The 141,379-nt window shown below is 44.2% G+C and overlaps 7 protein-coding genes across 8 annotated transcripts; 6 read left to right on the top strand and 1 right to left on the bottom strand.

The window, feature by feature from the left end:
* Nucleotides 1–17,025: 17,025 nt before the first annotated feature.
* Nucleotides 17,026–26,484, top strand: sulf2a (sulfatase 2a). 2 transcript variants are annotated; one of them, XM_070902263.1, is made up of 20 exons: nucleotides 17,026–17,227; nucleotides 18,004–18,243; nucleotides 18,341–18,492; nucleotides 19,131–19,300; nucleotides 20,830–20,980; nucleotides 21,244–21,419; nucleotides 21,544–21,672; nucleotides 21,982–22,038; nucleotides 22,165–22,294; nucleotides 23,121–23,328; nucleotides 23,753–24,011; nucleotides 24,123–24,219; nucleotides 24,339–24,433; nucleotides 24,513–24,572; nucleotides 24,658–24,824; nucleotides 24,971–25,113; nucleotides 25,290–25,398; nucleotides 25,490–25,523; nucleotides 26,010–26,063; nucleotides 26,454–26,484. In XM_070902263.1, exons 1-20 carry the CDS (start codon nucleotides 17,026–17,028, stop codon nucleotides 26,482–26,484), a joined length of 2,664 nt encoding a protein of 887 aa, XP_070758364.1. The 2 variants fall into 2 exon arrangements, with proteins under 2 accessions (XP_070758364.1, XP_070758363.1); XM_070902262.1 differs by having other exon boundaries at nucleotides 23,729–24,011.
* Nucleotides 26,485–28,751: 2,267 nt separating this feature from the next.
* arhgap46a (Rho GTPase activating protein 46a) lies at nucleotides 28,752–60,360 on the top strand. Its single transcript, XM_070902469.1, has 10 exons — nucleotides 28,752–28,800; nucleotides 40,638–41,144; nucleotides 49,316–50,771; nucleotides 53,187–53,853; nucleotides 54,129–54,221; nucleotides 56,460–56,533; nucleotides 56,852–57,051; nucleotides 57,723–57,814; nucleotides 57,913–58,082; nucleotides 58,765–60,360. Exons 1-10 carry the CDS (start codon nucleotides 28,787–28,789, stop codon nucleotides 58,957–58,959), a joined length of 3,468 nt encoding a protein of 1,155 aa, XP_070758570.1. The 5' UTR covers nucleotides 28,752–28,786; the 3' UTR covers nucleotides 58,960–60,360.
* A 1,536-nt stretch (nucleotides 60,361–61,896) lies between these two features.
* phf20a (PHD finger protein 20, a) lies at nucleotides 61,897–75,502 on the top strand. Its single transcript, XM_070903396.1, has 17 exons — nucleotides 61,897–62,031; nucleotides 64,062–64,168; nucleotides 66,051–66,222; nucleotides 66,556–66,640; nucleotides 67,049–67,125; nucleotides 67,281–67,872; nucleotides 68,026–68,076; nucleotides 68,171–68,440; nucleotides 68,695–68,889; nucleotides 69,069–69,164; nucleotides 69,786–69,941; nucleotides 70,351–70,532; nucleotides 70,651–70,750; nucleotides 71,915–72,110; nucleotides 72,265–72,706; nucleotides 73,562–73,742; nucleotides 74,171–75,502. Exons 2-17 carry the CDS (start codon nucleotides 64,086–64,088, stop codon nucleotides 74,311–74,313), a joined length of 3,021 nt encoding a protein of 1,006 aa, XP_070759497.1. The 5' UTR covers nucleotides 61,897–62,031; nucleotides 64,062–64,085; the 3' UTR covers nucleotides 74,314–75,502.
* Nucleotides 75,503–76,611: 1,109 nt separating this feature from the next.
* Nucleotides 76,612–108,298, top strand: ndrg3a (ndrg family member 3a). The gene is made up of 16 exons (XM_070903397.1): nucleotides 76,612–76,729; nucleotides 89,447–89,530; nucleotides 91,514–91,546; nucleotides 101,207–101,312; nucleotides 101,466–101,586; nucleotides 101,856–101,918; nucleotides 102,013–102,073; nucleotides 103,057–103,143; nucleotides 103,981–104,037; nucleotides 104,431–104,534; nucleotides 104,676–104,741; nucleotides 104,831–104,882; nucleotides 104,981–105,028; nucleotides 105,131–105,166; nucleotides 105,267–105,318; nucleotides 107,188–108,298. Exons 2-16 carry the CDS (start codon nucleotides 89,474–89,476, stop codon nucleotides 107,358–107,360), a joined length of 1,116 nt encoding a protein of 371 aa, XP_070759498.1. The 5' UTR covers nucleotides 76,612–76,729; nucleotides 89,447–89,473; the 3' UTR covers nucleotides 107,361–108,298.
* A 1,658-nt stretch (nucleotides 108,299–109,956) lies between these two features.
* On the top strand, nucleotides 109,957–113,408 carry sla2a (Src like adaptor 2a). Its single transcript, XM_070902796.1, has 8 exons — nucleotides 109,957–110,170; nucleotides 110,750–110,852; nucleotides 110,962–111,061; nucleotides 111,153–111,239; nucleotides 111,591–111,694; nucleotides 111,987–112,139; nucleotides 112,236–112,365; nucleotides 112,800–113,408. Exons 2-8 carry the CDS (start codon nucleotides 110,789–110,791, stop codon nucleotides 112,921–112,923), a joined length of 762 nt encoding a protein of 253 aa, XP_070758897.1. The 5' UTR covers nucleotides 109,957–110,170; nucleotides 110,750–110,788; the 3' UTR covers nucleotides 112,924–113,408.
* Nucleotides 113,409–113,534: 126 nt separating this feature from the next.
* trpc4apa (transient receptor potential cation channel, subfamily C, member 4 associated protein a) lies at nucleotides 113,535–123,735 on the top strand. Its single transcript, XM_070902285.1, has 18 exons — nucleotides 113,535–113,664; nucleotides 115,937–116,065; nucleotides 116,194–116,310; nucleotides 116,450–116,507; nucleotides 116,648–116,703; nucleotides 116,833–116,961; nucleotides 117,877–118,078; nucleotides 118,173–118,358; nucleotides 118,445–118,587; nucleotides 118,696–118,827; nucleotides 118,927–118,985; nucleotides 119,068–119,253; nucleotides 119,412–119,502; nucleotides 119,620–119,760; nucleotides 119,902–120,013; nucleotides 120,418–120,530; nucleotides 120,728–120,934; nucleotides 122,496–123,735. The coding sequence occupies exons 1-18, from the start codon at nucleotides 113,539–113,541 to the stop codon at nucleotides 122,631–122,633; spliced, it is 2,325 nt and encodes a 774-aa protein (XP_070758386.1). The 5' UTR covers nucleotides 113,535–113,538; the 3' UTR covers nucleotides 122,634–123,735.
* Nucleotides 123,736–125,432: 1,697 nt separating this feature from the next.
* On the bottom strand, nucleotides 125,433–140,240 carry myh7ba (myosin, heavy chain 7B, cardiac muscle, beta a). Its single transcript, XM_070902468.1, has 42 exons — nucleotides 140,113–140,240; nucleotides 139,447–139,550; nucleotides 139,185–139,328; nucleotides 138,838–138,994; nucleotides 138,700–138,727; nucleotides 138,330–138,426; nucleotides 137,480–137,572; nucleotides 137,304–137,367; nucleotides 137,112–137,210; nucleotides 136,926–137,029; nucleotides 136,683–136,821; nucleotides 136,471–136,589; nucleotides 135,662–135,811; nucleotides 135,226–135,405; nucleotides 134,970–135,149; nucleotides 134,741–134,873; nucleotides 134,574–134,650; nucleotides 134,139–134,226; nucleotides 133,926–134,043; nucleotides 133,707–133,830; nucleotides 133,347–133,483; nucleotides 131,418–131,673; nucleotides 131,067–131,309; nucleotides 130,746–130,922; nucleotides 130,507–130,652; nucleotides 130,331–130,421; nucleotides 129,859–130,248; nucleotides 129,649–129,775; nucleotides 129,441–129,559; nucleotides 129,124–129,320; nucleotides 128,855–129,038; nucleotides 128,530–128,695; nucleotides 128,282–128,406; nucleotides 128,052–128,167; nucleotides 127,737–127,929; nucleotides 127,434–127,637; nucleotides 126,955–127,080; nucleotides 126,528–126,698; nucleotides 126,304–126,408; nucleotides 126,095–126,190; nucleotides 125,786–125,920; nucleotides 125,433–125,535 (listed from the first exon to the last, which is right to left on the bottom strand). Exons 1-42 carry the CDS (start codon nucleotides 140,207–140,209, stop codon nucleotides 125,524–125,526), a joined length of 5,811 nt encoding a protein of 1,936 aa, XP_070758569.1. The 5' UTR covers nucleotides 140,210–140,240; the 3' UTR covers nucleotides 125,433–125,523.
* Nucleotides 140,241–141,379: the final 1,139 nt, after the last annotated feature.

Here is a 141,379-nt window from a genome sequence, read left to right as displayed (position 1 = left end):
AATCTAATCTAATGAATCTTTTGATCCTCCCCGCCTGACACCCAGACACATCCCAGATTTCTACATCCAAAGTAGCTCAATTCGTTCTAATCCTTCAAATCTGGCCGCTGGTGAAGCAATTGATTCTCAGTGATGTACAGAGATTTGGACTGTCTGCTCCATGCTTATGTTTAATGAATTGCAGGATTCCTTCCCTAACCTTGATCCCTCCTGAAAAAAAGCTACCTCATCACAAATCCAGATCAATTCCACTGTTATTGTTCAGATGTGTCTGAGCATTAACTACAGCTGGAGTGGAGGAGTAGCAGACAAAAGTGAGGAATGAAGTGAGAAAGCACCAGAGACAGGCAGCGTAGTGAGTGCAACATTGAGATGTTGGCAGGAAGGTGGTATTCATTAGGAGTGGTCCGTAGTGGCGGCTTAGTGAACTCTTAATTGGGAAAGAGACAGGGCTGGGGATGAGGGATCAATAGGGGCAGAGCCGGGGTTCCAGCCCACTGAAATCAATCAGCCTCCTGCCCGATGGGGAGAATGCAGCCAATCAAACAAAAAACTCGGCCTCGGGCTCCCGTTCATTTACCCTCTGGATCAAACTTCGTCAGGATCAACAGACAGACGGCTCATTCCAGCTTATCTCAGTCAGAAGAGGATGGAGTCGCCTGGTTGCTTTTATTTGTTAATGTGGGCATTTGATCTCATTCCTGGAATGCTTTCGAAATGCCATTACAGTTTTAGTGTAACTCTGCCAAGAACAGGAGATTATTGCAACTAATAAAACATGATTCATTAACACAGGAGCGCTCTATGGAAAGGAATATTAAATGAACCCCTGGCGTATTTTTACTCCACTGCTAAAAATAGTCACTTTCTCCTCTTCTTCCTCTTCATCTTCATCTTCCTCTTCGCCTAGGTAATAGCCATCTTTCTGCCCTGTCACTTTTTGATGTATCATCCTCTTATTCACATCAAGGACAAGGCCAGGTGTCGCATTTTCTCTCAGTTGCCACGCTTGTCACACTGCCTTGTCACCCACAGCCTGTTCCAATCCCCTCCCTCCTTCCTCCCCCTCTCTGCTTATTTATATTAAATCTGTCACTCCTTTTATTTTAGCAAGAGAAAAGGAAAGTAAATCACTTTTGCCATTTGCAGCCTGCAGTGTCTGCTGAATGCCGCAAGTTTATGTGGATGTCGTCTTTGGCCAAATAAAATCCTGTCACAAGAAATGATGTCTCTGCTGTTTTTGTATTGTTGTCGCACAAATTAAATTCCTCCTCTGCTCATTGTGTCCTTGGCTGCAAATGTCAGTTATGAGTTAAGCTATCCAGGAATATGCTTCACAGTGCAAAGCAAGCTTTGACAGTGGTCTTGCGCTTTTTTTTTATCTCTCCAGATGGACAGACAGACAGATAGACAGGCACAGGTGTCCAGCCTCACCTCTCTTTGATGCCCATGAGTGGCTGGCAGAGCTGGCTCGGGCAGAGAGCAGCTGGGGTCAGAGACGTGCCTTGGCGGTGAGATCCATGTGGGCTTATAAGGTTCTCCAGTGTATTATTAGCCTTGCTGCACATACCATACGTGTGTGTGTGTCACCACATTGTTGGGTGCAAAGCATTTCACCAAAGACTATGTATGAAATATTAGAGGCTTCACCGAGTGGCGGTTATGGAGATGTCCAAGCTGGTTTGGCTCAGCTCTGATGCTTACATGCTGGACACTGACACCTGTCCAATCAGGACATGGATCAGACAGCTCCATTCCTGTCAACATGTCTTCTCGGGCAGACGCAGAACACAGCCTTGTAGCTTTCATAATCACAACTGGAGGCTGCTGGATATACGTGGAGGCAGTGTTAGACGCTTGACGGAAAGAGCAGGGTAAAAGCAGCTATTTTTCTGTTCCTCAGCTGCGTCTGACACCCAGTTTAAAGCAGTCTAAGGATTTACTTGTCTGCCTGACTGAAAGTGAGCAGTGCTTACATAGCATTACAAACAGAAACTAATTATTATCACTATCGCTAAAAATGTCCTGGAGGGTTAGAGATAATTATGTTGAAAATTAGACATTTTTTACACAATTTCTGGCACAGGTCTAATTGAACCAACTCCTCAACTATCGCTTTCTTCCTCAGGCATTACAGCATCAGTCAAATATGGTTTTTGTGCGAATATTGTGTGGACTGACATGACGTGTATATGGTTGTTTATCTCCATATCCTACAGTGTGTCACAGTGTTTTTCATCTACAACAGATGTGTCACTGTCCTCAGGGTGCGTGAGGGAGGAGTGGTGACTGGGAGTGGCATCTGGACTGAGAATGGCTTATGGTGTCTTTTACTGGAAGACAGAGACAATAAGGCCAGCGTCAGGCATGGATGAACCAGAATGTGTATAAGGGTCATAGATTTAAAAAAAGACTTGTAAGAAACAGTATTTACGAGATAGTCTGGCTCAGTTTGAGCTCCTAAGTGGAAGTTGCATATGTTCCAAATATTCATCCACTCTGGACTTTGTGTTTGTTTACAGAACTTGGCAGTCAGAGGCTGATTTCTGTGGGAGAGGAGAACATCAGAGACAGCTTGTTTAGAAAGGAAGGTAAGGCTGCTCACCTCTTACACACTGGCAACGTGAAATCTCCCTCACACACACACACACACATGCACATATAGAGTGTTGACTTGCATGTGTGGATGCAGGCTTTTGTTATGTTGCTACAGCTACTGTAGGTTTCTGTGTTTGTTTGTTGCATGTGTTTACACGCAGATGTGGGTCAGTGCATGCAAGGCTATGTCTGCGTGTTTCATCATTGAAATGTAATCACAGTGCCCAACTGTGCAAGTCTGCCTGCCTATCTATCTATCTATCTTTCTATCTATCTATCTATCTATCTATCTATCTATCTATCTATCTATCTTTCTATCTATCTATCTATCTATCTATCTATCTATCTATATATCTTTCTATCTATCTATCTATCTATCTATCTATCTATCTATCTATCTATCTATCTATCTCTGTGGGTATCACTCCTCCACCTGAGCAGACATAAGTCAGGTTCTAATTATTGTTCCTGTTACCATGGATTCTGCAGACCTCTGAGGAAACCAACAACACAGCAGGCCACACACTTTATTTGCTGTGTGGGGAGAGATTTGTCACCTCCAGAGGAGACTCACACATCACCCTGCTTCAGTCTAAAAATCACATTACCTCATTTGATCTGCCGGCCAGTGATTAGCATGTCATCCTGCACAAATATGAGGATGGTTATTGTTATTGTTGGCCCCACTGAGATGGAATCGATGATCAAAGAGAGCTGTGGGTCGTGTTGTGGCCACAGCAGAAGCCCCCTCTGTGGCCGTCCGTCTGAATGTTAATTCAGAAGGGAAGAAAAAAGAGAGTGAAATGAAAGATGCAGAGAGAGTGGGTGAGGTGAGGCTGCGGGAAATAGTCATGAGAATTAATGAGCCAGCTACAAAGCTCAGAATTATCAAATCAATAGCTGAAAAATTGCTTTCACCCCCCGTGGCTTTGGGCTGTAAACTATCGTCATGTCTTTACTAAACAAGCAATAATAACCATGTTTTATGCTTTAAATCAGTAGTTGGAGGCACTGAGTTTTAAAAAATGCAAATGTTTTTGTGCAAACACTGTTTTAAAGAGGCAATAAATCTGCACGACCTGGACACATCGCCACTGCAGTGTTACCACTGTCCTGTCGGCTGTTTACCAGCGACATGCTTGTGCTACTGCTGTGATCAGAGCCATCCTGTGCGAACAGTTGGATACCAGCAGAGGAAGCAGCTCTCAGCACATGTGGGCACATTATGTACACAGCTGTGCACAGCTGACTCATTATCACTTGCAAAAACATCAGTATGTGACTGTAATCAGCTCTCCTTTTTGATTAGCAAACAGCTCGGTAAAAGCGGCTCCTAATATAGCCGTGATAGTTTAGTGTTTTGTTTGTAAAAAAAAAAAATACATGCCTGGATACGTAACTTTTCTTTATGGAGCTTTTTAGGGAGCTGAACTTTGATTTTCCTTCTTGTCTCTGTGAAACTAGCGAGAGCAGACAGGTGAATGATGTGCCTTTGGTAAGCTATTCTGTTTGAGGACTGATCTCCACTTCAAAACCCCAGCGTGAGGACAGCATTCACCTCTCTCTTTCTTCCTCCTCTTCTTGCTGGCAGAGGGGGCCTTCGGCAGTGCAGCATAAAAACCAAAAAGTCTTCAAGAGAAACTCTTCAAAGGAGCAGTTCATCTGCCGAGTGAAGACCTCATCAATTCAGTTTTCTCCTCTTAAACCACTGTCCCTTCCACCGAGCCCTGGTTGTTTACGACCAGACTTATGTGATATTTCTCCTCCATTCTTTGCAGCGGGTTGCGTAAGGTGGTTTTGATATCTTGTGAGTGACGACAGGATATTTTCCCTTAACACTTTGGGGGATTAGCAAGCTGTTTGTGGCGATCAGAGGGTTCCTCACATCCTCCCTGGGGTATGTGATGCACGTTGTGGGGCTCTGGGAGCATTTTCCTGACCCTCATTTTCCACATCAGCAAGACAGGAACTGCCAGCTTGCTTCCATGCCCCAGCCTGCCTTCTGCCCACTGATTAAAAGTCAAATATTAAAGTGCTCTGTTGTGAGCTTGGCCTAATTGATTCTTTCCGCCGGGTGCACACAGAATGGGCTGACAGCAGGCGATACCAGGCTTTGTCAACATCGGGCATGCTGCCTGACGCTCAGGACGGCACCCCAATAAAGCCCCCTGTGAGTGTGCCAACCTGCGGCGCCACACACAGAGAGGCCACTCGGCACTCTGGCCAAGCTTTATAGCAGCAACACAGAAGCAGCTCATTCTTTTGCTATGTGTCAGCTCCCATCGGCTGGCTGGGAAGTCGGTTCCCTATTTGTAAGGAAATGACTGGCTGTGAGGAAAGTGTGTGTGTGTGTGTGTGTGTGTGTGTGTGTGTGTGTGTGTGTGTGTGTGTGTGTGCATCTCTGCACTTGAAAAAAAAAGATCTCTTCTGCCCACTTGCATAACCACTCAGCTAACTTAAGCTATCTGGGGCGATGGTGCTGAAAGGAGGTTTCATCTGAATTCCACAAAAGGCTCTCTTCTCCTCTTCCGATCCCCAGCTCTCCTGCCGTTAAGATAATTGCTTTAATAGCCTTTAATCACAGCCATGTTTAACAGGGAGCTTACCAAACACAGGATGACACCAAGTATGTCATCACTGCCCACCCTGTGAAAAAATGCAGGACATCTGGTGGAGATACAGGGATTCTGGTTGAAGCCCCATATCTTTTGCTTGTAGTGTTTTACCCTCCCTTAACTATGATGTAGGGCTAATAATTAATTATCCACAGCAGTAAAACAGTGTCCTTCTCTCCCCTCTCTTCTCTTGTCTGCTTACCCTATGAATTTACTGGCTATTTTATGTGCATCTTGAATTGGCTGTACTCCCCATTTATTTTTAATGCTTATCTACTTCACATGTAGGAGAGTGCAACAGCGATCTTGGCGCTATACAACGCTCATTAAGTGCAGACATTCGTCCACAACGCTTTTCTCATGAATCTGATTGACCTTTTCGCTCAGTGTGATCCACGATAAAAGGTTACAGGCGCCTATTAATCTGGGGGGGGGGCAGTTGAAAAGCTGGGTATATGTCCTGTCCTGTCTGATGCTTTATGTTCCAGCCGCGCTGATAGGAAGGTGCGATAGGAAGGTTTGGGGGGGTGTGGGGGTGGGGTGATGGAGGTCAGAGATCTCGCCAGTGGTGCGGTAATTACTCTATTAGTGAAATGGGGCCGCGCTCTATGCTCTGACACAGCACTAATTACAACACAAGGGTGATGAACTTGATCAAGGCGCTGTTAATTCATGTTTAATAGGAGAGAGAGGGAGAAAACTGAGAAAGAAGGGAGGAAGAGGGCGAGCAGGCTGCCATTGGGTGTGTGTGGAGAACATTTCGAGGAGGACATAATCACAACATGTACCTTTTCCACCTGTGCAAATCCAGCGCTTTCCGTACTTGAATTTTTTCACATTTCAGTGTGACGGATTGGCAGCACAGTCGTGGAATGGTCTCCCGACTGCTTCAGTAGTAAAGGCCACTGAAAAGTAATCACAATGTCCCCTCCCCTGAGTACCGAGCAGGGTTTCATTTCTACCTCCATCCTGTTACTTCCCTGCTATAGATCCCAGGGGGGTCCAGAGGCTGAGAGGGGGGTCATGATCACAACCACAGGGGGGCCGACAGCTGGCTGCTTCTCTGACAAGCGCTTAATGGAGGGCTAATAGGAGAGAGTCTCAGAGACCACTGCTATGACCTTGACATGAGCCTGTGGAGGCAGGTAGACAGGAGGAGGAGGAGGAGGAGGAGGAGGGACAGAAAGGTGAAGTACCATTATAGAGGCTGACAGGCAGGTGGTTGAAATATATCTTCCTCTTCTCCTTTTCTCTCTCTCTCTGTTTATTTGAACTTTGCTTACCTCTGTTGTCCAGTTAGAGACCCTGCAGAGAACTTCAGCACAAAGGCAGCTTTCTCTCTGCAGTGTGTGTGGGTGAGTCAGCTAGTCAAGTGTGTATTTGTGCAGGTGTTGGCGTGCGTCAGAATAAATGTTTAAATATTGTTTCGATTTTTTAGTTTTACTTTCCTAACATTTTTTATATTACTGTTAGTTGTTATTTCAGCAATTATCTTTTCTGAGAGAAAAGCTAAAAGTATTTTTTATGTGCAAGTGCTGACAAAGTATTCTGTTTAGGGGAATAATTATTGAGAGTACAGCAACTTTTTATCTTTTTATTACTACATGCAGACCAGAACTGGGCAGATTTTTATTTTAGAGGCCAATTTCAAGTTTCAATTATGTTCTTTTAGCGTTTACTGCCAGTAGTGTTTTAAACTTTGGTGACAGATCGAGTCCCAGTTACATCTTGTTTCAGCTCAGGCTGCACCACCACCACCTGAACCTTTATGATGCTGAGTAAGTTTGTGAGTAACGCGAATACTTCACTATTTTAGTTACAACTAATTGTAACTACTAACTAAACAACATTCTTCCTGACATCTTTAGTGTTTCTACATTTGAACATGAGTATACATGTGCCAGCACGTGTGGGTGTGACTGTGTACTGTGGGCATGAGTGTGTTAGTCTACCTCCTCAGTCAGTGATACGGATCTGGTGGAGGTCAGGCCTGCAGGGACAGCCAATGAGCATCATCCACAGTAAAGGGAGAGCCGCTACCGCCTGATCAATCTGAGCTCTCATTAAAAGGCTGCCAAGCCCTTTGTAACCCGATACAATATCAATACTGTAGCACCACAGAGAAACCTCCAGAGCTGTTAGGCAAGCCGCTGGCAGCTTAACTGTCATTACCGGGTGGGCAGCATGCCAGAGACCCCCTTCATGGGCCACTTAGGCTCCCCCCATGGTCCCAAACACAGGTCAGCACAGACAGATGGGCTGTCTGGGCAGCTGTCCCGGGGACGAGGCAGAGAGAGATGGATACCGACCTGTAGAAGAGGAGACAGCCTGTGCTCTCTCACAATATGGAGGGATGATGTGGGCTGTGTGTGTTGACTGCGTGCAGTTACACAGCGCTGCGGTTTCACCTGAGGCTTGTTTGTTTGCAGTGGGTATTTTCTGTGTTGGTCGTTTACCATGAATGATTACAAGGACCATCACACATGCGTGTGTATAAACTGAACAAAAGACAAAGAGTTTGGTTAAAAACACACACACACACACACTCTGTAGGTGTTGTTACAGATTCAAAAAAATCTGCTCTGGGTTTTGGCATATATCCCAAGATTCCTGCTGGGAAAACCACGAGCACTGAATAGCGCTCTGTGGTGATTTCTGAGTAGAGCAAATGGGGGGAATATAAGTGGCCATACATAGAAAGCCTCTGTAATTCAGATCATTGTGTGGAGGTCTCCCCTCTCTGCTCCAGTCTTAACCCCCTGTGTGGTTCCGATAGGGGAGGGAGAGATCAGTGTGTGCGTCTCTAAACCCCCAGTAATCCGCCGACAAAAGGGCCAGGAGAAAGGTGGTGGTGGTGAGGGGGTGGGTTAGGACAGAGAATGGGAGGAGTGTAGAAGTAAAGAAGTGGTCGGTGCCTCTCCAACCCCCAAGGGTATGCTTAACACCAGATATGATGGTCCTCACAGCGCCCACAGATCCCCGCCATCGCAGGGTAAAACATCCCTCTGCTGTGTATAGCCTTTTTGAGTAGTCAGGAGCCATTGTTTATCAGTCGAGTGTAAGAATCCCAAGTCTATAGAAGTGATCACTTCTGCACCAGCTGAACTGTAACTCCTAGCCAGCGTATTGATTTATCTGGGCTGTCTGTAATTTATTCAGCAGGCGGGCGGGCGGCAGTTGTTTACTGAAAGTTGAAACCGATATTGTATGTAATCATCATTAAGTCAGGGCCATTAGGAGCAGTCCCCACTGCAGGTGCTAATTTCATGATGAGGAGAGAAATGGCATGTAATTAAAACACAACAAATGACAGTTTAAAACCTATAAGTCCTGTGGAACATGATCTAATTTTACCAACACGGGTGTAGTTTATAAACAGACAGGCAGACAGCATTGCTCAGAGGGATAATTGCATTATGCTGAGCAGATAAACATCACTGTGTGCATCCCAATAATGTTCCTCTCATCAAGCTGTTTTAATGTTATGCAGTTCTTAGCAGATCATATTTTGAATGATGTTTGACTTCTCATCGGTGCCACAGTTACGCAACTTCACGCAGAAGTCACTTGGCTGCTCTGAGGTCTCAGTGAGGTAGTTAGGTCGGTGGAACAATTGGCCCCGGCTGATTTGTCTGTAATCCATTTAGTTGAGATGTGACACACTGTAGGGGGGCTTTGCCTTTGGTCAATAAGTGCCAATAAGAAACAGCCATCACTCAGCGGGCTGCCCTGTCCACCAGCTTGCTCACTTGTTTCAGCTGTCAACCCCTGTCTCAAAGGAGCTGGCAATTGTGCCGCTCTTTCGGACGCACCACAAATGGCTTTCCCATACAAACCTCAATAGGACAGGAAAGGCAAGGACACTCGCGGACTGCAAAGCAGGCGCATTTCCCTCCGACATCTGAATAAACCCATCTGAAGTGAAAACAGCTACGTATTTACAAAACACCATTGACAGTTGCTCATTCTCTCAGTCCTAAACCCCTGGAGGTGGGGCTGTGGGGGGTTGAGCCCAAGTCAGGGACAATCGGGGCTCTGTTTGTGTTTTCTCTAACACCTCCGTGTTCTCTTTGGGCTCTCTTGGAGCGTACCGCGAGGCTGCGGAGGAGGAGGGGTAAATGCCGTGACCCCGCCGTGGACCCTGACTGAAGCCCCCCAAAAAAACCTGCAGACCACCACGCTAGCCCTACATGCCACCCGGTTGCTACTGGAAACAGAGAGCAGCAGCGAAGTGGACGTGTGTGGATGAAAGAGAAAACTGGCGTCTTAAGAGATGGAGACTGAATTCAGTCACCAAAACATCCTCACTGCAGCAGGTTTTGACGTTGCTATTTGTGGTGTGGCTACAATCCAAGCTCGTTATGAGGGAATATCTTCACCGAGTTAGTTTGTTAAACCTGAAGGAGACAAAAAGGCAGGAAGTGGCTGTGTGATGTCCCTCTAGTGCTGCCGGGGCCAAACCATTTCAGAACAATACAGCAGTACGATGCTGATCATTTCCTCCAGATTCAGAGATAATTAGCCAAACTGTTATTCTCTCCTTTTATGTCCCTTGTTGGAGAGAGAAGTTTGAAGTCTGATATGCAGAGTGTGGGTGTGTGTCTGTCTGTTGCTCTGCGTGTGTGTGTGGTGTACATTTATAGTCAACAGAGCAGACACAGGGAGTCTGTCAGAGTTCTTTGTTCTCCAGCGAGAACACATCATGACTGGGCCTTTTGTCTGAACTGACACCATCATACAGTCTCTTTCTTTTCCTACCTCTCTCTCCCTCTCTCGCTCTCTCCATCATCCTCACCCTCTCATTTTTTCCACCAAACTATTCACCCAGCATCCCATCACTCTCTCTCTCTCACGATGAAACCATTTACGAGATAATGGACTGTGTGGATTATAAGGTTGCAGAGATGGAGACGATGTTTTTCCCTGTGTCTAGGTGTGGAGCAAGCTCTATCTCTGTGAGGAAGTCCACAGTCCAAAGTATAGCGTGACTATCAGACCATGATTTCTGAGGACAGTTTCCTAGAGCGTGTGTTTGCATTTATAATTTAACAGTTTGTTTGTCTACTTCCATGTAACTATCACTTACATACTACTCCATAAATAAATCTTCAAATCGCCAGTTAAAAAGGTACATTACATGATGATAAAAGTATGTGGACACCCGGAAATAACACCCAAGTGTGATTGCTGAACGTCTCATTCTAAAGCCATGCGCATAAATAAGCTGCAATAACAGCCTCCACTCTTCTGGGGAGGCTTTCCACAAGATTTTGGAAGATTTGCTCCCATTCAGTCACAAGAGCAGCAGTGAGGTCAGTCGTTGATGTTGGGAGATATGGCCTGGCTCGCAGTTGGTGTTCCAGTTCATCCCAAAGGTGGGCTGAGGTCAGGGCTCTGTGCAGACTGGGAAAACCATTTCCTAGTGGACCTGGCTAAAATATCATTGATTGCTGTTGCAATGATTGAATCATTAAAAAAAAGCAGCATACCAGGAGTGTCCACGTAGTTTTGTCCACATAGTGTAGCTAAACTAAATATAGGTGGGTGAAGCCAGGAACATTCATTTTTCACTGCTGGAAAAAAATATAAACAAATGGAATATACATATAAGATAAGTTGCAATGTGTGTGTGTGTGTGTGTGTGTGTGTGTGTGTGAATGTGTGAACGTGTGAGAGCTTTCCAGCCATAACACATCACAGCTTCACCTTTTTTCTCCGGGCAGCAGACTCACTGCAGGATTAATGATGTGTTAAGTACTAAAATTACCCTCATTCATATTTCACTGTCTGGGCAGCACATTCCACACAGTGTTAAAAGTTTGGGAAGAATATAATGCATAAACAAGACAAGAAACGCACACAAATGTAGAGGCAAACAGTTTAACAGTAACTGCAGAAAGAAATATTTCACACTCAAGTCTCCTCATCGCAGCAGAAATCTCATTTTCTCACTTTTAGAGTCTAACCACTGCTCTTTGTGTCTGCGTATTCAAACAGAAAATTGCTGTGCAGGTTCTGACTGTCATCTTTAAATGTCTGCAGAGTGCCGAGCTTATCGGAACCTGAGGGAAATCTAAATTAAATCTTCCCGGTGAATGGGATCAGCCTCCGCATTATCTCTTGTCATTCTCAGCTATTAAAGTTAGTTATTAGGAAGTAAAAGCACATTTGTCAAAAGAATGTACAATTTTTTTTTAACCAAAGACCTGTTGGAGAGTTATTGAATATGATTTCAGGGTTATCAGCCAGGGACTGGCAAGTTTGGACGGACCGTTCTGACCTGTTAAAGGAGCCATCGTTTTAGATGTCAGCAAACCAACATTAATAACTGATAAGCCCTTAATTCAGAGGTCATTGGTAGAGCAGATCATGTGGGATGCAGCTGTACCACCAGGATGCTTAAAGCACCTGTCATGAGGAGACTGTCCTCTCCAGAGAAATGACAGCATGGGTCGCTAGTTGAAACAGCTTAAAACGTCCTCTGTTTGCATTCTGTACCAAAGCAAGAATGTTCATACAGCGTTGAGAAAAGCAACGCGGTAGGTGTTGAGATAGTTGACAGGCACACAAAGCATTATGAAGCTCTTACCAACAGTTCACATTGGCACGCTTTAGCCGTCATGGCAGTCTTTCTCTAAGCTTAAGTGTTTTAGTTGCCTAACTTTAACTACACCATCACAATAGTTAATAGTTACCCTAACCAATCATGTAGTTTCAGGTGCCCAAACTTAAAGTGGCTATAATCGATATTTTTATAATAATAATGTATCAAATTACAATGTGATTGTGAAAGGGGGTGCACCTACAGAGTATTATCACCTGAATCTGCAGCTCCCCTCGGCTTTACAGAGCATTATAGCAAGTTTCTCTTTGTTTAGCTGTCTGGCCCACAATTTTACTCTCTCATAGCCCCATTTTCAGCAGCAGCAGGCAGCTGTTTTCAGGGAAAAAGCTCTGAAAACCCTCCTCATACTACCTGCTCGGCACCAAACAGCAGACAGACACAGTTAGCAACAAGCTAGTCATCATAGTGGAGCGATTAGCAGCTGAAGAGCCAGATATTTCCCTTAGGAGAGCTAAAACAGAGTGAATATTGGACTCATAATGAACAATAATGTTGCTTTGTAACTGCTGGACGTGTAAATAAGCAACTGTTTTCTAGTTCAAGTTCAACATATCAACTTAAATGCTGATATTAATCAATTAATGTTGAAGATGTTCATATTGTGTTCACAACTTGTTTCCAGTGGCCAAAAAAACCTGCATTTTTAACCATACCTCAACTATAGGGCCAAATGCGCGTGAGTGAGTACTCTGTGAAAGAACATCACGTCATGTAGGTATGAGATCGACAAGCCTGATTGAAAACAATGATTTTGCGGCTGTTTTTCCAGCTTCTGGTGGTGGGGTAAAGATTTGCAAGCAGAGAATGATAGATGAAGGACGGCAACAAACCATGGCTTCTTATTATCATGAAAAAAGCATTCCATACTGTATTGAGAATTGCAAGCCCGGCCTTCCACCGACACATACTCACACGCATGCACACACACACACACAAACTTCTCTGAGAGAAAGTTACTCTCACATAAATGCATGCCGTTGCAGAATTTGCATCTGAATGCCAACTTTTGTTGGTAAATTCAAGGGTCCTTAGAGATTTTGCACATTCTGTTCAGAGCTCGGCAGGCCAATGGGAACAAAGTCACACATTAGCAAAGCCCTGCCAGCCTCAATTATGACCAAAGGGATTGGCTTGATAGTGTTGCAGCAGGCCACATTCAGAACTGGATGTGTCTATTTAAACTTTCCTGGCCACTTCCTTTATGTTTTCCAGCACTAGAATACAGCGGATGGCAAATTCCTGCATGGAGGACGACACAGAAGAGATCTGGAGGTTCTCTGCTGCCGCATTCGGTTTTATTCTATTCTATTTTATATAGAAGCCTTGGTCTGTGAATCTAGTTTTCATGTTTGGAGAAAATCCATCTGCAATGGAAGTGCTCAGGCTTTGTTCTCTCCAGACTCTATGCCTAGAGGTTCTTTCCCTTTCTCACACTTTCTCCATCTTTCTCTCTCCATCTCTGTCTGTCTCAGAACATTCGTGATAGAAAATCCAGGAGTCTGGCTTCAAGCTTGTGGGCTTTCGCCTCCATATTTCATATGCATTATGAGACACAGCTGATTAAATTGCAAGTGTACGCCATGACTTGTCCTCCTTCAATATGTAATAAATGTCTGTTTTTTTTTCATCTGCTGTGTTTTCTCATATTCTGTGTGTGTTTCGTGCCTTCTCGGGGGGCTGCAGATTGGATGAATCAGACTCCGTGCCCATTTCAAAGCCCAAGGTGTTTTATTTATAGGGGAAAAAGTACATTAACGCCTCTGCAGTGTCTTTGGAAGATTTATCAAGCACTCTCTCAGCTTCCTCACTTGAACTGTGATGCTTGAAGTACAGATGTGTGTTGTTGGGCAGTGTAACATATCTGTCTGTTGATGTGGTGTGTGTTTTCATCCGTCCACTCTTGCCACCGCCCTAACCATCATGCCCATGCTGTGACATGGTCGGCTCTGTTGTCACGGCATTTATAATTCAGTGTTATCAATAAAAGATGGACATTAAGTTTTTATCTGGTGATGCAGTGCTGCTGTCTCTTAGAGCCTCTTTACAAGCGGATGACTGAAGAGCAAAACTTTCCTTCTCTGTTCTGACTTCCAGGCTTCACTTGGCATTAGTATAACCTTAGATGATCCTTGTTCCTCAGACATGCTTTTAGAAGCTTATTTCTTATGATCTCATATTCTGCTAGCGTGCTCCCCAGCCCTTCCTCTCTAAGCCCCCAGCCTTTAATGAGTTTTGCTGAGAGTTATATTTACTCATGTTGTCTTGTGCTTCTGTCTAAATGGCAAAAATTCCTCTTTCATTCGGTGTTGTCGGGCTGAATCAGCATTGTCGTTTCGCAGTACACTTAGAGCTCTGCCCACATCAGCTCTTTGCACTGTCAGGAAAAGAGCTCTAAATCATCCCAGTTTACAGAAACAACATGGCCTGCCTTGCATTATGGATGCATACAAGCCAACACATTGGTCATGTTGCTGGAGACTGAGAACAGCTTGGCTAAATACTGCTGTTTTCTAACGGTTGTCCATCTCTGTTTTTACACACATCTTCTAGGTATAATGGCTTCTGTCTGTTTGGACGTTATGGTTTCCTCTGCCTTTTTCTTCGCGGTTTCATGTAGCATCTGCCACCCGGAGAGATAAACAATACGGCTAGATAAAAGAGAGAGGGAGAGAGCAAACTGGAAAGAAAGGACTGTACGTGTCAGTTGGAGCTGATAAAAGCCTGAAAATCCAATTAGTTCTCAGTATCAGGGGGAAGGGGGAGGCCTCATGGGAGGAATGTCGGAAAATATCCACCACCTTAGTATGTCAATAACACAGCATTTACATACTTGGCTATTGATAGATCAGCGTGTAAAATTGAACTGGACGTTTTCTTGTAAGTCAGGACTATATTTGGTACTCTTCCCTGACGGGTTTGCCCTCATAAGCTTTTTGAAAAATGTAAACAACTATCAAAGGGAAGTGCTATACCTTCCACATCGCAGACCACTCTGAAAGAGGAGCCAATGGCGAAGGACCATTTTAATTTGAGCACACTGAACCTATTCAATGTAAATGTCCTGGAATCCATTTTGGTGGCAGTGTATTCACTGCTGGTTGCTGACAGAGCTGGTTAAATGTGTGTCTTTCTTTCACCAGGTTTTTTTTTTTTTTCTCGTAGCTGCTTGTCTCGTTTTAATCCCATGCCAGAAATGAAAAGAGGGATGCAGGCAGGGAGAGAGGACGGGAAAGGAGCAAGGACAATTTCAAACAGCACAGTGCCCTGGGTCAGAGCTCATGTGTTCCTCTGGGGAGGAACCACATACCCTGGGAGTAGGAAACCAGAGCAAAGACAGCTGCTGTTGTACAGATTTATTTGTGTGTGCACATATTCACATGCACGCGATGTGTATTCGCGCGTGCATTTTGTGCAAAGCAAGACCATGGAGGAGGATGGAGGACATGTGTGGGTGTTTGGGAAGACCTTAATGAGCACAATCTGGACAACGGTGTAGAGCAGAGAGGAACAGGGAGCTTTGTGCTCTCCCACATTCAGCTCACACTTACTTCATCTGCTGTGGCTGCCTGCGTAGAGATAAAGATTCAGTTTCTCCTCTGTAATCATCTCTCCCCTTAGATTTTAGATTTTTTTTTTTTTTGCTTTTAAGGGTTTCATCCTGACTTTGATAAGTGCGTCAGTAGTGCATGTGCGCTTCCGGGCACAGTTGCATGTGTGTCATGTGTTAATTTGCTCCTGCGTATCCCCATGTTGAGCTGTATTCCAGTCAGGCTGTTGTTAGGGAGGAGTGGCAGTCTCGGCGGAGAGAGGTTGCCGTTGTGTTGTTGTTATTGTGTTCATCTTGTGTTCAACGGGGATTGCTCCGGCTGCATACTCCTTGTGGACTCACAAACACATACACACCTTACTCTGACAGTGGAGCATCTCGGTGGACACACACATGCTGCTGCTTTATGGTTGTCATCACTGGAGTGTGTTGCTGCTCTGATTACGTGTCATGATGAAATAGGCACAAAAGTCCAGCTCTTCTCTTCAGCCCTCTGATATTCATTGAATAATAAATATATGACAAATAGCAGCTCAGTGAAAAGTAAAAAATGATTTGGTTTTATTCAGCCTACTTTTATTTAAAAGTAAATTTATTCCTACAAATTTTTTATCTAATGTTTAATGGTCATTGTTTCAAAATTACACACTCTCAATGAAACAGAGGTTCTTGCTTTACCTGTTGAGATTTAATATGTAGTGAACACGGTTCTAAATACCAATGCTTTTGTTTCTATTGTTTTGTGTACTATAAATTCTACAGGCATTGTTCCTGTCCACATTGTGAGGTACTACTGCTACTGTATATGTTTGCCAGGGAGTATAACCAACAGTTGCCATGGTAAACTCAGAGGAGATATACTGTTAATTAGGATGAGTTATTAGAGAGCTAATAGGATTGTAGTGTAATTTTGGTGAACTGCATATAGAGATTAATTAAGAAAAAGCTCTATTTAACACATACTTGACTCTAATTGCTGTGTTAAACTTACACAAGAGCAGAATTTGTAATTTCTCCAAGCAGATGCTTTTATTGACCTTTTGATATTGCCGCATTTATATTGCCTGCTTTCATTTTCACAGGTACTTTCTGTTCCACACTCTGTGTCGACTTGGTATCATTTTAGTCTTGCTCTCTCTTCACATTGTCTCTCTGCTCATTGACCCCTGTCTTGATGTCCCTCCTCTCATCCCCTCCTCTTCTGTCCCTCTCCTTCACCTCTGCCCCCAACACCGCCTCCCTTCCCCACATCCCTCACATCCACCCTAACCCTCTCAGGGGGAGGTGAGTCCCGAGCTGGCCCCAGGCCCAGGCCCATTAGCTCCAGCCTGGCAGCCATGTGCTCATCACCAGAGATCATTACACCCAGCCAATGACACCACTCTAATGCATCATTAATGATTGATTAACGAGCTGAGCTCAGCCCAAACGGGTGCATTTGTATGGAAGAGAACCCTGTAATGGCTGTGCAAGGCTTACATCTGCTATTTTTCACCGTGTTTTGTGTGTGTGTGTGTGTGTGTGTGTGTGTGTATTTTATTCTTATCAGTCTCCCTCTGTGTCCTGTCTCTCAGGTTGAGTGAGGGAGCTACAGACTCCTGTGAACTGAAGGACTGAGGAGGTGACTGCAGGGTAGCGTGATGGCAGGGCGGGGGCTCTCAGCCCCTCTCCCTCTTCCTCTTCTTCTCCTTCTTGTCCTGGTGGGAGTCCTTCCTGTGGCCCAGGGCTCCGGCTACCTGTCTGGATATCGCCTCAAGTCTCGCCTGCAGAGGGACCGCCACATCCGCAACATCCGACCCAACATCATCCTCATCCTCACTGATGATCAGGACATAGAACTGGGTGAGACATTTTCCTCCATTAATCCTTTCCTGTGTGTGTGTGTGTGTGTGTTAACTGTGTGTTTGTGCATCTGTCTCTCTCTCTGTTTGCTTTGTGTCTGTGTCCCATGGGTGCGGGTAGTCTCTCCATGTGTATCCAACAGCATCAGCAAGGGAAAGTCAGCCTAATGCTGCCTCTTGGCACCATAACAACTGGCCCACTCAAAGTCATGTGCTCCCCTTGCCAACTCCTCCATTGCTGGCATGAAATGAGGGCGGCCTATGGCTTCCATTGTCTGGATGCCAAACCCTGGCCATCTCCCTTCCCGCTTAAGTCCTTTAGCGGCGTATTGGACTGGAGTGGCTGCATAATGGCCCGGGTGACATCCTTTGTCCTCCTGTGATCGCTAGTGAGAAGACTCCCATTGAAAAGCAGGAATTTATGGTCAAGCATCTGTTTTCCCAAACAATCACCATCAGCCTGAAAAGCTTTTAGTACACAGGAATCCAAATGGGTTACACTTTACCAAAAAGATTTACTTTCCCCCCTTCTTTTTCTCTTACTATGTCCATAATGGTTTTGCTCTTTCCCCCTCACGCCCTACATTTATATTTTTCACTCTTTACCCTCTCTGTTTTCCTCAATCTCTTTTTTTCTTCTGTAACTGTTTTATGTCCCCCCTGCGTCCCTTTCATTTAAATCCTTGGCCTTCGGGTCTCCTCTCACCCTCCTACCCCTTCGTATTACCCCCCCCCCCCCTTCTCTCTCTCTCTCTCTCTCGCACTGTTTTCTCCCAGGCTCAATGCAGGCCATGAACAAAACTCGGCACATCATGGAGAAGGGTGGCACCCATTTCTCCAACGCTTTCTCCACCACGCCCATGTGCTGCCCATCCCGCTCCTCCATCCTGACAGGGAAGTACGTGCACAACCACCACACCTATACCAACAACGAGAACTGCTCCTCGCCCTCGTGGCAGGCCCACCACGAGCCACACACCTTCGCTGTACATCTCAACAACTCTGGCTACAGGACAGGTGAGCACCGCGAGTCTGATCTATGAATGTCAAAGTAGATTAAAGCAGGTTCTTTCACAGACAACATTAACATACCGCTCGGCTGTTCCTCACTCAGCCTACTTTGGAAAGTATCTGAATGAGTACAACGGCTCCTATGTGCCCCCTGGCTGGAAGGAATGGGTAGCACTAGTGAAGAACTCGCGCTTCTACAACTACACCCTCTGCAGGAACGGAGTACGAGAGAAACACAGCAGTGACTACCCGAAGGTATTTACACACTCCACCTGAGAGATATCACACCTGCCTCCACAGAATGAGTGCCTGCATGAAAGTAAAAGTCAAAACAAAAAAAACAAAAGTATTTTTTAATATTATCTTGAGAGATATATCTCTATATTTAAAGCAAGTAACAATATGTTACCCACAATTACTGATCGTTTAGAATTTGGTGTATCGCCTCAATCATTTCTAAACTTACAACTTAAATTGACTTTTTTCCCATTTCTTAATCTCTTCAACCCATTTAACATGAGGGGAATATCCTAACATTTGGAGTATTTCTTTGTGATGGAATGAAAACATGGTGTTTTGGAATATTTCCCTTTGTGTAAACAACCTGATACAATGGGGAAATAATGACAGATTTTTTTTTTCTAACTTAAAAGCAAGTTCAAAGGGTTAAACAGTAGATTCATTCCATTGGGGGTCACCACAATCATTTAGATACACTAGTGTCATTATGTAGATATAGTAGTTACACAGTAGTGCTTACGAATCTCTTTTGACTCACACCAGGTCAGTAATGGGCACTGACCCAGAGTCGCACTGTAGGCTTTGACATCTGCTCTTTCGCTCCCTCTGCCACTCACTGAGTGCCTGATGTACACTGTCTGCTCGCTCCACAGGATTACCTGACAGACATCATTACCAACGACAGCATCAACTACTTCCGTATGTCCAAGAGGATGTACCCTCACCGTCCTGTCATGATGGTCCTGAGCCACGTCGCTCCGCACGGTCCAGAGGACTCCGCCCCGCAGTACAGCTCCGCCTTCCCCAACGCATCACAGCACATGTAAGGAAATGAGTAAGCTTCAAAATGCCAAAACCAGCATTGCCCATTTAATGTGTACTGATTTCATGTATGTGGTACAGAGCAGACAAACACAAGGGTACATTTTTACATTTTCACAGCTATTTGCTTGCATATGAGTCATCCACACATTCACGCTCCCTTTCATTTGACCCAGAATGACACAAATTCCATAATCTCAGCTCGATCTTATCTTCCTCCGCCTGCAGGATGCTCTTGGCAGCTGAGCCCTCTCCACGCACAGCCAGTGTTTCGCTCCAGTTTATTTGGCTCATGTGTTGTTCCCATTACTGTTACTAACATAATGAGCCCTGCTAATTTGTACCATTTTGTCAGCCATGATCAAACAGAGGCATGAATGATGTATGTTTAATGCATAAGTAATGAATTAGGCGCGTGCATGCACACACACGTGCAGCATTTCAGCCTTTGTCTTCCTGACCCTCCATGCTCCTGACTGACTGTCTAGTGCTGCTGGCTAATGGCGGACCTGCTATTGGCCTCCAGAGACAGATCCAAGGCCAGTAATGAGACTGCAGTTTCTGCGCCCTCCGTCCAACCCCCTCACACTGCTTCATCTAATCCCTCCAGCATCATTAACCTGTGCCACGCAGGCTTTATACACAGAATATTCGGAGAATTCAGCCCCAGTGTCTTTGTACAAACTTTTAATTGCTCTTTCTCCATAAATTCTCTCTCCCCCGGGTGGTGTTTTCTGTGAGCGCTTCTCTGGCTATTTTTCTCACTCCATCTCCCTCCATGAAGAGAGAGAGAGGCAGTAAAAGTCCTGCACTCCTCTGGTGATAAATGTTCTTCTCACCTTGGCACCTTGCAGACACATCTTCACACTACATTAGAGTTGCCACTGCGGAGCTCGCTGTGAGGCGTTAGCATTTCTTAAAAGTCAAATCGATCCGCGTTAAATATATTTTCTTTCATGATCCCATTAGCTATTTAGCAGTGTTTATTCTCAAATAATTAAAGTTCCATATGGCTCGGAGTTAATTATTGATCAAACTGTGCTCACTGTGTACAGGCCTATCGATTGCAGTGCTTTGCATTTTACATGGTTTATGTAACCTCCAGTTTAGCATCGCATAAACGGTTTTCTGGCTACGATGGAAAGAAAAGGACAGAAGATAACAGCAGACACAGGCAGAGAATATTGCTGTGAATGCACAATGTAACTGTACACACATTGGTACATTTTCTGTAATCCAATTTACAGCTATAGAATATGAAAATCACATGTATAGAAATGGAAAAAAACAACTGAATGCAAATGACTCCCATCTGAATCTTTATCTGAATCACAGAGTTCTGCTGCAGCTTCTGCATGTCCACCTTCTGATCATGCCTTCAATGCAACTGGTCCCTCGAAGGAGTCTCGTGCTTTGTCATTTCCTCCTTTTACGATGTAAACAAAGCCACAAAAAATTAAATGTTAAGTACACCACATTGAGTTTTTTTGTGGTTTAGTTGGATGTTTTTCTGTTGACTGTATCTTTCAGAACCCCCAGCTACAACTATGCCCCTAACCTGGACAAACACTGGATCTTACGCTACACAGGACCTATGAAGCCCGTCCACATGCAGTTCACCAACATGCTGCAGCGCAGGAGGATGCAGACCCTGCTGTCTGTGGATGACAGTGTGGAGAAGGTAGGCAGGACACGCAGGCAGATAGACATATGCTTAAGCACACAGAGAAACTTAAACACACACACATATTTCATCTGACAGTCTCGAGTCCTGAGAGATCTGTGCTTGTTCTGACTGGGACTGTATAATGTATTCACTGACACACTTGGTAAATTGTTCAATCCCTTTTCCTTGAAACTGGCTCAGGAGACTTGAGCTATCAAACATGAAGTAGAACTTTTTACGCTGTATGAGTGTTCAATGGATTATATCCTCATCTGTAGGTGTACAACATGTTGGTGGAGACAGGGGAAGTGGACAACACCTACCTCATTTACACCTCAGACCACGGCTACCATATCGGCCAGTTTGGTTTGGTCAAGGGCAAATCAATGCCTTATGAGTTTGATATCCGCGTTCCCTTCTACGTACGAGGACCTAATGTGGAGCAAGGTGCCATGTGAGTGACACAGACTGTTATTTTTCTGTTATTCAGTCAATATCCTGATATCTAGGTGCTGTGTTCCAATATCATATATATGACATTAATGAAAAATATCACCTCATTCTTGCTTCTCCTGCAGTAACCCTCATATAGTGTTAAACATTGATTTGGCACCGACTCTGCTGGACATGGCCGGTGTTGATATTCCTGCAGAAATGGATGGCAAGTCTATCCTCAAGCTGCTGGACACAGAAAGGCCAGTCAATAGGTGAACACCCACATCAGTTATTTTGGCTCAGTGTCGTGGCATTCAACAGACAATTCAAGAATGGCATTTAAAATGTTGCGTGCCAAAAAGTAATTTGCCTGGACTTCATAAAGTTTTACTACATCTCTGTTCTTGGTGTTTTCTTGGACATAATGAAATCTACAATCCAAATATAAACGTGTAACACCACTTTCTTTTTTAGGGCCGTACAAGGATGGCATTTGAAAATGGAGTGCATGTTTGACCAGTGCAAATATCACAGAGTGGTCTGACAGGATTTTTAAAATGTATTTTTTTCTCCTTTTCCAGGTTCCAGTTGAACAAGAAGGGTAAAACATGGAGAGATTCATTCCTGGTGGAGAGGGGGTATGTTTTATTGATTGACCTTTTGCAGGATATGTTCTCATTCCAGGCATTGTCTTCTGGTTACATCAAGCTCCTCGTCTTTGGGTCGTTGAAAAAAAAACGTCATGTGTTTTCCTCTTTTTGCAGGAAGCTTGCACACAAGAGAGCTGATGGGAAGGAAATGGCCCAGGAGGAGAACTTCCTGCCAAAATACCAGCGGGTGAAGGACCTGTGCCAGAAAGCAGAGTACCAGACCTCCTGCCAGCAGCCAGGACAGGTACCTGACCTGCAGGAGCTGAAAAGGAGATGTTATTAAAGTTTCAGGAAAGCAACAGGGAGGGTAGCTCATGCAGGGTGATAATTTGCAATGTGGTTGACAATTTACTGAGTATAATATGCAGTCATTGTACTCTCAGGGCTCCATTTGACATCAAAGTCTCTGTTTTAATCCTTCAAAATGAAGTGCGCGGAGTATGACGTGTGTGTGTTTGTGTGTGTGTGTGTGTGTGTGTGTGTGTGTGTGTATAAAGACCCCTCTGATTTCATGCATTTTCAAGGTTCTACAGAGCACCATTAGAGGTCTGTGTAGAGGTTTGAGCATAACCCCATAAAGAACATTTTAAATCAATGTGTTTTTATGCAAAATCATCACAAAGGATGCTATGCTATAGTACCTGTCAGGCACCTTCCAACATTAAAGATACTACTACTGCAGCCCTGTATCCCTGTAGGAATCTGAGGTCCTCTGATCAGGGTGTGTTGGTTGTTCCTCGCTCCAGGCTCAAGACAAAAAAGAGACTGTGCTTTTGAGGTTGTAGCTCCTAAACTTTGTAACTCTTTCCCAGTGGACCTCAGATCTGTGGACACCTTTTAAAAAGCAGCTCAAGGCCCATTTGTTTAGACTCCCTTTTGTTTAGTTTTGGTGTCTAATTTTATTCTTCGTATGTTTTTAGCTTGAGGTCTGCATTTCATGTCTGTTGCCTTTTATTGTGAAGCACGGTGTGATGTCTGCTCTTGAAAGGTGCTATATAAATATAAATAAATTTACTTACTTACAAGCCTGAAGACCCAACACCATAAAATGTCCCTCTGTCTTGTTTCAGAAGTGGCAGTGTGTTGAGGACCCGACTGGCAAGCTGAGGCTGTATAAGTGCAAGGGCATGGCTAGTCTCTATGCCCCACGAATGCAGGCTCTGATGGCCAGCGGTGCCTCTCAGCTGTCTCTCACGGCCAACTCCGACAGCTGTGACTGTGGCGATGTGGGCTTCAAAACATCAGTCCTGAAGAAGAAGAGGCTGTTCACCAAGAAGAGTACGTTCCTCTTGTCACTCACATGTACCATTGTTCTGGTAGTTATTAATAGATCTGATTTTGTTCAGAAAGACACTTGTGCTTTACTTTGAAACGTCCTTGCAGTAGCCTACAAAGCCTTGCAGAACAGGGCCATTAATCTCAAGCTAAAATAACCAGCTTCTGAAGTATTCCTGAGATGAGGAGCATGTGTCTATGCTGCCACCAAGTGGTGGACTAGAGTAGAAAAGTGAGCCTTTGATCACAGGTCCTTGAAAGAAACAAATACAAATGATTTTGAATGATTGCATGGAACGCTGATTCATATCATCAATATTTAATTTTTTGTCATGTGCTGGTCTTCACATAGACCTTGATCTTCAGTATCAGAAACACATCCCTCCTTTTTTATCTTACTCAGGTTCCTCTGTCTCGTCTTACTCAGAGATGAAAGCCAGTAAGACTGTCTCGAGGAAGCGCTGGGCCCGCTCTGTATCATTTGAGCTGGATGGAGACCTGTATGCCGTAGACCTAGAGGAGGGCTACCGGCCCCTGGGCTCCAGGAACAGCAGCTGGGCCACAGACCGGAGGAGAGGAGCGGGGAATGAGGAGGACATTGAAGAGTTCAGTGGCATGGGGGTCACAGCCAAACCCATCAGCAGCAATAAACTCACACCACCTGCTGCTCTTAAAGTCACCTACAGGTGCTGCTGTGTACATCTGTCTCCATTAATGTTTCTCGTGATAAAAGGGAGAAATAAAACTGCATATGCGTGATTTTTAGTGGTGCTATCATTTCTTTTTGTATTCTGCAGGTGCTCTATTCTTATGAATGACACAGTAAAATGTGATGGAGGCCTCTACAAGTCTCTTCAAGCATGGAAAGACCACAAACTGCACATTGAGCATGAGGTACTGCTACATTCTCTTCCTTGTTAAATGCAGACCATAAAACCCATTTCACAGGTTGTTAGTCACTTGTGGTGTATAATGAGCTTTGTGTGGCTCTGTTTTGTTCCTCCTATGTTTAGATTGAAACGTTGCAGACCAAAATCAAGAACCTGCGTGAGGTCAAAGGTCACCTGAAAAAGGTGCGGCCAGAGGAATGTCAGTGTGACACTCCCAGGTGAGAATGTGCCAGAGCCACACCGTCACCTGCATATAGCTCCGATTACACATGTGACAGTTGTTTTTTGTCTTTGCAGTTATCTCCTCAAAAACAAAGATACCTTCAAGCTCAATGCAGGGCGCATGCACTCACTCAGGTAAAAATCAACATGGTTTGACAATGAATACATTCTTTTTTCCTCTTGCAGTCTCACTGCATTGAATGTGTGTTGTTCTCATCAGAATGCCATCAAAGCAAAAGAGCCAGTGGCTGCAGAAAGAGCAGAAGCGCAGAAAGAAATTACGTAAATTCCTCAAGAGGCTCCAAAACAACGACACCTGCAGCATGCCCGGCCTCACCTGTTTCACCCATGACAACCACCACTGGCAGACAGCCCCCTTCTGGACAAGTGAGGAATAACATATTGCTGTGTAAAGAGAATGTTGTTGTAAATCTACACATTTTCCAAAGCAGGTGTGGTGAAAATCTTTTTTTTTTTGTTGGAACACTGTTGTAATATCCCTTGTTTTCCACTGTCACCCCTCCCTTCCTCAGTGGGTCCATTCTGTGCATGCACCAGTGCCAACAACAACACCTACTGGTGCCTAAGGACCATCAATGACACACACAACTTCCTGTTCTGTGAATTTGCGACCGGTTTCCTGGAGTATTTTGACCTCAACACTGATCCATACCAGGTATTTCATTTGTACAGACACACTGACTTACCAACAATAACTATAAAATGATCCCACGACATGATTCACAGTACATTCCTGTGAGCACAGGGGGTACAGATTTTCCAACGTTTTCCAGAGATTTTTCCAGGGTTTCCAAAGCCCTTGCTGACATTTTGTCCTTATTACTCCTGTAGCTGATAAATGCTGTCAGCACCCTCGACCGCAATGCTCTGAATTCGATGCATCAACAGCTCATGGACTTGCGGGGCTGCAAGGGACATAAGCAATGCAACCCAGAGAAGGGTGAGTAATAAGTCTCTATGGCAAACATGATTGATTATAGTGTCTCTGGTAATTTCAGACTGAGGCTAATGTTACCTCCACTTCCTTTCAGGAGGAAAGGAGCGAAACTACTTAAGTGAATACAGGTATTTTGTTCTTCCTCTTACAGCACAGCTGATTACTTTTACAAACACTGCAGATGGAATTCATGTTACAATCTGAACTCTGGGAGGTTACAGCCTCCCTAGTGTGTCTTTGGCTATGTCTGTTCTCATTGCAAGTCATCTGGGGAGTCGAGAAAATACAGTGATGTGCTGAAATTGATCCTCTTCAAACTGTCATGGTTCCTTACTGTTGTGATCAAAGCCTTTTTAGCATGCAGAAGCCAAAGAGGGCCAAAATGCAAGCCTGCTTTTCAGCTTCTGCTGTTCCTTTTTGTAATGAAGCCTAATTGCTTGTCTCTGCTGTGCGTGTGGGTGTGTGTGTGTGTGTGTGTGTGTGTGCGCATGCATGTATGTGTGTGTGTGTGTGTGTGTGTGTGTGTGTGTGTGTTTTGTGTGTATATATCTGTGTGTTTGTCTCCATGCACGTGCATTTGCCCTGCGCGTGTATACGTGCTGTGCATGCTTCAGGCCAGTTCATCGTCGAAAGAGGCCAAAAGTGAAGAAGCCTTCCTCCAAATCGCTGTGAGTTTGTCATAACCCATCTGTTCCTTTGTAGTCAGCCAAGCTCTACTCCTACCTCCATCCGTTTTTCTTCTAGCTTGGCTCCCCTCTCTCCTCTTTACTGTAATTCTGTCCTCCTGTACTTACAGTACTTACAGTACTTACAGTAACTCTCATTTACCTGCATTGCAAAGCTGCACCATCTTCTTTTTCATTTACTCACTCAAGTCAAATTCAATAAAGCAATGCAGATGTGACATTGGCTCATTATGTTGTGTTCTCAGTCCTGTTATTGTCATTTCTTACTTTTCCTCGCAGTGTTGGTAGGAACAGACCACAACTGGAGCCATGGTTTCCAGTGAATGCCTCAAGCAGCATGTTTAATTCACAGTATTTGTTTCCCCTGCACAGAGGGCAGATTTGGGAAGGGTGGGTTGGTTAACCACCTGCATCCCACAACCCACCACATCAGCCTCCTCCAGCAGAATGAAGGAGAAGGGGGGAGTGCAGACAAACCCAAGGACCTTGACCACACTTCGATGGACCATAACCTGAGATGCTACTTTACTCTAAACTGGGTTTTAATTTTTGAGAGAGCTGCTCGTCGTAACTCTCACCCAGGCAGACAGGATGCTGAGACTGACAGGACACTTAAAGACTCTCCAACTGTCAATTCTACCTTCGCACAAAATTCATTTTCATTTGAATCTTCTGCTGTCAGGACCATCAACATTAACAGGATGCTGTGAATCAGGTGGGACAGTTTGGTGTCCACAAGCCATTCAGTCTAACAGTACTGCTTGTACATAATATATATCAGCTTTAATCAGCTTTCTTTCATGTCATATGGGACTGATGAGTTACACGTCATCTTTGCTGCTACCCAATGATGTCATGGCCTCATGATGTCACCGTGGCACATGCTGATAAGCTAAATCGTTAGCGCCTGGAGTAACAGCAAGACATATTTTCTTCCTCTGCACCAACGTGTCTGCACATGGAAGCGGTATGGACTTTTAAACCAACGGTAACAAACTCTTCGCCATAATCTTTTGTATTATAGTTGATCTTAACGCTGATGAATGTCCTTTATGAAGCATCATCTTCCTCAAAGCTGTGAGATGTGAGGTGATGAGAGATTTGCCTTCCTTGATCCAACCCCATCCAGTATCAGCCACACCTTGAACGGGCCTACACTAACCACTGTCTCACAGGATACAATCCAAAACCGCTGAGAATATCTGACCACTGGCAGAATGCGTCATTAGTGAATGCCATTTTATTCCTTTGTATTGTCGGTACCACACTGTTGAAGTATCCAAATAGTTTGTTCAGCTTGCTATACATGGTGCTACAGGATAACAATACAGAAGTAAACTCTTGCTGTACAGTACAGTATGTATTTGAATGTATGTTGTGCAATTAATATAAATGTTTACAATATTTTTTATAATACTGAAGAGGCAGACCTCATTGTATGATATGAGTTGACAAAATGAACGTAAAGGGAGAAATGTAGCTTGAGAAATTTCATCGCCCGCAATTTGTATGTTTGTCCTTTCCTTGTCTACATCGGAAAAGCACTTAAAGGGTTCACTGTGAACAGATGTACATTTAATGGATAGTTGACTCTGCCAGAGGAACAACACAACAATGTGATACTTATTGATGTGAATTTAAGCTACCTGCCTTTGTTAGCTCTTCTTTGATTTTTTTTTAGCAGATATTTCCATAGATCTGAGTGCTGATAGTAATTGTGAATAAAGTGTTGTTTGACCATAAACATGACTCAACTTTTATTCTGAAATTGCATGTCCGTGTGTGTTCCTGTCCAGCAGGTGTCTCTGTCTGCTTGTCCACAGCTTGGATGTGTAAAGAGACGCTAACACCGGGTTTCATGGTGCTCACAGCTCACTACAACTGCAATAGTGGAAAGTTAAGGTCCTCAGCTCTCTGATTGGCTGAGTCCAGCGTGAATATGTTGTAAAATGTGCATATCATAATCCTGATATGATATTCAAATATGAACCAAATAATCAAAAAGTACCTCTCACACCAGTGTGTGTTCTTAGCAACCGCAATGTCCCCGTACTTTTCAAGATGTGGCTCTAACAGAGGACTAAAATCTGGTCTGAGTTCAATTCACTGACTATTTGAAAAGCACATCTTTTCCAAATAAAGACTTCATTAAAAACAAACAAACAAACAAAACAGCGGGGTGTCTGCCTTTCAGTAACACCCATAATAAATATACTGTGAAAACAAACTGTTAAACACAAGTCCATGCAGTTATTTTCATTCACAGACACTTTGGTAGCCTAGAAATGATAAATGTTGCTCCAAACTACAAGAAACATTGGCAGACCGCTTCGGGCCGCATTGTTCCCTCTCTGCATGATGGGATACTTTCTGGTCGCATGAGTTTAACATTTTATGACTCTGCTTTGTTCAGCCAACTGAGCCACTAAATATTTTGTTTATGGTTTGGTCTATACTCTTTCCAGCCTGCTAGTCGAGGGGACATAGGGTGGGGGTGGTGCAGACTGGGTGACCCCCATCCCAACCTATGACTCACGTGCAGAGGCGGAGACTCCATATCGGATTCACCATCGGAGGAACCGTCCCGCACTCACCGCTCGGACCAGTACCACTCTGTACACTCAGAAAACTAGCTAACCTCAATCCCGACACCAGCCGAAACACCGTTTTCCCTTTGTGTACGCCTTGTTTACAATGTGAAGAAAATGGCCGGGACAAGGTGAGTGAACTCTTCATTTCAATTTCAAAGTGATACGAATTTAAGTGGAGAAAGCTAAAGCTTGGTTGCCTCGCCGCCGACAGCCGACAGACAGTGAACAAGACCACGCCACTCAATGGATACTTACATTGTTGAAGTACTTTACAGTGTTTGTCGGTAGTTTTAAAGCTTACATGTTAGCTGAAGTGTCTGAAAGTGAAGTACACGAATGAGAAAGCTCAGTAAGGTGAAGGGAGTGGGTTGAAAGGACTCTTTTAATACTGAAATTCAAATTGTGGGCTACTTTGCTGTTTTTATTTACAGCACATAACGTTGGGAAGTTGTAAACAGTTGAGCTGGTTTGAAGCTTGTTAGCACGTAACGTTAGCTTGGGAAACTATGAGAGAGGTTTGACACTTAAGTTTTTGCCTCTATTTAGTATTTGCAGTAAAGTTAAAATTAGCTATAGTTGTGGGGGAGGTTGAGCCTTTTACTTTCTTCGTTTATCTATCCTCTCCAGCCCCATCTTTTGATTTTTTTTATTTCATAAACTGGCTCTCAAATTGGCCTTTGCTGTGGTTAAGAGACCAATAACCTAAACGGAAGGCAAATGTTCCACAGCCCATTTGTTGCTCCCATTTTTTACTAGTGGAGGCTAAGTTAACTGGGGCTCTTAGCTTTAGCTACTGGTTTGATCTCCACATGTTGAATTTCTTCAGCATGTGCATTAAAACTTTGTTTAGCTCTCATCGGTTTCTTGGGACAGATGGTTTTCCTTAGTCCTCTCAGTGTTATTTAAAGCTACCGAGATGTAGCTATATGATAAGCTACTTTGGTTCCTTCCAGATTTTCCGTCAACTGTTTTGGCATGATACTCATGCTTTACAGTGCTGTGACTTGATGGCTTTTAGTGGCTAAAGCTGAAGTTATGAGCATCTTTGATGTCTTCATATTCCTCCTCCAATGCGTGTACCTCCTGTTGAATACTATGCCATTGACATTGTTTTGACAACTGAGCCGCACAGTCAGATGTCATTTATATAGCCTGAAGCTGTTAGTTTGGCACGCCATGCCAACCTGACTTCCTGGGTGCAGCAGTTTCACCATCCCCCTGCCAGCTGGTGCTCTTCTGACGACTGCGTGGTGTTGGATTCTGCAGACGTGTTAATGTCTCTATCTGTCCAGCACTACGTCTCTATCTGTCCAACTCTACCTCTCTATTTGTCCAGCATTGCGTCTCTATCTGTCCAGCACTATATCCCAGACGGAGAAGGTCCATTTGGTGTTGCTCCCGCCTAAAACTCGTCTTCTATTCATCTGGGCTTGTCCGTGGGAAGAGCAGAAATGACAATAGCATGTTTTCTTTCTGTTTGCCTGCTAACTCACAACAGTAGACAGACATAAGGGAACAAATCATGCCTTCCCCAAACAAGATTAATCAAAATTGGGTTTTTTGACAAGGACATGGCAGGATGTCCATCCTACAGAGGAACTGACAATGGACAAGTTTGTTTGCGTGTTGAGAGGAAGTGAATTTGAAGCTTGTGCGCCAGTGAAAACGGCTTGTTATGGGTTGTGACATGTTAATAATGATGTTGGGTGATTGTTTTCTTTTTGGATGATTTTTTTCTTTGACACAAAGCTTCAAATCATATTTTCCAGCTTTCACCCCCTTTTTTGCCTCTTTGTGTTACCATAATCCTGGTCACATCCCTGTGGATCAGCGCTCTTAAAGCACCTCACACACTTTTCCATCAGACTTTGATTCTCTGTGGCCCGCCGCAGCAACCCCGTAATGAGGTTAAGGTGACTTGCCGAAATGCATTTATCTGTACCTGTACAACCGCCGACATGTTGCATCTCTCCTCTGTAGGGATTAAAGGCTGGGTTAGCTGTCCTGGTGCTGATCATCACTCTCTGGCATTACAGGGGATAATAACTTGTGGGATGGTCATATGCTCAGATAGGCTGTAAGGATGAGTGAGTCACCTGCTTCAAAGAGTTGCACGAGTCTGTGTAATCGTAGTGAAGCTGGCACAGTGCCAAACTTAAATGATCTCTACACAAAAAAAAATACAAAAGCACATAAAACACAATCGCAACAGTGGAACAGACAGGGATGAGACGTGCTGAAAGTGTGCTTAGAAAAGAAAAGTTTCTGTCACAACCTAAAACTCTGTTGTTGTTATTAAGAAATAATAATCTGTCCCTACACCACTGATCCCCAGCGATGGCCTCCTAAATCGTAATCCACCCCACGCCTCCCCTTGGGCCTCTACAGACCCAGCGCTAACATCTTCACCAGGCTGCTCTGCATCTCTAAGCCTGGAGGGCCTGCCGTCTGCACCTTCACTTCCTCTAGAGGACAATCCGGACGTTTCTTTCCTGTGTGGCTCCTCGGCCAGCCACTGACCCCCCACTCACCCTGTAACTCTGCTCTGGGATTAGACTCTGGCCTCGTTTGTCATGTCAGCAGGGGAGGATTCGGGGGGATGGTGTGGTCAAAATGAAGCTACAAAAACTGCTCCTGGTGGCAGGCAAGCAGGTCAAAAACAAATGTTATCTTGGCAGATGGAAGAGATTGAATGAGTTTATTGTTAAAAGGCTGTGCAGAATATGTCTTCTTATAACTTTTATGACCCTGAATGAGCTGACAAGGTAAAGTTTGGACAAGGAATGTTCAGGGTTGTTCAGCACAATTACACCCTAATAGGTTCATTCATTTCTCTTGTTTGGACAAGTGACCCCATTGTTCCTGCTCTGACAGCTGGTGTACTGGACAGAAAGGCCGGCCTGTATATGGTAAACACCCTGATCCTATCCTCAGCCTGTCCTGCACATGTTCACTCTCGTCCAGAGTCTTCTCTGACCTGAAAAATCCCCACATGCTCGTCAGCTAAGGAAAGGGGTGGATTTTAGGAAAGACAGCGACTTCTGTTAGGTCAGGCTTACCCCTATAAAAGGGAATTTATTGACCCTGTTGCTGAGTGGTGCCTCAGACAGACCGTGACTGTTCAGCAGAGCAGTAAGGGGGCCGGAAGTTCCCAGCATTTCTGCTGAAAGCTGCAGCATTCGTGGGAGAAGGGAGGATGGCGGGACAAGACAATACTCTCCTTACAGAAATCACAGAGCGCTGCTTCTCTGCGGCTAGTTTGTAGGTGGATTACAGCGACAAGGGTATCTGAAGTAACATTCAAGACTGCCAACACAGAAATGTTCTGCTGGAACCGGTGGCGAGGTAGGCACTATTATCTCACATCTCATGAAGAATCGGTTTGTTGCAGTGGGGGGTGAACATTTTGGCAACTACAGGGAATGGATTCACTTAAGCCATGTAAAATCGCTAGTTGGAAAGCAGCATGGGAAAGACTGGCCTTACTGAAGGTGGCTGAACGACCTTGTGAGATCCAGTCTAATCCAGTGCCAATGGAGAGGGGAAGCAGTCTCTAGTTCTGGATTAGGGCAGCTGTTGAAGGAGGTCACCCCAGACCTCGTATGCATGGCCCAAGCTCCTCCCCGCCGCGGCTCTGATTGGCCAGGCTCCCCTGTGTGGGGGCAACATAGAGAGTTCTCGTTGAATGAAGTCTGCCTGTTGATCTGACAATAGTCTGCATTGTTCTGTACCATCACAGGCTTCAGACTAGGGAGCATTTCACAGGCTTTGTAATGCATATGGCTGTGAGTCATCACGGGACATTCTTGTTGACTAGGTAACCATTTTCTCCTATTCCTAGAGAGCCCCCATACTTGGGTATAACAAGAAACTGTGTGTCCATCATAAGCAAGCAGTCAACATAGTCCTCTGTATTTCTTTCGTGCACAGCTTACAGGTTGGCATTGTGCAGAAAGCTTCAAACTCCACTTTGCATTTTTTACCTTGCCAACACTGGCACACATTTGTATAAACCCAGTATATAGCACACTGACCAAACCGGACCATCTGGTTCTTGAGGCATTAGGCGTGTGCAGTCACTCTTGTGACTCAGAACTGCCAATCATGCGGTTCTCAGCCGATACTAAACAAAACGAAAGAGTTCATTGGAAGTATATTTACTCATCTTCATTGAGTTCCTGCAGGATAATTATTGTGTTTTGACTCACCTCAAAGGTGTTAAATCTGCTGGTGAATTTTCTTCATCCTTACTACTGCAGCAAGAAACTCCAATGTGTCAGACACTTTTATATCGGGCACATCATGGGACTGTACAGTATGTTTTCAGATCAGTGCTGTCACAACAGAACTGTCACACCCAGAATCAACAGCTTGTTAGCGTCTTATCCATGCAGGCTTTTTGGAGGTGAATCAGGTGACAGAGTGAGCTCAGGAGTCTCCCCCTTTGTTCCTCTTTATCCTCCCGTCCTGGCCTTGTTCTCTCTGCCAGGCATGTGGATGCCTGGCTGTTTGGTCTTACAGTGAAATATCCCCCACCCCCCCCAGGCAACCTGCCACCTTGTTGCCTAGATCAGCTCACATAAGGCTGGCTCTATCATGCCTGACGAGTCTCCCCTTGAAAGACGACCCCAAACTTGTTTGCCAATGTCAGCACACGACGAGTGAGGAATGGACACTGACAACTGCTGCTGAGGGGTGGAAGAAAAAGAGGAAAGGGGAGGGGGGATGAAGTAGAGAGAAAAGGTACGAAACTGTTTGAGGCCCTGTCCCCATTAATGTGCTTCAGTTTGAAAATGCTGTCTATGTCCACACTGTTCTCTATTAAAATGCAAAAATCAAAGAGAAATGCTCCTCTGTCAGCTCCAAATCTCTCCGTGTTAACTTATTGTGTTTCAACATATCCAATCACACAATCTCAGTGTTGTCATTGACTTTTGTTTCCATTGTCAGAAGACTGCCAATGTATGAAGAAAGCAAAACATGCTACCTGTTAAAAAGATAATGGTGATTCCTGGGCTGAGACCCTTGATCAAATCACTATTTCATACTTTCAAGTTGTCTGACAACACAAACAAAATATGTCTGTGAGAACACTGTTGTGTGATTGGCTAAATGGAAACACACAGACAACTCACAGAGGTTAGTGGGGAGAGACGGTTAACTTATTATTATTATTATTTCAATCATTGGAGATAATAGTTGGCAATCATATTAGTCGGTGTTTTCAAAAAGGTAACAAAATGGTGGAAAACTCCAGATAGGTGTTGATGAAGGCCAAAACAGAGAGAAAAGCCTTGTATTTTCAAAGTTGTCCTGCGTTTTTGTGAACATGGTCTGAAAAGTAAGTTGGCTTATCGAAGTCCCATCGATAGGACTGATATGTGTACTCATCCGATCGAGGTCTTTTTGATCATACCAAGTTCTTGTCCATTTTTATTTTGCTGCACAGCAGCTAAGCTGGGTGAGTGATGAAGTTACACCATTGGTCGGTTGAGTGTTGGAGTTTCCCCATTGGCCGTTGCTCTTTAAAAATGAATAGTCGCAAACGGTCCTCAATCACATACGTCCTCAGGAGGCTTTTACTGTCCTTAGTTCTGTGTAATAATTTGGCCACAATTTTGCACATTGAGCATTCGTGGTCCAGCCATATATTAGGTTTCGACCTAGTCTTGCACACCCCCTTTTCATCATCTGAGCTCTTCAGGGGCTGACTTGCACTGAAGATGGATAACGTTTGGCCACAAGGCAAAGCAACCACACAAAGATACACAGACGAAAACAGTAATCTGCAGAAGAAGACATTTAACAGAGTATTTAACATTAGCACAGAGTCAATAGAATGATAAATAAACCCGTATAAATTCTAACAAGGGGCAGAAGAGTAAACAAGACAGTGTGCAGCCCTGTTGGTCTGGTTTACAAAGCTACTGTTAAAGTCAGAACAAGATGAATATACAGCATCCTAACCCCGAGCATTAACTTTATGAGGGTTTCTGTGTGGATGAATGCCAAGTTGACTCTCAGAAGTCCATTGCTCTATAACAGACTCAGCAGTCTTTATGCCTGTTTGTTTGTTGTTAAATTAAATGCAACACACACGGACCAATTGTGCCGCGAGTTTTACCGACCTCTGACCCCAGTGACACGGCAGGAACGGGAGGTGTTGAACAAAAGGGCCAAAGAATGTATGTGTGACAGGTGCAGGGCTCCCCCCCCCCCCGCCATCTGAAACATGTGCACTCTCCCTCTGATTGTTCTGGACACATGGGCGGAGTGTAGGAGCCTACTCGCACACCCTGCACAGAGACGACCCACACACACCTCGTCCCGGCTCTGCATCCAACAGAAACATTTGGTTCAGCGGAGACTTCCAGCAAACAAACATATGCCTCTGCAAAGGCTGAATTATGCCTCCGATGAGGACAAGATCAGCCTCTCTCAAACCCAACGCCTGTCTTCACTATCAACAAACACTACAGGCAGTAGAAACACAACAGCCCAAGATGGCATATCATTTCTTGTACCATAGTTTTTTTTTTTCTTTTTGGCTGTGCATGTGACCCTGATGTAGCTACAAGCACCCTACACACACCCTTAAACAAATGTTTTGTAATAACAACAGCAACCAAATATCCCGACTGAAGTACTTAAGAAGAAAAGTGAAGTGGTGAAGTAAACCCAGGTTGCAATATTTTTCGAAGTATCATGTCTTGCACACGCTAGAGCTGCTGCACTCTTCACTCCAGTAAAGGGGACCGTGGCCACAGCACTCCACACGCCAGGCTTACGGTTACGCTCTTCGTTAGTCACCGCGACAGCTCCTGGAACTGCAGCCAAGCACTCAGTAGTCGGCCTGTGTCCCCGCTCTTGTTTTACAATATTTAGATAAGCAGGTTGCCTAGCAGCCATGCTGAACAGACTTTGTACATGGTTTATACACAATCAAACAGAAGTCTGCTTTCACTTCTTGTATTATATTGAGGTACAGGCCTCTGCTTGCTCAGTGCAAATTACCAGAACTCTCTCATTGTTGCTACATTTTTAATAGTTTTGTACCTGGTGCGGCTAGATGAGTTTTGAATTCCTTCCTCTCCTCTGTGCAAGGACTTATTTTAAGGCTGGTATCTGAGGAGAAAGAATGATTTACGTCTCTAAATAGGAAATAGCAGTTCTGTAAATATACAGGCCAGGGGTGGACCTTGGCACTTGTTGCTGTGCCTGGTGAACAGAGTGCTAAGGCTTCTCAGATGAATGGCAGGCCCTGTGTGAGAACTTGGCCTGCATTAGTCCACAAGGGACAGTCACAAGCAGCAGCTCAGAATAGTCTGTTGTTGGAAAAGGTTAGAAGTTACCTTGCAAGAGTCCTAACTGGTTAATGGGAGCTTAGCTGGCTCGCTGGTTTTGTATATTATCTCACCATAAGTCCATAGACAAATGAGTGATACCTTCATTTGGCTCTGTTTCTGAAGGCGTCCTATCCGTCCATCAGGAATGCCACAATGGCGCTGAAGCATAAAGCTGCATTTCAGCCGTTACTAGATTATCTAATGAAACACTGCTGCCATAGTTTGGTCAAAACTCTATGCTACACAGAGAAAACAATCTTTTTCCTCTCTGTATCGTTTATCTTTTTGACGACATCAGCAACCACACTGGTATTTGCGTTTTGTTTGAAATCCAAAGCTGGACAATGACACAAGGCTGCTTGTTGCCCTATTTCTAGTGAATGTATTGTCCAGTCCTCTATGTTTACCGTTGCTGGGAAAAGTGCCATTTACTCTTTGGCGTTGGCTTCGAACAATGGGGCAGATTCCATGAGCTATATTCTGTTGTTTCCCTCGCTCTGGAAAACCGCTCTCAGTTCTAGTTATTTTTGGAGCTGACTGTAAATTGTGGATGATAGATGAAGTATTTCTCCTTCAGAAGGAGACCTCTGGCACATTGGGACTGGGAATAACAAGATGGTTAAGAAGGTGTGCTTGTGTGTGCGTGTGTGTCAGTTTTGGCCTCTTGGTCTCAGTGGCGGGCTCTGTTTGCAGAGAATTTTTTTTTTACAAATTGACAAGCTTTATTTTTAGTCGCTGTGGAATAACCATAGGCTGCTGAAGCGTCTCCTTGACCCAAATGGCAGACAAAGATCCTTTGTGCCATGGGAGAGCAGAGAGTGTGTTAGTTCACACAAGAGTAAAGAGGACACTGGATTTCATTCTTATAATCTTTCAAAGCTGTGGACAGTTTTTGACACAGAATTGTTTGTCACCAAGCGAATGATAAACTTGCTGTTTAACAATGCAGGTTAGATGAAAAATTAAAGCAAATTCTCAGTACTGTTAGATAAATGGGTTCCACATTTTCATATTCAAGAAAGTCTTGTGTCAACTAAAAGTTAGTGAACATATGGGGAATATTGGGAAATCTGGAAAATCCCACTACTCCTTCAACTCTCTGTGTTCACTACTAAAGGCAGTCAAGTGCTGGTTTAGGACCACCAAACCACGGGTCTCTGGCTTACAAGTCTGCTTCAATTAGATTGAGTTTTCCCAGAGGTAAATCAGGTGCTGTATCCTTCAGTCACAGGACCGTGTGTGTGTGTGTAATAAGTTAATTTTAGTTCAATATAAAACATTTCTGTTGGAGTTCAACTTCGCTGAGCTGGTGCAGACTGCATTCCAAACCATTTATGAACATTTGCAGCATGAGGCAGATTGCCTGGGGTTGTTTGGAGGCCTGCACTATACTTTTATGTCTGCTGCTCAGGTCAGGGAATTGCCTAAAGCTGAGTAGAGCTGAAGTTCATTTACATGCTATGGCAGACAGTAACTTTTCACCATAAATCCATAGCAACAAGGATGGTACTCCTCTTAAATTTTAGTTTGCACACTTGAAGCAATTGAATCACATTTATTTAATTTTGAGAATGAAAGATGTGTATGCATTTAAAATGTAGAAAAATCAAAGTGTGTTGACCTCAGTCCTGGTAAATCCTGCAGGAGACAAGTCCCTTAATATTAAACAAACCCATGTAATGGACATCTCTCATATTGTCTGAGTACTCCCAATGGTGATATTCCAGGAATGTCAGAACCTGGACACTGGTCCGTTTTCCGGCTTATCTGGTCGTGTCAACAGAGCCCAGCAGGCTCGCTCTCAGCTCTAACTGCTGTTTATTTACCTAGAGGGAACAGTCCTTATGCAACCACTACACCCCGTGCTGCTAAACTCGTCAGCCATGGCCTCCACAGTTGACCCTATAACTCTGGTTTCCTGTTGGGGCGTTCAGGACACTGTCCGGCATGTTAAATTCTGCACTGGTTTCCCCAGTGTCATCGCTGATGTGGAATTTTGGGACACAGAGAGAGGGACACAGCCTCAGCTTTCTTTCACTCCTTGTTCATGAGGGACTTGGTTTATTTTGATTCAGATACAAACACTGCATCTACAGAGTGATGAAAAACACAGGACTGAATATCAAGGAATTCAGCATGGAGAGCTCAGTTTCTCAGTGTGGGAACGCTGGGCGCAGTAAAAGGATGAAGGCTCTGGTATGTGTGGGGTGGTATTGACTGTTTGGCCTCCGCTTTGAATGCCCCATTATTCTGAAGGCTTCCTGCCCATTAAGTGTTGCGGATCTAATCAGTCTGAAACTCATCTTCTAGTGGCTGGGCCTCATTGTAGGACCTCTCTCTTTGTAAGAAGTCAGCCTCTGAACACTACTCTGTTGTACTGAATCCAACCCCTGTAACACAAACAAACACATTCACGCAAACATTTTTTGACACTTGTAGATGCCTTTTTCCCTCTCATCATCTTGTCATCCCAGGTGTGTTTTAAAAAAGCACCCTACATGTTGAGTCCACTAAGGTTAGGGCTGCTTGCCTGGTGTGAGGGATTGGACCAGATGGCTTCCCAGCTTGGAGCACTGGAACAGTATGTGGAAGGTTCCTATATTCTCTCCATGTTCTTTCTATATTAACTCGCTGTTGAATCGACCTATGGAGAGCTCGGGGCTGGTGCTGGCAGTATATAAAAGAGATATACAGACGGGGGACAAATTAATGGACAAACCTGAAAAAAAGAGTGGAGAAACATATCAAATGCAGACGCTTCCGTGCACCAGGGCTCACTGAATTTTTTGGTGAGTATGAAAATTATGTGAATAAAATGCTACAGCCTTTACAGTCTGTTACATGTCCTTTTGTTATGTCTAGCTATGTTTGTTTTCCTTTCCATCTGCTGTACTCAGGTCTCTTGTGCAAAAGAGATCTTGATCTCAATGAGATTACCTGATTTGAATAAAGGCTGTATGTGTATATATAAATGAGGGGATATCTTGTGGAGGAATGGTGTTCATCCCTCCAGTAGAGTTCCGCAGACTTGGCAAGGAGCACTGAAGCTGTTCTGGAGGCTTGTGATGGCCTGACTCCATACTAAGACACTTCATGCTGTTTTTTTCCTTTAATTTGTCACCCATCTGTAGATTGATACTCAATACTTGACAGGGACGTCAAAGTGACTCAAGGCTTTGTAGTTACGAGGAGCAGCTGTTGTTCCCAGTGAGTTGTAGTCAACACAGTGACATTGTAACCCTGGCAGACCTGACTGGCACCACACTCCTCTGTGTCTATTTCTGAGGCCGGGGTGCTCACAGGGTTGATTCAAGGCAGGCACATGAGGAACAAATGTGGGTATTTGGTGGACATTGTAGGCACTCTTATCCATGCTAAGCCTTGTGCCCCTTCTGAGCATCACAGGTAGTCCGGACAGCAGGACAGAAAAACTTCTCTGTCCTGAGCACCCTGGGAAAAGATCCAAACCAATGGCGGATTGTTGTGACACTAATTCTCCCCACTGGCACTTTTCTCTCTAAAGAGACTAGGCTAGAGTTGGGTGGGATACTGAAGAAGAGAGATAACCTAGCTTTGCCAGGACCCTCAAGTGGTCATCACGAGAGACAAGAAAGGAGCGTTGTGATTTATTGGATATTTTGAGTCCTTCCTCTGGCTCTGATCTAGACATCTACTGTGTCTGAGACTTGGGAAAGGACTCTTGCTGGCTGTTTTGCAGTGTTCCTGTTCCCACATGGATTTGCTGGCATAGTTAAAGCCTACACTAGGGAACTAGATCAAAGGAGACATAATGGAGCCCACTAAAGGGTACCATGACCTGGATAAATAGCACCAGCAAACTGCAGTCCTCGCTTATTTGTCATATTTATCGACCCTGATTTTATGTGGCACATACCCATAATATGGGCTGACATTCAATTGCAATATGCCACACACTTAAACACAGATAGATAAAGTGTCCTATAATTTATCTGAAATTCAGTTCATGGTCTAATTGCATGTAATTAGTTGTCCCTGTTATCTGTGCCCTTTGTACTTTTCTGCAAACTGGGTTGTCTTTTTCTCCATTTCCCTCTCTGTCTCCATCTCTTTTTTTGCACCCCTCCTCTCCACTGTCTTTTTTTGTTGTTGTTGTGTGTATTGTGCTGAGCTGGCTGTTGCCACTCTGTGATTGTAGTTAAGCTTGGTTGTTTTTGCGTTCATAGTGCTGGGAGCGTATGGTTCTCTTTGGGCCCTGCTGACTCCATGCCTGGTGTCTCGCTGAGTGTGTCCACCTGTCGCCTTATTCAGGAAACACACAAACGTGCCATCACTCCTGCCGCTCCATTGCCTACCAAATAGATGACATCATTGCTAACACACACACACACACACACACACACACACACAGATGGATACATGTAGGGGACACAAACATTGACACTCTCCATATGGGCAAGTGGGCATTTTTGGGCCTCAGTCTGTCAAACAGTGTGAGTTGTTTACTGCTTGTCAAGTTGATTAGTACTCAGGCGTGACCATGGCCTCTAATGCATCATCGTATCCTGTTGGTAAATAATCTGTTGCCATTTTTAGCTATGAATAACACATTACCATTTGTCTTGTTGCTTCTCATTTAGCTCTGATTGGGTGGAGATCCTGGAGCCACGCTCCCGTGAGCGTATGTATGTGAACTTGACCACCGGTGAGTGCGGCTGGGATCCCCCTCCAGGAGTTCCTGTCCGCCAGGCCGACGGTAACCAGTGGTGGGAGCTGTTTGACCACCACAGTGGCCGCTTCTACTACTATAACTCTACTGGACGCCGTACAGTCTGGCATCGACCCCAGGGAGCCGATATAGTGCCCCTCTCCCAGCTCCAAGCCATGAGGCGATGCAGCGAGGCCAAGCGGGCTGGAGGGGGCGGGGACAGGCACCACCACGGGACCACGGGGAGTCTCAGCAGTGTAGGTAGCCAGGGGCGCTGCACCCCTCTGCCCGAGCACGACGGTGACAGCCCTGTCCCCAGAGCTCTGGAGACCAATGAAGAGGCTGCCACCCCCGAGCTGGACCCGACAGTGGACAGCAGATTGCAGGGAGACGGAAGCAGCAGTGAACACAGCACAGATGGCAGTAAAGACCCACCGAGGTAAGCCTGACCAAACCTTCAGTACAGCCTCTACAGTAAGTCTGGAAAGGGAATTGTGCTTAATCATTAGTGGATCATATTACCAGGAGAAAAGTAGGGAAATGTGATAGTCATCGCAGCATGTGGCATAGTGAGTCGTAATGACTTTCAAATGCCTCTGCTGATTGTTTTGACTTTTGACCACTAAAGCTGAACTCAAACTGCCTTTTTATTTTCATTCTCACTTATCTGAACATTCCATATGTCCCATGTTTCCATACTATTGCCTGTGAACCGTGCTCAGCCACTTCAGCAAATCGCTACCAAATGGGGAGAACGGTCAGTTATATTACAGAGCACGACGCCCCCCCCCCCCACACTCTAGGGTTACTGGTGCAGAACAGCCCCTAACAGTAAGTCATTCAGAGACCCCATCATGTGCTTGCCGTTGTGGCCTCGTCCAAACCAACGTCTCTTCCCTCCAAGCCAGATTCCAGACATGCCACCTCTGTTTCCCCTGGCACAAGGCCACTGAGGCCGTCTTGGTGTCCTTCTGTGTGCTCACCACCACCACCCTGCTCCGCTCTGCTCCAATGCTCATTTCATTTTCCTAAAACAAATCTAGGCCCCAGGCCATCAAAGACTGCAACGCCTCTTATGGGTGAGAGCTTATATGTGCACGCATGAGAGGCATGTGAGAGAGTGTTGTCTGTGGTTAATAACAAGCAGAACCGCTACATTCCAGCTGCAGATAAACAAGGCGAACCCTGCTGGTTTTTAAAGGCTCTGCCGTGGCGACTCTGGCTCTCTGGTTCCTCCTGGCTCTTCTTGTACCTCACTTTGGCCATTAGGAGGTCTCTTCTCTGACCCTCCGATCCCTTGGGATTACGTAAAGGTGGAGGGGGAACTAATTGGTCTGCCATGGCTGTTGAATGACACTACTGGAGGCCTTGTTGCGTTTCCTCTGATGTGTGTGGGGAGTGTTAAAACTCCCCACAGGATCCCACTTTGCTCCAGTGATTCAACCTTTCCCAGAATCTTTTCTGTCTCCCCTTAAAACAATGGCCAGCTGTGTTCCTCCAAGGAAGGCTGAGGAGCCTTTAGCCCACAGGGGCTTGATACCCTGCTTAGCCACATGGCCCTTCGCATGCTCACCACCCTCCATCTCTTAGGTAATTAGAAACCACTGCAAAATGCACAGAGAGGGTGGAATGCGACAGCTCAAATGGATGAAAACAAACTTGCAGACATGCTTGTCTGCAGTTAGTGGCCAGCCTTATTGATAATGAGAAGGGTCAATGGGTGAGAGCAAGGGAGAAAGTTTAAATGAAGAGTTTGAAGGGTCAGAGTGGTTTGAGGTTAGCTAATTATTCTGTCCCACCCAGAACAGAGGAGCGTTAGGGACTTAAATGAAAATATAGTCCCACCTTTTTTTTAAGCAAGCTACTTCCGGTCATAACTTTTTTTAGTACTGTAGAGTAATGGGGTATTTCATTGTTTAAAGTTCCTCAATGTTTGGCTTGAACGTCTCAGCTATTTTAGACATGTCTTCACATGTTCTTTTTTCCTTCCCTGTTTTTCTCTGTGAAATTTCAGCGGACATGAAATGTTAATAACTTATGACCTTTTGAAAAACAATGCTGTTCTTTGTGGAGACGGGACAATCCCAGTCCTTCCAACACTAGTTTCCTTTTGTGTTGGGCTATTAATAAATCTGTTCATAATAGATAGAAGAGTTTCCAGAGTTTTCACACAACACACCCTGTGTGTTATTCTAAGCATGGGTTGGTTGATGCTGCTTCCTTTCTCTTTCTGTCTCTCCCTCTCTTTGTAAAGCTCATGTCTTTGTATGTGGCCATGTTCATGCTTATAGGAAGTGTAGGCATGTGAGCGCAGTTATGTGTCGACTTGAGTGCCAAATCTGTTACTCATTGGCCAAGTCTTATCACATGTCCTGGGAATCTCTGGGTACATTGAGCCTGTGGTGTTCATCAAGGAAGTACCGTGGTCTCCTGGGATAAACATGTCAGTCACATGTGGTTATGGGCACAGGAAACTGAAACAAAGTGATCTCTTTCCATTATGTAGGACCTGAAGGTGTTACAGATCAACCCGCTTATAACATCTGTATTGAATTTCACCCACCTTTCAGTGCATGTGTGTGTGTGTCTGTGTGTTGTTCTCATCAACCAGATAACATCTGTATGGGATTTCACCATAGACAGTGTGTGATCTGTGAACTTCAATGTGTGTGGGCTCCATTCCACTAAGCTTTCAAGTTACAGGAGACTTGCTGAGGTGGATGGTAGAAGTCTGCTGAGGACACATGACAGCATGGTGTAAGACAACCCAGAAGAGACCCAAGGTGGTTCACATCAGGGTCACAGCACTCTTTTGTCTTATGGGCTGGCCTGGGGCATATAATGGACCACTAAAAGGAACAAAGGCTCACACTTAAACCCAGTTGTCCCACAGGGTCAACTGAGAGCTTTCTCTAAGCAGGAAGTCTAGGTATGCTGAATGAAGAAGAATACCAAATGGCTTGTATGTACCCTCTCATTTAGCCCTGTAATGATATAGCTGTGCACCAGCATTCAATCTAAGGCAGTCACGCTGACATTAGACACTTCAAACTCACTTTTCCTGATTGCTGGCTGGCTTTGTATTCTTTTAAAAAGTTTACAGAGTTGGATACATTTACCTAAATGAACTCAACTCTGTCAGGGTTGCTTCGTTGTTTATTTTTATAAGTGTTGATACCAAAGTTGAATCACATTCAAGAGGATACAAGATAGCAGGATGGCTTTATATGAGTGTGCAACACGTATTTTAGGGGAATGTCTGACGCAACCAACTGAAAATCAGAACTGGAAACATTTTATTTTCTATTTCAGTTTCTATTTTGGGGGAAGTTTTTAAAGGGATTTTTTTAAATAAACCATGCGCATGAAAGCAAAAGTTTTTAAAAAGCCAAAACAAAACAAGCTTCCCCTCATGTTGACTGTCTGGCTGTGAGTCATGTAGGAGAAATCACCAGTGGGATTATTTAGGAAACCGGGGGGCGTCTGATGGGTTAGATAAAGTTTTTAATGAGTCACACATTGTCTGCAGGTTTACTGCAAGAGCACAAACCTCTCATGCGTTTCATCTCTGAGGACTTAGCCACAGCATTTTTACGCACACTGGAAATACTTGTTTTATCTCTACACTGCTGGTGTGGTAAGCTCATTTTCAGCTCTTTTCAGATGGCATTTTAAGTCTGCCTATAATAATAAAGTAGGTTTCCTTTTTTGTCTTTCCTTTGTGAAAACGTTGCACTTTGAACTTGTGATCCTGTTGTATGCTGAAGTACTTTAGTCTGGTTAACAGTGACAGTATCCTTATTTCGTTTTTTAACCTCTGCGCTGTTTCTCCACACTTCACTCTGTCTTTCTTGTAAATGTAAAGTTTATGGCGTTCTCGAGAACTAGATTACAGAGCTACAGTTTTATGTGTCTCGCTGAAGCAGTGTATCCAAAACCTCTTTTGTTTTATTTTAGACATCCTTGAAACATTGCTTTTACAGTTAACTTCTCTCTCTGCTGATGTGGTGCAGTGGGATATCTCCAAGGTTTTCATGAAGAACCAATGGCACAAGTGACACGTGAACTGGCCTCAGGCATGCTGCTCTGACTGCCTCAACTGACTTGCAACATGAAGGATGGTATTTTTTTCTAATGGGACATCATTGTCCTCTACCATATTGTTGGTTTTCTGTTCTTTTGTGTTCTTGATCATATCTCTGAGACTTGAGACTGACTGGAACAGGTTTTGTGTGTGTGAAGAGGATCCAGTTTTAATCATGTCATCCAAACAGCGTGCAATAATTGGATCTGCCCTCACAAAAAGAGCTGCACATTCGCTCTCAAATTCCAGAGGCGGGTCTCTCTGGAATCCAGTGGGGTTTGGCCTCATCCTGTCTCTTCAAAATGATCCTAGTGGCGGTCCTCTGGCCCAGCCCAGCCCTCCTCATAGGGTCGGGCTGCGGGAGCCACAGACACGCACAACTGGTAGACTTCTTGGCTCAGAGGAGGGAGGTGCATCAGTTCAGCTGTTGTAGGACAGCTGGCTCTCTGGAGGTGTCTGACAGGAACTAGGGGGCTACCAGCTTTACTTTGTGCTTCTGCTTGATATTTTTATGACAGATTGTTCAAAAGGGAGAGGAAAAATCTGCTTTGAACGTTGGCGTAGTGGATGCGACATTGTCCTCAGCGAATCCTCTTTGTCTTTTCAGTTTCCTTCCTCTACGCAGATCGCAGTGGTTTGTGCTCTGAGGTGTTTGTGTAGCAGAAGTGTGGCCTGTGTGACCTCATTTCCTCTTCCTGTGCAGCCAATGTTAATAATAACCCCTGTTTTTCAGACCCCACCATTCCCCGAGGGTATTCCAAAACCATATCCCTATCCACCAGAGTGACTCAGCTGATGACTTTTCCAACAGCAGTTATTCCAGGCAGGAAAGAAAGGAGAGACTGAACATCTGCTGACAGCAGAGTCCCCGTAGTATATTTAACTGGTTATTGAGACCACAGTAATATTCAGAACAGTGACAGAGGTACCTGGGATGTGTTTGTGGGTGTGAGACACCAGAGCTGCTGAGACTAATTGAAATTTGCTGACCGTTAAGTTGATTTGCTGCCCCCAGAGGCCAATCAGATTACCCCGTTGGTTTCCAAAGGGCCTCTAACTTAATTTTGTTTTATATTTCGCTGTCTTCCTGAAGGTCTCACATGCTAGCTCTAGGCTCTGAATGAAGGGGTTTCTAAGTGCATATGTGGGCGTAGCATAGGTGTGTGTGCATGAGCTGTGTGTGTCTAATCATGTGTGCTTGAGAAATAATTGAAATGGAGGTTTAGAAAAATCTGGAGCGTTTACTCCCAGTGATAATTATCATGTCTCTATTTAACCTCGGTGATAAATTGCTGTGCATAATCCCCACCTTCAGCTAACATTGAACAAACACCTGACAGGCAGGCTGCTAGTAGGCAACACACCCTTTCTAAACAACTTTCATTATGGTTAGTTAGAAGTCCAGGCCTGTTCAGTGTTGCGCAAGAGCCTGTCTGTCTGCCTGACTGACTCTGTAGGTTGAAGATGGCTCATTCAGGTTCAGCCTCTTCTCTACACCCCCCCACCCCATGCACTCCATTGCTGTCGTTGAGGGCGTCTCCGTGACAATGGCACAGCCATGCATTGTGTGAGGCTCCCCACACTGCCACAGAGGCCCCTGAATGAGCCCTAAGGAATTCCAGCCTTCCCGCTCATTCCCCTCCCTTGCTGCACTCTCCCACGACTAATCCCCACCCCTTCTCATTTACACATGCTCTCACCCTCCTCCCTTGTCTCTCTAGCTAGCCCCCCCCCCCCCCCACCACCACCACCACCACCACCACCAAACGTCTCCCCACTCTAGGCCTGTTGTATTTTCTGACCATCACCTTTGTCTCTCTTTTGGTTCAGGGTTTGTAATCATGCTTTAAATGGTTGACCTGGGGTTTACTGATATGCTAGTGTTGTTCTAGCTGTGTAATGGGATTAGAGGCTTTGGATAGAGATCGAAAGACACTGTAAAGCCTTGCTGTTGGAGTTGGCTGCCGGCCCCCCCATGCGATTGTGACGATTGCCGCACCGAACTCCCTGCTGGCATCCAACATAATATGCCAGTGCTGGGGGGGGGGGGGGGGTGAACATGCTAGACCTGCGCTGAGCCTGACTTGGACAATGGCAGGCAGACAACAGAGATAAAGCCTGACAAAATCCCTCTCTCCCAACACTGTGAGCTGGACTTAGCAGAGATGCTCTTCAAAGGCCTATGAATGTGTTTTGTGATGACATTTTTCAGCATACAGTGTTTTTTGGACCTGAAGATGAAGCATCTAAGGGCCTACTTGGGTCCAAGCTTATAGTATGTATGTATGTATGTATGTATGAAGTGAAACATTTCGTAAAGCTGTGTATAAGCTCCCTATAATCAAGATTTAGCCAGTGCTTTGGCCCTAGGCGCAGTGTGTGAACATTGCATTAGGCATTTCCTGTTTGTGTTTCATATGGGGAAGCCCTCTCTCCAACCCTCCAGAGGACCTCCTCAGACAGGAAGTAGTGGTCACTACTATCTCAGGGTCAGTCCTCATAAAGTACGTCACCCACCCACCAAGAACATAGAAGACAGATTCATATGTTTTCATTTTCTATATAGTCGGCTATTACATGAACCCCCAGAGATTGTTTGATGTGTGTTTGTTTGTGGATAATGTAGAAGAACATTTGATTATTATGGTTTTGTGTGTGAGGTCCGCTGTGTTCTTTAGCTGTCCAATTACAAGAAAAGCCTTGATGTTTCCTGTGTGAGCTGTTCCTGCCGTAGCAAATCAGTGCTAAACGGTCAGCTGCTGAGGTGGGAATGATTTTGTAGAATTTGTATCACCTCTTCCTGCTTGACAGGACCAGAGTGAGAAAACATACACTGTTCGAAAGACTGCAAACAGTGGCTTCTCATGTTTACAGCTGTCACCTATCAACCCCCCTTTCCCACTCTGTATAACCATACTCACTCACACTTGCTTGTAACAACTAAACAGTGGTGGTTTGGGATGAATCCCATCCATCAGAGCGTCTTGTCTTCACACGTGTGTGTGTGTGTGTGTGTGTGTGTTAAGGCCGTAAACGTTCTTGATTGGTCTCAGTGAGGTGGGGGCCTTGGAGTGTTCCCAACAACAGTGGTTGTGGCAGGCTGTCCTGGTGCTGTGCCAGGTGGCTGAGACCCAGCTGTTTATAGGCCCTGCCTGGATGGTAAATCTGTGGGACCCGTTTGAAGATGAGAGCCTGTTTACATTCAAACCGCTGAGGTGCGGTGTGACTCACTCTGTAGACAGGAGAGAGAGACAGAGAGAGAGAGAGAGAGAGAAAAAAAAAATGCAGAGCTGTAGCTGGGGGGACTAAAGGAAGTTTGCCGTTGGCTGGAGGACCTCAGGGGAATTGTTTCAGCATTGTTCCAGAGAGATGTGGGGAGGAGAGGGGGGTCACTCCGCCTCTTTCTCTCCTCCCTCTGCATCCTCTTACAGCCGTTACAGCCCAATTCTCAACTGAGTCGTAGTGCTCTTGGAAAAGGGAAGCCTTTGAACACTTGCTCTGGCTCTACACTGAGCTGTGTTTATGTTTGGATTTACAAGGACAGAAGGTGATTGGCTTTGATCTAATTAATTACCCCACTGAATGTTAAGTAAGGTTGGAGGGAGGGAAGGTAAGTCTCTTCTGCCTGCCTTCAAATTTATTTACCTGTTTGACCTCTGATTAAGCGAGTAAGCCTTTTATATTCTGTACTGCGTCACATGTGCCTTACTTGGGCCAGCTGCCAACTGTGTCCAATGCTGGTATGTGCAATAATGCCCGCTGTAGACACTCATTGGTTTAAGAGGGCAAGTTTTTGATCAGTTGAGGAATGAAAAGTCCTGATTGCTGGGGAAGATTATGAGGCGACAGCAGAGTGGAGGGCAGCAGACCACAACAGCGTGACCAGATTGATGGCAGATTGTTTTAGGTTGCTGGGATTAGCAGTAGGCCGTTGGGTTTGAAGTTAGCCCAGCCGCTCAACCAAAAGGAGAAGAATTAACCTTTGGACCCGAGTGAAGATCTTCTCAGCTGTGAACGACTGCGATCCTGACTTCTCCCAAATCAACCTCTTATCATGTGGCCTGCTGGTTTACAGTCCAAATGTTCATTCAGGGATTCGGATGGCAGTCTTTTATGCCATGAGTCATATATAGATGACGTCCCGCATGTTAGGAACTGAAACTGTGGATGGGTTTCAGTGAGATGTGTTGTGTTTAGTAACTAACTGTATTTAGGCACTTTTTATTGTCTCATGGGTTTGACTAGGCTGTTATGACTGCCAGGCTAAAAATGAAGTTAAGTCTTTGGAGGTCAGCGAAATGTTTGGAGAAGAATTTGTGGATTGCTGCTGATTTTCCCAGCCCTGTCAGCTCTGGATTTTTTAGAATAGATGAAATATAGCAAATGGCTTTATGCCTGTGAATGATTATATATGATGACAGTGCTTTCATGGTACTGTCTGTTGACTTTTGGGTGTTTATTTAGGCTTTATATATACTTTATTGCTTTGACCGATGTCAAATCTCTTTCTGTTTTCTCTCTTTCAGGGATGCTTCTCAAAGATGGCAGCCTACACCTGGTTCTAAGGCAGCCATGTTGGTGAAGGTGAACAGCATGAGCCGTAGCCAGCCCAGCCCAGCCTTGCAGCAGCAGCAGCAGCAGCAGCAGCACCTCCAGCACAGTGCACACGGCAAAGCCAACACCTTCACCCTGCACCCCCCTGGCAACAAGGCCCAAGGAGGACACTTAAGTTCTGCTCAGGGATATAAAACTGCTCCGTCTGGCAAAATGGCAGCCGACACACGTCAGGCTCATCACCTGAGAAAAGCTAGCAATGGCAGCTTCTGTTTGGTGACATCAGACAGTAGCCATCCCAGTCCGATCCTTCACAGGTCACAGACCAGCACACCACGCCCAGTCTCTCCCCAGTATGGTTGCACTGCCCCAATCTATGACGAGCCAGTTTCAGACTGTCCCATATATGATGAACCCCCAACAGACATGGAGGTAGAGGGGGCGCACCTGTACAACGGACAACCTCTGTCTCGCCTGACACCTACCCATAGCCTCCAAAAGCCCAGACACCTCCAGCACCCTGGTTCATCTCATCCAGGGTCCAGACACAAGAGGAATCCTTCTGCCTCTGACTATAGCCCAGCTGGTCTGGAGTGCATCAAGCACATGGTCAACGTGGACCCTAAACAGGGGCTCCTATCCGGCTCTCCTGTACCCACACGTACCCCTTCCCCTACCTCAAGGCAGGATCCTGTCTTGACCCAGCCTCAACCTCAGCCACATCCACAGCCCCAGGCCCACTCTTTGCCCCAGGCTCGAGGCCAGTTGAGGGACAGAGAGCCAGGAACTCCAGGCCCAAGTACACTGGACAAGAAACAAAGCTGGCGGGTCCTTGAGGCCACTGTCCAGCGCGCCATGGAGGCACGACACAGCAGGCAGAGTAGCCAGGCCTCGCAGGACTTCCCCTCCTCAACCCCCCAGGCCATAGCAAACTATCAAGACTCTGGTTACTCCACCGGCCCCTCCCCAAGTCTGAGAAGAAAGAGCAGGAGGAGGGTGGGCGCCAGTGGCGGTGCAGGAGGCAGGCCGGGGTCGGTAGGCAGCAGCGGGGAGCTGTGTGCCCTCAACGAGAGGCTGATGGCAGAGATGAGGGAGGTGGTGAGTCGCTCCAACACCATGAGGGAGGTTAGAGCTGGGCTGGACCCGGAGATGGGGGAGAGGGTTGTCATACCTCGGACACGCTCCCCTGCGGACACACTCCGGTGGTATGGCGGAGGGGTAGCGGGGTCAGCAGGCAGGTGCGCATCAAGAGAGGACCTCACCACCCCGTCACTGAGTAGGGCAGGTAACCATGGCAACCATGCGCTGACCCCTCTGGAGATACCGGGGAGGCAGAAAAGGACCTATGAAAAGGTGGACACCTTGGAGATGAGTGTGAATAGCCAGGCCAGCCTATCCTCACCAGAGACCCCAGGACCACCCTCCCAGGTAACCCCACCCCCTTTTGTGTGTGTGTGTGTGTGTGTGTGTGTGTGTGTACGTGTGCGTGAGGCATACACCGAGAAGTGAAATTGTTGTTGATAACGAAATAGAGATTATAATAGAATACGTCTAAACTAATCCTGTATTATGATACTTTCCCGTCTGATTAAGAGCTCGACTGTGTCAGTGTTATTGTGTGGTCTGTTTGCCTCGGCAGGTTTGCTTGGATTCAGCTTTGTTTGGTCTGGAAGTGCTTTGATTACTGATGTCTCTCCAGATTCACTATCAGATTAGAGAATTCAGTCTCACTGTGTCAAATGAGGCTGAGTCATGCCTGAATAAAGCATCTGCGTATTATGGGAATTTTTAGCTGCTTTTACAGTGTTTAGTGTGTCTAGTCCTCAGAGAGCTGGGAGTGGAAGAATGGACATATTGTTTGACTGAGCAGAAATATTCCTCTTGGAATATTGGGGCAGATCAGATTTTTTTTTTTAAAAACCAAAAAAACAACCCTGACAACACAATAGATTTGGTTATATTTTGACTTTGCAGAGCACTAAAATACAAAAAGACACATGTGGAGGAGCCATAGTGATGGCTTAGCTTGACGTCAAGGGTTCTTACAAAAGGTGCACATGGTCAAAGATGAAAGAACTATTTGACTTCTCAAAATGGTTATATAAGTAGCAGCATGTGGAGCCAATTCCAAGATCTGCTACTTCTAATCTCCAAATCCCCTCTTGCAACAGAATCACACCCTGTACCTCTATACATTATAGTGTTGTTTTCAGAAGTGGGCCCACTGCACCTCTGCAACTATAGCAATGTTTGATTCAACAGGGAGCTCTGGGATGAAAACAGTGAGGCTAATCTGTCTCTTTGAACAGAACACAGAGCATTTTGTGAGTATTGCCTCGTACATTCCTGTCTTGAGTGCCTAAATGTCCCCAGGACATTAGGCGGTGGGCAGCCTGGGCACCGCTGACTGTAATGGCCACATTCCCAGCATTACCTGTCATCCTCTTACCACCTTCCATCTGCCCTGCACTGCAGGTACTGTATACTCATATGCCAGCTCTGTGCTTGGGCATCTGGGGCCCATGCCAGGCCAGAGAGATTCAGGACATGGCTCCCCTTGGTCAGGAAGGAGGGCCGCTGCGGCCCATATGGCCCAGGCTTGGCAGGGGAGGAGAAGGAGGAGGAAGGGGAGGCAGGCTTGTACCAAGGCTTATTGGTATCACTGTATCTTTAGCATGTTAGACAACAGCCAAGGTGCACTAAGCAGGCCCCCTAAGTCTGTCCTGGAATGTTGTCCAGACCTGCTGTTATATCACTCACACACACTCACAGATTATGGCTCGCTATGTACGATCAGCTCTATATTTTCCATATTTGAACATTCTGTTCTTGCTGAAAGACCTTTGAACTGACTTGTTCAAAGGGTGCACTGAAAATCTGACCACGTCCACCAAGACCATGAATAATTCATGCCTTTATAAATTGAAAACATTTTCCACTGTTTCACTGTTGTGTCTCAATCCGTAGTATGACTAAATTACCATCCTGAGCTGGTGCATCTGTAAGCTATCTTTAAACAGTGTAATTTACTGAAAGTAGAAGTTGTACAGCATATGTCCCATTCCCTAAACATATTAAACATGTGCTTTGTTGTTTTTGATCTTCTGGAGTTGACCTGTCATCTATCAACTCTGTACGACCGTATAGACTCTCTGCCAAAGCCAGACCTCAGATCTGCTCCATTTGATTGAGAAACCAAAATCTAAAGTCCAGCTTGTCTGGCACTTGTCAGCTCCATATTACATCAGGGTCTCATTGGAAAGACATGTCAATGCATTTTATGTTCCATTAGTAACGTTTAGCTTTGATTCTGGCTCTGGTTTCGTGTTGTTACTGGCTGTTTGCAGAGCATATCTGGGTTACTGGCTTTTTCTATTAAGGGAGGTGAGGTGCTCCTTACAGTCATAAACTCTACCGCAGGGATCACAGGAAGGCCTTGTGTAGAGCATAGCTTTGGTTTTGCAATGTAGATGAGCCTGGTGTGGGAAGGGGCAGGGATAAGGACTGTTATGCCACTATCTGGTCACCTGCTCCTGAGGCCAGGTTTCACAAGGATTTGGGGAGATTTCTTTCGTAGTACAATTCTTTTCTGGCATTAGGAAATGAATGTGCCGATCCTGCAACAATTCGCCCTCGAGCCCCAGCACTGCAGAGCCGAGCACAGTAGGCAGAAGGCAGCCCAGCTGCTAGTGAGACACAGTGAAGATTCTGCAGCTGCACACACACAGTTTGTACTTGTACTTGTCTGCACTCTTGCCTCACCCCTTGTGTCTCCTCTTCTTCTACCCTCCCTCCTCCTCTGTATAATTCTTCATCTCGATCTCACCTCTTTTCCCCCTGCAGGCAGGCACACTAGAGCTGCAGACTCAGTTGGAGAGTAGGAAGAAGGGCATGGTGGATGGGCGGACCGCTTCCCTGGGCCCCCACCGCCCCACCAACCATGACAACAGAGAGGGAGGTGATGGGGCCGGAGGAAGAGCACGAGGATCCACCTACCAGCTCTCCTACGCCACCCTACGACAGCCCCCACCTCCCGACATGGGCATGGAGGACTGGGCCAGCAAGCACCTCAACATGCACACACAAGGCCTGTTCCGTCGCCGTGTCTCTATCGCCAACATGCTGTCATGGAACCGCGGGTCCATCAAAAAGCCCATGCTGGTCACCAGCAACCGTGCCGTCAGGAAGGAGGCCTGCGAGATGTTCAAGCTGCTGCAGGCCTACATGGGAGACAGGCCTTCACGCCTCGACCGCCGTCACTGTGCTCTGCTCATCGTCACCAAGTGCTGGGACATGCCGGGCCTGCGGGATGAGCTGTATGTGCAGCTGGTGAGGCAGACCACTGGCAATGCCAGCCCCAGGAGCCTGGCGGCAGGCTGGGAGCTGATGGCTGTCAGCTTGGCGTTCTTTGCCCCCTCACCCAAGTTCCGTTGCTACCTGGAAGGCTACATCCAGAGACACACGGAGCCCACCAGCGACAAGAAATGTGAGTCTCAGACTGAGCAACAGGGTGGGTCACCTTTCTTTCTTCTGTACCTCCCCATGTTGTCTGATCACCAACATTGTTTATGTAGGCCAGAGGGATGGCTCCCTTTTTTAAAATTAAATGAACATTTTCTTCTTTCCCTTTCTATTTTCCAACGATATTTTGATTTCATTTAGTCAATGTGATCATGACAGAAAGCATGGTATTGTTTTGGATAAGCCCAATAAATCTGATTGTCGGCCTTGTGTTTATCTAACTGCCCATCAGAAATTTGACCTTTGCTGTCTTCTTTTTCATAGTGACTCAGTTCATATTGGAACAGCAGGAACTCAAGCTGAAGAAGAATTCAAAGTCCAGAAAGAAGCGGAAACAGAACACAGAGGAGGAAGAAGGTCAATCTTTTGTGCAATAACTTGTCCTTCAGTCCCAAGTATCACTTCGAGAACATAGGATCCTCAGTATTTCCCATTTGTACAAGCTTATCTGTTTGACAGAGCACAAAGTAGGTAGGGGAGGGAGTCCAAAAGATGTTTTTCTACTTTCTTCAAAAGCTGTCTAGAGTCTCTAAGCAAAGCAAGCCATAACAAATCTAACATATCGCTCCCTGTAGAGTGACCACTCTTGAGTGGGATGGAAAATTCAGCGCTGTGCAGTTTGTCAGATGAGCACATGCTGGTGTACTTGCAGACACAATGAATGGGTTTCACAGAAAGTTGAGCTTAAAAAAAACATGTAGGATGAGAATTTCAGAACGTCCTGCACGCGCACAATGGACCACCCTGTGAATCATATTAGCGATCTCTCTTGCTACTTGCATGTCAGACAACCATTTAAGGGGATACCGACTCATCGGCACGTGCCCTCATTAGAGCAGCCCACACTGCCAGCTCTGATGATGATGATGTCACCAGAGAGGAACCCAATAGTCTCAACAGCAGACACCACAGCGGTGGCCTCGCATATTGTACTTCAGTGACTCAGACTCGATGCTTTATGCTGGAAAAAGTCCAGCTGACTAAGAGTTCAATGTGAAAGCCTACTGAACATTTCTAACTAACTCTAAAGGTCTTTCAGAGAGAGGAATCTTGATGAAAGCCAACAAGAAGAAAAAAAAGCCTCACTTGTAGAAAAACAGCATAATGAGAGCTGCTGTTTGCTTGATGGATGGAGGAGCTGGAACATGTACACTGCGTCTGACCGGAGCAATGAGCAGCTGTGAGCAGCAGGGAGTAGGAGTCACATGTGGGAACTGGAGGCCTCTTGTCAGGCTAGACCTGGACTGGTCTGAGCTTGGAAACTGTCTTTTTTTGGGGGGAGGGTGCTTAGTGGTTCAGCCAGCACTTGGATTAGCATAGACTTGTCTCATAAACAATTAACCAAGACGAGACTGCAGTTGTCTCCTCAACATCCTTTAACGGCTCTGTGTTTTTGTTGTCAAGCTTAGCTTCAACCCATGTGCAGACAGGTGTCATGCCGTTCTCAGCTTGGTACAGTACACTCAAGCTCCTAATGAGCTCGCATATCCCCCGGGCTTTGGTTGCCTGGTTGTTGTTGTTTTCATGCCACCCAACCTGATGTAAATATAGACCACCGGTAGTGTTTAAACCCTTTTCTCACTGCAGCACAGAGGCTCTGCACTCTTGCTTTTATCTGAGTAAGTCTTGGGGAAAAAATAGCCCATCTTTGCCAAGATCAAGGGCAAATTATTGGTGTGATCTCTCTAATTAGACATAATTATAGTCGAACTCGGGTCAGATTAGCAGCGTGCATTGGAGTCACCTGTTTGCCATAAATCTGGGGGCTTCGACTGTAGCGAACATGCTGGAAAGTGTTTGTTACTTTTTAAAATCCCGTCAGTGGGTTTGTCCATCTGGGTAGCTGATACAGTGGGAACGGGAGTAGACCCCATGAGAGCTCAGCATTTGGTGTAAACCCGAGTTACCACAGCAATGAAAGATGGGGATGATTTCTTTTCACAAATGCACATTGAGGACCCAACAATCAAGGTTTTCTGTTGGCTTTTGGAAGTCTACAGAATCTCTTAACTTTTTAGGGACAGATCGGGTTCTGCTGTAGCTTGTGTCTCTTGAAGTACATCCCGCTTCAGCATTATTCCCCTAATGCAGTTCACTTCCAAAATAGATCAGTGCCCTACAGTAGCTACTTGGAGCAGGTAGCAGACAGGGAGCTTCTGTGTTTCTCATTCTCTCCGTAGCCCTTCATGTCTGTGTACGCTGATGAATCACCTGAGCGTTGGATGTGTAGGCCGGATCCTGTCTCGAAAGCTTTTGTTCAACAGCAGTAAATCTTCCCTCAGCCTGACAGTTTAGCCGGGCCTGCTCTAATCCCCATATGCCAGAATCACACAACAACATGTCTCTCCAATTACCACTGCCTGCATCTCACACACTATTTGACATCTGTGGGGGGGGGGGGGGGCGGGCACTGTTTATCCTGTGTGTGGGAAAGAATTTAAATAATTTATTATTTTGTGTGTTCAGTAATGCCTGATGCTTAAGGGTTTTACTCAGGGCCTTTGAGGTCATAGCATGGGTGTACGTTTTCTCTTGTGGAGTTTGTTTTTCTTATTGTTTCTCAGTCTGGAATTTGCCTCTTCTGTCAACCTACAGGTCTGCCTATTAGCACATATGCCAAGTTCTGCCATCGGAAACTGCAGAAGGTGGCGATCACCGGAGGCAAAAAGGTAAAGCTAAAAGAAAAAGTTAAGAGTTAAGAGTTAAGCTTTAGATGTTGCATTCACATGCTATCAAAAATATGCCACTTTCACATGGTCAAAAAAGGGAATGTGTCAGTTTGAAAGTTGTGATTCACATCTGAGTCATAGTAGATTCTGTCACAGAGGGAGACATAATTACAGGCACACTGACACAGTCGCAGGTGGAGACATAAACACAGACCCAGTCATAGTAGCGCACCTGCAGACACGGCCATGATTAGTATCATATTCCCTGACATGCCCAGGTAGTAAATCTTCTACCTTCCTCACCTCTCACCCCTCCAGGGTCTACGCAAGCCCACCTTGGAGGAGATCGACCACAGTAGGAGGGCCATCGTCACTCCCTCCCTGTTTGGCAGTTCTCTGGACGAGGTGATGGAGAGGCAGAATGAGCTCTTCCCAGACAGGAAACTTCCCTGGGTGCAGGTTCAGCTTTCCCAGTATGTTCTGGCTCTGGGCGGGGCGCAGGCAGAGGGCATCTTCAGGTAAGACAGACTTAACTCAGTCAATTACATGCCTCGACTTGAGCAGTGTGAGAGAGGTGGAGTCTAGGAAATTAGAAGGGGGATCTTATGTACTGTATGTATGTGTGCGTGCTTTATTGTATGTATAGTGTGTATAAACAATTGTGTGTGGTCTCTGTTTTTCAAAGTAGGCTCTCCCTGTGTATAGTACACACAACAGACAGCAGAGCAAACACACAGCCCTGCCTTGCTCCTGAGACCTGCACTGTTTAATTTGATACTTCATAATATGTGTTTACATTGCTGCTTGAGCTCACAAGCACGTGGGAGCTTCACAGCTGTGTGTTTGTGTAGGAAATTTAATTCTGTAACATCTTGAGTTGTTTAGAGAAGTGTTCCCTTTCGTCAAACGTACTTTATATGGATTTCCCTGAGAAACGCCGCTCCTACATAGGGACTTTCCTGAACAGCGTGTTGTTTGGTTATATTCTGTTTATTCTGTTTTTGTTTCGTTCCGAAGAAGCACTGCAAACAAAGAACAGGGTACTTTCAGCCGCCAGACCGCATTTGAAGCTAACTGGGTGTACATGAGTAATAGATTTGCCACAGGGCATGCAGCATCGGTAATGGTGGAGGTAGAGGTCCCTCTTGTGGCCACTGAGTGTAACTGACGTGCTGCATTGTGTTTTCAGAGTGCCTGGAGACATCGATGAAGTGAATGCATTGAAGCTCCAAGTTGACCAGTGGAGGATCCCAGAGAATCTCTCTGACCCCAATGTTCCTGGTGAGGAAGGATGTATTTAATGTAAAGCATTTGGCTCGTCTGCATGTATGTGTTGGGTGTGTGAATATGAACACTAAGAGTATGTCTGTCTCTTTCAGCCTCTTTAATGAAGTTGTGGTATCGGGAGCTGGAGGAACCTCTCATCCCAATGAACTTCTACACGCAGTGTGTCAGTAACTGTGACGACCCAGTGTCGGCCATTGCTGTGGTTCAGTCTCTGCCTGAGCTCAACAGGCTGGTGCTCTGCTACTTCATCCACTTCCTGCAGGTAACCAGCATGTTGACAAAGATTTATAATCCCCTCAAACACAGCCCTGACCCTAATTTACCCCAACCAAGGTCCCTATTCCACTAATGCCATTATGACTACATCTGTACAAGTTCATTTTAATGAAGAAGCACCATGTTACCTTTTATTTGTAATATTATATTCAGCCCTGAAAACAAGGTAATTATTGCCAACTAAAACTAATGCAAAAAATACTTCAAGAACTAAAGAACTGTCAAAGCAAAAACTCATTAACTGAAACTTAATAAATATTATGTAATACCTGAAAAATAATATAGATCTTACTTTGTGATGTGTTTTTAAATGATTAGTTTTTCTCTAAGGTTTGTTGGCTGTTTAACTGACTGAAGAAAGAATGTGAACATTTTTTTCAAAAACATTTTCTTAAGAATGTTTTATTACAATGCCCTGTTGTGAACTCATCCTGATATCTTCAAAAATGTATTACCCCTGCAGAAATAGTAAAACTAAACCTCACAATTGTTCAAAAGTAAAGCTAAACTCTACACTGAAAACAAACCTCAACTTGGAGAACTGTACAAAAACATAATTAAAACATTAATATAATTGAGACTGTGAGTCACTGCATGTCAAAGGTCAGTCTTTACTGTCAGCCTTCCTCATTGCTTTCTCTCCCTCCTTACATCCTTATTATCTCTAGGTATTCGCTCAGCCATCCAATGTGGCTATAACCAAGATGGACGTGAACAACCTGGCCATGGTGATGGCCCCCAACTGCCTTCGATGCCAATCCGACGATCCGCGGATCATCTTTGAGAATACACGCAAGGAGATGTCCTTCCTGAGAATGCTCATCGTTCACCTGGACACCAGTTTCATAGAAGGGGTGGTGTAGACACTGTAAACCACCTCGGGTGCAGAATCCAGCCTTCAAGCATCTCTAGTAACACATTTACAATCATGCATAAACACTGTTTCTGTTCAGACCACACTGGAAACTCTTGGGGTGAGATGTTACAGCTCTTACAACACAAGTGAGTGTGAAAACAGCTTGGACTTTGGACCCTTGTTCTCACTTGCTTTCTTAACTGAGATACAATACACATCACCTTAGGTTTCACTGTGTTTTTGATACTAAAATCCAGTGGCTCACTTTAATGACTATTTTCTAACCGCTGCATGTGAAAACAGATTTACTCTTCATTTCTTCCGGAATGGGTAGTACTACAGTTTCATTGGACAACTGGGCTGTGTAAAGTGAGCGTCTTACAGTATTTACTTCAGAAGTATTCACTTGCACAACAAGAGTAAAGATGGCAGTGTTGACGCTCTGCTTTTTTTTGTCCTCTTGTTTCATTCAAGTGTGTTTGTGCGTGTGATTGTCAGAGTGTGAGCGAAAGACACAGCCCTCTTTTATCATGTACAGAAAAATAGCAAATATGAAAAGTAAAAGAACTCCCATAATTGTGTCTTATTGATAAGCTTGCCTGTGCTGTTTTGAGAAGTTGTGCTGATAGCTGGTTTCCTCGTATTTCATTTTACGAGATACAAGAAGCCAGGCCGCCACAACTATTTTGACAGAGAACAGAGCCATCGTTTCAAAAGCACAAACTAGAAGGATGTGCAGAAAGCTCTTTTTAACGGATGGTGGCAATTTTCCAAGAAAATAAACTTGGACGTGCTTTGATTTTACAACTTTGAACACTCAAGTGAAGCCAGACAAGAGAGCTGTAATTACAGTTCATGTCATAGTGATGTGGGAGGTTGGTTATTCAACTGATAATACTCTTTCTCTATTATCTATAAGTCTTTCAATTGGAATTGTGTTCTCTTTTGTTTGTGGTCTGTATGTTTTTTGGCTCAGGTCTTGTTAAAACGGGTGTTGGATGTGATAACTGTACATGGCCTCCCTCACAGACTGAAAATTTGATTAATGTACAACAAACCCCTGTACTGAGAATGGAGTATTGCTCAACTGTCAAGCACTATGAGAATGTAGATTAATATGTGTCCCCTCTCAGGCTTTGTCGATGTAAATAAACTCTGTGTGTAAATAGTATTAACTCTCCTTAAGTGTATTCTAATGATCCAGGTTAAGGGTGAAGTTCAATGTTGCTGTAAAGAGCAATAAAAAAGTGTTTTTTTGTAATTAACTGTTAATTTCTCTGCTGTAACCGCCTGCCTTTTGAACATAGGACTGATTCAAACCACTTTCCATGTGTGTATATGTGTGTTTGCTTATCTTCTTGTGATAATATGGAATGACTGTCCAGAAATAAAGTTTTGTTCAATTGTAGATTGGATGCCTGGTGTTTATTTTTGGGGCATGTTTGACTTTATTTTGATAGTGGATTGCAGAGAGGAAGCAGGAAATGAGGGGAGGGGGAAGAGGGACAACACGCAACAAAGACTCCTGGCAGGAAGCTGCGACCACATGGTCAATGTCTTAAAATTGGTCACTGGAAAACATTTAATTTGCCTCTTTTAAAGAATTACTTCAGTATTTCTTAATTAGTTGGTATGACAAAATCTGTATTCAAACTTGGAAGAAGGCACGTCATGCCTTGATTGAATAATAATGTCGATGTAGCAAACTCAGCACAGCTGACTTTCTAGGACAGTGGTTCTCAAAGTTGGGTCCGGAGACCTTGGGGGGGTCCCAGGAGGTCCCCAGCAAAAAAGGAAATCATTTATTTTCACCAAAATTCCATCCATAAGTAACACATTGAAAGAATGTATGACTATTTTGGTCATGGGTTTCATACACTTTTTGTAATAAAACATCTAAAAGCAAAAATCCTATCAGATGGGGGACACTGGGACAAAATCTTATCAAATGGGGGTCTGTGGTCTAATTTGTGTCAGTTTAGGGGCCCTTGACGTGAAAAGGTTTGAGAACCACTGTTCTACAATATTCTCCAGACCACTTAATTCAGTGAGATCATCAGGTGACAGGAATACAGGAAATAAATAGAAATTAGGTATGAAACATTAGTCAGGAAGAGTATTTTTTTATTTCTGAAAAGATCAGTCCATGGTGTTTCCGGCAGATATTATACCTGGCTTGTGAGATGCGTCTGTACCACAGAGCTGGCTTTCAAGTAGTGTAAAATGGCAGAATCTTGTGCTGCTTCTGCATGTAATGAAATATGTGACCAAATCAAACAACAAGGCAACATTTCACCAGTGACAAGTTATTTTACAATATTGATGTTGAGTTGAAAGTAGGCCCCGAAAAGCTTCATGAGTGACAGCCGCACGGCCAGTCAGACGCGAGTATCCCGCCCACAATATTGATGTTGATTTGATATATCACAACAAGTAATCCTTCTTTCAAACTCACATAAAGTGAAGTGATTTATCACATTTATGTTAGCCTAAAGTGGTGGGCAAACTGAAACCTTGGTTGGCCTACATTGAGTTAAGGTTACCCTCCACTCCTGTAAACAAGCAACAGTTGTTTTGGATGAACGGTGGGTGGAGCTGTGCGCCCAGTGATCTGTGGATAGACGTTAACAATGACTCACGGGATCCAAATGTACTCACATGTAAGAGTAGCAAGTTATAATGTTGGCCTCCATTTGATAAATGTAGCTGGTGAGAATATTAGTTAGTGTTATGCCGTGTGTTAAACGTTTGACTTGTTCTTTCAGGTCCATTTCAGGTAAAGTGCTTCGCCTGACACACGTTGACGTGTGCGAAAATACATAAACACGACATTTTAAAAGCAAAACAATTTGGCGATTTTTAGGTGACAAAAGATGTTATCGGAATACTTGAGGGGTCGGGGCCGCTGTAAGCGCATGCGCAATGAAGAGCCACACTGCCCGCGCCGGTGGTGAATGCAACGGGGAGAAATTCAACTGCGTGATCTGGACCAGACAGGCGGAGGCGGCGGGACCTGCTCTTTAAGGGGATTACACTGCACATTTGACACCCACCCGGACAAAGAGTGACTGGAGAACAGGTAGGAAGCCGCGAAATCGTATCTCCCCTTCGCTCCAGAGTTTATAATCCCTAATAACATCGTGAACGAGGCCCGTTTGGTGGATACATCAGCAGCGTAGATGGTGTGGTGCCGCATGTCGGCTTCTTGAGTTCAAAACAAACGTGACGAAGTAGGTAATAAAATGTAATGTTCGTACATTTCGTTGTTCTGTTTGTGTAATTACCGGTGTGTATCGTGTTGGTTGTATGCTTTTTCACTGGGTGCTTCTAAATGGCTCCGTGGTTTGTCAGTTGGGGAAGTTTAATGCTTTGCATTTTCACGCCGCTCGTTCACAGCAGGAAAAGTATAAAAAGTAGGCCCACCGCGAGGCCCCGAAGAGCTTCATGAGTGACAGCCGCACAGCCAGTCAGACGCGAGTATCCCGCCCACACCAGACTCTTTCGGCCAGTCATTTTGCCTAAAGCGCTGACGTAGATGATGGTTTCTTCGCGCTACGCTCACTGGTTATAAAACAGCGGACAATACAGTGCCAGTAGTAGTAGAAGTGGTCAACAATAGGCTGCCTTGTGCAACGTGAAGCAACGTCTTCTCGTCTTATTTTCTGTACTGAATGTGTGCTTGAGAAACATTCAAAGGGCATGGGGTGCCGTTTTCTCCGATTATTACAGTAAATGATCAACCTACGATTAAATTAGTCATTGCAAAATATGTTTCTTGTCACACAGCCTTTACACTGATAGTTATAATCCGTTCCCTGACTCACGCTTGTGGCATCGCCAACTGTAGGTTTGCGCCCTGCCTGTGTAGCTATAAGTCTGGCTCTCTGGGCAGGCCATAAAAATATACCCAATTTCATTTAAAACCTTACACTTAACTAAATACGACATTGTTCGGTGTGTAATATCGTGCAAGGTATCTTCCTGCAACAGACGGATAATCACCAGGGTCTTTGCCATTGTCTCCTATTGTGTCTATACGTGAGCTCGGCTAACCAGAAAACACGTGGGCCGAGTAGTGTGAAGATATCCGGTTTGTAGGTTGCACTGAAAACCAGTAGCTACAGACCGTCTCCGCTATGATGAACCGAATCAGCTATAGCCTGGACAAAAGTAAGACGTTTTGATATATAATCTAAATCGTTAGGCTTTTAAAAAAAGGGCGGACATATCTCAATCTGTCGTCTCTGCTCTGTATGCCCGACAAAGGAGGCGCTGTTATCGGGAGGGAATTGAAATTGTCTCTGCAAGACAAAAAGATTATCCTCCTCTATGAATGCCTGTCTTAAAGCTAAGGGGTTGAACATCAACGGTAGACCACGGGCATGTGTTTGACGAGACAAGGATCCAATCTAAGAAACGTACTGTTTAAATCAGGCGAGTATTAGCTTGGTGCATGATTGCATAATTGCCTGCCCACTTTACTGGTGGGTGCATCAATAGGAAGTGAAAGCTATGAGCAAGTCATCTTAGTCATTCTTGTACCTTTTCCCATTGTGCCTTCTTGATGGGCAATGCAATACTACTAAAATTAAATATTGATCATTTTGACAAAGATCCTCATAGGAACCTGTGTGATGGCGTTCTTAGACATCCCTGCTGTCTCAACTAGGGATCACTGATCATCTGGTATTAGTTGCACATTTCACCACCATTTGAGGGGCATGGCTCACCGTGATATGTCAGTTTTCCCTTGCTTCACACTGTGTTGTGCTATAATACAACATTTCTAATCTGTAGCTTGTGTATGGTTACACTAGTAATATCTTTTTCCCAGTCTGGACTGCATTATTGTTCTACTGGCATACAGTGGGAGTGGCTTACTTGCCTTTTAACACCAAAATTGCTACTCAGGTGCAAAGCTGTGATTTGCCACAGTCTTCTGGGAAAATAATAGTTAGGGATGACCTGAGAAAGACATGGCTGACTGATAGTCCTTGATGGTCTCTTGTAGTGACACAATGTGTCTTCTCAGTAGTGTACCCAAGGTCATATGGGTGTAGTTTTGATTGGTATGTTTATCAGTTAATGTGTGTGTATGTGTGTGTGCAGGAAGGGAGCCTTGATGTGGGCAGTATGAGTAAGACGCCCCCTACCAGAAGAGGGATATCATTTGAGGTGGGAGCTCAGCTTGAGGCCAGAGACAGCCTCAAAAACTGGTGAGTCATGGCCTCCCTCATTCCTCTCCATCCCTGTAACTCTTCACTTCCTTCACTCTCTCTCATAGATTCTCATTCTCTTCTTTCTGGGGCCTGGGCTTGCTTTTCTGTATGTCTATCAAACATTAAAAGATCAAGAAAAGAGTGAAGAGAGCCACCCAGACCTTTCATTGCATCACTGCTCCTTTGCCAGTAAACAACAGCTGTTGATGGGTGTGTGCTCTCAAGCAGCCTTTGATCTGGACTATAATGAAAGACTGAAATTAATCTGTCACTGTTTAATTATATTTATTATAGTCATTTTAATGTTACAATACACTAAAAAGATAGAAATCAAAATTACCATTGTTACACAAGGAAAGATGTACACATGCACATCACAAGCACAGCAGCCCTGCATTGACTGGTCCCCACTTATTACTCATTGAAAAAAGTAATAACATTCCTGTACTAGTTACAATACAGCATCAGGTCTTTTCAAAAGGCAAAAGTAGCCAGCTAGGGGGCTCCGGGAACCCCACCGGAGAAAAAATATTGCTGTATAAGCCCAACTTTGGTGGCCTTTGGCACATTCTTGAATTATTGTTAAGGAGAATTACACTCTAGCGTCCTTTTGGCTGGCATATTTCCTCTCCCTCACTTTCTTCTCTATTTATGGGCAGTAAGCAGGTATGATTTAAGAATGAATTTTCACTTTGTTACACACCAAAGCAGGAGAATGTAACTCAATGACAGGGTAACCAAAAATGTAAACCAAATAAAATGTATGATGTGGAAAAACATATACTTGATCATATATATTACTGCAGGAAGTTCCATTACATCATATTTTATTTTTAAAACATGATTTGGGGGCTCTGACATTAGTTTGTAAATTGGTTGATAGCAAAATACAGGTGCATTCTGGAAATGTTTACGGTGTTAAATTACAGTGTGAAGCTGAAGCATAGCCTATGTATTCCTCAGATGACAATGGCCTGTTACTTTGCCTGTTTTAGTGTGTTTGCAATGCGTCTTAGAGATGGCTCTGCTGTAAAATTGAAATGTAAATAAAGATAAATCATTCATTTGTTCATTCATTAAGCCCATACACGTCTGTATGGCATATATGGAGTATATTATATGGTATATATGGAGTGCTTTCAGTAGACTTTTTAATGCTTACTGCGCAATCAAGTTGCTGCCACCGCTGTTTTCCGAAGTAGCTCGTCTAATGAGGATGTCTCCCGTCTGTGCAATCAATGCAATTCTTAATGTGCTTTGTCATCACTTATTTTGCTAATATTTTACACTGAAGACGACTCTCTCTGCTCTCAACTCGGCAGGACACAACTTCTCAGCTGAGCGGGCGCACACACATTCATATAGAGCATGTGGGGGCTAATACAGACAGACAGTCATCATGCTTGCGTTGTTTTGAAGCGGGGGCTAGTGGTCGTAAAATGTACACGTATAGCGAATTGCAACTTGTTAATCAACTATTTTAATAGACTCAAAAATGTATATAATGCAATACAAATACAGTTGATATTGGTCCTCCTGTTCAACTCCTGGCTTAAAGACCAACAAGCTCACCACCTAAAATGTTGGGAATAACAGCGCGTTACCGGAGGTTGTAACTTTAATGTAGTACTGAATTTGTAATCGATAAAAGTAATCACATTACAGTGGCTTAGTGTTTAATGTCCTACACAGCCCCCAGCACACCATCGTCTTAAGTTAAGCAGTGTCTCATGATTCATTGTGCTTCTTTACGTTTGACATTTTCAAGATTGATTAATTTTTACTGACTTGCCACTCTCATTATGTTTGAGACATAGGATAAGGAACTTAAACCTTTCCCTCCCCAGTCACGCATTATTGCATTTCTTTTGTCGTGTAGGTATGCTGCCAACATAGAGAAGATTGACTACGAAGGTGAAAAAGTACTAATCCATTACCGCCAGTGGAGCCACCGTTACGACGAGTGGTTTGACTGGACAAGTCCCTACCTGAGACCAGTGGAGAGGGTTCAGCTGAGGCGGCAGGGCCTGCAGGACGACGCTCCTGTTCCTGTAAGCCAAGAACGCTGTTCATGCTTGCTTTAACTTGAGTTGCATACAGAAATTGGAAGTTCTGCTCCACGTCTGGGGTTATCTCGTAGCGTAGTTTCCACAGTGTGTTTCTGCAAGAGAGGGGTTCCTCATCTGAAAGCTGCAACATGATACTGGGGATTTATTTGCATAAGCTAAATGGGTATCTGCTACTTAACTTGCGTCACTTTAATAAAGATATAACAACAATGATGGTTTTGTTAGCATTTAACATCTCCACCCTCCCAGTCTGTACCTACCATAACAAGGTACAGACTGTATGTCCTAAATCAAATGTCTCTGTCCTTCCTTCAGGGCTTTCATGTGAATGATAAGGTCCTGGCCAGCTGGTCTGACTGCCGTTTCTACCCCGCTAAGGTCATTTCAGTCAATAAAGATGGTGAGTATCAGTAACCTCAGGTGTCATTTTGTATTTATATACGTTTTGAGGAGAAACGTTTATGGATACGTAGTGTTTCGAGGTGATGATTATGATAAGTTTGATTGAGCAACATTTTGCTGGAAGATGTTAAAGGTTTTCTTCTGATAATTCAACTTGTGTGGTGTCAATACAGATTTGTGCAATACGGAGCATAGTCTAAAATGTTAACGGGTCACTTTTGTTTTCTAAAAGGAAACTGTGGTATTGCATAGCAATAGAAACTATGAAGATATATCTGTCTCTAAATAGGGGAATATCTCACCAAGAACAAAAAGAACAATTGAAGCGTAGCTACTTCAAAACTAGTTTGTCTATCTACCCGACTAGCAGCTGGCACTTATCTCAGTTCTCCTTTATCCCCCTCAGCATCCTACACTGTGAAGTTCTATGATGGAGTTATCCAGACAGTGAAGGGGATACACGTGAAACCTTTTATTAAAGAGGTAAATGAAATTAGTGAGCATTAATGTCCATACTCAATTTTGTACATATATGTGACAACTGTCTCTGTGTGTTCTTTGTCCTCCATCAATCATGTCTTGAATGCCTTTTTCTGCTCTTGTTTCCTTAACTTCCTCTTTGTCCTGCTGACAATTAGAGAGGTGGTGTTGGTGGAGGGAAGTCTCGGTCCACTGAAAGAAACATGGTTAGGAGGGTCCCGAACCGCAGAGACAGGAGGCCTCAGGAGAACGGGGGTCCCAAGAACAAGCGAGCCAGGCGCAGCACCTCTGACCAGGAGGAGGACAGCAACAGTGAGGACGAGGAGCGGGAAGAGGGGATGGTAAACGAGAAGAACAAGAAAACAAATGGTGAGGTAGATGCTGCACCCACTATCAAACAGGAAGAGGAAACATCAGAGCAAGCAGACCAAAACAAGTCCAGGGACATGGAAAAGGGGACAGGACTCACAAACGGGGTGAAAGTGGAAGAAGACAATGAGCAAAACGAGGACAGATGTCACATAAATGGAGAGGTAAAGAAGGAAGAGGTGGAAACGGAGCAGAGTGGAACAAAGCCATATACAGAGTCCCCCAAGCCATACACGGAGTTGCCCACACAGACATCAGCACAGACGGAGTCTGTCACTATGACAACCACTGAATCCAATGGAGATGTGGAGCAGAAGCCAAACATCCAATCAGAAAGCTCTCAGCCTGTAGCGGACGTGCCGCCTCCCCAACCTGTGAAACGTACGTGTTGTTTGAGTAAATTAGCAGACTTGTCATTGGATCTGTGGGATTGTGAAAATGAGTTACTGAGTGCAGGAATTATCACACAGCATCTGGGCATATTTTCAAGACTTATAAGTGAATAAATGAATGTCTTTCTTTTATATTTGATAGCGGTAAGGAAGCAGGGTTTTCACAACCCCAACAGATTCAGCAGAGAACCATGTGAGTACAACTCAAAACTTATCAAACAAACAGTCATCACTTGCATTCATTCATGTACTTATTTTACACGTGTTCCTTATGTTACTTGTTTTAGTGTACAGAGTTATCAAAAACCAACCGCCGCCCGTCTTGTCCATCAACCTCGACCACAACCCGTTTAAGTGCAGCGCTCCCGGCTGCACAAAGTCATTCCGAAAGGCCAAGCTGCTGCACTACCATATGAAATATTATCATGGTGAGGAGCAGCCTCTGGAAGGCGAGCGCAGCCCCACCAGGAGTGTCCAGACCAGGGCCTCTGAGAAACAGGTTTCTGCCACCGGTTTGGACGGCCCGAAGAGAAGGCGCACCATTTCTGCCTCTATGCGTGAGTTCCTCTCTAGTTTCACTTCTGTCCCAAATTGAAGTGACAGAAAGAGTCTTATTAGAAACTGGATCAGCTACTATTTCGGCAATGCTCAAATCAAATGAGTGTTATGCAACAACAAAATCAGAAATGCTGAATCATGACATGCTTGTAATTACTAATCTTACATTTCTATTGTAAACGTTGCACTTCCGGCCTTGCTTAAATATCAGGACTCTGGGCTCACATTTGCCCTTTTCTTTGATTTTTCTCAGACACTGTTGGAGCTGCTGCAGCTCCCCGTGGTGAGGTGAAGACTGCAGGCAGACGTACATCAGCCCCGCCTGTAGTCAACACCCAGGGCCACCAGCAGAGGGCACTGCTGAGGGAGAAGAGTAAGGAGAACCAGCTGGACAGGAACGGATGCCAACAGCAGGACAAGGACTCAGACAAGAGTGGCTTTGACATTGGTCAGTATCATGCTGCAAGAACGTGTTTATTAAGTGAGAAAATGACTGCATTGTGTGTTACATAGACCTGTTCACTGTTAGTTTCCCTTCTTGCAGAACATTTTAGCTCATAGAATAGTCACCTGCCGTGTTACCTATGCACAGACAAGGCTTAACTCTTGCCACTTAACGGTCCCCAGGGTCAGTAAAAGACAAACTGAAAGAGAAACCGAAACAGAAGGACTTCCTCCGCATTAAACTTAAGAAGAAGAAGAAGAAAAAGAAGGCCAAGTCTGGTAAGAAGGGGTCCCTGGCACTGGGCCTCCTCACATATCTGCTGCTCTGCATGTGCACTCACTGTGACATTGTGGAATCGGCTCGCCTGCAAAGCATAAAGTACTCCATTCACTCCTCTTGGTGTGGTGGCTGAGCCTTTGTGTGTGGGAGAAGTGTCACTCATCTGTCGCTGGCCTCTGTCACTCCATTATGCCAATCAAACAGCTCCAACTCATTTCTTTTACATCTTAGCTTGCATTTGCTCTCGTACACGACGTCTCTGACAGTGCTGGTGACTTAAAGCCAGATTTTCTTGTGGCACTGATATTGACTAATCCAAAACACAAATCCAACACTGTTCTCTCTATTCCTAGTTGGCATTCACATGTATGCACAGTATGTTTGGCATGAACACAGATGTATAGGTTACCTTCCACATTGGTTATTTCATACTATTAAAAGGCCTAAAACACCGGCCAGTATGAATTTTATCAAAGTGATTGTCCCTGACTGTTCTTGAGTCTATTATTTGTCCATGTTTGTTGTGCCACAGTTTGTCACCCCTGATGGGCGTTTGTTTAGCATTTTCAAAGTTGACATTTTGTTCTACGTCTGCTTCCCCCCCTTCCCTGTATTAACAGACTACACAGGTAGTGAGGAGAATATTGACATCTCAGTATTGGGTCTTCAGTCCAAATTGAATTTGCCACTCAAATCCCCCCCCTCACACAATCACAAGCCTGAGGCCTACCCCAGCAGGCCCGGATTCAGCTACTCAGAGCAGATATATGTGGATGGTGGGTATCTCTGTGACGGTGTGTTTGTGTGTGTGTGACTGTACATTGCTTCCTCTCCCCTCCATTCTTCGATTGCCTCTGGATTCAATCCATCATTCTGTTGTTTTAGTTTGATCTGCATCACGACTGGTATCTGTGTCCAAATTTTGTTGCTCATAACGCGCCATGACCTGCAGAATTAAACTGGCTGCTGTCACAGATAAGACCACACTTGACTGATTGATTGAATCCTGAGCTGTTCTTTGCTGCTACGGCTTGCTTCATCATGTAATCCGCAAATATTAATTAAAACTCACATAGTGCAAAAAAACCTTTTGTAGTTAAAGAATATTAATTGAGCAAAATTTAAATTCTGACCGTTGTGTTATTCCCATGGAAAACCAATAGCTGTTTGCCCCTGTTACTGTAGATGAGGACAGCATCAGTGACTGGTCCACTGACAGCTGTGGGTGGAGCGACGATGACTTTGGGGTGGATTTGGACGTCACCACGCCTCCCTTGAGTGTGGACTCAGGTGCTGTGGACACCAGTGACCAAGAGATTGTGCGATGTATCTGTGAGGTGGAGGAAGAAAATGACTTTATGATTCAGGTGAGCTGGTTGTTTTTTTTTTTTTTGTCTATTTTTAAGGCATTGCAAGCTTCTTTTTTTTTTTTTTTTTTTTATCTCGAAGTAGCACTAATATAAAACATGCTGGTCTTTCCCTCAGTGTGAAGATTGTTTGTGCTGGCAACATGGCACCTGCATGGGCCTGTTGGAAGACAATGTTCCAGACAGATACACCTGCTACATCTGCAGAGACCCACCAGGTGAGGGGAAAACACCACCACCACCACCACAACCTTTAGCTATAAATGACTCACTGTCATCAATTAGATTTGTGGTCATCAAAGCTGTCATGGTTACTGCATGCTTCCTCTTTCATTTGGCAAAGTATTGTCTGCCATCTAGTGGACAATACGAAAAATGACGTGGAGTACAATTATCAGTGGATTGTGATGATTTTTATGGAAAATTATATATTTACATAACTATTGGGCAGTACATTGTATAATTATGGTGTTTTACATTGTGATTACTCCCAAGTAAAAGAATTCTATCATAAAACACCAACATTTTTTTTTTTTTGACACATTTCCCCAGAATCAAAACGTTGTCGTGTTTCCTGATAAAAGATGTTTACCACAGGATGCAGTAAACTGGGTCCCAGTGTGGCAAGCACAGCCCAGAATATGCTTCCAATTATAGGAAGTGATGAGAAGAAATAGGAGAAGAGCCATTGATTTTGCTTCAGATAAACCCTTCAAGCATATTAATTTGAGCCCCTCAATATGAAGCAGTGAAACTACAAAGTGTTTGTGCTGCAGATTTCCTTTTGCCTTATTGATTGAAAAAAACATAGAAACCTAAAAATAAAGAGCCGTATTGAAGTATTGTTCCGTGGCCTGAATACTGCTGGCCAATCTTTTTCAGCATGGATCGGTACATAGTCCTAAATGAGGTACATAGTCCTAAATGAGACATGCATCTAGGGGCCTTACAAGTGTGTCCTCAGTAAATGTGGAAAGAAAGAGTCATATGATTGTCCAGTTGCTTTTTTCAGCTAAAGAAAAAATAAGGATTTAAGAATGTTTAAAGAGGCTGAGCTAACTCTCTACCAAGGTTGAGGAGAAAGTTGTGTGAAACACGTTGCCTGTAAAACTGAGAATTGAAGAACAAAGTATTTTGTGTCACCATAGCACTGTGCACCAGGCTAAAGCTGCCTCACGTTTGTGTGCTGTGCAGCCTGTATTTGCATATGGACTCTCCACGCCTTAAGGAATGCAGTCTATAATTCCTTTAATCCAAAAAGTGTTACACCCCAACCAACCAACTACAACAGCAAACAGACACAGCCGAGCTCTTAAAGAAAGACTCTTGATCACCTTACTACATTTGATAAAGTTTCCTTGCAATGTGTTTACTGTTCCCAGGTCAGAGGCAGAGTCTGCGCTACTGGTACGATCGTGAGTGGTTGAGCAATGGTCACATGTACGGCCTCTCCTTCCTGGAAGAGAACTACTCTCACCAAAACGCCAAGAAGATCACCACCACCCACCAGCTGCTGGGAGACGTGCACCACGTGGTAGAGGTCCTCAACGGACTGCAGCTCAAGATGAGCATCCTACAGTGAGTACAGAGGACTTGCATGTTGTTTTCCTGTTATCTACTGAAGTCAAATTTAATGTGGATCATAATAGATATTGGATATTATAGTCCAGGGTGATTTTTAATTAAACCAACACAGCTGTGTATTCATTTTATTTTCTCTTTTGCTCTGCAGGACCAATACTCACCCTGACTTGCAGCTGTGGCGGCAGCCCTGGAAGCATTTGGAGAGGTCACGGACTGGCTCTGACTCGTGTCGTGGGAGTGATGCAGCTCCATCTCCTGTGACTCCTGATGAGGACATGAGCCGAGGTGAGATTTTAATGTCCAATGCTCTGGAGAAGCTGAGCCGGGCTGCTACAGCTGCCACCTCGTCGTCGTCCTGCTCTTCCTCCCCCTTCCCATCCTTCCAGGACTCGTACATTACCAGTGAACATTGCTACCAGAAACCGCGGGCATATTACCCTGCGGTGGAGCAGAGGCTGGTGGTGGAGACCCGACAGGGCTCCGAGCTGGAGGACAGCATGAGAAGCACAGAGGAACTGTTGGAGCGGGAGCAGCGCTACGGAAGCCTGCTGGAGACAGACAAGCCCAAATCAGCAGGCACCAGTAACAAGGTTAGGCTTCATTCCATAGCGGACAAGGATGTTTAAAGTGCAGCCAGCGTCGTCACTGTGGAGTAGTGAATTGAGCGTAACCACTCAAACTAATCCAGAAATATTTTCCCCTTCTGTAAAATTACATTTGAAAGTGTACTGTACGTATGCTCAAAATAAACACAGGAATGTTTTGGATAATAATCAGTACATCACCATAAGTTATGAATAGACAAAATATGATTTCTCATAAAGTTGACCTGTCAGTTTGGCAAATAGCACTAAAATAGCGGTTGCTATGGAGAAGATGTCTGCCAGAGGCAGGAATCTAGGATTTTCAGAATGTCTCATTGTTGCAGTTAGTACTGCACCAGTTGCAGAAGATCAAGAATTCCGTGTCGGAAGTGATTAAAGCTGCTGTAGGAATGTAGTTTACAAGTTTTATGAAGCGCAACTTCTTAAAGGTAAATTCTGGTATTTTTAAACCTGGGCCCTATTTAGACAAATTTTGGTGTCTAAATGAGTAAGGGTTACCGAAAGTTTTGGAATTGTTCAGTAGATCGCAGAGGACGGGCTGTGTTATACCTAAATGTATGTACAGTTTATGTACAGCCTTGATTACAGTGGACAACAACATTTTGAATTAGAAGTAGGTAAATTGTCATCGCAACATTACATCAGAGTTACTCAAGTGATTCAAGGATTTGGCTCAGCATTTGTTTGACCTCCAATCATGATGTAACTATCCTTTTTGATTGTTTATCTCTTGTGTGCATGAATAATGTGCAATGATTTGGCAGAAAGCTTTTGTGGAATGAGGTCTGAACCTGGCTGTAATGAAAATCCTGTCTGATGATTTCTTCTGACTGTCTCTAGGCTTCAATGGGTGGCTCTTGGTCCCAGGCTGAGACGAGGGAAGAGGGAGGAAGAGATCCTGGAGAGGCTGCAGATAACAGCAGGCAGCATCAACAGAGGCAGATCAACCTGCTGGATCACATAGATGCAGTCCAGGACGAGGTCTCGCACAGGATGGACTTCATTGAGAGGGAGCTGGACGGTAAGGCCTGTACTAGCCTTGACCTAGTAACTAGACTTTGAAGTTTCTTGCCCCACCTGCTTATATCGGTGGTCCATCAGTCCATGAAGTTAGCTTATGTTGGCAGTCAACTTTTTCATGTTAACATTAACAGTAACATTATAAGTTTCTCTCCAGCTAAGTCAGCATCAGCTATTAAGTGTAAAAGGCAAGTCAAGCACACGGCTTCTATGTGCAAGTTAAGTGGATGTCAACACATTTGCTTTTGAGATTGCCCAGAGATTGTCATGTACAAACATCATCATCATACCTGGGTTGCCCTGATCCAACACACCGAAACACTTCCCGGTGGTGCGTGCTTCAGAACAGGATAGGGTCTCTGGGTCTCTAAACCCATCATGTTTAACCATGTGCTCACCTGTGGTTCTCCTTCTGCTTGTCCTCCTCAGTGCTGGAGAGCTGGCTGGACTACACCGGAGAGCTGGAGCCTCCTGAACCCCTGGCTCGTCTGCCTCAGCTCAAACACCGCATGAAACGGCTGCTGACACAGCTGGGCAAGGTGCAGCAGATTGCCCTGTACAGCTCCGCATGAGGGCGCCAGAGAACAGCAGCGGCCTCAGTCCCCACATGGCATGCAGAAACAGTGCAACGGAGGGACATCACTGGTCTCTGGCTGCAAATATAACGATATTAATGCAAGTGCAAGACTCTCTGACCTGACATCTGCTGCTGTTTCTCCTTTTTTATAAGGTTGTGTGTGTGGTGGAATCCGATGCTACAGCCAGCCAGTGTCATATATGAATATTTATATGAACATTTATGGAAAGTCAGCATCTTAAATCAGGATTAAACACAAGAAGTAACCTCGTAAATGCAGGAGAATATCCTTAGGACCAGCTCACACTTCTGCGGTTCCCATGCAACTCTAAACCTTATGAATGCCTTTTGTCTGAGCTTTTGCTTAAGGTTGCCCTGTCTCTCTCAGTGCACAGTGCTTTACATGCAGAAGCTTTATATTCAAAATTGCTATGGAGTTCCTGAACCTACACGGCCTCTTTGCAGTAGTTTTTTGAACACGTTTTCAAATGGTAACTGTTTTTACCTGTCATGCCATACTGCATTAAAACTCTTGCTGTAAGTGTGGACAGACAGTAACTTGAAGACATCCAGTATGTTTGGCACTGTACAAGCAGTATCTACAAATAATTTGTTCTGTCTTTGACCTCAAGGGTTTGTTTTATACTACACTGTGAAGTTATTTTCGTCTGGAATTAAAGGCATCTTATTTTCAGTTTGAGACGGTAAGAAGTGTGATTTCTGTTTTGTCTTAAACTGTAATGCTTCTTTTCCTGACGGCCCTCTCATCAGTGTACCAGTTTTATCGGTTTAATCTTTGTGTTTGTCAGTTACCGTATCCCTTACTTCAATTTGCTCTTTGCATTGTTGTTGCTGTAGCACTTGACCTATGATTCACATAAAACTGTAATGTGGACTTGTCTTTTCTTAACCTAGCATCTTGTGCTTTGTCAGTGACAAATACTACTTAGAAGACCTGTACATTTCTGTTTTTTTCTGTTCTGTTTCATCTGTTTATTTACAGTATTTGGGTTGTTTGTAAATATGTTATTCAAACAAAATGTGCTCTATATTGAAAACCTTCTCCAAATTCAGATATTGTATGCTACTGTACTGTAAGTGTCTGGCTTAGAAGCAGGGAAATGTCAAAAGCAATGCAAACAGATTTGCTGGTACATAAATAAACTCATTGTTATTAATCACTATGGACACATTCTCGGCTATTTTCTTACTGTGTCTCTGACATGCTGGCTGTTTGAAGAAGACTGGTCCTTCTCGTCCTATTTATCCTGCTGGCAACAACACCACCAGTGAAGTCAAAGGTTGCATCATTCACAGTTCAGAGAGAGTTTGATGTAACATGTTTTCTTTGCGGCTGATTTGTGCTCTTACACAATCAGATTGAAGTTAGGGGCTGCAGCAGTCTAGAGGTTGAAGGCGTGAGCCTTGTGACTTGAGTTTTCAGGAACCAAATGCTTTCCTTCTGAGGTGCCTCTGAGCAAGGCATCTACATTGGATTTGCCCATGATCCCAGATCAGACCACTGGTAGCACTGGGCAGCTGCAGTTTGGAGAACTGTATGAAAGAGAGGGACTTTACTCGGTGGAAAAACTGGCAAAAAAAAAAAAAGATTGCGTGCATAGTTTGATGTAATGTGTTTTTATTGCATAGCCGATTTGTACAGTTACATAATCAGATTGAAAATGAAAACTTGATGGGAATTCTAATCGGTTAATCTCCAAAATTTGAGCCAGCCATCATGTGGTGACAGAGCAGGGCATATGATATCACATTGCCCAAGAAGATCTTGTACAGTATCAAGCCAATATGTTCATCTCTTGATTTTGAGGGCGTTTGACAGGACTATTACAAAAGATGGACTATGTTAAAAAAAAAAAAAAAGACAGAAACACCCCTGATGTAAAAATGAATAAATGCAATTATCTCACCTCCCTCTCATCAAATGTGGGCGTTTACTCTCAGGCATGCGCTGTCCGCCTTTTATGTCACCCAAAGACTGAAGCAGCTTTGGCTCATAGCTGAAATAAAGTTGTAAACGGTAACAAGCATGGACGCAACCTTTGTTTGAGAGTGCAGTTTATATACATTGTACTTCAGTATAAAAGCTATGCATTTCGTTTTGCCTTGGGAGCAGAGTCTCGTCTCGATTATTTCGAGGCAGAGTGAGACCTCCTGCCTCCTCCTCCTGTCTGTGGTGTGCACCGCCTCCTCCCATTGGCTCCTCCGCGGTGTCTGCGACGCAGCGTGTAGTTCCGCCCACAGTCACATCGAAATACTAGTTGAGGCAGAGGAAGCGGCAGGCAGGAGCGCTGTGTACTGTATACTTAAACATACGTATTACCGTTGATATTCAACAGTACACCCGGAGAGGAATTGACTGGAACCCACCGCACACTTATTTTACCGACGAGGTAAGTCTTACATCCGTGTTTTCTCGGTAGCACTTTCCCAATTCCCATTTACAGATGTGCTCGATGCCACAGGAGATTATCTCAGCTCGCTGGGTTTCCCAACCTGTTCACGTTGCTGTCTATATAATCGAGTCCTTTGTTAGCGGAATGGTGGCAGCCCTTAGAACAACAACGAACCATCATTGTACTAATTAAAACACACGTTGAAACACCGGGGGGGGAAGCAACGTCAGGACTTCAGTGAGCGCGAGCGAAGCGGTTCAGTTAGAAAAACTGCAGCTCAGTTGAGTTCATCGCTGCTCCTCTCAACAGGGATGCGACATAACGGCTATTTTCACGCCGTATCTTCATTTTGTCAGTGCGGTACGCATCGCTAGTAGTTTGTTTTCTGTTACGTTAAGACCTGCTAAATAATGACTCAGGTTCTAGCTAACGTTATTTATATTAAAATGAGGCCTGTCACGATGCGTTACATCGTAAATTACCGATCTTAAACAACTAAAGAGATGTTAGCCGGATAGCTTAACGTTATAGCTTGATGAATTTAATGCAGCGACACAATGCAAACTTCACACCTAAAATCCCTGTAGGGATATGTATTATTGTACCCAAGTGATACCAGGTTTAGCTTATAGACTCATTGTTGAGTGAAATACAATACTAAGAATAAGTTGTACATACAGGTTTATGAGAGGAATATTAATATGATTTCAATTGGGGTTTTATTTTGTCTGGACTTTAAACAGGAAACCGTTAACGCTAGCTTAAAAGGCCCAAAGCAATGTGTGGCTTGTCGTCTCACAAGGTGTCACTGTGGATATTCATCTTCATTCTGTAACATTTTTCCAAAACACTGTCCGAGTCTAGACTTGGCAGATCCATCAGTATCAATCAGATCGATCACAATAATGTAGCTGCAGGTGTCACCATTCAGACACCACGTGATGGATGCCAATGTCACTGGTGGCCATGCGAAGGTCACACAGGTGTGACTGTGTAACAGACTGGGCATCAGGTGTTTCCCCTCACTAAAAATAACCATTGTCATCTTGGGATATATTTAGATATTTTAAAAGGACACCGTGTTCTATAATTTCCCAGTAAAACTATCAGGAACAATGGGGATATTAAAGTAAGTCTAGTTATAGGAGATTTAAAAATACCATGAAGTAGAAGGTCAATATAAACTTTGTGTTAGGTACCACAGATACACTATCTGTATATTAAAGCCTTAATTCTGGTATCTAATAGTTTAAATTTTAGTATGTTATAGTTTCATGGTGGTGGGGTTAACTTCAGGTGTGGTATCTCCCACAATGCCCTCAGCAGTGTCACGTGGTCAGTGAGGCTTGAATGGAGCTTACACTACAAGCAACAGTCGGGCTTTTGTTGTCACTCACAACATTGTTAAGACTGGAAAAGCCAATAGATAACATGCTGTTTGCAGAAAAGTTTCTTTCTGTTAGCTGATCTGTAAACCAGCCTTTTGTTTTGAAAGCAGGAGAGAGAGCAGATAGGGGGCAGTTTGAGGTTTATTGCCATATCGTTGGAAGCAGTCTGCTCCTGGCTGATTATTACAGTGAAAGCCTAACTGAGGGGAGTGTCAAAAGTTGTTTATTAAACCACATATTGTACTTAAGATCTTGAAATGTTTTCACCTGTTCTCTCTGGGCTCTGATTATTAGCCCCCACTGAAATTTGTAATAATTTAAAATTGGTTTATGTGCGTTATTACAACGCTTTGTTTTAAAACTTTTAGATTTTTTTCATATTGTTTTCAGCTGTGGATTCTACCTTCCACAAGTGCTCAGAAAAGTTAGAATGAACTTAACCTGAGCAATCAGAGTGAAAACAAAGGCAGCACAATGCAACAGGACTGTACTTTATATTGTACCAATGCTGTAAGTAATACGTAGTAAGTAGTAAATGCTGCTTCAATATGTCAGCATCAAGAAATTACACTATTAAGGTACATATCATCATGGATTACAATTTACACATAATTTATCACAGGGATTACAGAGCACATACAAAGTGAGAAATGCTCCTGTGTAGAAGAGGATGTCTTCCAGGGATGAACGTCAGGGAGTAATGCTCACAGGAGAGATGGAGACAGTAATTAAGCCACTGTGCTGACAGTCAGTCTGCCTTGTGTTCACTCTCACCTCAGCATTACTGTGTCTGTTGGTTTGCCAGCCCTGCAAGGCAAAACATAACCTGAGCCAGACATAGACATTTACTGGGACTTCTCCTCTTAATTTTTAATACCTCGGTTGTTAACAGCACATCCTTGTCATGTTTTGCTATTGCTTTTCAGTCATCTGGTACTAAGACAGTGTTTTTAAAAAGTCTGAGCCACCAGAATAATGATCACACCATATTGTGTGTCTGTGTCTCAGTCTGACCCTTTCTCCTGGAGCTCTGCTGCTGCTGTGTTTTTGTAACTGAACTGCATCTGTAATTTAAGATGTACCAGGCCTAGAGTTACAGCACAAGCTCTGCACAACAGCTTCAAGCTTCTCAGACCAAAAACAGCTGATGCATACACACCTCTGTTCCAGGTTAACTTCTTAAATTTCCCTTGACCCCAGCCAATCAGCATATACAGATAGCTATCCCATCTGTCCCTGCTCCACCAGTCTTTACTGCAAATATACTTATAGCAAACCAATGAATGAATGAACTCCAGAGACAGTCGCTAGCAGGCTTGTGTGAGGCAGCGGCAAGTGTCCACACTTTTTTCAGACACTCTTATCTGCTGGATCACACCCCTGCTGGCGGAAAGGCTCTGTCTGTCTCCATTTTCTTTATCAGCATCAGCAATAATATCAGCAGGTGGCGATGAGGAGAGGCAGAGCACAGGTGGTAAGCTTGTTGATCCATAATGTTGGATACAAGCCAAGCTGGACCTCTGGGTGCCCTGGACTGTCCTTCAGTGCCACTTTTCATCTAGGATCATATATTTTAAGAACCTCCCCTCACACACCTGCACATATATTTCCGCTAACTGCACAAATTGCATCACATCTACCCTCAGTTTCCCCTTTTAATTTTTCTGAAATATCTCATTGTCTTCGTGAATATGTGTGTGAGAAAAAGATGGGGAGCAAAGAAAGAGTGTGTTCCAGCTCTTCACTGAGACAAATCCCAGTTTGTCATAGATAGACACACACACACACACACACACACACACACACACCACACTTAGCTTTCTTAAACTCAAATGTGCAAGTAGCATGCAGTTTCATTTACAGTGTCTCGCGATAGCATGAATCATTTCAACCTCTGCTTGCTTTAATGGCCCAGGAAAGTTAAATGTTTGTGGTTGTTATTGTTACGGAGGAAATGGCAGATACTGTGCCCTGGTGGTTTGAAGATCCTCCCCCTCAGGCTGTGTTCCTGCTAGAACCAGTCAAGTTCAGACAGATGATACGTTAAGTCCCAATCATTAAATGCTGGAGAGATAGGGTCCCTGATGAGTGCGTGTGTACCTCAGTGTGAGTCGTGACTTCTGGGTACATGTTACACACGCATATATATATATATATATATATATATATATATATACATATATGTATACATATACTGTTGATACACATGAGGAAGAGAAATAATAGTCTATGCCTTTTTTATGACTCATTTGATGCCCTATTGTTGCAGTGAATGTTAAGGACAACAATCCTAAGAGTCAGTGAAGCTGCGCTGACTGGTAAAGCACTCTATGCTGCGTTGGTTGTCGTGATGAGAAGAGAATGACTTTATGTAAATTATGGTGAAAAAGGTCACTCGATTTCAGTGGCGCCACCAGCTGAGCTGAGGATGGCTCAGCCCCTGCCCCCCCGTGGTTGCCAAGGACACCGCCAACCTACCCGGCGAGCATTTGTAAGGGACGGCGCCAGAGGAGCCACCTCTGTGTTTCTGTGGGAGATTGAGTTGTCAGTAATCAGTCATTGTGACAGCCAAGCTGACCACATGGATAACTCTATTAGCAGAGGCTGTGTTCCTGTGAGGCAGCAGGCTTCTTAGCACTGATTCAAACACTGAAACACACTGACTGACTGACTCAAAAGCCTCTGTGTATTCACAGGCAGAGGTCTTTACTAGCTCTGGACACAAGGACTCTCATATGTCTGTGCTGTGTTAATGTTTTATGGAAGCGGTTTCTAATGTTTCCATCCAGCTTGTTGAACAGATTCTGTCAGTGCACGTGTGTGTGTGTGTGTGTGTGTGTGTGTGTGTGAGCTAGTGGCTGGGCTACACAGATGGTCTCGCTGCTGCCTCCACAGCTGCCCTTCGGCCAGTCTGACCGCAGTCTACAGATCCTGCTGAGCCTCCAGCAGGACTCTGCTGTTCTGGAGACTCTGCCTGCTCACATCAGCCAGCTGGGACCTAGGACACACATACACACAGCATCCTTCTTACACTTGGTCTTTCTCTGGGCTGTCTGCTCAAGTGAGCATGGCAGAGGAAATCCCCACAGACTGAGCGGCAGCTAGCCTAGCGTGGCGAAGTGGGGGCAGGTACTCTGTTAGCACCACTGAGTGCAGGGCCATTCAGTCTTATTTATAGTCTGATACCAGGAGAGACTCATTGAGCTGGGATCACACCTCTCTCTGACCTACCACAGCAGATTTATCAAGACTCCTTTGCCTCTTGGCGCCCCCCTTAGTAGAGAGACCTGTCTATGCTAGTGTGTATTGATTTATTGATGATGAGTGTCATGTAGCTACAGCTATCTAAATTGCTGTCTGTATGCCATTCTCTTATTAGTCTATTTATCATCGTTTGAAAGGATCAGCGGTGGCATTGCCTTGCAGGGTATTATGTGGAGTCAAAGGAAAGATGCAAAACATCATTCATGAGTGTGTGTGTGTGTGTGTGTGTGTGTGTGTGTGTGTGTGTGTGTGTGTGTGTGTGTGTGTGGCAAGCACAGAATGAACATATTATATATCGCCACTGGCTCTTTGTCCTGATTGTGTACAGATGAATAGTGAGGGGTGTGTCACACCTACTCAGGTGTTAGACCTCTGCTCAGGCTGTTGAAGTTGGGTGGGGATATGTTACCTGAGGTCACCATGCACTGTAAAAAAATTGTTAAGGTGTTAGCTATCCCATCCGAACACGGTTAATTTGGCAATTTTTTCTAAAGCAACTCACAATAAATGCAATCGACCTCCATACAACAAACTAGAGTCGTTAACCAACAGGATGGTCCAGGAGTGGTCCGTAGATGTCCGGAGAAGAGGTATAATCAGGCAAAATAAGTGAAAACACCTGTGTTGTAGCCATTCTCAGTTTAATTTTTCAATTAAAAATTGTAATATAAATATAAATTTAGGTCATTAAGAGATTATGGATGTCATTACTTTGCAAATGTTGGTTTATTATCCAGTCTTAGTTCTTATACAAGAGAAGGAGGGGTGGGGCTGCAGGAGGACACAAGCACATCTAACAGTCAAAACACATTGACCCATAAGACTCACTTCAAGTTGATATGCAGCTTGGTGCGGGACCGCTTCTTTACTTATACATGAAGACCAAAATAGATGCTTGTGTGAATCTGTAGGGCTATATAGTACAATGTACTGAGCAGGGAGGAACATGGGAGGGCTGACTCACATCCCAGCTGCCCTCATGCACACACACACTCAAGGCCTTTACATATCATACACATACAAAATTCATAACTGCTACGTACACGTCCTTGTCGGACACAGGCCTAATGGAGAAATTGAGTTTCCAGTTTGCTGGTCCGTAACATCGCTTCACCAGTGGAAAATATTGCTGTTGGTCTCTGGGTGTGAATCAGTGCAGTAAATTTAGCGTGCCACTGGAAGTTATGACAAATAATTTTACGAACCATAGCACCGTACTTTGGGAAGCCATTTAGCTGTCCTCCGAGACTCTCCCTGGCAGTGTGCGTTTTCGAATGAGAGGTGAAGCATGATGCCAATAGATATGTGGCTATAAATCAATACATCTAGATGCTGCTCTTTAATCGCATAAGACCATTAGCAGATAAAGTGGCCCCTCAAGAAATAATGTAATTCTTTAAAAGCCCTCGGAGAGTAATGAGAGGGGCCGTGCACTCAGTGGCCATGAAGGATTAGAGATGTACATGAGTATATACAGTATGTGTTGCTCTATATGGAGGTTATGTACCTGTTTACATGGATGACAGAAGCTGTCCCCAATCCTGCATGAGGATAGAGGTCAGAGTTTGGGTGTGTGTAAAGGGGGGCCCCCTTTTTGGCAGGCAGATCAGTGCAGGAGCTACTACGTGCCAATGAGTGTCTTTGCTGGTGAACCAGACTTTTCCTCACAGACACACATAGAAAAATGTGTGTCGTGATGGACAATCAGTTTAGTATTTCCTCTATAAAAATAGAGACAAAGACGCGCACTGAATGGATATCATGACCCAGACGACAAGGTCATGAGTCTCCTCCCACACAAAAATTGCTATTGGATGTGTGTATGTGTGTCTTACACCTTCACAGCAGCACTTGCAATATTGTCCCTGTGTGTGTGTAATATCCCATGTGCTGTCCAAGTACAACCTCTACAACATTTTTATCACTTGCATTTTGAGTTATGGCTGGCCCGAGGCTCAGGATATTAAATGTGGTAGTGACTGAGTGAGTCGGCCTCCAGATTCGGTTTTCCAAAGAGGGGATGAGTCAATTATAGTAATGCAATATTTAGCATTTATTAGACCTTTTTAATCCTGGAAGGATCAAAGAAGGAGGTCGGTATTTGAGGAGGAAGATTTGTTTCTCTTATTAACCGTCTTAAAATAGCTCCTCTTGCGCAATGAGTTGCTTATCTTACATTTCCTTTTGTCTTTGCAACTAATAAGAGACTATTTTTACTTTGTCTTGTATTCAGTGGTCATCTGCATGTGTCTTGTGTGAATACACCCATTATGTGAACTTCTTGTCTCAAAATTACCTAACCCAGTGTTTTCAGTTTGGTTTCAAAACCAGAGGTGGGTGTTGATCCACTTTTTGAAGTGGGGTATTGAATAAGAATAGACCATCTTGGTAGGATCGTGACAGAAAAAGACAACAAAGAGGTGTCTCATAGTTTTTGTAGCATTGTCAAAAGAAGAAAGAAAAAGATCTGTCAGCGAGTATCGGGAGAATCAGACGAGCTATAAGTAGGATGATGGAGCCTCAGGAGAGCAAGCTGTCATTTAATTAAGTAGACGTGAAGCATGGGGAGCTGTGTGCGATGTGTGTGTGCTGGTCTCCGAGCTCGTTCATGTTTGCTGACAGTATCAGCAGGGGATGTTCTGTGCTATAGGTCAACTTTTCCATTCCATTCCTTCTCCAAAATTCAACTATTCTTTCTATCACCCAGGTTGTTATTGACCTGACAAGGGGTGGAGTGGGGGGTAGGGTGGGTGCTGAAACTCCAAACAAATAGATTTTCCTCTTCTAATTCTCTTACCAAACGGCCTGGGTTAGAGCAATAATCTGGAACTGAGCCTTGTCACAGTCCATTAGCTTTACTCCGCAGGATTGCCGCCTCCGCAGACTGGGAACTGTAAACACAGACTTGGCCTGGTTACGAAAAGTTTGAGGGGAAAGAAATTTGTAGTGACGTCCCCCTGGATGAAAAAGACTTCCCAGTCTAAAGAGTGAGGCGTCACCACACTGGTGACTGTGCAGGGAGAAGTAGTTTCCACTTGTTTGTAGCCCTGACAGCAAAACACTCTTGCACATAAAGAAGGGCGGACGTAGAAGTTAGGCTGTTGGCAGGAGGGCAGTACCTCTGGAATTTGGGCTGGCCTATTTTCTGTTCCTGGTGAAATGCTGACTGAAGACTGAGACTCCAGTTGGGGACAGACATGATTGTTTTCTTCTGTGATAGAAACTGTCATCAGAATAATTTGGTTCCCAGAGAAAGCTGACAGGCACTTTTTCCTTTCGCTGGAAATGAGTTGGTAATTGTCAGTAGCTGTGTCCCAGCTACTGATCAAATCTTCTGATGGACGCAACCCATTCAGGTGTGTCCGTCGGAGGCTTTGAAGGCCTGACTGAACCTGCTCCTTTGCTCTGAGGGAAAAGGTTTAGAATCGGAGCGTAAAAATAATTGTTAATTAGGATGGTGAACATCAACTTGTAACATCAGAAATGTTTAATCTAGAAGTTATCCTCAAAAGATCAAAATAACTTTAGAAACCAGTGGTAAACCTTTAATAAAATGGATTTGGGAAAGCACTTGTTGGCCTGTTATGACGTGTTGGAATACAGACTTTGGAGGACACACCAACAATGCTCTGTCTGAGCTGTCACCACTCCATGCAGAGGCTGGGCAGCTAGAGTCATAATGTGGTGTAGGAATAAAGGATGACTGCTGTTTTTTTTATGTATGATACTGTAGTCTTTTGTCTCCTCGGGAAAACTACCACAGAACTGGTCATATTCATTTAGTCAAGTCAACAGAAAAACATGGTTTTGTGTTAAAAAACCCCAGCTTTTATTACAAATAAAATTAGCTACTTTTTAAAAACTGGTGGAAACTGTTTGTGTTACCAGAGAACCAACACATTCATCTAAATGTATGAAATGAAACCCTTTTGCATACCACAGAAAACACCCATCAAGGGAAAGTCTGAGATTAAAGTAAATATGATGAATAAACTATTATAGTTTTGAATTAATAAACTGGTAATCTATGTGATGGGGTAAAACACAAAGACACATATTTACAATGAATGTAGACACTCTGCTTACTCTGTAAGTGAGAGAGTTTGATCGGATTAAAGTAGGTTATCAGGCTGCACAAAGGAAGGAAGGTTTTGAAAACAAGCACAACCTTCTACATCAAGCATAAGTCCATCTTTATCACACTTAGAGTTTGAGTTTAACAGCAGGCTGTCACAAAACCGTCTACCACAACCCCACCATCTTTACTGTAAACCTCTCCCCGCTGCAGATGGTGACAATGTGTGGACAGTTAAGGATTTTTGCTCTATATCACCATGGCAATACGCCTGATGGCTTAGTCAGGGTCTCCCAGAGGTAGGTTAACACGAGGTCACCATGGTGACATTCACTTTAGTCAATCTGAAGCCAAAAAGGTCAGAGCCGAAGCACAGTCCGTGATGGAAATGATGATGACAACGGGTAAATCTGAAGTCACGGTTTCCATGGTGATAAAGAGGTAAGAGGCCTAATTGAGGAGGTTTAAGGGAGGGTCAGCATCACAGCTGGGATCTCAGTCGTCCATCATGCAGCCTGCCTAGACTTCCTGACGGCCCAAGGTGAGATGGAGATGGATAGACAAAAACAGGGAGAGAGTGCACAGAGTGGAGGATGAGGAAGATGTGCGAGGGAAGGAGGAAAAGTGGGAGGAGAAGCAGGGGGTGTTTTCATTGATCACTCAACACCGTCTGCTGACATGGCAGCTACAGGACTACTTTTTGTTGGCAGAGACACCGTATATCTACAGTAGGTGTTTTGGCACACGCCTCTGTGTCCACACATGCATTCCGGCGCCTGCACTTCAGCGTTAAGGTAAAGGCGTGTCCTCTCTCTTGTTTCAGCCACAGAGGTAGGTTGGTGTGCTTGAGGCAGGCAGCAGTGCCAACAATAAAATGAGAGAGGAAGGGATGCTAAATAAGTTATCCATTTATTAAACTGACAGATTTCAACATGTTTTTGCTAGTGTTTTGATAAAGTAATTGTGACAGCGCTGACACTAGGCTGTAGTGAAGGCTGACCTTTGCTATGTAGAAAGGGCCTCATGTGGCTTTCCTGACACGATTTGTTTCTGCTGTCGTTTGTTCACCCAGCCCCCTTGTCCCTCGCTACGTGGCATGATATTTAGCGCTGAGATGAGGCCCTGCTGGCAGCTACACGCCGTGCAGGGAAATGGACCTGAAGAACAGATGAAGGAAATCATGCGTGAGAGCCAGCATGTAATATGTGTGTTGCTCATATGAAAGCGGTAGAGTTGAGTGAAACAGATTCTGGAGTCAGGGAGACCATTTGTGAGAGCGATCCGGTACAACAGACACTTCCACTGTCGAGTCTAAAGGGACTCGTTCTACATCATCAGCTCTCTCAACCCCCCCCCCCCCCCCCCATCCTCATCCACATCAGTGGTATGGTGTGAATATGGGACAAAGCCCGAAAGCTGCACAGATTGCAAATGGAATTTCCCTCTTGTCATCTGGGACTGCCACTGATTTTCTACTCCAATTACAGTAAGCTTTGCTGTCATATCTAGACAGTCTGCATGGCTCATTTGAGTCCCTGTGATTGTCGGGGGGTACGCTCCTGAAAGCACGTGTTTTGAGCTTCACTTGATGAGTTTCTCTCATTTCTACCACTATCTATTCCCCTTGCCTCCTTGCCTCACATCTGTCCCTTGGGGCTAGCCCAGCTTAGAATAAACATCGGCAACCCAGCTTTGTCTCTATGGCAACAGCCGCGCATGCTGAAAGGTAGAGCAGGCATGGAGTAGGTAGGAAAGGGCGGTGGTGGAGGATGTTGCTCAGTGGGATTTGGTGTTCTTTCCCGTGATTTGATGCAGGGTTAAGGGGGTCTGAGATCTGCTCGAGCCCCCAGGGGACACGTCTTTCTTTCAGGTGGAAACCAAAGGATGAAGCAAAGGGTGATGTTCGAGAAGTGATGGTAGTTAGTTGCATGGTATACATGGTAACCCAGTATAAGGGGTCAGTGGGGTTGGGCTGTGAAAACCACCCAGTCAGTCTGTCAGTTGGTTTAAGCTCACCCTGACCCCGTCTCCCTTAACACCTCGATTACCCGGCTAGCCGGCTACAATTAAAGCTGCTTTCACCTCCATCCCACTTTTTGTGACAGCCTGAGGAAGTGTTGGATTGATCCGGCCAATACGCTCAATCCGCTCAAGCATGCAGAGTATTTGTTGTTCTTTTTTCCTTGTTCACTTGTCTAAATATTATTTAGTTCCACCATTGAGCTGGATTTGTCAGCGGGGATTTTGCCGGGCATGTTTTCACTCCACATGCGTTCTTCCAGCACTCGATGTTTCTACTTTTTTTTTTCACTGACTGTTTTATGTAATTTGAGGATTGTGCTCACTTGTACCCATCTGCTCCCCTGGTTGTTTCCAAGCAAGGTGCAATCTGTTGCCAGAGCAGGATGACCTCTGACTGGATTCATGCGTCAACAGGCAGCTGTGTGTTCAGACCTTTGTCAGGCAGTCGGAGGATGAAACTGTTGGTAACACACACACGGCGTGACGTCGTCATCGTCGGTGCCTCCCGATGTTAGTTTGCTGCTAGAATCGCTAACCAACCCTGAAGGTTATGTGATACCAGCATCTCAAGGTCGTTCCGGCGGGGGGGGGGGTTGGCGCTGACTCAGGAAACGATTGTAGCTGCTCCTCCAATTGGCTAGTCCTCTACCCAATTCCGTTTACTCTTACTTCTTGTTTGTTTGTTAGCATTAAGTGGATCTGTTCTGATAAATCTTTCTGTGTCATGGCTGTTTGCGGTGCACTGCAGGCTGGTTTGGCTTTGTCTTCCAGTTGTAAGCATTGACCTAGAAGAGGCAGAGGCTCCATCTGCTGTTATGTGCAAGATGAGTCGCTCTCCTGGGCACAGCCAGGTAATTCAATACTACTTCCTGTCCTCACCTTGTGCAAACAGGCACAGCCTAAGAGGTACCATTTTAGGAAAAGTGGGGGAGGGGCACATTTGTGTCAGTGTTCGTGTTCAGTAATTATGTGCAGGGACAAACGGCTGACTTCAAGGGGAAAACAAATGAGGTGGGCTTTAGAGCTTCTTGTTAAACCTGGCCCAATCCATCTTTGTGTGTGTGTGTGTGTGCATGTTTGCACATCACCTGTGTGGACTGGAAGTGTGACCTTTCTCTTAGAATTAATAGAGAAAACGCCCTCTATCCCCTTTCCGGCCTGCTCTTGTATCATCATATATGTATCCCAGTATGCCGATGTGGAGTCAAGAAGACGAAGGAGGGAGATCCTGTCAGGGCTGGACCTGCAGCTACCTGCTGCCACCTTTTTCAACCCCATACCAATCGATCGCTATCAGATGAGTAGGTTGTGTTGCTATGAACTGCACCGAGTACTGAAAGGATTAGTAGATTAATTGGTTAGTCAATCAGTTGTTGAAGTCATTTATCAAGCAGCACTGCCAAACATTCCCTGGTTTCTGTTTCTTAAATTTGAGAATTTACTAGTAAGAAGTTTTTTTATCATTGTGAAGTAAATAACTTTAGGTTTTGGTCTGCTGGTCAGACAAAACAAGGACTTTGAATATGTCAAAACCCGTGGTTTTTAAACAAGGCTATCTTGCTAACCTGCATCTTTTGTTTGTGTCACCACATGACATTCATGCAACTTAAGGTCTGCTCCATCCATGCCCCCCCGCAGTGGCTCTCCACCCCCAGCTTTAGCCACTGAACAATGAATCGAATAATTGAAAACATCATCGCCATATTAATTGATAATAAAAAAGGTCATTGGTTGCAGCAACCAAACCATCATCAAGCCTGATTCAGGTATGAATCCAGACATCCTCCATCAGTTCAGAAGAATTATATTCATTCATTTTGAAAAGTTCATGGAAAGATAGACACCATTTATGGTGACGTCGTCCTTGCATTGAATGGCCATGCGGTGCCCAAACAGTCGTGTTTTATGCAATGCTCTCAGTTATTATCTGTAAGTATGATGTTTTCTCTTTTTCTTCTTGGACAGAGTGGTTTACAGTAACGAGACAGGAAGATGGATGAGCTGCAGGATGTACAGCTGACTGAGATCAAGCCACTGCTGACCAATAAGGTGAGTTGTGGGGAGGACAGGATGGGGACAAGCTGCCATGGCAACAGACACACAACTGTGCACCTGCACCAATATAAAGAACCACATATACAAACTGCACAGACATGTGGTGCACTTTTAAAGTGAATGAGCACCCCATATGGTCCCTCCCCAGGCAAATACATACGCTAATACACTCTGCAGTCCCGTTCATCAAAGTGAATTATTCATATCTGCTCGACTGTCGAGAGGAAAAAGAAAAGAAGGGCGAGAACGAGAGATGTCAATAGAAAAAAAAAAGGTTGTAGACAGAATGAGGCAAGAGAGAAGAAGAGATGCGAGGCACATAACGAAAGACACCCAAAGAGTCAGAAAAGACAGTCAAGCAAGAGCGAAGAGAGATCAAAGGAGAAGCTGGAAAAAACTCATCTCTTTATTTCTTAGAGCTTGAAAGATTTTAGCAAGTGAGCGATGTAAAAAACAGAGGGAAGTATGGAGGAGAAAAAAACCCAAAGCTCTTCCCATCCTCTTCTGGCCTCCAGCTTCTCCTCTTCTCTGCTCCATCTCAACAGCTGATTAGAAAGCGGGTGTGTCTGTGGATACACAGGAGTGTTTTGTTCTCCCCCAGGCAACTGTCACAGATAGTCAGGAGGGTGTAGAGTCTAAGTGTCAGGTCTTTTACTGGATTACGTCACCTCAGTGGTGGGTCTGAAGAACGAGCAGGAGCACATTTGTCCTTGTTGGGCTGTATGCCGCGTAAAGTTAGATGTCTTGTGTGAGGTGACAAGGTGGGGGAATATGCATCACAAAAGTCATCTGAATAAAGGATACTGGCACTGACCTCTCACTCCACCTAGTGGCCAGCTCATTAACAAGACAAACCAGGAGTCTTGAAAGCAGATGGAGATGCAGACAGTGATGATACAGGATTCTCATTTTCTCTCTGATTCTCTGAAGAAGTGATGAAAACCGCTTCTGATTTCCATACAAATATAACAAATTAATGAATGATAACAGTGATGATGCAGCCAGGAACAAGGAAAGACTGAGTACCGTGTGCAGCAGCAAAGTAACCATAACAACAGGAAAGAAATGCATAACGTATGCATGTGATTATAAGTAGAACATACATACGAGAAAATAGGATTAAAAAAGGATACGCATCTGCTTGTCTGGTGCAACAGTTGGCATAACAACAAATGAAACAGAAGCACAGTTGCATTGCATCTTTGGCCAATCGGATCACTTGGAAGAGGCTGGTAAATTTATAAAAACTGACATCATTCTTTTCAACATGTTGCGGCTGCTGACCTTGATGAAGGTGCTTTGTAAATAGACATAAACTTGTTTTAGTAATAAACCTGGGGGTATTTTCATGGCAATGTTCACTTAAAACCAAAGCAAGCACTTTTGGTTCCTTCCTATACTTTCATCATGTCTCTACAACACTTTAGTGAGAACTGCATGATAGTTATGGAATACTGTAGGCCTTGGCTTCAAACATGTTTTTACCATGATTTCTGCTGCAAAGCTATTTCAGTAGAAGGAGAGGGAGAGCTTTATAGCCACCATCTGCCTCTACACCCATAGGCACCCTACTGGTCTGGCCTAAAACTGAATCCCACAAGAATCTTCTCTGTTGTTGCTGCCCACTCCGACTTCACTCCCCATCTATTCTGTAGCTTCCTGCTGTGTGAATGAAGACAAAACACCAACTGAGACCATACTCTCTGTAACAAATGCTTCTGTTATATGTGTAAAGAATATAAAAGTTGTTAAGAGCTTGTAAAAAGTGGGACACCACCAGATTTGTTCTATTTGTTCACACGTGTATACATTTATGTATTTTGAATAAATCCAACACATCATGTGACACCATCCATCTACAATGACTGAACTTCCATCAGAGTGTTACACAAGTGCAATAGGTATTATTATTGACTTTACATATTGAAATCTATCATCCTGTGGTATATTTTAACTCCTATTTTACTTTTCTTGCAGAATGCACGCAACTTTCAAGATTTCGACTGCCAGGTGAGTGTCTGCTCCTGCACAAAGCACTGTTGTTGCCATGGTTAGAGGAGATGTTGTCATGTTAGTGGAAGGGGATGTGGGCATTGGGACATGGCCCCATTCTCACACCCCTACTGCTGAACCCATTTGTTTGCTTGCCCTACATCTGAACATTGTTCCTCACAGGCCAATTTTACCGCACACATCATATAGGTGGAATGTGGGATTTGTGGATAAATCAGTGAGGAGGGTCATCCACCACACTGGCCATTAGCTTTTCAAGGTGACAGCACTTTTTGCCCAGCTTGTTCTTCAAGTTTGTTCAAGGGCACTATCTGAGTCTACACAGTAAAACAATACTGAAGAGGGCTAGCTTGATATTTGTTGGAAAAGTCTAATTTCTTCGCTGGTTGATTTGTTACGCACCATTGGTGTGAACCAATAGCTTCATTTCAGACACTGATTTTAAAGGAATGGTAAATGATCTCACGTATATAGCACTTTTCAACCTTCACGGTTCCCAAAGCGCTTTACAGTCTCATTCACCCATTCACACACCAATGGCGTGCAAGGTGCTGGTCTCTATTGGGAGCAACTTAGGGTTCAGTGTCTTGCTCAAGGACACTTCAACATGACGGGGGCAGCTGGGGATCGAACCCCCAATCCGCTCTAACCAGCTTTACCTCCCGTGTGACAGTGCTAACCACTGTGCCACCATGCCGTTTTAGGTTTTCTTTGTTTTGCATGGATGTATGCTGTACTTGTGTGAGTGTACTGGTATGTTTATGGACTGTGGATCATTTGTACTGATATGAAAAGCTATTGTACAATCACAGTAGTGGCCTGTTTGTTTTAGTTAGGACTGGGTTTGGGAAACAGCCCATAAAGAAGATTTAGAGGTAAGCATTGTGTTTTCTTGTTGTTTTGAACACAAAGGATTTGGGAGTGACAGCTGGATCACTCATGCTAATGGCCATGTAAACGTGAACAACTAAAAATCAGAAAACTGTTTGTTAATCCATGTGAGGATAGACATCCTAGTGGCCACAGATGTAGCCATTAACACCCAACGTGAACAATGCGAGTGAGACTGGGAACCTTTATCACATGTCAACCCGCTCTGTCTCCCCTTCACTTGCCAAAGGCAAATACCATAAAAATAACCAGTTCAGGGCTTTGACAACAACATGCTGGTTAGCTGTTCAGTTCAAAACATGCTGGCCAAGTTGAATATATATATACGATCTAGCACCACCTCTAGAGACTTTTAGTTTATTATTCTGGGTCTCATGTGGCACTTGGTGGCATGTTTTTATATGAAGGTTTGCATTTCATGCTGCAAAATGAGGAAAACAAGTACTAGTGAAATGTTTAGGGATGGTTCTTTTGTCTTTGTGTGATGGACGTAGGTGACCTTTACGGTGTACTTTCTTAGTAAATGTCAGGAAGAGTTATAAGTGCAGTGATTTCAGACATCTTTTAATAGGCTAGGTTTCTCTGCCTGTGTCCTCCACAGTAGATTGTGTTTGTGTGAACTTCATTTCAACCACAATCATCTGGTTTTTATGTGATAATGTAAACACAATTATCATTCAAAAAAAGGTGTATTGGCCTTGAGTGGGCAGTGTTCCAGATCCCTTACTTTGATGGTTTCTTTGCATGGGGAATGTATTGCTGGCCCTGCGTGCAATTAGCTTTTTCCTGCAAGGAGGCTCTTGCATGAGGAGTGACTTCCCACAGGCAAGCAGTCGCAGCTGCGAAGGGTTAAATCTTTCATCCCTCCCTCACTTTTCTGCAGTCACGGCTGCTTCCAGCATCCCACCAGAGCTAAATATAGCTGCTGCAGGCAGGGGAGGAGAGTAAAGCATGTTAGCTGGAGCAGGCATGCTACATGCTCCCCAGCATTTCCTGTCTGCATTTTCATTAATACATTAACACTCATCAAATGCGGCTCACATTTTCAATGTGATATTCCTTTCCTCTCTCCCTCTTGTGATTCAGTCCAAGTCCTGCAGTTGTACTACTACAGACAGAATTGTACCAGGGTTTGTCCCAGTGGTATTGAGGCAGACTTAAGTGTATTTGACCTTATTTCCATGGCAGCCATTTTGACCTCACACAGCCATGTTCAGGAGTCTCAAGGAATTATTCAGATAAATCCTTAAACTGATGACTCTTTGAATGGTATTTGGCAGTTTTCCATATAAATAATGTCACTTCAACACCAGACTGTGAACATGGTAGATATAATAGTAGGCTTTTTTCATGGAGGATATGCCACAGCAGGAAAATAACAGGTGTAAATGACAATATGAATGATGGCTGAATTCCATTTAGCTGCTTCAGTTTCAGGGTCCTGGTATTGTGTATGCTGGCTCACTGTCACACTGTCATGGCTCACTGGGACACATGAATAGCATGGAGCCATCGTTAATGTTAAAAGTAACAGCTGTCGATGCTGCTGTGAAAAATGGCCTGTTGTCAAATTAGCTAGCAATCTTGTGAATAACTAGAACATCTGCATGAATGAAAAAAAACCCAACAATGATAATTTTCTTTCTGAATTTATACTTTTGGGTTCCTAGAAATGAAAATGTATGTAACAAGCCATAAGGACAGAAATTCTGAGAAAAGGAGAGCTAGCTAGCTAACTAGCGATTTAGCCAATAGCACAGTATATAGGCTAAATTGTGGTAGCAAGCTATATTTTATCAAAAATATTGGCTACTTTGAAATTGAATTAGAGTTCCTTGTTTTGATTTCTTCTCAGTGCAAAATAATGGGTGATGTAAGCTTGAGTGTAAAAACTGAAAATGTCAGTTGTTGAAATATGGTGTTTAATTTCATTGTACCTGACTGCCACTGTAACACAGTTTAGTAATACAATGCAGTACAAGGCATTAGCTGCAGACTGGCCATGAATACAGTCTATTTGTGGGGGAGGGGTCTGCACCATCACTCTGAGCTGCCGATGTGACATTCCAGCAGCTGGAGGACAAATCCAGCTGCTCTTCTCTGGACTTCCCTGCTACTAAAGCTCCTACCACAGGCGGTCCACAGGTACTGCAACAGGCATGTCACAACCCTGTGCACCTGCATAAGGAGGGCGGTGCTAATGGTGGTGGAGTCAGAGAGGAGAACCAAGAGGGTGTGGTGCTGCAGTCTCGTGTAGCTTAAGATATCCTGCTTATGCCACTGAGAAGCGAGGAGAGGAGGAAGGTGGGAGTCAGCCTCCTCCACCCATGGGAGTTGCTGTGTTTTAAAGTGCATACTTAAGAACACTGAGTTACTTCCTGGATATGGAAATGGCTGACTGTACACTTTAAAAATAGAACATCTTAGGGTTGATGATGTTTGCTGTGGAAAGCAAACGGTTGAGATGGTATCCATGGAATCTGATTGCATGTGATGTTTTAGTTTATTGTCTCAAAATGTTTTGTGAGCTTATATTTGCCATTATTAGATTATTTTTTAATGTTATTTATTCTATCTAGTCTATCTAGTCTTATTCTAGTCTATTCATCATCACATATTTTCATATCCCATGGTTATGTCCATGCCATTTCTCTTCTTGGACTTTTGCCATTGCAACACAGACTAGAAGAAGCTATCTACTTTGTTTTTTAGACAAATGCCTGCCAAGTCTTGTATTTGGTTTTTTTAAATCCTCACTGTCTCATCACGCTCAGCAGAGGGCGTCATAAGCCTGCTTATTCTGTGGCTGGAGGGCTATAATTTTGTGTGATGTGCTTTTAGTCCGCTGTGCTTTTCTTGTTGTTGATTGTCTGTTCTGAATGTCCTAAAGGCATCACAGAAACTTAGTGTATTGCACAGATGTTGCTCACCCACCATCTTAGAAGAGGATAAAATTAACCATGTCACATCACGTGGTGGACAGCTTAATACAAAATGTTATTCCTGAGCTTGTGCACTACACAGATTCTGGCAATGTTGATACAAAGCTCTACATTGAACTGAGCTATGCAGACCAGAGTGTCACTGTGTGCCTGAATGACTGCTCAGACTGCAGGGTCCTGCTGAGACACGCAGTGACTCAGTGTATGACACAAAGAGGCACCTGCTCTGTCGAGGAAAGAGTATACATATGTTCGGTGTACATATGAGTTTATGTGACCAATCACATGTACACCATAATCATGCATAAGTAATTGAACATCACAGTGTACGTACAATGTACAAATATCATGTTCCCTGGCTTGTATGAGTAATTACATCTTTTACAAACCTTACACTGTGAAAAACATCTCTATGGAAATAAAATGTCAGAGGTACTACTCTCTTGTGGCATCAAATTGAAAGGATCATGTGTGTGTATTTTTAATAATTATTACTTTTATTTGTCTTGTCTGTATTTCAAGTTTTTATTTCTCAAAATGTACATAAACTACATGTGCTTCAATGGCACCCTCTGTGGGTTAGGACAGGAAACATTTAGAGGAGAAACAGCAGTTTACGACCAAACATGCTGCTGCATTTACTAACCAATGAAGCGCCCCTTGTCTTTGTATTCCCACCCTCTCTGTGCTGTTTGCGTGGGTGCCATTGGCTGCACAGAGCAGCCCGTCTCAAACAAAGGCATGACATCCTGTTCTGCTAGCAGTTATGCAGATGACAGAGGAGAGTAGAAAAGGAGAGATCAATAAACTATGTGGATTGAATGACTAGCTGGCAGGTTTAGAGGAAATGGATCCTCTCATGTAGGGTTGTGAATGTTGAATATAAATAGTAGCTTGTTGTGGGTTCATTTCCTGCTAAGCCTGGAACATAATGAAGGTTATCTTTTTGAATGTCAATACTGAAATGAATACTGGAGCTGAGCAAGAAGACTTGCATGATAAAGTAGTGATGCAGTGTGAATCGACATTTGCAGCAAAGCTATTCTTGGTGTATGTCAGACTGCAGCATTTTACGCTTGTCCTGCTGAGGGACTAAGTCATTAACAGGGTCTGATTATGGATACTCATGTTGAGATATTTCTTATTTGGATGCTGAGGTCATTCACATTCTTCTCTCTCAGCAAGGTGACGCTAAAGTGAATCTGGAGACAATTGTTGGTAAATCTCAGTGATGAGCAGCCATTTTGCTGATGCAGAACATAGCCCAGGGTGAGCTGTCAAAGTCAGCCTCCTCTCCTCTCCTCTCCTCTCCCCTCCTCTCCTCTCTCTTCACTTTATCAGTATCGCGGTGTGACGTCAGCAGCCTGCCCATTATCCAGGGCTGCCTCTGCATTCTTTGGACCCCATCACCCCTCTTCCACGCACCCTTGCCTCTCTTTCTCCCACTCTCCCCCTCCTTTTCTCTATCCTGCTCCAAGCCCCACCCTCTCCCTCTACCCACCTGACCCTCCGCAGTCCAATTAGACGCACCGGTGTCTGGATGTATGGACGCGCTGTGACTACCAAGCGCAAACTGCAGTCTCACTCTCCTCCCCCTCCGTCTCTTTTCCTGCACTCTTTCCCACCTCTTGTCTCTGTCTCTCTCTTGTTCTCTCTGCATCCGATCAACCTCCCCCTCTTCTGCTTTCATTCAGATTATTTACCCATCTCCTCCTCTCTCCCTTTGCTGTGTCTCTCTCCTCCCTCTCTTCCTCTCTTCCTTGGTGCTGCTGCTTTAGCCGCCTCACCCTACATACCTCCCTTCCTACCAACGCTCCCTCCCTCCTCCTCTTCCTCCTCCTCCTTTTGGAGATCTTCAAAGCTGACCAGCACACACTCGCACATAGCATAACACACTCCTCTCCTGCGTGGGAAAAACATGTCAGCTATTCTGGACCTGGACCAGATTGCATGCTCTGGGAATGGAGTGGTGAGTGACAAATGCGTCTTGCCTGCCTTGACACACCTGGCCGGGTCCTTGCAGCAGGGGGTTCTGGTTCAGAATAAGGGGGGAGGTTGTTGTGTGGTTTCCCCACGACAGGCTGACAGCAGCTGGCTCCTAGCAGGGAAAAGCTGGTGGGGGTCTTTCCTGGCTCGCTTGTCACCACCTTCAGCAGACGGCTGAGACTTTGGGCTTTTTCTCTCTGGGCAGCTGCTAGTGTGGGGTGAACATTTGTTGTGTGTGTGTGTGTGTGTGTGTGTGTGTGTGTGTGTGTGTGTGTGTGTGTGTGTGTGTGTGTGTGTGTGTGTGTGTGTGTGTGTGTGTGTGTGTGTGTGTGTGTGTGTGTGTGTGTGTGTGTGTGTGTGTGCGCACGCCTACAGGTCGCACAGTGCCCATGTGTGCTATCTGCACAGCCTAAACATGCTCAGGGTGCAGTGGTGCATTTTAATGTGATGATATGAAAGATGCATGTGTGAAGTGCTCAAGTGTCTCTGAATCTGCCAATGCCACCACCGGAGGATGTGTACGTGCCTGTCAATATGTGGGTGTCCATCAATAGGGTGGCTGGTACTTGTATGTTTCAGGGTGCATGTTTCTGTATATCTCAAATGTGCATTTTGGTGTTTAGCCCAGCGGACGGCTGTGGATGGTGCATAGTGCCAGCATTGTGTTACTTATTCTGTTATCACTGAAAACAGGCAGGGAGGTCACTCACCCCCACACACAACGTAGAAACAACACACCAAAACCACTGTAGCAGCTCCTTCTCCCTCCCCAGCAGAGACCTTGAGTTTGTAGTTTCAGCCCGCTGCTTCGATGACACACACATACTGTATGTGTGCTGCAGGTGGGGAGGGCTGTGTTTGTGTCAAAGGAGAGCAGGGTGTCGTGTACCTGGGATGATCCCATAGGAGACATGGATGTGTGTATATGTCTGTATGCATATGTTCTTTTGTGTACACTAAAGTCATTTGCAGACTGCTGGTGTTTCTGCCCTGTAATGCTGCTCTCAGAGGTGATTGATGCCATTCCTGGCAGGGCGGGGAAAACAGGGAGGTGGGGGAAGAGGGATTAATAAGAGAGGGATTGCGGGAAGAGGAACAGCATGACATACTGCTCTCTTTTTTTTTCCCACCTCACCCACCTTCGTTCGGGGACCAAAACCCGAGTGCTTACCTCCCTGTTTGCCCCGGGCAACCTCCTGAAGCCCCTCTCCTCGAAGCACAAACCCCTGCTCAGTATTCCTGTCTCACCTACAACCCCCCCAAACATCGACACACACTCTTTGTCCAACTATTAGCCTCCATGAATGTATTGAAGAAGAAAGGGGGTTGTTGCCATTGCAGTCCTCTCCCTCTTTTTTCCCCTCTAGCTGTCCAAGCTAGCAGCCCCACCCTGTGTCTCTTTTCTTGAGATGCTGCTGTGTGTACATATATACCCATACATGTGCGTGTGTGTGTTTGTGTGACAGGAAACGGTGAGAGCTCCCAGATCGATACAGCTTTCAGACCAGGCCAAAAGCTAAATGGAGAGATAAAAGCTTCACTCCCTTTCCACAGCCCTTTTCTCCATGATTCTCCTCCCTTGTTTGTGCCAGGACATGTTTGGAAAGACATGATGCACCCCTTCTGTTTTAAAGGCACACCCTTCTGTTAGTCACACAGGACGCCCCCTGTCTTCTCTCTTTCCTCCTGTCTCACTCTGTCCCTGCTTGCTTTCATGCTCTATTTCCTCCCATCCACTTCCAGACTCTCTCTATCTCTTGTTCTATCTAGCTCATCTTCGTCCTCTCGCCCCCCCCCCCCCCCCCATGTTCCATCACCACTTTCATTTCCTGTCACTGGTGGGGCGTACATGCCTGCTTTTTCTGGCGCATGGACAGTACACACACATGACAGAAGGCAGGCATTTGAACAAGTGTGTTTGCCTTGTTTCTTAGAGCAAAGCCTCTCTTTCAACACTGAGTGTCCTTGACTATGTCCTTGTCTAAAAACGGAAATTCTGCAGCAACACCGCCATGGAGAGTTTCCTCTCCATCTTTGACAGGTTGTTTTGCCCCCTCCACCAGGCCGAGGTTGCAGAATCATTTCATTATCTGTGAAAAGGCCTCAGATGAGCTCAAGCCTTCCTTCTTCAGGGTTTATTCCGTCTCAGGAAGAGAGGCTATATTCAGTATCTGTAGACTGTAGCCCACAGTCAGTGAGGGTTGCTTTGTGCTTTGTGTTTTCATGGGCATAGTTTTCATGTTTTGTGTGCGACAGGCTAATCTCACCCGCCCAAATGAAGATATCTCATTCCATTGGTGACAGGAGGAGTAATTTCCTTCTTGTGTTGCTGTGTCAATTACAGATTACAGTTGCAAATGACTACAGCCTTGTCCTTGAGAATTAACCTTCATGTTCTCTGAAGAGATTGTGACATATAACCATCAGCCAAACGCCTGCAGTGGAAACCAGAGGGGAAACAGGAGTGTGCACAGTCAGAGCCAAGCTCCCTCTGTGTCTGTCAGCCATAACCTGTGTCTCTCGTCCGCCCAGGCTCGCTCTCTTTATTATTGATGACCAGTGGGCCTTGAGACCAGCGAGCGCCGTTCCTGCTCTGTTCTGTACACACACACACCCTTGTATGCAGCACCAAGTCATGCTGACCTTGGGAAGTGTGTGTGTGTGTGTGTGTGTTTGTGTGCGATGCAAAATTATGCTGTGATTCTGAGAGAAGTCTGGAAACTAGCTTTGTCACTCTTTCTGAATCTCATAAACACTCATGAGAGGTAGCTTTTGCTGTGTCATCTTTTAACGACCCCCCCCATACTAGTGAAAGCGCTGTGAGTTTCAGGCCCTCGGATAAGAAGACTGTTTCCCAGACGGCCCATTCAGTGCTTTGTCTGAGGGTGCAGGGGGTGTGTGGTGGAGAAGAACTGCATGCTTTGCATCCTCAATCTGACATAGTCATTGGGTGTTTACTTTATTATATGTGTCAGTGTGTGTGTCCTATATCTGATTTTTGTGAATGAAATCCTCACTTCTGTGTTCAAGCCTTGATATAGATTAAATTTTTTCACTCCACCTTTTTCTTACATGTGTTTACTTAATCAGGCAGCATGGCATAATTTGCTCAGTTTAGCTGAAGTAGTTGCAAGTTTATGCCTGTTGTGGTAATCACATGGGAAACCTCCTGCTTCATGCTCTGCTGAGATAATGTTCATGTAAAGAGAAAAAGCCCACACAGTATAATTAATATTCCACTGCGTGAAGCATAAAGCTGGAGTTTTATTATCAACAAATCCCATGAATAAAAGAATCTGCCATAGAACTTCATTGATGTCCAAAAATTATTAAAAACACTTGAAAGAGCCAAACCATTGCACTGACTCTCCATCATTACAATGAACATGGACAGTGTAGATCATTTTGGAATAACTTTACGACTGCATTTTCTATCTCCGGTGATAACCTATGTGTTGTGCAGACATTACTGAGCATGCTCGAGGATGTAGTTCCCTGTTTGTTCCTCTTTGCTAGTTTGACAAGCTGAAAGAAATAAACTGCATTGGCCAGGTTCATCGTAATGAAGGAATATTTCACCCAAATGCCACAGCAGGGCTCCTTTTATGTGTTTTTAATAGTTTTTGGGAGATGCTGGCAAAAGCTACATCAGGCTTTAGCTACAAAGACAGAGCAGTGGTTTTTGTTCATTTAGAATTGTACACCAGAATTATTCTTTAAATGTGACAACATTGGCCATGCCACAAGCAGATAACACGCGTGTGTCACATTAAAGGTCTTATGTTCAAGCCTTTTTTCTCTACATACGCCATGTCTGTTCTCTTCTCTGTGGCTGCAGGAGCATGACATCGAGACTCCCCACGGCGTTCTCCATGTGACAATGAGAGGCGTTCCCAAGGGCAACAGACCCGTCATCCTCACCTATCACGACATCGGCCTCAACCGTGAGTCAGCCAAAAATAGGCTCATCTATACACGGTGTCCTGGGTGTGATGAAACAGTTTTGCTTTAGCCTCTGCACCTGACGGTCACACCCGTGTCCTCGACAGAGTTTAAACCCTGTGAACCCCGTGTGTCTTCTGTTTGCACCTTTCTAGACAAGTCGTGCTTCAATACCCTGTTCAACTATGAGGACATGCAGGAGATCACGCAGCACTTTGCGGTGGTTCACGTGGATGCGCCAGGCCAGCAGGAGGGTGCACCTCCCTTCCCCAGCGGGTGGGTGTCAAACTGCTTTTACATACATTACATACACTGATAAATGGGAACACAGTTATTTCAGTGCTGATGGAGGAGCCGCAATCAAGTCACCTAGTTAGAATGTAAAGTGAGCTGTTTGTTCATTTGCTAATGGAAGCGCATTGATCGTCCAACCTATTTGTCAAAAAGTGTTTGACAGTATTTGAATTTATGATAAACTCTGGTTCCTTCAAACATAAGGAAATGACCCTGTACTTACTACTCACATGCGTTTCATCTGTGTCCAGTTATCGCTACCCGACCATGGACGAGTTGGCTGAAATGCTGCCCTCTGTGATGACTCAGCTCAAGTGAGTGGCCCCCCTGTCGACAGCTGATCAATGATAATGTGCATAAATTGACTATTCATCTCCAGTCCCACAGTAACCAGTGGTTTCTCTGCAGGGTCAACAGTGTGATCGGAATCGGCGTGGGAGCAGGAGCGTACATCCTCACCCGCTTTGCAGTGAGTCCTCATCAGGGCTTTATTTTTCTAATCTTATTCCCCCTCACAGTCTCATTTTGTCCTCCTCTCTGTCTCGCCTGTAACAATTGTTTTCAGGCCACACTTATGTTCAGCTTGTTACATGAACATTAAAGCCTCCCATCAAGCCCACACAGGGCATCAGGTTTCTCCACAGTCTGCTGCATACGCTGCCACTCCCCAGTTGATGAATCACCTTGGTGATTCTCTCCTTTTCAGTTGCTTTCGTCTTGTTTCCACACTCAACTCAGTGGAGCTAAAATAAGCATGATCTTCTATGTCCAATTGAGCAGAAAGAGCAAGAAGTGACAGAGAGGAGCGAGGGAACCCTGAAAGATGAATAATGAAAAGAGAGGATGGTGGTGGTGGGATTAGCCAGACTCTCTGTGGAGTGTCTGCTCTTGTTTAGAAGAAAATTGATTCTGAATACATTTGCTTTTACCGGCTCAGAACAAAATGTGTTTACCCTTGATAGATTTATAGCAGCTGTTGCTGCATTGCATTTGCATCGCGTTGAAAGCTGCATCCGCAGTACTCCGTCCGCATCGGGCGAGACGGATGTTAGATTTCCCCAGACATCCTCTTTCTGTCTTCAGGCAATTCCAAAACCACACCCCTTCATTTAGAAGCCCAGGATTCCTTCTTCATTGTTTCATGTCTTCATTTAAACGAACAAACATGCTTCACTTTTTATCATATTAGAGAACCACTGCAGTGGCTTTATCTTGTATCTGCACTGTTGAGGGAATACACAAGTGTGAAGATGTAGCTATGTATATATGCACATATGGGTGAATGGATGCTGTCAAGGCTAAACTACACTGTAGGTGTGCACAAGAGTGAAAACTGAGAAATGAAAGCACACCACAGAACACATGATGCAAGATAACCCTTGTAGGATCATCATATTGGTCAAAAAGTCATACTGTTTGCGTTGGCACTGACATGCGTCCCTCCCTTCCCAGCTGAACAACCCCACCCTGGTGGAAGGTCTGGTTCTGATCAATGTCGACCCGTGTGCTGAAGGCTGGATCGACTGGGCAGCTTCAAAGGTCAGTATTACCACTGCACCATAAACCTAGACAGTCCTCGGTACACTCTGCAACATAGAGATATTACTTACACAGTTCTGTGTCAGGCCTTTTGTTAGGTTGTTATTAATGAATGCATTTTGTTCAACCAGTCTCCTTTGTGTTCTCTATCTTAACCACACTATTTTAAGATCACTGTTATTTATGCTTAGCATTAAATAATATTGCTAGTTATAGAATCACATGCTGACACCAAGACACTATGTATACTCACAATATACTTGGTAATATGAAATTGTTATGAACAAGATATTGTTTTAAAGAGACTTAAAAAATAATTATGATGAATAATGATTTTAAATACTTTTTTTCTGTCTGGAAATATTTGACTTAATGTCATTAAAGACGCAGGCAGGGGCTCTAATCCTGTGTTAATTTGATTGTACCTGCTGCTTTTGGGTTGAGGGCACTCCAAAGTTAATCAAAACTAAGCTTCAGATTTTAATGGACAAACTTCTAGTGTTCATTCATTTGGATTAGTTTCCTTTTGAGTGGAATAATTGGCTTCAAGTACAGGACACAACAGGTCACAGTACTGTAGTACTGCACTTTGGTACTGTGAACTGTTCTGTGAGAATATTCTTTGCTGCGTTACTGTTACACACAGTCATGAAACCAGGGGGAGGTCGATATGAACTGTTCAATATAGATTAAAATCACCACACTTCATCTGTTATCTTGTTATTATTTGGCTCAACCGAGCAAAATAGTCAGAGAGAGAAAATGATAGAGAGATTTTAAGCAGAAGGTCTGCTCTTGTCTCGGTCTTAACCGGATCTGTCTCTTCCTCTCCTGCAGCTGTCTGGATGGACCAGTAATTTGGTGGATATCATCATGGCTCACCACTTCAGCACCGTGAGTTTCTCTCGCAGTATATTGCTCACCCTGTGGCTTCTTGGTGTTGTTGACCTTTTTCATTGACGATGTGAAACAGTAACTTAGCCTCAGGAGGCTTTTCTTCATTTCCCTGGAAACCTTCACCTCATCTCGCTCTTATAACAGAGATTTACTAATTATCCTATTTCTGTCCTCCTGGATACATAGACTGGTAGATTGTGGCATGTAGATTACAGATTAATAACTGAGAGTGCTGACGCTAATCATTCTGTATATAAATCCCATAGCTTGTACATTCAATACATGCTACGACATTACATTACTTTATATGTAGTCTACCTCTTATTTCATTAGAGCTCTTTACGGCTAGCTCCTGTGAGGCAGTCTCTTTGACTATGCTCTGTTCACCAGGATGAGCTGACAGAGAACCAAGAGCTGATCCAGACCTACCGTCTCCACATCGCCCAAGACATCAACCAGGACAACTTGGCCCTCTTCTGTGGCTCCTACCAATAGTATGATGCAGTACATTAGCATACAGTTTCTAGTATTTTTCCTCATTTGAAATCAGGATTTCTCCCAAGTCACCTTACATGTTAGCCAGATCACATTGTTCCAGCTCCACTAACTAACCCTCATTTGTCTCCCTGCACCAGCCGTCGGGACCTGGAGATCGAGAGGCCAATTGTAGGTCTGAATGAGGACACGGTCAACACACTAACGTAGGTTTTGAGAGTAAGACGACACAAACATTTGTCTCTGAGTGCACGTTTTTTTCAGAATATTCACAGCCCCTCTTTTTCCCATCCAGGTGCCCTGCTCTGCTGGTGGTTGGTGACACGTCACCTGCTGTGGAGGCTGTGGTGAGTTAAAACGCCATCATCTCAGTCACCGAAGAAGCTTCAGGAAGCATTTGTAGTTATTTCTCTTATTTTGAGCTCAATGGTAACCTCTATTTCAGGTGGAGTGCAATTCCAGGTTAAATCCGACCAAGACCACACTGCTAAAGGTGAAGCTTTTTGTAACAAATGTGTTAATGAATAAAACATATGAAATTAATTTCTTTAACTGTACAAAGAATTTAGTAATGAGACTGATCATCTCCTCTCAGATGGCTGATTGTGGAGGCTTGCCCCAAGTTGTGCAGGTGGGTTTTTGCTTTGTTGAGACACACATCCATCCATCCATGTCATCCAGCAATTTTCTTGCCTAAATTACCTTCTAACTGTAATCCTTTCTGTTCACAGCCAGGGAAACTTGCTGAGGCCTTCAAGTACTTTGTTCAGGGAATGGGCTACAGTAAGTAAACATGCTCAATATACATGCTTAATATAAAATGATACTGGATCGAACTAGTAGATTCAAATGTCCAAAAATTGTTTACAGACTACGCCTTTTTGGGCTGACGTGTTTGTGGTCAAGGTTTGTCTGTGTTCCTCGCTGAGTTTCCTGTTGACGTGAGTGCAATGACAAAAGTTACTTAAATGAGGATTGTTTTCACTGCAGCCTCCTGAGCTGTTTCTAAACACCCCTGCTGATGGGGTTTGGACTGCGGCCAGCAGTGCATGAAAAGACACCGTGTTTTTTTTTTTGTCAGCCTGGTCACAGAGAGAGGCAGCCTGAGCGGCTCGGTTGGATGCTAACGCCATTTCCTCTCTGCTCTTTGCAGTGTGTGGCCCCCACAACCCTCAGTAGGTGAGGTGTGAGTGCTTCTAGCATGGCTGAAATGACAGTGGCACTCGAGACATGCTGAACAGAAATTCACTTCCTGTTCAGTTTGGAGTGGGCGTCAAAAAATCCCCTCTGTTTTTTTGTTTTTGCCTGGTGTGTTTTTCTTTTCTGTCCATAACTGTTTAATGATGCGGTCTCTTTCTAGAGACACTCAAAGTGCATACTTAAACAGGCCTTCAGGTTTTTACAGTCATTCATCTGCAAAGAAAGACAACAAACACATTTCTGCGAGACTATACTGACATGCAGTGCCCCAACCAGACACTGCTCCACGGATGGATGAAGTCATGAATGTAGATTTGCTTGCTCTGACCGTACAGATGATGCCTGTCTGTGTGTTGTGTATTTCTGTAATGCTAATTCTCTTTTGCTCTCCTCCGTTCCCAAACCCTTCACTGTGGGACGCACCCTCGGGTGTAGCCAGTATGTCAGTGCCTCAGTGTTGCTTTAAAGAGCACCCTGAGTCCCCCTGTCGAGTAAATGCCACTGCAGGATTAGAGCAGATTAAAAAGAGTGTTTTCATGCAGAGAAAGTGTGGAAAATAAATCTTTACACCTCAGCATGTTTCAGAAAGCTGCTTTCCCCTCATTAACACATTGCCACAGTGTGAAATGCAAAAGAGAAACAGCCAAAGAGTACAGGAAATAAAGATTGTAGTTTGCACACATGCTATGATTTCTTACCTGTTGTTGAAAGCAAACAGCTTTTTGTCCTCCAACGACCACCAAGCAGCGGCAGCCTCAGATTGAATCAGAAATACTGAGGTGGGATAAAGCAACATAAGAGCGACCTTTTCAACATCTCTCCCTTTTCTCCTTCTTTCTTCCTTCTTAAATCACTGCTTACAGTTCCCTACGTTCTTCTCAGTCACCTGAGCAACGAATCAGGTACCGGGTTCTTGAGCAGCTGCCAGACTAGAAGGCTTTGAACCCAACACCCTCTTAACACTCCACAGTGGATAAATGTCAATGTATGCAGAAATGCTCCAGAGAGCACTGTTTCATATTGGTATTCAGCAGCGGCTCAGCGTGGTGGATACACTCAGTATTATACGCAGTGAGATCATTCTGCATACGTTGACACACACTCCTCTCCCTGTAGGAGTCTAGTTTGTCCTGTTAGCATGGATTCTGTCCTCAGTGTCCTGTTTTGTTGCATGACCTGCTGTTGTTGCTTCCTTTCAGTTCAGTTGGATTGCAAATCCTGTATTCTGCTGTTGTATTAATTTCATGATTTCTTTATTCCAACAGTGGGCACACATGCAGTCATTTCACCTTTATTTTATTTGATTAGTCTCCATATTTGAGAATTGTTTGCATGTTAGCACTTTTGTTGTTGCTGCATCTGGGTGTCTAAGCGTTCCCACACTGCGTCTGTGTGTGTGTGTGTGTGTGTGTGAGTTGAATATTAACGTGCTCCTCTGGTCGCTGTTTTCAGTGCCGTCAGCAGGAATGACTCGCCTGGCTCGCTCACGCACCACCTCCTCTTCCAGCATCACTTCCATGGACAGCAGTCGCAGCCGCAACAACCTCAACAGCCTGCTGGAGGGTAGCGCCACCGGGGCCCTGGACAACCATGCCGGACCCCAGACCATGGAGGTCTCCTGCTAAGTCCCACCCCGCCCCCTGCACACTCCCATAGTAACTTATGTGCCCTCTCTTTCTCTCTGTCTCTCTCTCTCTCTCTCTCTGTCTCTCTCTCTGTCTCTCTCTCTCTCTCCCTCTCTCTCCCTCTCTCATCCCGCTCCTAAGCAACTCATCGCCAGGAGGATCTGTAATGAACTATGTGATTAGAAAAGATGATGTAATAAATATATTAACAGATGCATATTATTAAATATTGAATACACTGTCAGAGTCACATTCCTACCAGAAACTGTAACTACATTCACATGTGTTGTATATTCAAATGGTCATACCATAAGATTGACTCACCTGTCCAACCTCACCCCCTTGTATTTATTTTTTTTTCACATTGTCTTTGTTTTAAAATGTTTTCACAGATTTTCATTGCACGGTACAACACTTTTACTATTTCTCTTCTGTTGTGAACTCTAAACTCGTACTGTAGCTTTGTGTTTCAATCTCAAACTTGCTGCAATGTGTTGCCGAATTAGTCACAAAGTACAGAGGGATCACTAAGCCTACTGTAGCTGCAGAAATAAAGGTAAAGTGATGTGGACGATACATGGAAGCATTGCAGACTGTAGCACACAGCGAGTAAAACTAAATTAAAGCTGTTGAGAGAGCTGCTTTTGAACAAAAAAAACAAAAACATTCAGTGTTAAAGAAAAGTCATGTACCAGTGTGTCAACTCTGTCACTTCACATACATTCATTTTGTTTTTCTTTTTGTAACTGAACTCATCTCCTTTTGCTTTCTGCTTTGTGTTGACGTTCTTGTTCAGTTGAATAGATTAACAACCTTTTAACAAGTGAGTTCTCATGTGAAAAGTGTGAGGCCCTTCACTGAGGGGCCCAGAGGTGCTTCTCACTGTCTGCCGATTCAACTCATTTATATTACTACTGAATAAAGCTACAACATGACAACACGTCTGCTGTTATCATTTATCATTGCTTTGTCAAGAATTCTTTCTACAAAGTGCACGTAGCAAGTGCAGTGGATGTATTTTGAATGAAAGTAAAGTACTGTGTACCTCAGTGCAGTGACCGCTTGTGCTGTTCCTCTCCTGTTAGTGGAAAAGTGAGGTGACTGTGGTGAGTTAGTTTCCAACCACATCTCTTATTTCCCCACAGATGATGCTGTCTATGTTTAGCACACTAAAAAAACAACAATGGTCAGCTGCACTGCAAATGAGCCAATGAGATTGAGTTCAAACAAAAGAAAGATGTACAGAATGTCATGGGAACAAAGCACTAAATGTTAATCACTCTGGGTTCTCCATTGTGCAACACTACAATTTTCTTCGTGGAAATTAACCTCTCACCTAGTACATACAGGGGTGGACACTAATATCTGCAGTTTAATGCAATGTCATGTAACAACCCTGTAATGACTGTCTGTCATAATTTGTGTTGAGATCTGCGTTGTTGATTTAACTCACTGATGCAGTTGAGTTTGTGGTGCAGGATTGGATTGCAGGATTTGTGTCCACTAAAGTCTAAACACTTTAAGTTGATACTCCTGTATTTAGTAGCAATCTGAACAAAACAGTTTTACTAAGAAAAAAGAAAACGTAATGAGGAGTTAGATAGCACATTTATAAATGTGATACGGAATGATTCCATGTTTGATAAGACGTTCTTTCCATCTGTGCTAACATGCAGTTCTCAGTGGTTGCAGCACAAATTTGAACTCTTCTGGTAAATATTCTTTTATTGTTTCCATTCACAGCAGAGTTGTTCTTTCACAGCACATCTGATTAAAGACTGGAACAAGAGCTGATCTGACATTTGTGTGCCCTCATCAAAGTGTTGATGGCATCTGTGAGCATGAACTCTTCTCTCAGCAGAGACTGAAACCAGCAATTCAAATCATTTCTGCCATCTCGGATGTACATATATGAATATGTATCGCTCAGGGCAGCACATCTCTCAATGAATATGTTTTGTTAATTTTCTTTGACCTACTCACACCCAAATGATTTATGTGTATAAAAAGCCCTTACTGACAATCGCCACTACAGCTCTTTTTCATTGCCTCTGCAGTGTCAGCATGATGGATGAACTTGTGGTCTAAATCAGGGCAGGAATAGGCTGGCAGGAGGACCTTTGTCATGCTTCTGCAGACTCTTATCTGATGTTTACATCATTTTAACATGACTGTCAATATCTGCATATAATGAGAGCGCTGCGCTGGCAGGGAAAATGTGGTCAGTGTTTTCCATTTATCATGTTACAGCTAATGGCAGATAAAATGTAGTTTGAACCACTGTAAACCGAATTCACACAAACTGTCTGTGTGATATGATGTCACCGCGTCAGCCCACCACATTGCGACACAGGGTGCATGTACATGTAAACGTTGCTTACGTACATATACACTTCATTCCATAAACAAGTGATGCACTATAAGCCCCACTTGAAAACATCTCTGCATCAAGCTCTTTTGAATCAGGATGTCGAGGCCTTGAGCGTCACAGGAAGCTGCAGCAGGGTGACATACAAAAAGGCCATGCAGGAAGCCTGGTCTCAGCACCCACTATAAACAGCTGCGAAAACACAGCAGGCTTCATGGGAACGGAGCAGAGGAGGGAGCACAGTCATTCTGATTGATCAGCAGGCGTGAGTGGGAACCTGAGCTGAGATATATACAACAGGCACGCATGTGTGTGTGTGTGTGTGTGTGTGTGTGTGCTGAAGGCAGACGAGCATTTTTATCAAGACGATTTGGAGTTTACCGGTTGATCTGAGAACAGAATTATTTCTGGGCAAACATTTTTACGACAGACATTGCAGGAGGTGAGTATGTTGCTCGCTCTGATGGTGGTCTTTTGCTTGAAGGAAGTTTTCTTTCTTTCATTTTTTTTGTTCAATGACTTTTACCTCCAGAATATAAAAGTAAACTTGCTGCCTGATCACTTGTTACATGAAATGTCAATTATTTTCACTTAGCAATTTTCATGCACTACTGATGAATGAGAAATCAGTCACAGATTGAACTGTTTTTTTTTAGATGATTTAAGATATTTTATTGACTTGCTGCTGCTAGTATGAATAAGTATTATGCATCATAAGAATAAAATAAAAAAATGTCATTATTTTAATCACTTTCATGTGAAGTCGACTGGATTCCTCTCACACACGTTGCATGGAAATTTAACACAGGATATCAATGCCTCTTGTTGTGGTTTGGCGCCTTCCTGTATCATCTAGGTTTTGTTGCCAGGTGACAAGATTATGTGCGGCACCTGTAAACTGTTTCACTGATGGCAGTCATAATGTGATAACTGGGGGGATAATTAAATCATGAATGTGAAGGTTAATGAAGGCCTTGGAAGGCAGACCATTTTCTAATTATGCTCTGTCTCGCTTTTTCAGCTTCAAGAGCCATTTCAAATCAGCAAGAAGCCAAAGAACATGGGGACCTGCCCCATCAGATGTCAATCCACCCTGACAGTCCTAGAAAACCCACCTGAACCAGGTAAGTTATATCCCCAAGACACCAATACACAAAACAAAAATAAGAAAAATGAAACAAGCCGAACCTGGTTTACATTACATTACATTCATCGCCTTCTTTCTCTCTGCAGCCCTCCAGGATAGCATTACCGTGTCCCTGTGTGACTACCCGTCCTTTGGGCGCACAGATTTAATCATGTGCGTTGGGGAACAACTCACCATCATATCAGAGTATGCAATGTAGCTCCTGATGTTTCACCTTCACCCCTGTTTTGACCCAGACAGATCAAAATTAGTCATGACTGCTTGTTTTCCCCAACAGCGACGGTGATTTTGTGATGGTGAGATCCACAACCACAGGCCGTGAGAGCTACGTTCCTACCAACTACACCGCCAAGGTGACACACAGGTACGTCGCTGCCTTAAGAAGACATGAAAAGAACGTCTGTCTCGTTACTGTGTGTGTGTGTGTGAGTAGTGGAGGAAATGTGAAAAAGTGAAATGACAAGCAGCGAGCTCCCTGTCTCAGAGGGGTCTCTGTGTAGGTGAACTTGACCTCAGTGCAGACAGAGGTTTGGAACAAGACGTCTGTTCTCTCCAGTGGCATGACATCAGCCTCTGCCTCTTGTAGTTTCAGTCCTCCTCCAGTGGGGGATGTGCTCTGATATTGTTCCAGTGGATTTTCCAAACTTGAAAACAAAAGCAAAATTGTTTTGTCTGCATGGCAACACTTGTCTTATCGCCCCAATTCTCTGTTCAGGTGGCTGTTCACAGGCATCGGCAGGTACAAAGCAGAGGAGCTGCTCATGCAGCCTAATAACCAGAGTGGAGCCTTTTTGATCCGAGAGTCAGAGACAAGCAGAGGTGAGAGGGTTGTTGGCATTATAAACATATTCAATTCAAGCCCAACACTGTAGCATCAGTACGTAAAATGATCTTGAGTTATCATTTTCATTGTTTCTAATGCAGTTTCTACTATTTAAAAAACAAGATCAGATCATTTGAATGGCTTAATTTGCCTTAGAACCAGCTGGAATTGTGCTTTAGGAAGGAAAAGAAATATGAATCAATGCTGCAATAAATGACAAAATTAAGAATTAAGAATTGAGAGCTGTGTAGTTTAACTGCTGCGTCTGTGTATCATTTTGATGTTCAGATTGTTACTCGCTGTCTGTCCTGAGGAGGACCAACTCTTCGCACCTGGACTGTGTGAAGCACTACCGCATCGCTCACCTCCAAAATGGCTGGGTCTACATATCCCCAGGACTCACCTTCCCCTCCCTACATCGCCTGGTGGAACACTATTCAGGTTTGTGCTGAGGATATGCTCATGTTTTCTTGCCTGAACATAACAAGAGAACACAACTCTAAAAGAGTGATATTAAAGTGTGGCCTCCTTTCCCAGAGTTAGCAGACGGATTGTGCTGTCTGCTGACAGAGCCTTGCTTCATCCAGGGTTTCGACACCACCAGAGAGGCCAGGCCTATACCCATAACTGTCAGGAGGCCTACCATCAACTGGAAGGACATCAGCAGGTGTGGCAGATTCTCTCTAACCTTGCTTCTACTGATGACTGCCACAAGATGTCACTCTGTTTCCTGTTGTAGAGCATGAGCACCTGAGTGGCATCCTGGTTTGGAAACAATGGATAAATACTATCTTTGAGAAGCTTATTATTTTTGTCGACAATGTGTCAGAAGGATGTACAGTCATTTGTGATTCAGAGACAAGAGTGTGTGTGTACACTACCAACAGATATGCCTACAGATGAGACTGTTGTACTGCCAGGTTTGATTGTGTAGCCTACGATAAATTATAATTATTTAATACGATGCAACTTCTGTCCGTGTTTACACGCCAGTTAAAAATTGCCCTAGACAGTGCATCCATGTTTGGGACATTGTGGCAAAAATAAATATGATAACTTTACTCACTCAAGTCTTTGAAAATCCTTCTCTGTCTCCTCCAGGTCAGTGATCTTCAGGAGGAAGAGAACAGAGTCAGACAACTCTCTGGTGAGCGAGGGGCTGAGGGACGCCATCACGTCCTACCTCCAAATGACCGAGGGCTGCGATCACAGCTGGGACACATGAGCAAAGACAGTGGATCAGTCTGAGAGAACAAAGTCAGACGGATGGATTGCTGTCAGATACTGTCCTGTCTTCTGTAGTTTGGACAAGCCATCGGAAGAGCTTGGCTGCACGCCCAAACGTAGTCCTTGTGGGCCGCCCTGGAGTAAGAGGGCTGAGACACTACAATGTTTAGAGTTGTGACTGTTTTTAGAGGTCCAAAGAGGCACACAGTGGAGGTGTGAAGTGAAAACTGAAAGTTTTCAAAAGTTGAATGTTTCTCCTAATTTATAACTTCACACGTGCATGCTGTTTGAATGTGCAATGTGTTAATTATATTGTACTATGATTATTGTTATGGTTATGTTATTGGAATCCAATAAAATATGTTATCTCTGTGATAAATGAACAACACATACAAATATAACCACCTTGACACAGGAGAGACCGGCCTGTATTTTCTTGGAAGAATAATGTATGTTATCATAATAAATATTATGTAAAATGTATATACCATTGAAGCCGATTTGATTCTTGTGAGTGTGCGTCTCTGCCAGCAGATGCCGCTTAATTACCTCCAATAATTCATCAAAGCCTTCCACTTCCTGCCCGAACAGTTCAGTTCAGGAAGAAGAAATAATGGCGACGCTTCTGGGGTCCGAGTCCCCTTGTACTGGAGGAAAACGAAGACATTGCAACAGCAATATCGTCACAAAGTTCACGTCCGGTAAAATTACTGGTCAGGGTTTCAGTCGAGGGACACAGGTAAGAGAAACCAGTGCATGTTTCGACATTAAAGACATCCGAAAGTTGGTCGACTGAGACCAGGGACTTGCGCTTGGAATCCAGGCTGAAAACGAAGACGTTGTCCTGGAGACTTGACTGGAGATGTAGTCGTCCCTGTCAGCTTTGGCTCTACAGCTAGCTACAACATTGCGGGGCATTTTTAAAACGCAAACCATAAACGTTGACTCCATGGAGTTCCGGATAATAATGTTTGCGAGCTGACAAGGCAAATAACATTAGCTCTGCAAAAGTGTATGAAGCAAGCTCCGCTTCAAATGGGTCTTTTGTTGTTAGCCCCCACTTTAGCTTAGCATTATAGGCCAGGGTAACTACGATATGAAATCGCTTTGAATTGAACGTTTGACGGGCTATTGTTGTTTGTATCGGGCATTGGGGTGTCAGAGTTACTAGACAGCCTGTAGTTAAAATTTGGAAGCGCTTAAATCACGAAATTAACGGCAGTAACATTAGCTAATGTTAGCAAACGGGCTAACGTTAGCTAAGCCAGCTGAGCAGCTCAGGTGATTACGTAACGACTCACTAGCCACAATAACTATCTTTTCCACAAATGGGTACGCCACAACAGCTGTTTGGTCAAGTTAACGTTAGCACGTTTGTTTTTATTTTCACGCAAACGAATATTTATACGATAATTGTAACTTTAGAGCACATGTTTGTTCGGCTAGTTTAGATATAACAGTTAACGCTGGTTTACGTCAAATGTTTTTATTTTGACGGATCTTCATGCATACGAACGTCGCACCTGACATGTTGACATACTCAGTCACTGTGTGTCTATTTCACTTTGCTCCTTACACACTTAACTGACTTAAGCCCGTACATTTTAAAGCTGATAAACCCATTTATTCCGTTGCAGTCAGTGTCGTGCCTTTTACCTTCCTTGCTGACTTGCAGTTTTCAAGGTAGTGTGTCTCAGTGGTGAAGTGAAACGTTATCATTAAGCAGACCTCCTTAAACATGAAAATATCTCTGATAACCTTCTAAAATGTGGAATTTGACAGGTTTGCTATGGCTGCTCAGTATGTTGAGACAGCTGCCATATTATGAACGCTATGCAACATACACTATTATTAAGTCTGCTTTCCAGGCAGTCTGTCATTGTTAGTTTGCCAAAGGCTGATGTTAAGAACTCAAAGACATTCGTCAAGAAGGCTACTTCCTCTGTGCAACAGGGTTTGTTACTTGGAGAGGGACTCATTTTAGACACACTATATTTCTGCATTAGATCAATAACAAATACAAATTTTAAACATGTTTTAGTGTTCACTGGGCTGCTGTGTCTGTATTGCATTTTTCAATATTAAAATGGGTGGATTGATAGTATTTTTTGTTTTGGGTCGGATTGGCTCTTGATTCCTTATGGGGTATCTGCAGTGTTCAAAATCTTAGAAGAGAAGAGTTACAGTGAGACCTGCGTGTGCTTCTTGTTTTGGTCATACTGGTTTCCAGGGCTTTTAAAGGCTCTCAAGTGCCAGTTGGGTGGGTGTTGAATGGCAATAGGAGGGTTGGGCTTGTTTGCTTTTATCACACTGATCACCTGTATACAGGAAATAATCCCCAGATTTTGTCCCTTGTAGAAAGATACAATTAATAGTTATTAACCAAGAGATCACAGCTTTTTTTGTATTGTGTTTCTACTAAGAGCCATGCAAGATGAGGAGTTATCATGTCATTCATCAAGTCATGCTGTTGTCAAAAGGGTTTCAACTTCAACTTTAAGATTCTTGTGCACCTTATGGCCTTGCTCTACAATACATTTGCACCTGCTGACTATGAGCCAGACTAGGACTCTCTTGTCCCAAAGTCTTAGTTATTACAGGGATAAAATAGAAATCTGCTGAAGTTGCTTTCAGTTTCTGTTCACACAGTACTGATGCAGTAGTCTTGCTATATGACTCCAGGTGTGACCCAGCTCTCATCTCATTTAAAAGAAGACTCTCTGAAGATGATCTGAGACTGGGGTTTTCAAATACAATATGTGTTAAATATTTACATTTGATCAACCACTTATGCATACATTTTATATAGTGCATATCCATTTATTTACTCTGAATCACATTGTATGAAACATGCTATCAAGGCCAAAATAAAATTTACATTGTTCTCAAGATTGCAGCCTGACATCAACTAGTACAAGCCAAAATAGACCTTGTAAACTGATGCAATTAACCATCCATTTTTCACTGTGTCAATGGCATTTGTTAAGGTTGCCTCTGTTTATGTGTCGTAGCTCCCCGGAGGCCTGCTCCAGGAGAGAGACAAACGGGCCAAGTGGCATGGCATCCCTACTCTGCTGCAGAAGCTCTATGAGAGCAGCCATCCCAACAGTGACCTCTCCCATGCCCACAGCTTTCTTAAGGTAACCACGCAGCACTAGTCCGTCCAACAATGAGGTTGTGGAATTACTGGTTTTAGCCGCTTGTTGCTGAATGTCTCACTTTGGAGCCTCGGTGATGTAAATTACATGTGGACAATGGTTTTTGTCAGGTATTATCATCCCAGCTCTCCATGGAGGCCATGTCTTTTGTCACAGAGGACAGGAAGACTGCTCAGGAATCCACCTTCCCCAACACGTACACCTTTGACCTCTTTGGTGGAGTCGATGTGAGTTTGACATTCCTAGTGTTTGATGCTCTGTAATTATTGGACTCCGATACATTGACCTTGTTACTTTTGAAGAAATGTGTAGTACAACTCATACTGAGACGCAGCACTTAATACTAATTGTCCTGTTTCCCTGAAGCTGCTTGTGGAGATCTTGATGAGACCCACATTAACTATGCAGAAGAAAAAACCCAAAAGTAAGTAGGACTGAAATCACATCTGTGAATATGTCTGCTTTTATTGGGAAGGTGACACATTTTTACATGATGATATTTGATTTCAATCTCATTATACATTCTGGCAGTTATACTAACATCTGTGTTTCTATCTAAAACAGTGAATGATGACCTGGTCAAGGACTGCCTTAGTGTTCTCTACAACTGTTGTATATGTGTAAGTAACCTATTACATTTTGTACGTACCAGAGAAATGTCAGAGGTGCATCGTAGCTCAAAACAGGATGTTTTTTTCAGACAGGCATGATTTTAATTAAGGTGCAAATGTTCTTCTTTACAAACACAGACAGAGGGGGTGACAAAGAGCCTAGCAGCGAGGGACGACTTTGTTCTGTTCCTCTTCACCCTGATGACAAACAAGAAGACCTTCCTGCAGACTGCGACCCTAATCGAAGATATTCTTGGAGTCAAAAAGGTCAGAGTTGTATTTGTATTGAATCCTCAACACAAGCATGTAAAGACTGTTTATGGCCCTGTTGACTCCAGAGTTAAAAGGCCTATGAAGTGACTTACGTGACTCCCGCAGTTGCACATTTGTCGAGCCAGTGATCTTCTTAAAAATTGATAGTTTCATGTACCCCTGTTTCTTAAGTTAGTCAAATTTAATTGTTAATTTTCTGTGAAAATAACAGCCTTTTTATTGCCTTGTATTGTTTATGCATTGTTGTCTTCTAATGCCAGAGCAATTATTAGTATTTCTCTCTTTCTCTCTGTCTTTTTGCTTTCTTTCTCCATTTTCTTAAACCCAGGTGGTTATTTGTGTGTCACTAAATTTTCTAAATGTTTAAATTAGATATCATTATTCTCCATTAAGGTGTTGTTGTGCCGTCATGTGAAGGCTTTGTCGACACTCCAGTTGTAGCTTGTGCATCTCATCAAAAATTACATGTTTTATATCACAAAGTGAGACAATTGTCAGTAGGGCTGTTTAGGGCACATATTGCACAGTACTGCCTGATTATGGCTATACACGACATGTATGTAGTATTTGCAGTGGTTTCACAACAGTTGACACTTTAAATTCATTTTAAATAGCTACATACTTGATGTCTTTACAGTGGCTTTGCTTACCCTGTGTGGATTAGTAGTCCCAGAGAAGATAATGTATGCATAGGCATGCCTTGCATGGATTATGTACCAGGCCTAAGGAAGAGAAAATGCTCTTGTTTCTGGTTATCTGTCTTGAGTATTTGTCATTATTTCATATCAAATGAATGAAATATGGAAAACCTGCTACAGTTTTAGCAGCTAGCAAATTCAGTCTGGGTCAATGTCATGACTTGTAAGTGCATAAATGTCTGGTAACACTTCATATGTTTGCATTTTTCAGGAGATGATCCAGTTAGAGGACATCCCCAACCTGTCAGGCCTGGTCCAAAGCTTTGACCAACAACAGCTAGCCAACTTCTGCCGTATCTTATCCGTCACCATCTCAGAACCTGATGTAGGAAACGACGACAAGCACACCCTGTTGGCCAAAAATGCCCAGCAGAAACGCAATGCTAGCCCCTCACGGGCAGAGGTCAACCAGGGTAGGTTGTCTTCAGAGTAGTCATAATGCATTTGTGCCAAAAGAGTGGATCAGTAAATTGCAAACCATCAATACTATTACTATTTCTCCAATAGTAACCTTGCTGAACATCCCTGGCTTCATTGAGCGGCTGTGTAAGCTGGCCACCCGAAAGGTGTCTGAGGCCACTGGAGCTAACTTCCTGCAGGAGCTGGAGGACTGGTACACATGGCTGGACAATGCTCTGGTGCTGGACGCCCTCATGCAGATGGCAACTGAGGAGGCTGAACAAAGCAGTACAGGTGAGACAGTCACTTGTGCTGCTGCCGGTTCCTCACACTGCTTAATCCTATGAACTTTGATTGAGATTGATTTCCCCCCCCTTCAGAGTCATCAGATGAGAGTTCCCTGGCCACTAGCCCTCTGAGGCATCGACTGCCCCAGTCCATGAAGATCGTCCATGAGATAATGTATAAAGTGGAAGTACTCTATGTGCTATGTGTCCTCCTTATGGGCCGACAGAGGAACCAGGTACTTGACAGCACATATCTATTCCTTCCTTGAGATATAAGCTGGAGTGTAGGGTCTAAGCAGAGTGTGTGTGCATTTCCCTGAGCCCTGTATCGTGTCCCTGCACAGGTCCACAAGATGCTGGCTGAGTTCCGTCTCATCCCGGGGCTCAATAACCTGTTTGACAAGCTGATCTGGAGGAAATACACTGCTTCAAATCATGTGGTGCATGGCCAGAATGAGAACTGCGACTGTAGTCCAGTATGAAGTTTTAATCCCAACACTCTCCTTGGAAGAAGTTTCTGGGCAATTCAATTAAACTTTAAGATAACATTGACATTATTTATTCTCATTGTGCAGGAAATATCCTTCAAAATCCAGTTCTTGCGGCTACTTCAGAGTTTCAGTGATCACCACGAGTAAGTGACCCTTAATTCAATTACAGAGGATCTGACTTCTCCTTTAAGTTATATTTGTTATTTAAAATGTTCTGTCTTTCAGGAACAAATACCTCCTGCTGAATAGCCAGGAGCTGAATGAACTGAGTGCCATATCCATGAAGGCGAACATCCCTGAGGTGGAGGCTCTGGTCAACACAGACAGAAGCCTGGTGTGTGATGGGAAGAAGGGTCTCCTTACACGCATCCTCACTGTCATGAAGAGGGAGCCTCCGGACTCGTCCTTCAGGTCAGCATTGCGCAGGACAAAGATGAAGATGCAGGAGAAGAAGATGTTGATATGATAGAGTCAAACATCCCCATATCGGAGCACCAGGCTCTCTGCTGTCAACATTTGTCTCTTCTAGTTCTACTTTTTATAGCTGAAGCTTTCTGTTGTGTTTGTAGATTCTGGCAGGCGAGGGCAGTGGAAAGTTTTCTCAGAGGAGCCACTTCCTATGCAGACCAAATGTTCCTCCTGAAGAGGGGACTACTAGAGGTAAAACTACAACCACAGATTGTTTTTCTCATCATCCACGAAGACGCAGATCTGTCCATTGATGTTGACTTCTCTTGAATGAATGGATGCTCACTTTCTTCCTCCATCCCTCAACAGCACATCCTGTTCTGCATCATCGACAGTGGCTGTACATCTCGAGATGTTCTACAGAGCTACTTTGATCTGCTTGGAGAGCTCATGAAGTTCAACATTGATGCCTTTAAAAGATTCAACAAATATGTCAACACTCCAGAGAAGGTATAGTTGTACACCTCATATGCTTTATAAAAATGAAATGTATATCCTGGCCTAACAAAGTTAAATTTGCCATCCATTTCTGAGCTTGTGTGGTGGATGAACAAGTGTGTCTAATGGTATAGTTTGATTTCGCTTCTGTAGTTTCAGACTTTCCTGACGCAGATCAACAGTTCTTTGGTGGACTCGAACATGCTGGTGCGCTGCATCGTCCTTTCATTGGACCGCTTTGAGAGCCAGACTGAAGATGTCAAAGGTAAACACGGATGGAACGTTTACTCTAGTTACTGAAATCATTTCTTGTTTTTGATTGATTGTATAATTTTGAATAGTTGAATTTAGGCGTTGTTCCTGTTTTGTTAAGCCCTTTGGGACTTTGATAATAGGGATAGTGTATAAGCATTGATGCATTTTGTCAAATGGTTACTGGTGTTTGACAAAATGTGAAATGTGATGATTTGTGTATTTATCCACATCTGAAAACACAATTAACATGATAAACATAAATTAAGTTCTATTGACATTAGTGTTTTCAGATCCACACTGAAACAATAATAGAAACCTACTTCATTCTCCTGTTTCAAGATCACAAATAGAAGGAAGTGTTGTTGCTATAAGAGGCCATTAAGCATTGATTTGGGTGTTCTGTATTTTTCCCAGTGGTGGAGGTACTTTCTGAGTGCTGCCTGCTGTCCTACATGGCCAGAGTTGAGAACAGGCTGTCCTTTCTCTTCCGACTGATCAACATCATCAACGTACAGACACTCACGCAGGTCTCGTTTCATTTTCACTTTGTCACATTTATTCAGAGACTTGGACTCACAAATTCAGCCAAATGAATTGAAGACCATTTGAATGTAAACCTGAAGTAACGTCAGCTAGTTTTTATTTGTTAGGAGTGTGTGTGCATTTTGATGCAAAATAGTTCACCACTCTAATCTGCATCCATCCCGTCCCCTTTTTCCTGCAGGAGAATGTGAGCTGTTTAAACACCAGTTTGGTGATCTTGATGCTGGCCAGAAGAAAGGCTAAACTGCCCTTCTACCTCAACGCCCTGCGGGAGAAGGAGTATGCCGAGAAGTACCCGGGCTGCCTGCTCAACAACTTCCACAACCTGCTGCGCTTCTGGCAGCGCCACTACCTCAACAAGGATAAAGACAGCACCTGTCTGGAGAATGTGAGTAACTCTCGCTATTTCCTGTGCACAACTGAAGCATCAGTGAATATCTTCATTTCACAAACGTCTACACCACCTGCACCCAACAAGCAGGAAGTCGGTAGCATGATGTGCGAGTCACCTTTCTGTCACACATTCAACACATTCTGATGGAGAACATGTATGCATGCTGTGAAAGACACTTAGAGTGCTGCTTCACAGTGACATGTGTGTTACAAGCTTGTACAACTGGTTTAGACCTCCTGTATTGGATAAAATGGGAAGGGAAAAAAAACAGACTATTTTAAAAATACAGCTGAGTTGTGTTCTGTATAGGTAAGACTTTCCTGCATGTTTGGAAAGGTGCAAACACCATTTCCACTGCAGGAAATTTAAAGAACCCAGGAAATTCCCTTGTTTTTCACTGATTTTGGTTCCTTGGCCATCGTTCATTTCGTATTTTCAAAAATTATTCTCTCACTACTAAACATTGCTGATTGGTCAACACAAGCATCCTCATTTAGTTTGGGCTGTTAGTTATAGCGTTTGCTGCCTTGCTTAGTTGAATAAAACTCATGGATGCCTGAAGTTAGTGTATCTTAGTCACTGGCTGTGTGTAGAGGCAGTAGCAGCTTCACTTAAGGTAAGGTAGTCTGCATTCCCCACTAGTGAGATTTTCATACTTTGTGCTCTTAAGCTTTGCGTTAAAGCTGCATTAATCCATATTTTTATATTGAGAATGGGTCAAATCACTGTGACAATCTGTACCGTGAAAGGGTTCACTCGTAGTGACAGAGTTATCACCTCTCTCTGCAGTTCCCCTCAGCTCTACGGAGCATTCCAGCATTTTTTGCTCAGGTTTTACGGCCTGAGACTTCACTTTTGTTCACTCACTGCTCTCATCAGTGTTGTTCCCAGCTGCCGCAGGCAGATGTTTTCAGAAACAAAAGCTCTGATAAATCCACTGTATGGTGCTAGCCCAGCACCAAACAGCAGACCCATAAAGTTTGCTAGCTGATGAACATAGTGGAGCATTTAGCAGCTAAAGTGCCAGATATTTTTCAAGTGTAAGACCAAAACATTCACCAAGCTGCTGGATGTGTAAATAGGCAACTGTTTGCCAACAAGCTAGCCATAACAACTTTAAAATGTGATGTATATGTTGTGTATTTGCTTGTTCTGCTGCCCCCAAGTGGCCATAAATATAAATCACAGCTGCTTCAACACTAACCATGTGTCATAATATTTTCACTCATATATACACAATCATACTAACCACTACATTATTGTTCAATTCAGACTGCTGTAGATGTTGGCACATGAAAACACAAGGTTGATCACTTCGATGTAATCTCATTTACTGTATCATTTGATGGTGAAATGATCAGCTTAACATATACAGTATGTAAGACCCAGTAGTAGTTGAGCATGCAAACTAGTGAAATTCCCCCAAAACTACCCCTTACACAAGAGGGCCAATTTGACCACATATTGCAGCCACTAAGCATTACCACATACTGCTGAGCTCTTCATCAAAATGAGTTGTATTGTCCTGAATCCTCTGTGGTCTCCCTCCTCTCAGAGCTCCTGTATCCCCTTCAGCTACTGGAAGGAGACTGTTTCAGTGCTGCTGGGCTCAGACAGGACTTCTCTGTGCGCCATAGCGAGCTACATTGACGAGCCCTTCATGGATCTGGACAAAGACCTGCTGGAAGATTGACCTCCAGTGTGTGCACTCAGTGCGCTGGGGGTGGGACAGGGCAGAGGGTCACAGGGAGCATGGACACCTAAAGCTGGTGACGACTCCACTGAGCTGAGCCATCCAGGTGCTTTGTGACTGCGTTCTGGATGTAAAGACTCACCTGTTTTTGCTGTCTGTACCTTCGCACGGAGGCCGTCATCACAGATGTGTGGGGACGTAATTTGCCATGGCTGTCATCTTCTCACTAAGTTACCCTCCTCTTCTTCAAGCGTGCGGGGGGGGGGGGGTCTGTATGCCCACCCCAGATCGCCCACATCGTTTAACAGACAATTAAGGGACCTTGCAAAATGTCACCTGCATTGGTTGTTTGCTTTAGGTGACATTCAAATAGAGCCTTTTATATAACCTATACAAAATTCTATGAAAAAATATGTATGACTCAACAAATTATATGTAAGAAAAAAAAGATTCTTTTCACATGAACTTGGTTTGGAAATGACCACAGATTAAACCGTCACCCAGATGTGCAGGTCAGTGGTGCGTCACAGGGCTGCCAGGAGTCGCCGGCCTCACTCTCCCACTACCTACACACTCTGATGACTCCATGCCACTCCACTACCTGACCTGCGCCAGAAACTGATGCAGGTGATAATGGAGTTTCATTTAACCTGTCTGTGCGTCTGTTTTATTAGGTGGCTATCGTTGATTGGTGCTTTCTGGCTCTACTCGGCACATTTAGGTAGCTCGTGGGCCAGCCAACATGTTTTCACAAATCACATGGGGCTCCTCTCACTTACAACCATCCACTCTTTTGTGGCTTCAGAAGCTTCGCCCAGGGACTCGTTTCTTTACCAGGTTATTTTTTGTTGATTTTCCCTTTTGTCTTGTTTAAAACAATGGCTTTTAGCTCTGGATAAACTGTAGAATAAAACATTGCACAGATTAAATTGTTTTTATTGTTTATTATATTTTAACACCTTTTGTTGATTAAAAACATCTTCATTTTGTAACTATTTGTATCCATGTTGTTGTGAGAGATGCTTGGGGAAGAGAATAAACTATGCAGGCGCTAGTGTTAAAATACCACTTTATTGTTCCAGTCCTCACAAAGTTTATGTGAATTAGCCTTCTGCCCAACATCATCAGCATTGGATTGAAGGTTTACCACTTTCTCTGGTTTCTGGCATTTCTCAAAACCTTTGACTACACGTTGAGAATGACAATCTTTCTGTGTGATGGCTCTTTTTGCATGGCACCACTTGATCTTGGATAAAGGTGAAGCAGTGGACGACGGGGCCCGTGGCCTGAATGTGCGGCCGTTTTGTGGAAATGGAAGATGCAGAGCTGAACAGATATTTTGGTGTCTCAAATTAAACAGACCCAATCTGAGATAAGTACAAATGGATGAGCTACCTCATATTTTATCCTGACACCATACAGATCAAACTACTTCTAATGAGAAGGGTACAGTTTTACTCCCAGCATGTCATGAGTCATAAATACATGTTCATGTGAATGTATAAGGGTATTTCTACAGTTGGCCCCTGCTGCCATGAGTTACTAGTGCTATGCCGCCTTGGGATGCAAACACAAATGTCCTTCACACTTTGAAAGCCTTTTATTTGCTTTAAAGCTAATTAACCAGAAATGTTCCCCCATTGTTTTTCTAGCTTTCATTCAGCATGTCTTAAATCTCTTGATGGGTGTGCACATACTTTGAATTAGTTCATCTTTTGTGCTTTGCAGTGAAGTTAATGCAACTACACTTTACAAGTGCTTCTCTCTTCTCTCTTTGTGTGTCTCTGCTGGATTCCCGAGATAATTGCATCGGTTTCTTGATAACATGAAGTGACATGTTACACATGTTACGTTCTTAGTACTGATCGTGTGTTATTGATCCAAATCCTCCTCGTCACTACAGTCAACCACCGTGGAAGTCAATGAGGCTTTTGGTAGAAAAACATGAATGTTGTGAGCGCTCTTTTGGAGCAACTATATAAACAATCTTTGACCCCTGACTTCTGTAGCTTTGTGATCTGAGTTTCAGAGAGAGTGATCCTTCTGTATGATGAGAATTTGTTCTCAACAGTTAATGCTGTATGTGGTGTGATGCTCCTAGTAGGCCTTAGACTTCATTCATTAGTTTGTATAGAAAATGGTGAAATGTTATCCTCTGGGCCAAGAACATGCTGCGTAGTGTTAAATATGACACTGTTTGGTTTTTATTTTAGATCCCTGATGTTTTGACTTTATTAACTGGAGGTTTATGTGATGTTTGGCATGATGAGGATATTATTAGACACATTTTGCAGCCAGTCCTAAACTCACGTTGAAAACTCAAATATGATTGTGTCTCACTTCACCAGGATTTACAGCATCTATATTTGTTGAAAAGATTGACCTTTTAAGAGATGCTGACAGTGGATAATATTCATGGTGTAAAATCTGAATTATTATAACAATCCATGTTTCTTTTCATTTGCATTTGGCATTGAATAATGCGTCAAATCTCACATGATTGTGTTATAAATTCACCTCTGCACACTTCAGTCTTAATTCCCTCACTGACCTTGTTTGACCGTCAAACAAACAGAAAATGTTTTGGTTTCACATTCTACTATCACTACTTCGAACCAACTTTCACCCTCATGTTCCTCCTCTAATGCTGGTATTGAACATTCATTTTCCTTATTTAACAGCTGTTTGTCAAATTAATGATAATAAATTCTTCTTTAGACCTTCTTTGTGGGATTTCTATCTTTATCACATTCACAATGGGAAAGAAAATACAAAACAGTCACATTTAAAGGTTTAAAAGTCTTTATTTGGGTGTGTCTTCACAGTCGAGCACAGCTGTTGCAGCTGGTCGGCTGTGATATGTTTGGCCGCAGCGTGCAGCCTCACCACATCACTCGGCAAGCTGAAATACACAAGACAGGGATGTTTATTAGCAACCACATACACAGTGTCATAGAGTTACTCATGACCGCACTAGAGATCACATGAGAGAGCTATGTGAGGTCATCTTCAACAGAGGATTACATCCAGTCCCTTCTAAGATTAGTTCTTGTTATGAAGCCTGCTGGCTAATTTTAATAAATACTTCCAAAGGTCATACAATTCGGCAGCATACTGTAATATGAAATGCATTATGTATTTAGTTTACTGACCTTGCTACCTTGGTCCCGGGTGCGCACCCGGAGCTTGTTGACCTGCGTTTCGGCCACGTCGGCCCTCTCCTCTGCATCATCAAGCTCGTGCTGGAGCTTCCTGAACTTGGACAGGCTGGTGTTTGCCTGCTCCTCCTGAGGAGGAAACCAAGAAAACGATTTAGTGTACAGTGAACTAAAGGGGTGCTCAGGCCCTGCAGTTATTTTCCCACTATATAAACCACTCCAGCACTCTAGCTATAGTTAAAGGAGTGGTCAACACGATCATCATCAAGTACAATAATCCTAAACTACTGATAGTGGACTCACCGCTTCTTCAGTCTGCCTCTTGTAACTCTTCACCTTGGCCTGCAGCTTGTCGATGAGGTCCTGCAGGCGGACCAGGTTCTTCTTGTCTTCCTCAGCCTGGACAAACAGCACAGGGAGTCTTACCTTAGCTTTCAATTTGTAAAATAAAAACACATGCATTTATATTTATACCCCTGCATGCTCTACGTGCAAACAGACTGGTGGTTTACCTGGTAGGAGAGCTCTTTGATTCTCCTCTCATACTTGCGCACTCCCTTCTGATACTCTTGGCTCTTCTTTTGCTCAGATTCCAGTTCATTCTCCAGTTCTTTGACCTAGCAGCAAGATCAGAAAATGACCAGCCCACTCATTACAAACAAAACACATTACCCATTTCAATGATTATCAGGTGGGACAGTGACTACATAAGCATTTAATTTGTCTCTTCTCTCACCCTGGCCTCCAGCTTCTGGACCTGCTTCTTGCCTCCCTTGAGGGCGATCTGCTCAGCCTCGTCCAGACGCATCTGCAGATCCTTTATGGTCTGCTCCATATTCTTCTTCATTCTCTCCAGATGGGCGCTGGTGTCCTGCTCCTTCTTCAGCTCCTCTGCCATCATGGCTGCCTACAAATTCAGAGGATCAGTGTTAAATGGGCATTAGGTGATCTCTAACTGGACTAGCAGCAGCAACATCAACAGGCCTCTGGCACAGCTTACAGTGGACTGTATGTAAGACGTGAGGTAAACTGGTCAATTATACAGCAGAGATAAAATTACAGAATATTACAAACAGTGAAAATGTTTGAGTTCATTTTGAGTAATTTTGTAGTGTACACATCTTATATCATGCACTTTATATTTTGTTTATTCAAGATCTTACATCAGTGATGGCCTTTTTGGCCTTCTCCTCTGCATTGCGGCACTCCTGCACAGCATCATCCACCTCGTTTGACAGCGTGGACAGATCACTCTCCAGTTTCTTCTTCTGGTTGATCAGTCCAGTGTTCTGGAGCCAAAGAGTCATCTCAGGATTAAAATGTCAGTTTATCTTGTTTCCACTGTGGTCTCTTTAATTTCTTAAAACTGGTAACCACTCGCTGGGATTCAGTGGAACCTAACATGTCATCAATTATCAGAGCAGCTGAGCCAGAGACAAAACATGTGGGCTAGAAAAGCTTGCTTTAGCAGAATATTTTCAGCTAACAACCACAAGGACTAGCTAACTTGAAAAATGAAATACCCTCTTCATGCCCATCTACTGAAAGTAAGTGAGCATCCTTTAATAGGCTCATTTATTTATTTGAAGTGATTCATTTATCATAAAAGCACTGCACGGTGGTTGTAAGTGCATCTTCCTACCTGAGAGTGCAATAGGTTGACCCTCTCAGTGGCCTCGAGCAGCTCATGCTCAGCTAGCTTGCGTGCTCGGTCGTTCTGCTCCAGCAGAGCCCTGAGTTCCTCCACCTCAGCAGCCAGCAGGTTGTTGCGGCGCTCTGTCACCGCCACCTGCTCCTTCAGCTCCTCGTTCTGGTGAACAGTCTCATCCAGCTCCAACTGAACGTCCTGGAGTCACAGATCATGTTGGAACAATGGAATTCAGTCCGTTTACCAATGAATCTGACACATTGGGTAAGTTTGTTGACTGGCCGCTAGATGACTCACCTTGATCTGAACCTGCAGGTTTCTCAGGAGTTTCTGGGACTCCGAGGCCTGCCTGTTGGCATGGTTCAGCTGCACTTCCATCTCATTCAGGTCGCCTTCCATCTTCTTTCGCAGGCGCACTGCCTCGTTGCGAGACTTGGCCTCTGCATCCAAGGTGGCCTGCATGGACTCCAGTGTTCTCTGGTGGTTACGGCTAGAAAGTGAAACGTCATGGAGAGAAAAATTAGGAGGATGCAGTTTGCATGGAGTGGTTGATGGGATAGAATCACAGATCTGCAAGAAAGAAGGATGAAAACAGTTATCAATGATTCTCACCGAAGGTTGTCAATTTCCTCATCCTTCTCTGCCAGCTTTCTGTCAACGTCAGCCTTGATCTGGTTAAGCTCCAGCTGGATGCGGAGCGTTTTGCTTTCTTCATGCTCCAGAGTGCCCTGACACAGACACACACTTCATGCTTGAAAATATTCCGTAGGTTACTCAGAATATCAAAAAATAATATCCCAGACCACAAGGAGGAAGTGAGAGACTGCAAGCAAACTGCTTACTTCAGCTTCCTCCAGGGCAGCTTGAATCTCGCTTTTCTCCATGTCCAGACCCTTCTTCATTTTCTCCAGCTCATGGATGGTCTTCACTCCCTGACTGATTTGATCTGACAGGTCGGCGATCTCCTCTGAGGGAGTAGAGACAGAAAAATTTGTTTATATTTTGTATAATGTCGAGGTAAAACTAATGCTCTGTTTTTACTGCAACCTTCTAACTGGGTATTCATGATGTGAACTACAATGACAGGTACCTTGGAGGTTCTTGTTCTCCCTCTTGATGGTCTCCAGATGATCCAGGGTCTCCTCATAGGAGTTCTTCAGTTTGAAGAGCTCTGTACTCAGGCTACGAGACTCTTTTTGAGAGGTCTCCAGCTCTGACTGGCACTCTTCATACTTCTGTCTCCACTCAGCCAGCACCTGGAGGAAACAATAAGACACATTTTGTAAGTAAAAGTCATGAGTTGGCCTTGTACATGGTACCAGAACCCAATCCTACCAAGCCATTGGGTAAAAAGACAGATTTCCCTTGAGGACAGCAAAAGCAGTGGTCTGTATCAGGGTGTCATCAGCTAATACCTTGTCAAAGTTGCGTTGCTTCTTGTCCAGGGCAGCAGCTGCAGCATTGGCACGTTCCAGATCAATGACCAGGTCCTCGATCTCTGTCTGGAGTCGATGTTTAGTCTTCTCCAGGGAGGAGCACTTGGCATTGGAAGCTTCTACCGTCTCTTCAGCCTCCTGCAGACGTGTCACTAGCTTCTTTCTAACGAGAGGGAAACACATTTGCCACTCATGCATTCAAACGATCATTGTGTACCTTCTGGACGTGAAAAATGTATCTCACTTACTTGGCTTCCTCCAGCTCCTCAGTCCTTTGGATGGCGTCAGTTTCATACTTTGTCCTCCACTGAGCCACCTCTGCGTTGGCCTTAGACAGAGCTCTCTGCAGGTCAGCCTTGGCCTCCTGCTCCTCGTCGTACTGCTCTCTCAGAAGATCGCAGTCGTGTCGAGATGACTGCAGCGCGTGGGCCAGGGAACTCTTAGCCTTAAGAAACCGATCATGATGGTGGAGAGAAGTCAGTCAAACTGGAGGAACTCTGAACTTCAGAGATAGTTTTCAATTTTAAATAACAACCACTGCCTGATGCAGTGATAAGGAGCTGACCTTATTCTCCTCCTCTAGCTGTTTCTTGAGGTCCTCAACATTCTGGCTGAAGGAGGTCTTAGCACGCTGGAGCTGGGAGACCATGGCTTCCCGCTCCTCAAGCTTCCTGCTCAGCTCGCCTATATGGGGCGGAGAAAAATGTATTTGTGTTACTAACCAGTCTGTGAAATCTGTTTGTGAGATTTATGATAAAATGAAAGTTCCTTACCACTCTCAGCTTGAGCACGGGCCCTTTGGGTGTTGGTTTCGTTGAGCTGCCTCTGGAGCTCGTCAACCTTTACTTTAGCCTCGTTCATTTGGTCTTCATACAGACGACACATCTTCTCTGAAGTGGCCTGCAGACAAGAGTATGGAAATTTTGTTTGGTCCCATACTACTTTAAATCTTTCAGTGGGCTTATCCTTGTTGTTCTATCTACCTTGCCCTTGGAGAGCTGCTCCACAGTAGAGGCCAGATCGTCGGCCTCCATCTTGGCCTCACTCCTCTCCTTCTCCAGCTTCTGCTTGACTCGCTGCAGGCTGTCGATCTGCTCGCTCAGCTCCGCAACGCTGTCAGCGTGCTTCTTCCGCAGGGCTGCCGTTGTGGCCTCATGGTGCAGCATGGCTTCCTCCAAGTCTCGCCGCAGCTTCAGAAAATCCGCCTCTCTCTTCTTGTTCATCTCGATCTGGGCTGAGGTGGCGCCACCAGCCTCCTCCAGGCGCTCACTCAGCTCTTCCAGCTCACGAGCCACTTCGCCACGCTGCTTCTCCACTTTGGCCCTGCAAGCCCGGTCGGCCTCCAGCTCCTCCTCCAGTTCCTCTGTACGAGCCTGGAAGAAAGCAGAGGTCAGTCATTTTGTCAAAATGGTGTTTCATGACTGCTCTATTAGAGGTCAAGAGACTAGTTTCCACCTGTAGCTCCTTTATCTTCTTCTGGAGCTGATTGACCAAGGCCTGCTCATCTTCAATCCTTGTGCTCATCTCATTCATTTCAAAGTCTTTCCTGTTAGAAAATATTTAGCAATCATTGTTAATCATTACTTCTTAATAGCTAGATAACATTTTTCTGTGAATATATGAAAACTCACTTTTTCAGCTTCTCTTCGAGTTGCTGCTTGTCGTTCTCCAAGTCCATAACAGACTCCAAGGAGAGTTTCAGATCTCCCTCCAGCTTACGTTTGACCCGTTCCAGGTCCATCCGCAGCTTCTTCTCTTGTTCCAGGGAGCCCTCCAGCTGATTTACAGTAGGAAGGTTGAAGAATATTATGTATATGATATGTCACAGTATATTTTTTCCTCTGCTTTTTTAGGTAATAAATAAACTCACATCATCTACTTGTTGCTCCAGCTTTGCCTTGGCTTTGGTCAGAGTGTTGACTTTGTCTTCCTCTGCCTGCAGGTCATCCAGAGTCTGCTGGTGGGCCTCCTGGAGAGCCTTCTTCTCTTTGGTCAGCTTCAGTATGGTTTCATCCAGAGCTGCCATTTCCTCAATCAGGTTCTTCACCTGCGAGCCACAAGCCGAAAATATATTTGACACTTTTTTTTTTCCCCCTACATATACCATCCACTGAATGTGCTGTGGATCTTTCTGTGGCCTCTTAGCACCCTCTGGAGGCAACTTACTGCTCTCCTTTTCCAATTTCCTTACCTTGTTCTCGGTGGCATGTTTCTCCTTTTCCACTTTAGCCAGAGTGATCTCCAGATCGTCAATGTCTTTCTTCAGCTCAGCGCACTCATCCTCCAGCTTGCGCTTCTTGGCGAGCACATTAGCGCTCATCTCCTCCTCGTCCTCCAGCCTCTCCATGATTTCTTTCACTTTTGCCTCCAGCTGGATCTTAGTTTTGATGAGCAGCTCGCAGCGGTCCTCGGCATCTGCCAGATTGTCCTGCTCCTATGGGAGACAGGAGAGAAAGAGTATGCGTTCAGTGCAATCCCACACTACTACAGTATCTGTCTTTCCAAAAGCGGAATGTGTGAATACATCCGGAGTGCCACTTACTGCCTGCAGCTGTAGAGAGAGGTCATTCTTCTCTTGGATCAGGCTAACCTGCCTCTCCTCCAGCTCTTTGCGCTTGACCTCAGATTTCTCCAGAGCTTCCTTCAGCTTGGCCAGCTCTTCCTTCATAGAAGCTAGCTCTTTCTCAGTGGCGGCGCTCCTTAGTAGAGGCTTGATTTTGAAGAAGAGCTTCATCCAGGGCCAGTGCTTGACAGTGTTGAAGGCCCGGATGTTCCACTGGATGATCATCAGAGCCTCCCTGAAAACAGGACAGAATAAAAGGAGGCAATGGAGTGAGGAATTTTCTGTTTCAAAATATTTTCTTGTCAAAGAGAGGAGACTAGTGATTCCCAATCAAGTATACTTATAAACCAATGGGTATTTCTGCAATTGCCAAGAGGTATGTGTAATGAATGTGGAGTAGCTCAACTAATTTCAAAAAAACAATACAATTATGATTTGATTTAAAAATATATATCCACATATTGAGTCAGCTGAAACACCTCAATACTGAAGTTTGCGATTGACAGTGCATGAAAAGTCTAGTTAACAAGCGAGAGGTTAGCTAAAAGTAATGGATAAACAAAAAATATTGTAACGATATCAACTTGTATATAGTTATGTTAAACTAACTACAAATGAACACAATTGGAACATGGCTGGTGGTGGTGATGAAGCTCCTCTGACAGGGCTGTGGGGGGACATCAGGTACAAAATGTTGGAAACCGTGGATGTAGGCCACACGGTGCTTTAAAAGCACTAGAAGTCAAATTCAGATCACATAAAGAGCAGACAGTCAAAAAGATTTATCCTGGAGTTCCCCATCTATTTATTCAGTTACTTCTCCTTGGCGCTTAATATTTGGCACTAATCCTGCAACTATCCACTGCCTTGTATCTAATCATACACTGAGGGACGCAACATGAAATCATACACCTAATGCTGCTTTTGATGTTTCATGACTGTGACCAAACAGGGTTACCAGATTGATTTAGTCTCAGAAGAATGGCGTCTCACAGCCCTAAATATGGACCCAGAGCAGACTGGTCAAGGACTTCCTGTCAGTGTTTAGAGGGTGAGTTTGAGTGAGCGTGCACACGCCGGGGTGGGAGGTGACTGAATGAGGGTGGGGGGTGGAGGGTGGAGGGGGGCTGATTGCATTTTTGACATGACTCCATGCCGGGTGCCTCTCAAAGGTGAGCGTCTGTGTTTATTTAGAAACTAAAGCCCTCTGTCCAACGACCGACTTTAATCCTCTGTCACCCGCCACATATCCCACCAATGCACTCACTTAGAAGTACAGGCGCCGTGGACAAAAGGGGCCAGGGGCCATCGGGCACGAAGGGGGCCGGGGGTTGTATTTTTAGGGAGGGCCCGAGCAGCTGCCACTTGACACATGTCGCCACCTGGCTCTGAGGACACCGTCAGCATTGTTTAAGTTAGAGAGAGTGGATGGAGAGAATGGCCAGAGACCTGCGAGAGGGGTGTGTGTGTGTGTGTGTGTGTGTGTGTGTGTGTGTGTGTGTGTGTGTGTGTGTGTGTGTGTGTGTGTGTGTGTGTGTGTGTGTGTGTGAGAGAGAGGGATGGGGCCTTCATTAACAGTAGGGCCACACACATGCCTGGCAACCATACAAGGGCAAGCACACGCCTCACACACGCCGATAACACTGCCCTTGCATGCCACACATACTAGAGCGAGGGAGTGAACACTAAGGTATAGTGTATCACAAGCTGAAAGGCTCGCAGCTGATCGTGTTGCTATTGAACCTGTTCGGAGAAGCAACTGTTGAGGGAGGACTCATGTCTTCACCTTCCTGTGAGCTATTCAGTTCAAAGGCTTTTCCTGTGCCTATGAATACATTTTATATTCATTCAGGTTCACAAAAAAAGTTACTTTGTCGCCAAAAGCAAAAGTCATTTGGTCTTTTTTACCTCCTCTCCATCATCTTACGCAGCTCCGTCCTCATGATTTTGCCACGAGCGGCTGCCTGCAGCAACGTCAGGACTTTGGCCAAACGCTCGTCCCTCAGCTCCTCGAGGTGACCCAGCAGGCCTGCCTTGAAGAACACCTACATGGAGCCGTGGGGGGAGGTTGTCAGATGAAACAATGATTAAGGGTTCAGGGTTTGGCAGCTAAAATCAAAAACTAACCAAAAATAATGTATGAAAGCATGAAAACTAAGACTCCATCACATACGATTATTTTTAATTTATTATCACACTCGTTTAAAACAAAAGACAATTTTTCCAGAATTTTTAATAATCATATGGGTTTATTTTGCGACCTCCTACCTTTGTATGTCCAAATCTATACTGGTTGTGGTCAATGTCCAGGGAGGACAGCAGCTTCTCTGCAGCTTTCCTGCTGTCCACAAATGTATCATCTGGGATGGCCTGGGGGTTCAGGATGCGGTAGCTGAATGAATGAATAAAAGAGGGTTTCAGGACTGATTATGACTGATTAAGTCCATGCCGTGATATCCATAAAAGTGATCTGAACGTGATCTGTACCGCTGTTTGAATTCAGCGTAGAGCAGGCGGTTGGGAAAGCCCTTTCTGCAGATCCTGATGCCTTCCAGCACACCGTTGCAGCGCAGCTGGTGCAGCACCATGAATGGATCCATGATCCCTGTGGCGAACAGGTTTCAAAGCATGAGCCTACTCCCATTTGTTTTGCTCCTGGAGATATGTGATTGTGATTGATATGATTGTGCTGTGTGTTACCTGGAGTCTTGGTCTCATTAGGGATGATGCAGCGGACAAAGTGAGGCTGGGTGCTGCGGAGGTTGGTCATCAGCTTATTCAGATTTTCCTGGAGGAAAGGAGAAACAATCAAGTTTAATGAGTGACTAAAAATATCTTTACTTTTAAAACATCACTCATTGCAAAAAAATAACAACAAACTCTTCATTTACAACATTTGATTCTTTGTGCCCCTCACAAGTGAAATCCTTGATGTGAAGGAGAGAGGAGCCAGCACAGACTTAAAGTGATGTTCATGTGATCATTGCCCTAAACATCACTGCAAGTCTTAACTGCCTCCGTCCCAGCTGTCCAGTGAGTGCCCACAATCTCTCACACCACACAAAACATTGAAAGTGATTTGGAATAAACTCTGCATCAGTAATGGACCATTTTCCCCTGTGGTGTCAGTCTCACCTTGTGAAGCTGCGACACGGTCTGGAAAGAGGCTGCCTTCTTCCTCTTCTCCTTGCCGCTGGTCTTGGGGTCGGATGCTGCGAGGTCATTAGCAGAGTGATTAATTTGACCACCTTAAAGTGTCCCCTAAATGCTACAGTCCTCTGCCAGAATCCCGTTTACTGTACCTGCGTCTGAGCCGACATAATTCTCATACAGAGAAGCTAGCAGCTTGTTGGCGGACTTCCGGAAACAGGCCACCACCGTCTCGTTCAGAGGGTCTTTATTTTTGTCCAGCCAGCCAATAATGTTATATGGTACCTGTAAAAAAAACAGCGGGGACATCCAAATGTTGAATTCTGTATGTAATAATCAATGCTGTGAGACTGTCTCTGGCTTTAGTGAGAACACACTTACCACTCCGGCATAGTGCATCAGCTCAAAATGGGCTTCGTACTTGCGCTTCTTGTCCGGCCGTGGCTTTTGGAAATTGGGCGACTTGCCGATGTGATTATCATACATTTTGGCTTTGAAGCTGCTGTCTGTGGCCTTTGGGAACATGCACTCTTCTTCGAGGATGGACATGATGCCCAGCGGCTGGAGGGAGAGCAGGGTGTTAGTCTAACACTCATTTATGATGAATCTATGACTTGATCTCTTATGGATAAAATGCCTTGTTTACCTTTTCAATGAGATCAATGCAGGCTTGAAGGTCCAGCCCGAAGTCAATGAAGGTCCACTCGATGCCCTCCCTCTTGTACTCCTCCTGCTCCAGGATGAACATGTGGTGGTTGAAAAACTGTTGCAGCTTCTCATTCGTGAAGTTGATGCACAGCTGCTCAAAGCTGTTGAGCTGCATTGAAAGAGGAACAGGTGTTCAGAGGAAGCATTAGAATACATGAAAAATATGAGAACATGTTACGGACATTCATCCTGCAGTGAAGCCAGTTCATCACAATAAGAAAGCATGCGGCACAAACAGAGCACCTGTTGATATCAAACCAAAACATGAGCATAGAAGCAGAAAATCAGTGGGATGGAACTAGTTTTTGATAATAATGAATACACCTTTAACCTCTGGTAAATAATTGCAGTATGGATCAGCTTACATCAAAGATCTCAAACCCAGCGATGTCCAGGACTCCTATGAAGTACTGGCGGGGCAGGGAGGTGTACAGGGTCCGGTTGATCCGTCCCACGAGCCATTTGAACATGCGGTCATACGTGGCTTTGGCCAGAGCACCAACCGCGTAGGTAACCTACCGCACCCATGCACAAATACACACACACACACACACACACACACACACACACAGGAATACAGCTGTCATTCACATGGATAGCCCCAGTTGCTTAGATACCAGATTCTAGTGTGTGGAGTGGCTGGTCTACGGATCCACTGAGAATTATGAAGCCGTCCCTCGTTAGCAGACTAGTCGTCCAGCAGAATGAAGCGAAGCTGAACGCACTGTCTTCTCTACCTTGTAAAGTACCTTTTATACCACGGCCCTGCTTTTATATAATAATAATAATACTTTTATTTGTGTAGCACTTTTCAAGCTCAAGATCAGTGCTTTCCAGATTACATGATTTACAGAATAAAAATGAAAAAAAATCAGACCCATGTAAGCCCATGTATGGCATGCGAGCACATATAACCTGCACTGAGCCCATACATAAACACATGGTGCAAGTGCAAATAAAATAAATAAGCTCATATAAAACAGGTGAAATTTAAGTAAAGGAAATAACCATATATATAAACAAATAAGATACGTGCATATAAAAATATAAAAAATAATAATACTAAAACAAGCGCAATATAAATATGTCAATCATTTTCCACCTCATATTACAGAAAAATGATCTCATTCATTGTCTTTCAGATGATTAAAATGAAGACACTGTATCTCCTCACCTGTTCGACATTCTGTCCCTTCACCACATACTCATTCCCCACCTTCACCCTTGGGTGGAGGAGGCCCTTGATGAGGTCGGCTGAACTGACTCCCATCAGGTAAGAGGCCTTGTCTGCACCTGGTGACCAAACAAGGGACAAAAAAAAATCACAAATGTGCTTTCAAATCAAATCAAATGGTTGTCTTTTTGCCAGATGTCCCTGGCTCTCACTTTCAGTCCCGTCGGCCTCCGCCTGCTCCTCCCGCTGCTTCTGCTTGAACTTCATGTTGCCAAAGTGCATGATGGCTCCGACTATTTTATAGCAGCCGTACTTCTCATCAGGCAGGAAGCCGAGGATGTCCATGGCATGCTGCAGAGAAGCCGAGAAAAGTAAGTCATTTCACAACTTCACAAATCTACACAATGCGCTGGATTCAAATGTCTCTCTGTGTGGGGAAAAATAAAAGCTCTTACATCAGTGGCCATCAGCTCCTGTCCGTCATCCAGGTTCTCCACGGTGGTCACGCCCTGGGAGCAGAAGTGATAGTCGTACGGGTTGGAGGACACCAGCAGCATGTCTGGAACAGAGAGTTTGCAGGATCACGTCACAGTCCCACAGTGGTACGTAATAAAACATCCAGAGCAGCCAGAATGACTCACCTAACAGTTCCGGTTTCTTCTGCGACATGATCTGGTAGTAAATGTGGTAGCTCCTCTCACCGGGCTGCTGAAATATGACTCTGGATTTTTCCAGAAGATCTGAAGGGCAGAGAGAAGAGTAACATGCTCACATTAGACGTGAAACAAGAAGAGAAAGGCATGATGATGACAGTGAACACATTGTTAACTCACATATATCAATATCAGCCGAGGCCAGTTTGCCACTAGGTCCAAAGTGGATCCTGATAAACTTGCCCTGTGGGAAAATGTACAAAGTATCTTCAAATGACCAACAAATGGCAGGAATATCAAACCCATTTGAAAGTATACACAGTGAAGTATAAACAGGGAATTTTTCAGGTACTCACAAAACGGGATGAGTTGTCATTCCTTAGTGTTTTGGCATTACCAAATGCCTCCATGGCAGGGTTCGCCTCAATGATCTGATCCTCCAGAGTCCCCTGGGAGAGAAAATTAAAAGTCAAATGTAAAGATGCCCAGTCAAAATATACTATATATATATATATTTTATTTATTTTATTTTTTATTTTTTATACAATTTACAGTCTTATTTTACATTGATTTCAAAATGTGGCTGAGATATTGTTTTCTGCAGCTTAAACTCACCCCTGTTTTCGTGGTGGGACCTTGCTGCAAAAGAATAAGGTGAGAAGCCTGTGAGTGTCATATCATGTAAAGCATGATTGAATAATGATTTTTACAACCAAAGGGGAACATCATAACCAACTGGAAAATTAGATACTGGTTGTTAAAGCTGTGGTAAAAAAAAAAACAATGGCCACCTTGTTTTATGTGATGAAGTGCGGTGAACGCAGGGGAGAGAAAGGAAGGAAAAAAATTAACATAAAACAACACAGAAAAGTCAAAACCAAAACTCAAAGCAAAGGGGAAAATAATGGAAAATTCTAAGCCAAAAATAAAAAAAATGGTAATGGAAAAGGGGAAAAGAAAAATAGTTTAAAAATCAGTAAGAAAGCAGAGTAAAGTGGCTGGAAAGGGGCAACACAACACATGAGGGTGAAGACACGGATGTAATCAGTTCTCAAGGAAAATGTATGGACACGGTTTAAAGGGAATACAGTGAAGGATTCCTGGGACCACAAAAAAAAAGGAAAATGAAGAAAACAAAAATAAAATACAGCAAAAAAAAAAAAAAAAGCTGGGAAACAAAAATATGGGTTGCCACATCAGCCTTACTCCTTTTTTGGCAGGTGTGTCCCCAAGAGCTGCCACAATGGCAAAATACTGAATGACACGTTTCGTGTTGACAGTTTTGCCAGCACCGGATTCTCCGCTATAGGAGTGTGAAAAATAGTGCACATACAACAGGTAAAAACAAAACTGGTAAAGGTGGAGTGAATCAAAATCATTACACTGCATGTTACAAAACAGAAAGAAAAAGACAAAAACTTTGGAGCAAAAAAATATCAAATCTTTAAAGTGGCTGTGTGTGGACGGTCTACATGTTATATGGCTTCCTATAAAGTTACAAGCTGTCTGGTTCTTCTCTGATTGGTGACTTAGAACAAGACAAAAAACATATTCATTTGAAGCAGTTGATACTTACGTGATGAGCATGGACTGGTTCTCACGATCTGATGGAGAGAAAACAACACAAGGCTTGTAACATAGCATGGCAGTGTGTGTGTGTGTGCTTGTGTGTACTGTATGTTGTTATGATATTTTAGCACATGGGAACACTCACTGCGCAGCATGTCATTATATGCATTGTCTGCGATGGAGTAGATGTGTGGCGGCGCCTCAGAGCGGCGTTTGCCCTTGTAGGCGGCGACCACAGGGGCCGTGTAGACGGGCAGCCATTTGTATGGATTTACAGTCACACAGAAGAGCCCGGAGTAGGTCTGAGGGCACAGAGCATGACACAAGATTAACACACCATGATGCATCCCCTGCAGCCAAAATGACCAGCTCTGCCACTGACAGGCTGACATTGCTGTAACTGTGTAACTGAATCTGGATCATCACGCCTCTTAAGGGAACATGGAAACATGGGAAAGGGGAAGTGCCATCAGTCCATAATGGGATACTCACATAGATCATCCAGGCAGAGTAGCGTCTGCGCAGGTTGTACAGCACAGAGGCCTCGTTGAGGTGAGTCAGCATGGCCATGTCTTCAATCATGTCAAACTTGGGAGGATTCATCTGCTGGATGTCACAGTCCTTCACTATCAGAGTCTGAAGGGATGGACGCAGGCGGACATGAGGAAGGGGACATGGGACTGTACTGTGCATGCAGTGTTAAAGAAGAGGTGTCTACCAGTTTAGGTTGTCATAGAGAGGGATGATCCCTTACCCTCCCATCTTTGCTTTCAACAATGACTTTGTCACCGCTGAGCTCCTTGATCTCGATCTCAATGTACGCCTCTTTTTCATCGGGGATCCAGGCTCGCTTCTTACCTACCAGCACAGCAGAGGGTGATGAGTGGGACAATGCTGGGAAACAGCAAAACTCTCTGTAGTACAAATGTTGGCTGAGACAAAAATAAAACACAAACTGATTGAGGAAATAATAATAATAAATAAATCATCTCTAAATAAAAGTTTTTCACAAACAAATCTATGTGGCACAAACACACATATTATTGAAGAAGTTATTTTAAAACTTTATTTCTGTAGCAAAAAAAAGAAAAAAAGGTTAACATTAGAATAAGGATGAACTGAACATTTTTTCTTTGAAAAAACAGTTGTTGATATTGTTTCTTTTGTTCCCACAACACATTATCTTAAAGTAAGCAATATTATTTGTCATATTTTGCCATGTTCGAAGTCTGTTTATTGTTTCTTTAAAACCTCTGCAACTAATACATCTGCACAGATGAATGGCTGAATTTGTTCCTTATTTAAAAACCAACACGAGCTTAACATTGGATCACAACTGAATTCATTTCTGATATGAATATCTTTAATGTGATTTGCCCTACAAGGTTCCGTTCCTTCGCACTCTCCTTATTAGGCCTACCGTCAAACGCGACGGTGTGCGTCGCCAGCAGCTCCAGGTCAGATTTGCGTAAAAACGGTGCAGCCTCCCCGAACTCCTTCGTGTCAAAGCGCGACATGGTGGCAACTCCTCACCGGCAGCCCTCCTCCCGCAAAAAGCCGGACACACCAGTCAGACAATTCCTTTTGGTGAGAAAACAAAGCTGCGTTAGGGTCAGTGGTTCTTTATATGTTAAAGCTGTTTTTTGTTACTTCAGCCTTCCATCACTGATGAAAACAAAACGCTGCGTCTGCGTCAAGAGCGCAAATCCACTATCACCAAATGAGAGCAAAACTATAGAAACGAAGGCTATAGCGCGTTAACTGACACGTGCCAGCGAAGGTAAACACAGTTACTAAACTTCTGTAAATGAAATTATATCTCTACAAGACGCTTTAAAGGGCCGCCAGCCCGCGCGTAAAATGCGTAATAAAGAACCTACCAAACAAAGGCAAAAAAAAGTTGTCCACTGACCTCAGGACGGCCACAACGAAATAACAGCTTGGTGAGATGTGCCCTCCTTTATACTGTGTTTCTCAAGGTCATGGTCAGTGGACATTTGTCCCTCATTAGCATATGCCACCTCCTCCGACGCCCATTGGTGCTGAGCGCCTGTCTCAATTGACACAAAAGGAAAGCTACGTTTTTGTCATTGCGCTAAACCCAAGCCGGCTATTTTTGTATCCCAGTTATTTTATGCACTGTACACACTGCGAGGGAGTGGGAGAGAGTTGCACCAGGAGCATCCCTGTAGGGGGGGAATTTTTATCACTCTGTAGATTTTGAAGGGCAGTGCATCATTGCCTCTACCAGGACAGGGATTTGTGTCCACACTTAGAAACAGAAACTGGACATTTAAGGGGATATTCTCAGAGGAAAACATTCAATTATATACGTAGGATATTAAAAGTAGATGAAAGCTACAGCCAGGAGTCTGATCTGATTTTTGGTATTTGGTTATTGTTTTTATCCACCCTCGACCACTTCAGGTGGCTGTGCTGCCTATGAACTCATGGTGGCCTCTCAGTAACAGCCCTGCCGCTTTTGTGCTGTTAAGTGCCAAGAGGGATGTTTGCTATTGTGTGTGGCCACGGAGGATGCAACCTTAGAAGAGATTATTTCAGGAGCTGTGTGGCATTAAACGCGCTACTATAAATACACAACATCATATTAATAGAGAGAAACATGGCGCGTGGCTCCTACCACACAATAAAGGGCCTCCTATTAATTTAAAAGCAATAAACATGAG

The sequence above is a fragment of the Enoplosus armatus genome, chromosome 3 (genome assembly GCF_043641665.1).
Source record: "Enoplosus armatus isolate fEnoArm2 chromosome 3, fEnoArm2.hap1, whole genome shotgun sequence".
Taxonomy (NCBI): Eukaryota; Metazoa; Chordata; class Actinopteri; order Centrarchiformes; family Enoplosidae; genus Enoplosus; species Enoplosus armatus.
Note: the sequence above shows the minus strand (reverse complement) of the source record. Positions and strands in the feature narration are given on the sequence as shown.

Coding starts and splice junctions, on each gene's coding strand:
- sla2a (XM_070902796.1), top strand. CDS start 110,789: ATGGGGACCTGCCCCATCAGATGTCAATCCACCCTGACAGTCCTAGAA. Junction 111,695..111,986: donor AGAGTCAGAGACAAGCAGAG/GTGAGAGGGTTG, acceptor TTTGATGTTCAG/ATTGTTACTCGCTGTCTGTC. Junction 112,140..112,235: donor CCTGGTGGAACACTATTCAG/GTTTGTGCTGAG, acceptor CTCCTTTCCCAG/AGTTAGCAGACGGATTGTGC.
- trpc4apa (XM_070902285.1), top strand. CDS start 113,539: ATGGCGACGCTTCTGGGGTCCGAGTCCCCTTGTACTGGAGGAAAACGA. Junction 116,508..116,647: donor GCAGAAGAAAAAACCCAAAA/GTAAGTAGGACT, acceptor TATCTAAAACAG/TGAATGATGACCTGGTCAAG. Junction 118,588..118,695: donor TGGGCCGACAGAGGAACCAG/GTACTTGACAGC, acceptor GTCCCTGCACAG/GTCCACAAGATGCTGGCTGA.
- ndrg3a (XM_070903397.1), top strand. CDS start 89,474: ATGGATGAGCTGCAGGATGTACAGCTGACTGAGATCAAGCCACTGCTG. Junction 104,883..104,980: donor CACCTGCTGTGGAGGCTGTG/GTGAGTTAAAAC, acceptor CCTCTATTTCAG/GTGGAGTGCAATTCCAGGTT. Junction 105,167..105,266: donor GCTTGCCCCAAGTTGTGCAG/GTGGGTTTTTGC, acceptor TTCTGTTCACAG/CCAGGGAAACTTGCTGAGGC.
- arhgap46a (XM_070902469.1), top strand. Junction 41,145..49,315: donor GGCAGTAAAGACCCACCGAG/GTAAGCCTGACC, acceptor TCTCTCTTTCAG/GGATGCTTCTCAAAGATGGC. Junction 53,854..54,128: donor GTCTCAGACTGAGCAACAGG/GTGGGTCACCTT, acceptor TCTTTTTCATAG/TGACTCAGTTCATATTGGAA.
- phf20a (XM_070903396.1), top strand. CDS start 64,086: ATGAGTAAGACGCCCCCTACCAGAAGAGGGATATCATTTGAGGTGGGA. Junction 64,169..66,050: donor AGAGACAGCCTCAAAAACTG/GTGAGTCATGGC, acceptor TTTGTCGTGTAG/GTATGCTGCCAACATAGAGA. Junction 69,942..70,350: donor AGAGCAGATATATGTGGATG/GTGGGTATCTCT, acceptor CTGTTACTGTAG/ATGAGGACAGCATCAGTGAC.
- sulf2a (XM_070902262.1), top strand. CDS start 17,026: ATGGCAGGGCGGGGGCTCTCAGCCCCTCTCCCTCTTCCTCTTCTTCTC. Junction 24,220..24,338: donor AACTGCACATTGAGCATGAG/GTACTGCTACAT, acceptor TCCTATGTTTAG/ATTGAAACGTTGCAGACCAA. Junction 25,399..25,489: donor GCAATGCAACCCAGAGAAGG/GTGAGTAATAAG, acceptor ACTTCCTTTCAG/GAGGAAAGGAGCGAAACTAC.
- myh7ba (XM_070902468.1), bottom strand. CDS start 140,209: ATGTCGCGCTTTGACACGAAGGAGTTCGGGGAGGCTGCACCGTTTTTA. Junction 133,831..133,925: donor TACGCTGAATTCAAACAGCG/GTACAGATCACG, acceptor TCATTCATTCAG/CTACCGCATCCTGAACCCCC. Junction 129,039..129,123: donor GAGGAGCTGGAGGAAGCCAA/GTAAGTGAGATA, acceptor CCCTCTCGTTAG/AAAGAAGCTAGTGACACGTC.